General features: G+C 44.7%; 2 protein-coding genes across 6 annotated transcripts; one reads left to right on the top strand and one right to left on the bottom strand.

The window, feature by feature from the left end:
• Positions 1 to 30,495: 30,495 nt before the first annotated feature.
• On the bottom strand, positions 30,496 to 60,204 carry ZSWIM2 (zinc finger SWIM-type containing 2). 5 transcript variants are annotated; one of them, XM_032946271.2, is made up of 10 exons: positions 56,445 to 56,525; positions 52,755 to 52,967; positions 51,676 to 51,752; positions 50,980 to 51,020; positions 50,603 to 50,828; positions 49,541 to 49,798; positions 46,594 to 46,678; positions 43,482 to 43,582; positions 41,336 to 41,507; positions 30,496 to 38,131 (listed from the first exon to the last, which is right to left on the bottom strand). In XM_032946271.2, exons 2-10 carry the CDS (start codon positions 52,902 to 52,904, stop codon positions 37,922 to 37,924), a joined length of 1,320 nt encoding a protein of 439 aa, XP_032802162.2. In that variant the 5' UTR covers positions 52,905 to 52,967; positions 56,445 to 56,525; the 3' UTR covers positions 30,496 to 37,921. The 5 variants fall into 5 exon arrangements, with proteins under 5 accessions (XP_032802162.2, XP_032802163.2, XP_075912338.1 ...); XM_076056223.1 differs by lacking the exons at positions 30,496 to 38,131; positions 56,445 to 56,525 and adding exons at positions 38,965 to 40,438; positions 59,736 to 60,204; XM_032946269.2 differs by lacking the exons at positions 30,496 to 38,131; positions 56,445 to 56,525 and adding exons at positions 38,965 to 40,438; positions 56,288 to 56,438.
• Positions 59,234 to 113,888, top strand: LOC116938731 (cyclin-dependent kinase 6-like). Its single transcript, XM_032946267.2, has 8 exons — positions 59,234 to 59,543; positions 72,413 to 72,677; positions 84,189 to 84,324; positions 89,598 to 89,765; positions 102,854 to 102,963; positions 103,244 to 103,294; positions 106,088 to 106,223; positions 107,244 to 113,888. Exons 2-8 carry the CDS (start codon positions 72,439 to 72,441, stop codon positions 107,403 to 107,405), a joined length of 1,002 nt encoding a protein of 333 aa, XP_032802158.1. The 5' UTR covers positions 59,234 to 59,543; positions 72,413 to 72,438; the 3' UTR covers positions 107,406 to 113,888.
• The last annotated feature ends 207 nt before the right edge of the window (positions 113,889 to 114,095 follow it).

A 114,095-nucleotide genomic window follows, 5' to 3' on the forward strand; every position in this document is an offset into this window, starting at 1 on the left:
CGAGGATGCGTTCCGTTCCTCGGCTGCTCATCATGACAGGTTATTTCATTTTCAAGCAATACCTGAACATCCTTGTTCCAAAGCCAAATTACGCTGTGTCCTGTATGTGCCCGATTTTCTTGTATCCTGTGAATGCAGTGTTCTAGTTTTCACACTATGTACTCTACTTCTTTCCATTATCTGCATGCAGTAATTTCACGAAAAAAAACATTTGTTTAACCTTCATTAAATGTAAGAAATTGGTGACCTCACTTCCAGAATAATAACCCCGGATTGCTGAAGGGTTCACAATATAACGATGCTGTGATTTTTTTTTTAGTTTACCGCATTAGCTCATGCAAATAAACCCTGGGGTGTTCTTTTTGATGGATGACAAATTATGGATTTAAGTAGCCGGTGGCTGCAGCCTCCACTGCTGTGATTTTTACTATCGCATTTATGGTGGATTCGTGTTAGCAGATGGCATTGTCTTCACACTTGGGAGTTTAACAGAAAAAAAACCGATGAAGCGGCTGTTGTCGGTGGCATCAATTTGTTGCATCTGTGGCATTGCAATCGTTGCCTCTGCCTTACCAAAGGGGATTCGTGGCAATGTTAAGACTAACCAACCATACCAATTCGAATGCAAATGCCTGACAGATTTCATGGAAGGATTGCGAATTGCATTTGCAAGCGTACCAGTCCCCAGTAAACTCGGCAGACCGTGCCAAATGTACTTTGGATAAATTAATCTGCAGAGGTGAACGTTTTGATGCCAACGTGTGATTTTTTTTTTGGAGGGACTTTCGTTTGAGATGCGTTTTGTGAAACGCAACATTTTTGTACAGTGCTTACATCGCCACCATAGCCTGGAGTCCCGTGTAGCCACGAAATGGACTTGGCCTCCTGGCTCTGTCATTACAGAGTGGAAAAACTCATGTGGTCCAGCCTTGCCATCCATTACATTTCTGACCAAATACGTGATTGGATCTTCACCCTTAATCCCTCTGCTACGGGGTTTTCCCCCTTCATTCTGCCCCTCACCTCATTTATCCTCATCTATCTTTTACAATTTGTATCCGTATCTGTCGTTTACAATACCTTACCACCTAATTTTCCAGCCAATTGAACTGCTTTACTTTGACGAGTTAATTGTTTTTGTAATGTAAATTATCTACTATCATGGCCGATGATGGCTTTGTCCAATAAACAGTGTCCCCTTTCTTTAGCGTATGACCTTTCATCTTAAAGTATACCAGCATATGCACCATATTGTAAATAAATAAAAAATCATGCAGACACTCTTCGGGTACATGTTAGCGTGTAGAACCACGATCCAAAGTCGAGTGTAAGTGCTGTGATCTCTCGCTTTCCCGGACATCGGTTTGTTTGTACTCCTTCGCCTCGAGTGTGCAGAACCCTGTCCAAGAGGTCCTTTCCAACAATGTTTTTTTTAACGATTGATTAAAAGAGTTCTTAAGTGCCTTTTTATGATGTCTCCATGGGGAAAGTGCACTTTAGACAACGCGTCCCGTGCAGCAGTCGTGGATTTAAGAGGGTGTTTGCTTTTTGTGTTCGTGACAGCCCGGCATCTAAGCCCAACTCCCTCTTCCATCACAGAGAGTTACGGTCCTTTTTTCAATCCACACCTAAGCGCTTTACGCCCGTTGTTATGTCTCTTCCAGCCCACTGGCATTGTAAAGAGATTGTGAAAATCCATGCACGCTGTCTCATGGAATTGACGCTCATTCCCCAGGGCTGATGCAGCTCCCAGCTGCCGGTTGCACTTGAAGCAGCAGAAGCACCAACGGACGCCCACGTGCGATGGAGAGAGTGGTGACAGAGGCTGGAAGCACCTTCTAGCAGCGCCACGCTACTCTCGCCTGCGGCTAAGCCATCCGTGCCGCTCTGGGGCATTGGATGGCTTTCAGTGATGCACTCGTGTTGGCATGCATTTCAAACTGTTGGCTGCTGTCAGACGTCATGTTCCAAGGTGCCCTATAAACAGCATCCTCTAGTTTGCACATAATTTGTGGAAGATGCATATAATGTGGTAAATCGATTCGTGATATTCTGGTAACTTAATCACCACCACCATCATCGTTATCATAATTGTTCATCAGCCATCATTAACCATCATCGATCCTCATTCATGTAATAATTTACATTCCAGTTTACATGCTTCCACGTGTGCCTTTTTGAACAACTATTTTAAAACACAACCGTTATAACTGAGCGTGTTTGCCCCAAGGTTTGATATTTATATAGCCCTTAAAAGAAAGCCATGTGCTCATGTGTTGGATGGAGAGCTTTGTGAGCGCTGGTCACTGGAGATCACATGAAGCAATCTGCGTCAGCACCGAATCCTGAGACCTGTCCCGTGCAGGGTTAAGTCACCCGGTGTGACCCGTCCCGTGGGGCTAAAATACTCACCGAGGCTCCCTGTGGGAGACAAGGCACAGGACAAGCGATGGAACAAACAAGAATGCAGTTGACCAGAAACCACCGTACCAGCAGCAGATATACACAATTCTAAAGCAGAGTTTGTATTTATTTTAAACGGAATATTGCGTAAGACGTTCATACTGGAGCTGTGAGTGGCAATGATGCAACCGACGTTAAGCATAGCGAATGTCAAAAACGACGATTCCATTCCTCATGTCATAATGAGGACTTACTTTAAGCTGGGTATGTTTGTCTGTCTGGGTAGTGACTGAGCCAGAAAATGTTTCCTCGCCCGGCATAACACATTCAGTATAACCTCTCGTCAGTGCTTAATTTCAACCGGCACAGTCCAGAACGTTGTTCTGTGAATTATTGTGCCACGCCACATCCATCTCGCCGCATTTTCGACTCGTGATACAGCGGTCATGTGTGCGGTGGTCTGCTCAGGGTTATCAGATGTCCTTACCTTGTACGCTTACGCTGATAATCCCTACTTGAAGTCAGCCGAACAGCGTTCCAGAAAATAAAGAATGAGAAATTAAGCACTGGCTCTCGCTATGGCAGTAACTACTAGTCACGTGACCAGTCCAGTCTACCAGCGATCTGGAACATTTTCAAATCATGCCCTGTTCACAATAAAACTGGTGTCACGTTCTTGTTAAACGAATACAGTATTTAAGGCAGTGTGACAATTGGATGTTACAACGATAAACGACGCCAAAGTTTATTTCTCGGGAAGGGTACTTTCTTAGAAGCGTTGAATATTAAGAACTTTGTGTGCTGGTTGCGTTGTGCACAAGGATTAATTCGGTGGATTTATATGCAGTGATCAGCTCAGAGGGAGGAATTACAGGAACATCAGTGGTGGTTACGTTAATTTGAGGATGCGCAGGATTACTCGTAGCTCAGACACATTTCTGTCACGTGTAATAAAGGACTGAAGAGCAGTTGAAGAAGGATTTTGTGATTGTACAATGAAACCTCCTTGGCGTGGCATTGAACGTCAATAGTAAAAAGGTAATATCGCTGCTTCACAGTGCAAAAGTGAGTGAGTTTGTCATGAATGTGATATAATGATGAAGTCAGAATTCAGTTTTACGCGTCAGTTTAAAAATGATTCTTTGTGAAGGATTTCTGGGGACAGAGGTACATTTTGTTTGCAGCAGTTTCCACTAAAATATCAAGTTTTCACGACATCCTGCATATTTGGTTGTTATTTTTTTGTACAGAAAGTTGGGAAAAAACTGCTTTTCCAAAGTACATAAATCGGACCCTTGTTGTTGACATGTTGCATTCCAAATCCTGTTTGGAAGAAAACTAAATTTGAGTAACACCTATTGCCTATGGGATACTATAATCATTTCATTCGTGTTTTTTTTCTTTCAACTTGACCAGGGTCGATGAGTTCTCAGGAGAATTGAACAAACATCTGTGGCTTATTCATAATGTTTCACCTCCCTAAAGGGTTCATATTTCCTGACCCTTATGAATGAGGCACATCCACTGGTAATTGTATAATTGAGACATCATTGCCCGGATTATGAAGCAGCAATGCTCTTTGTGAGTCAGCCTTCTGTCCTACGTAAGTGCTCAATTAGGGTTCTCACTGGGCGTATGAAGTTAATTCCATGGCGATAATAACGTCAGCAGCTTCCAGTGCGACATCTGTACACACTGATGTGCATTCGAATATGCAAAGTGTGTAATTATATTCTTTGTGGTGAAATATATTCTACAGTACTTGCCATTCACTACATTACAAAAGCATAATTGCCAACCCTACCTATTCAAGAGGTAGGATCTCAATTTTAAACCCATTGTACTGCGTACTTATCTTCAAAGCTAACTTTAGATAATTTTTTGCTTTGAAAATTAGTTAAATCAATAAGGTTGGATTAAGGTGCTATATACATCTATATAAGATAAGTATGTATGTATTAGGTGTGTAAATACGCTTTGATTAATAGATTTATATGAATTATCAAGGTGTTGCTTAATGTTGGCAGGCTTAAAATCACAAGTGCAAGGTTATTTATTTATTTACTTAATCTAATGGTGCGCTCATGATAAGCTAATGTTATAATTATGCTGGCTAATGAGGAAAACAAAACTGCAAACCACAAAAGGAGATGGATACAAATACGTGCCATATGAGAAGAACCAAATAAGCTAAGCAATACTTCCTAGAAGCTTCGGCAAAACCACAACTCTGTTACTCACTCTTCAAGCGTCAAGCTCCAAGAGACCAGAGCAGCCTCATTTGCAAGCGTGACCCGGGACATCAAAATGACAAAAGCAAAGCAAATAAATCAATAAAAAGTACAGTCATGGAGAAAATATGAATCAAGGTTAACTGTAATGTTTATACTGTCTGTTTTATAGATTTAGTGTTGGATTTCCTGTAACTCATGAACTTAAAATCAAGTATACTTTCTATGTATTCTTGGTCCTTTCGGTGAAGTCCCTTCTACGTGGTGACTTTACCGAAAGAACCAAGAATATGAATCCCTGCAGTCACGAAAGCTTCAAATCAAAACGTTCTATGTAGTTTTACTGTATTGATTGCATTGCCATTTAATTATCATCAGCAGCTATAATCAATCCACTGCTGGATGAAGGCCTCCCCTAGCAGTCACTGTCTCTCACAATCTCGCAATGTAACGATCCTACCGAGCACCTGCAAATATTCCGACTTCATTGCTCCATGGGGCGCCGCAGTGGATAGATGTTAACTCCATCGCCTAAGTTCGATCCCGACCCTGACGCCTGTACATTTAGAGTTTGCATGTCTCTCTCCCTCGTGGTTGTGTGGATATTTCTCCGTGTGCTCCGTTTTTTCCCCTCCACATTTACAAACGCGCGTTTAGAGCATTTGGCTGCTATAAATTTCCACGTGATAAGCCAATTCGTTGAGCTATCATTTGTGGCCAGGTCGCTTCTGAAAGAGCGCTACATAGCTCAGTCAGCCTTACCTGGTAAAATAAAGGATAGTTTAGTGGTATAGTTTATCTCACGGTGTACGCCCTCTCGGACGCATTCCATTCCTTATCTGCTGCTCTGTAGATCCTCTCGATCTCCAGCCATCCTCCCTTCTAGGGATGTCCCCTGCCCAAGTCAAATTACTTTCATTAACAGTCGATATGATGTCACTGAATTGTGAATGCCGTCCTCTTTCCATCTCTCAGTAAAATTCCGGGGTACTGCAATGCATCTCTTCACGCGTCTGTGCATTTCTAAGTTTTTGCTTTCGTTTTATTTGAAAATGTCCACGTTTGTGATCCATCTGTCACAGTAGGGACAGTGCACATTGATTGAAAACGTTCTTAGTTAGGCACATCGCTACGTTGTTTTCCACGATCAACTTTATCTTTTCAAAGAACTCCAGCCAGCGCTCTCTCACCTCTTTATAAATGTGTGTGTTTTTTATTCCAGTCCACTTTCAATAGCTGCCCTAGGTATACATATAATCTACAGTGTGTTCCAGTTATACCCCTCCGGCATATATCTCCAATTATTTATCGAAATTGTTTTTAACGGTTCCAATAACATTTAAAAAATTCGTCCAAAGGCTGAATGTATATCCGCGATGTTGTACATTGCCATGCATTTTACGATAATATATTAGTTCCTATATAATTAAGTTTGTGTTATTACAATATTATTACAATATAAACTAAATTAGGCCAAAATTGGGTAAATTCAAAATCGAACTACTAATACAGTACTTTCAATGTCGCATTTTCAGTTAAGCGAAAAATATGAAAACGAATCTCTGTACGCCGCTCTATGTACCTCTGAAACTCGTCGAAATGTCACTTGACAGTTTTCCAAGTACAGTATTAAACGTAGCTGATTGATACAGGATCCTAAACACATACAAGAGAAACGCTCCAGAAATCTGCATACGTTCGTCTGCAGTGAAAGTCACCAGATGTTCACGCCAGTCGTTTTTGATGAAATGTGATGATTGCTCGTGAAACTCACAAAAAGTCACACTGGCTGTCAGTTGGCGACACTATTCAGTGTTTGCAGGGCTGGTGGGTTTGGTAGAGACTACCACCTGGTGGTGCAAGTTGTGCCATGGGCAATGCTCAGTGGCACCCGTCACTGCTGATAGTTCGTGGCATAAAGTTAAACACGCGTAGTAGCAGGCAATAGCCCGGCCAGCCGAGACACTGGGGGGGGGGGGGGAATTGTGACAGTGGACTTTGACTAGACAGAACGTGGAAGGTGCGTGAGAGTCCGTGGGAGGAACCACGCTCCTGAGTTGCCTGTGGGCGGGGGTTTGCTACCTCTTTGGAAGGGAGCCTAAAAAAATGTGTTGACTTGCGCCACACTGTGAGCCGTCACTAGGTGGGGCTCTTATGCCTTGAGAGGACTCTTAAAGCCGATTGTGTGAAGACTGCAGGCCGTCTTGCAGTAAGTAACCCCTGCTGGAAGTGACTCGTCAGGGCCGATCACGCACCGTGCACTTGACTCTGTTCCCCTGATTCAGGGGCTTCTTTGACCTGAAGAACCCGGCTTACAAAGGCAGAACGTTGCTAGACCGACAGATTACCTTTATAACTCGGGAAGAGCCTATTGAAATGAGAAGCCTATTTTACAAGGCACATCCTCTGAGCCAATAAAGGAAATTGCACCTCCTATTTTGAAGGCCCGTCTCTTCCACAAAGTGTTAGCAATTTTATTGACAGTGGAGGGGCGATGAGCTGAGTTGACCCTCAGCTGGGTCTACGACTTTGATTCGAGCACCGTGCCACAGTGCCACCCAGATTAGTGGTGGTTAGAATACCAGACATTTACAATTCCGATCAGATAACGCATCTTGATGGAAAAATCATGATCACATCACTTTGTCTTCAAGCAGAAGGCGCAGATCATTTAATTTACTTTAAAATTGCTGCGAAAGTATTCCTCGTTTATGGACATTAAAAAAAAAACGAATTTATCATAATTCAAGCATTGTTTAGCCTCCCCAAAAATTATAATATGTCCACCCCGCCACCTGTAGTCACTGGTGCGGAGATGGTGGTTATGGTCAACGATTAATGGAGAAAACATAACTTAATGTTTTGCCCATCAGAGTACAGAACTTCAATTGAGAATTGCTCTGGCTACTACACAGCCATGCCATTCACGTGAGATCACAACTCAATATTTAAAAGTCAAAGCCAAGGGAAAAGAGAATGATGCCATTGTTGAGGGTAAGGTTCTCAAAGAGAGAAATTCATTTATTTAACAGGGTACAGCTGGAGGCTGGCAGGAGCGCAGCTCACATCTTGCTGAAGCAACATTGTTCGGATTTGTCCTGCATCTCCTGAGTAAGAAGTCTGTCCCTGGGTGGAAAAAGTGAGCACTGATGATAACCAAAGTACAGTAGTTAATGAACAATAAACACTCATCTGTCGATTTACAACCTCCTGATGATGGAGGTTATAATCGACTCGGTTGTAATGTTGGATGTTGCTCAGCTCTATACATTTTCAAACGAATATGTTTAATCTTTCAAGGTATAAGCTCAACCCATGCAATATCATTGTCCTGTAACCTTTGAAGATTCATTGTGACTCAAATAGGAATGTTTTTTTCAATATTGACTCATTTCTGTTGAGTTTAAACTTGCACACACAGTTACATTATATATAAATGATGTCAAATTCTGAAAACCTGCGTGTTGAATGCCCTCCTGTGAGGAATTAAGTGATTGCTTGCAAAACGGCTGTGTAAATTAAGTCACACACTGTTGCTCAGACTGAAAACACAGTGAAGTGTCTATGTGACTCTTTTTTTTCCAGAATCAAAATGATGAAACAAATATAGGCTTTACCCTTTCTAGCAAGAATACGGGTGTTAAGAGGTTCAAACGTAAAATAGACAAATATCCAGAGCCGTCCCTAGGGTAGGGCGGTTTAGTTTGAAGGCGTCGAGAGACTCACACGGTGGGATTTGCCCCGGGTCCCGCACCCATATGGACGGCCCTGCACCTATCGCAAGGCATCGAGTTTGTATTTACCACACACGCTTATGGTAAAACATGCCTTGATAACACCGTATATGCGTTGTCCTTTAAACTGATTCGCCTACACCAGAGACTCATTTGTGGCATTGTCTCAGCAGTGTTAGACCGAAGAACGGAAAAAAAGACGAACAACTAAAAAAAAAGTGAATATTAAATAATGCATAACTCGGGACTATCAATTATATCTTTGGGACCCTTTTTTGCAAAATATTAATATGATGAAAAAAGTCCAGCCTTTTTACCATTTCCAGCAATAACATGGGTGTTAAGATGCTTTTTTCATCACAGTGAAGTCATTATAGCTAAAGTGCGTGATTTATAAATAGCGCACGATCCACATGCAAATCAGGGAAAATTATAAGGAATTTGCGAAAGTTTTGCAATGTCCCCGTCTGGAGATTGCCTGGGGTAGGAGCCTCCATGCAGCAGCAGGGCAGTGAAATCCCGAATTGAGCAGTAACTGCGGCACACAGAGCGGCCCCCTTTACTGCTACCCCAGGAACAGCAAAGCACTTTGTGCCGTCCACTGTTCATGTTGCAGCCACATTTCCAGCCGGATTGCATAGTGGCATATATCCAATCTGCAGAACTGCATCATGCTGGTAAAAAGGGTTCTCTTTTGGGAATAAATATATAATTCTGCTAAAAGCATTTTTAAGCATTTGCCATAGGGTGGGCGATGGAACGATGGCCAGAAAGCACGTGCCCCGTTTTGCAAACACATTTCCAATTGATAAATTAAAGATTTCTAAAGGGAGCAACAACGCAACGAGGCCAAAACATCAACAAAATCAACGCGGGCACATTCGGTCGTTAATTTCTCACCATTACACTGTTATGCAAGTACGGTATTCACTGATATATTTTAAACGTATCAGTTAATCTTCCCAACGTTTCCCCTTTGATTGCTTTGTGGAGAAGTTGTCTTCATTCTCCAACACCACTGCGCGGTCTCGGCTCTGCAACACGAGGCAGTGCTGTAGGAACGATGCATGCAGCAAGGCACTCCCAGAACCAGGCCGCCCACTGCAGAGGTAAATTGCTTACACATGCCTCGGTAAGACAGTATTTAATTTGGCTGTGTGCTGTGGAGCCTTGGGGCGTAATTTCATAACTTAATTTAAATGAACCCTAACCTTACCCCGTCGCGTCTGCTGTGCCATGTCTGTTGTGCACGGGGGGATTTTGAAGCCTATTTAATGTCAACGGGCACAGAGGTCAGCATCCTCAGCAAGGACATCTCCGAGAGGCGGCACATCTCTCAACAGCGGCCGATTCAATTTTACTCGGGCTACCAGCATATGGCGATACTATGCTAAATCGCGCGATATACAATCCACAATAAATGTATCATCCATTCTGCTAAATATTGTGCGAGCACGGTTATTGTTGCTCAATAATTGTTTATGAAATGGGTTTTTTTTTTCCTGATGAAACATTTATGAAATCAGAATCAAGCACAATATTTAAAGTTCGAGATAAATACCTGTTACCCATCATATTAGCTCTGTGCAAACTGATTTCTGGCGTAATTGACGGAACAGTGATTTAATGACATCATTTATGGTGTGTTTAATTGCCCAATTGATTCCTGGGTAACTGCCAGCATGAGCGTTATATGCATTATAGATTGTAAACGCTGTAGAGAGGTAGAGATGCATTATCTTCTTTGGTTCTTTCAGTAAAGTCACGTAGAATGAGAATAAAATAATAAATTGATAAAATAAAATAACACAATAATATTCTCACGACGTTTCGGCCACACCACAAGCGGCCTTCATCTTGTGGCCGAAACGTCGTGAGAATATTATTGTGTTATTTTATTTTATCAATTTATTATTTTATTCTCATTCTACGTGACTTTACCGAAAGAACCAAAGAAGATGAATCCTTGCAGTCACGAAAGCTTTAAATCGAAAAGAGATGCATTAATCAAGCTGGTACGTGATGTAAAATTATGGCAGGCGTATGTTGAGTGAACTGCGGTTGAATAACCTTTCGATGATATTTATTTATACTGGAAGTACAGTGAAACACACAAATTTATGGGATACAACTGCTAAATATAATTACAAATGTATGGAAAACTGATATTCTGATTTTCGTAATATCATGGAAATTATTATCCTATCGTGAAAATTTATATGGCGCCAACCCTACACTTTAAATACAATTTTCATCTATATAGCATCGAATTGTCAACGCATCTCAAGACAGTGTACAAACAGCATATGCATATTATTGGTTCTTTCGGTAAAGTCACGTAGAAGGGAAACAATAAAATATTTTTTATTGCTTTATATTTTTATTTATTCTTTTTCTATTTTATTGTTTCCCTTCTACGTGACTTTACCGAAAGAACCAAGAATATGAATCCCTGCAGTCACGAAAGCTTTAAATCAAACAGACTATGCATAGCTCATTGTGTAGAGAGGTGCTCAGTCACAGGGAGAGGAAAAAGGTCTGAAACCAGAACTTAAAGAGGAACCGGTTGCCCCAGCATGACATGCTGTTGACTACCGGTTGCCCCAGCATGACATGCTGTTGACTACCGGTTGCCCCAGCATGACATGCTGTTGACTACCGGTTGCCCCAGCATGACATGCTGTTGACTACCGGTTGCCCCAGCATGACATGCTGGGCCAAGGGAGTTCCAAACTATAACGGCAGGAGAGGACATGGAGCGACCTCTAAAGATCGACTGTTGGCTTTTACGGAAAGTGTTTGTGGCTGGAACAGAGTGCACAGGGGGAAGTAGAGTGATACAAATGGGGAAAGGTAGGCAGGAGACAATAAATGCGACCTTGAACTTGATCTGGGATTAGATTGGGAACCAGTGGAGCGAATGTACTTTTGGGGTGATGTGGTCTCGTTTAAGGATTCCGTTGAGAAGTCTGGCAGCAGCATTTTGGATCATCTGGAGTTTTCAGATGAGGCAATTGGTGAGGCTGTAGAGGACATACAGTAGTTACAGTAGTCAAGTCAGAATGTGATGAAAGCATGGATGACGGTCTCAGCAGCAGCTGTCTTTGGCAGACATCTATCGTGGGAGGCAAGACTTCCATCAGAACAGCTGAAATCATTGTTTTCCTTGCTAAGAACACTGGCGTCTTGGACAGACTACCTTTATAACCGGTTAACAACCCATTCAGACCAAAAGTCTAATTCAAGGGAGAACATGGGAAAATATTTGACAGATGCACCATGATCATTGCTGCAGGTAGAATTTGTTTTAATCTTTTAAAAATGGCTAGCTTGTCCATTATGTCAGGGACTGAAATATTCTGGACGAGAATCCACAACTTGGAGTATTTTTTTTGTGCAGTTGGGGACATATGCTGTGAGGCTTGTTCGTCGGGCACGGGGCCAGCCTTGAGTCCAGGAGCAGCTGCAGTGTCTCACTCTCGGGGCAAACGAGGCCATCGCCTCCAGTGCTGCAGTGGAGCAGCCCGCGTGGTTTGTGTAACCCGAGAACCACTGGGTGGGTGGGGAAGGGGTCCAAACCACCCAGCAACAAGACGAGGCCCCCGAGAGGAGTGCAAGGGATGACATCCGCTCGTGCATTTGCCCCATGTCCTTCACTATGGACAAACACTTGAGAGCTGACCTGGCCGTCATGTTGCCCGCTACAGGGAGCATTGCAATGCACTGGGCCGTGGCATATTTGACGACAGGCCTAGCGCTGCAACAGGCTCAGTGCCAAAACATCCCTACACTCACACGTTCACGTTCTCGTGCTCAGAACCTGAGCAGTGCATTGCCATCGACTGGGACGAGCGGTCAATATGAAACGGTCTAGGTGTGGGAGAACCACTCTTTTCCTAAGCATTGACCATGCTGCAGGATAATAGATACAGGGTAAATGTGCATCACAAGACATGCCTCCAATCAGCCCCATAGCCAAGTCAAAGTGAGTGGGCACTGTGTGCACATAGTGTAGTGGTTAGCACACTGTGCTACAAACCTGGCGACCCGAGTTGGATTCCCACTCATGGCCAACACCAGTGACGATTACCTGTATTGGTCCTGGGTCTCTCCTTGGTCGACTCAGCCTCACATGAGTACCCGGTGTGATGTGTAAACATCGCCACGACAGAGACAAAGGCGGCCTGGTGTGGTGTTGGCTACCCACCCTCTCGTGTGCCGTGCCGGCCTTCATATATGTGCTCACTAACAGCTTATCGGATTCCTTCAGGATAAATAAAGATTATTTTTCTGACTTGCCCCAAAAGTTTATTAAGGCTATAAAGGGGGATATTTGTTTTTGGCATGTTTAACGTCTTCCTTTTAAAGAGTCACGCTACAGGGTTGAGGGCAATTCTTTCAAAAGTTGCAACTTCACTTGACGTACTATGCTATCGTGTGTCTGCCACCTCCTACTCGGCCACAGTCCCTAATAATGTAGAGGGGTACTTTACATACCCTCTTATTCTCTGCATTCACCTTGCGACGTTTATCAATGTCTAATGAGAGAGCGCCATCTATTGGTTGTGAAAGGGTAAATCGGTACAGGCACCATTATGTAACACCATCCAATCCTAAGAGGGAACAGTATCTGGGCCAAAGGTGATGGGCGGAGTCGAGAGAGATGCTTCGGGAACCATCGAGAAGATTCCATGAGAAGGCGTGGCCAGAGGCGGAGCCTAGCTGCGCCCGGCGGAATATAAACAGGGGTGGAGGAGGACTCGTGGTCGGTGTGGGGAGCCTTGGGTTCAACTACGTCGCTGGTCGTCGTCTCCTCTCTTCGCCGCCCGACCACGTGGCGGATCCCCAGCGGAGCTCGCCTCTCCCCTCCGGCACGCCGCCAGCCAGCGGTGAGGCCGAGAGAGCAGGGCGGACTCTGCCAGCAGATCGGAGATACGCGTCTTCTAAGGGCGTTGTCATCCGGGAGAATATTCGGAGGGAGAAGAAGCGGGGGTCTGTGCTGTATTGCATCTTGGAAGGCGTTCATTACATTGGCGTCAGAAGTGGTTCTTCAAACGAAAACATTACAGACGATGTCTAAACATCTCAAGAAGCGGAACCCACCTGTAGCGTCTTCCGACAATGATGCGGGGACCCAGGACCTGCCGACCCCGGGATCCGTGGTTCCGGACGCAACATCTCCGCCCCAGCAGGCCGAAGACGGCTGGATGAGGGTGGAGGAGCAGCTAGAATCAGTGCGGGCGGTGCTCCTTCAGTTGGTTTCGCTTGTCACAATGTCTAGGGTGGCGGAGCATTCACCTGATGCATCGCCAGGAGGTAGCGACCAAGGTTTCAAGGCCGGAGTTGTGGAGGATTCTTCTGCAGCTGCAACGATCGCCATTCCACATGCTGAGGAGGGCACGTGGCTGGACGGCGCCCTTTCAGACGGCGCGGCAAGGGTGCAGTCGGAGCCTGCCATTTTGGATGAGCCGCGTGGTGCGCAAAGTGTGGGGGCCGCCGCCGACATCGGACGAAGCGGAGCCGATCGCACCCGACGACTCCCGCAAGTTAAGGAATTTGTCGCGGCCAGCGGCGTCTGGAGCACCTTCACTTAGAGATTTGAGGCAGCGTTCCATTCTGGACGGAGGATGAGGCGCTGGTCGCTCTGCCGCCTGTTCTTGACGACGACGCTCTGGCTATTTTCAGGTCCATCCCTCCGGAGAAGAAGTCCACGCTGCAGGGTGCGTATGCCGAGATGGCCAAGGTCTACGAACCACCTTCCGACATGCGACAAAAGTTTCTGCAATGTAGGCGAGGGAGTTCCCTGACACCTCTCGCATACCATAGTGCGCTGATGGCTTTGGCTGCGGCCGCTTACCCTGGCGTGAATCCGGAGGCCCTCGACTCGCTTGTCATGGAACGCATGCTGACTTTGGCTAGGGACATGGGGATGGTCTTACCTGCGTGTGGCCACGACATGCAAACATCCTGATGGGCCATCCGATGTCTTCACGCTCACGAAAGCCTGCAGCGATGGTTGCAGATGGCGGTGTGGACGGGAGATTCCAGTCGGGATGGGGACCCGAAGGGATGGTCACCGAGTAAAGTCGTCGTGATTCCGCCTGGTGATGCGTCTTCTGATGGTGATTTTGTCACTGCGGTTCCTCAATGGAATCAAAGACGGGGCGATGCTGCACATCGCCGATGGAATGAGGAACCATGTCAGTTTGAGGACCGGGGGGCACAGAGGCCGCCCTTGGCCTGCTACCATTGTGGCCGACTGGGACATTTCACGAGGGAATGCCGAAGTCGCCCTCCATCTCTAACTTCGTTTGCTGCGCCTGCCTCTCCGATGGCTCAACCACCACCCCCACAGGCGAGTCGGTACACGTCGGACACCCGGCCCATTTCACAACCTCAGACATCTCATGACTCGGGGGCCGTTCGTTCACAGCACGGATCGCATGTTGACACTCTGCGACCGGGTCCGGTTGTGTGGGGATGGCCTAGTTCGATAACACAATGGAAGAAATTGCGCGTCCTGGTGGAAACGGGGGCTTCCGCCACCATTATTTATGATGTTATTTTTCAATTGCTATCGATCCCTGCTACTCAAATTCGTCCATTCAGTGACGCTTGTGTCGCAGCGAATGGGGGTAGCGTGGGCATCATTGGGCAGGTGGATGCCCGCATTGAAATTGGTGAGGTAGTCGTATTGGGACCTGTTCTAATTTCGAAGTCTTTGACTGTACCCTGCTTATTGGGTACTGATTTTCTTAGAAGGATGCCCGCTAAAATCCTGGTGGATCAGGGTTGCCTGGAAATGCCCTCGGGTCGCAAGCTATTCTTTTTGCCGTCACCACTATTGCGTTCGTCAGTGAGCGTTGCGGTACAAGTCCTCGTTGATGTCACAGTCGAGATCCTGCCAGGATCCAAATGCTCGTGCCGTTAGGTTATCGTAGGGGTATTGGAAGTGTCGATTCGACGGCTGGGGTCCTTCTGACCCCGTCGAACACAGCGACCCAGGGTCCGGAGCTCGTCGACACACAGACGATTCTTCCCTCCGAGCAGGCCCCGTTTTTGCAGGTGCTTAATGGGGGTGTGGATGCCGTTGTATTTCCCGCCGGTACAGTGTTGGCTCATGCCACCACCGTGTTTTCGGACCGCGCCGAGGTTGAACATGTTGTGGGGGCATCTCATCCTTGTGATATTGTGGATGACCGGTGGGCCGTCGCTTTGTGCTGGGAGAATTTGTTCTTGTTTTCTGAGCAACGGAACAAATTGCGTTCACTTCTGTGCGAGTTTTCGGATGTCTTCAGTAAGAATTAATTTGATCTTGGTCGTACATTCCTGTTGTCTCACCGTATTGACACGGGTGAGGCCGGCCTATTCGTCAAAACTTGTACCGGTTGAGCCCTGTTGAAAAGGAACGCGTGCAACGGGCGGTCAACGACATGCTGACCGCCAATATTATTTCCCCATCGAATAGCCCTTGGGGAGGACCCATCGTACTTGTCAAAAAGAAAGACGGTGGTCTCAGATTTTGTGTTGACTTCCATAAGTTAAACAAAGTTTCGGTGGCCAACGCATATCCGCTCCCGCGCATAGACGACTCCCTAGATTGAGGGAAAATAGTATTTGATCTCCTGCTGATTTTGTACGTTTGCCCACTGACATAGAAATGATCAGCCTATAATTTTAATGGTAGGTTTATTTGAACAGTGAGAGACAGAATAACAACAACAAAATCCAGAAAAACGCATGTCAAAAATGTATAAATTGATTTGCATTTTAATGAGGGAAATAAGTATTTGACCCCCTCTCAATCAGAAAGATTTCTGGCTCCCAGGTGTCTTTTATACAGGTAACGAGCTGAGATTAAGAGCACACTCTAAAAGGGAGTGCTCCTAATCTCAGCTTGTGACCTGTGTAGTGTTCATAAAGACGAGTAAATTTCTTAGGAGGCACACTCTGTTTATTGTGATTCTTTCCTCATACAATCCTTAACACACACAGAGGAGTATCCGGTCCCCTCACCCGATACCCTAAGGAGGAACAGCCTCCGGACTCAGCGTAACCTACACACAGGTCTCCTTGATACCTAAGGAGGTACAGCCTCCTATCTTGGCGGAACTACACGTCTACCGCTACTCTAGCCTAAGGAGGTACAGCCTCCTAGCTTGGCGGGACCTACACGTATACCGTTATTCTAGAGTCCTCCGGCTGGGACCTAGGGGAGGCTATCTGACCCACCGCTGGCCCGGTGGGTCCTGACCACTGGGTACCCGAGCCTTAGCCCTCAGAAGGGCTGGGAGGCTGGTCCAGGTTTCCTAGCTAGTCTTCAGCCCGGGCTTCGGTCTTCGTGTAGGGAGAGAACTCCCCGAGCTCTGTTGGGTCACCTTTCTTATACTCGTTCATTGCCAGGTAGAACCAATTACACATTCCCACGTGGAACAGTCTGATTGGCTCTTACCAAACCGTGGCTACGATCCACTTCACCTCGTCTGACCACAACCGTTGTACCCAGAGGTAACGCTGCACTGCCCCTTTGATACCTGGTGGTAATGCAGGTTATCGAACAGTGCATAGTTAACACCTCTACACCTGTATAAAAGACACCTGTCCACAGACGCAATCAATCAGATTCCAAACTCTCCACCATGGCCAAGACCAAAGAGCTCTCGAAGGATGTCAGGGACAAAATTGTAGACCTACACAAGGCTGGAATGGGCTACAAGACAATTGCCAAGTAGCTTGGTGAGAAGGTGACAACAGTTGGTGTGATTATTCGCAAATGGAAGAAACACAAAAGAACTGTCAATCTCCCTCGGCCTGGGGCTCCATGCAAGATCTCACCTTGTGGAGTTGCAATGATCATGAGAACGGTGAAGAATCAGCACAGAACTACACGGGAGGATCTTGTCAATGATCTCAAGGCAGCTGGGACCATAATCACCAAGAAAAAATGGTAACACACTACGCCGTGAAGGACTGAAATCCTGCAGCGCCAGCAAGGTCCCCCTGCTCAAGAAAGCACATATATATGCCCGTCTGAAGTTTGCCAATGAACATCTGAATGATTCAGAGGACAACTGGGTGAAAATGTTGTGGTCAGATGAGACCAAAATGGAGCTCTTTGGCATCAACTCAACTCGCCGTGTTTGGAGGAGGAGGAATGCTGCCTATGACCCCAAGAACATCATCCCCACCATCAAACATGGAGGTGGAAACATTATGCTTTGGGGGTGTTTTTCTGCTAAGGGGACAGGACAACTTCACCGCATCAAAGGGACGATGAACGGGGCCATGTACCGTCAAATCTTGGGTGAGAACCTCCTTCCCTCAGCCAGGGCATTAAAAATGGGTCGTGGATGGGTATTCCAGCATGACAATGACCCAAAACACACGGCCAAGGCAACAAAGGAGTGGCTCAAGAAGAAGCACATTAAGGTCCTGGAGTGGCCTAGCCAGTCTCCAGACCTTAATCCCATAGAAAATCTGTGGAGGGAGCTGAAGGTTCGAGTTGCCAAACGTCAGCCTCGAAACCTTAATGACTTGGAGAAGATCTGCAAAGAGGAGTGGGAGAAAATCCCTCCTGAGATGTTTGCAAACCTGGTGGCCAACTACAAGAAACGTCTGACCTCTGTGATTGCCAACAAGGGTTTTTGCCACCAAGTACTAAGTCATATTTTGCAGAGGGGTCAAATACTTATTTCCATCATTAAAATGCAAATCAATTTATAACATTTTTGACATGCGTTTTTCTGGATTTTGTTGTTGTTATTCTGTCTCTCACTGTTCAAATAAACCTACCATTAAAATTATAGACTGCTAATTTCTTTGTCAGTGGGCAAACGTACAAAATCAGCAGGGGATCAAATACTTTTTTCCCTCACTGTAAATGCTTTGTCCGGGGCGCAATATTTTTCCACTCGCGATCTGTCTTCATGGTTTTGGCAACTACCCCTTGACGACTCGTCCAAATCAAAAACCGCGTTCCCTACGCCCCAGGTACTCTTTCAGTTCAATTGCCTTCCGATGGGCTTGAATTTGGCTTCGGCTACCTTTCAGCGTTTGATGGAGCTCGTCTTGACCGGCCTGCAGTGGGACACTTGTCATTGTATTTAGCCGCACTTTTGACGAACATCTCCGGCGTCTGCGTTCCGTCTTCGATAGAATGCGCTCTGCTAATTTGAAGTTTGAACCAGCTAAATGTCACTTACTACAGAATTCGGTACGTTATTTGGGTTCCGTTGTCAGCGCCAAGGGCATCGCCACGAACCCAGAGAAAATGGCCTGTGTTCGCGATTGGCCGACCCCCGCGTGTGTGGGTGATGTGCGCAGTTTCGTCGGATTTGCGTCATATTATCGTAGGTTCGTGCCGCTACGGTCGCTAAACCCTTGCATGCACTGACTGCTACAAACCAGAGATTTAAATGGGGTCCGGAGGAAGAGGCTGCGTTTTTAGCCCTCTGCGAACGGCTGTCTGACGCGCCCATGCTCGAGTATCCCGATTTCTGCCTGCCACTCATCCTTGACACTGACGCTAGTGACAAGGGCATTGGCGCCGTCTTATCTCAGGTCAAAAACGGGGTCGAGTAGGTGGTTGCGTACGGCAGCCATGTCCTTTCTCCTGCGGAATGTCGTTATTGTGTCACCCGGATGGAACTTTTGGCCCTTGTTTGTTTCGTTCGGCAATACAGGCCTTACCTCTGTTCTGCTGCCCGGCGTGTCGACCGGGTTGGAGCAGGACGCCGCTTCTGTCGGCGGTCCGGCGTCACGGACTCGTTCCAAGATGTTACGATTTCATTGAAGTTAACCGTGTTGGTGTTCTTGTTATTTTTCACGTTGTTGGTTTGGTCCCTTTACTCCATGTTCCCTTGTTAGTGGTTGCGCGTTGTCGGATTCTCATTCCTCCTGGAGCTCATTCCTCTGAACGCACACGACGAGTTCTCCCTTGATCGCGTCTCTTATTGTGTACGTGTGTTATCTTTAGCCGGAACGGCTGGTCTTTTTATTACGGGGGTGGGGGGGTGTAATGAGAGAGTGCCATTTATTGGTTGTAAAAGGGTAACTCGATACAGGCACCATTATGTAACACAATCCTAAGAGGGAACAGTATCTGGGCCAAAGGTGATGGGTGGAGTCGGGAGAGATTCTACCGGAACCATCGAGAAGATTCCATGAGAAGGCGTGGCCAGAGGCGGCGCCTAGCTGCGCCCGTCGGAATATAAACAGGGGCGGAGGAGGACTCGTGCTCGGTGTGGGGAGCCTTGGGTCCAAACTACGTCGCTGCTCGTGGTCTCCTCTCTTCGCGCCCGACCACGTGGCGGATCCCCAGCGGAGCTCGCCTCTCCCCTCCGGCACGCCGCCAGCCAGCGGCGAGGCCGAGAAAGCAGGGCGGACTCTGCCAGCGGATCGGAGATACGCGTCTTCTAAGGGCGTTGTCATCCGGGAGAATATTCGGAGAGAGAAGGAGCGGGGTGCTGTACTGCAGTTGGGAAATAAAGAATGAAAGCACCCTCTCCACGAATCGTCTTGGAAGGCATTTATTACAAATGAAACAAAAAAACTGGCACAAGCCGCAGGAGGAATGTTGCTGCTGCGAGTGGGGCGTTGATGGTCGTTGGGCCAGTGCAGCGCAGATTCCACTGAAACAATGCGAACGCTGCGTTGCATCGTTCCCCGTTGTCATCAATGGCAGGCGGCAAGGAAGTTGTATTGTCACGAGGTTTGTGTCCATTTATTCTTGTTTGGTGTAACTCTTGTCTCCAAAAAGCAGAGGCCTGCAGATCCCTGCACAGCGATGGCAGGCAGCCTCCTTTGGCGCCTGCCACTCGTCCAATCCCTGCACAATTTCATGGGGGGATTTGGTACAGCTCACCCAACAGTAGGAACTTTGTGTTTGTACATGCACTTCATTTTGTGGGGTGGGGGGTGGGGTGGGATGTGGGGGTTCCTTCAAATAAAATTCCTGGCGCACGTCCCGGTGAGCTCATGCGATTCCGTGCTGTGAGTCTTGGCGTGGAACGCCGTGTTATTTTTAAAGGCTGCAAAGGCCCCGCTCTGTTGCCGCACGCGTGGGTTTCCCGGACGCAGCCACCCAGGTCCCACATTCATCTCCCGGCGCCGGGGCCCAACCTCACGCCGCCCTCCCCCCCACCCCGCGGCCCGCACGCTCATTAATCAGGCACCAACCACAGGGATACGCTTTGATCTTCCCTCTTTTTTGTGGAGGTTCTTCTTACTCCCTCCCTCCACCAGAGTGACAAAGCCAGCGACCGGAACCACTTGTCTATCAGACCTCCCAGCCTCGTCAACTTTAAAACAATTGCATCACAATCGGCGCACATTATAACAGCACGGCGGTGGTACAATTTCTCACACCGCCGTCGTGCCTCGGTCATCAGTGCCTTCTTGCAGTGCCTGTTCATGGGAAGACACTCCTGACATGAAACGCCTGGTCCACTTGCCACCCATCGTCTCGTTTCCATGTGGAGTCATCTCAGATAAGCTACTATCGCAGCTGGCGATCGTGGCACGGTGCGGCAGTGAAAGTGGTGCGCGAAGCAACGCACGCACGACTGCCCTGGGAGTCCCCGGCTATGGGCGAAAATGTGGTTTTACTTGCAGTGGACTTCTCATGCTGCCCTGCCCTGCGCTATTGTGGATTAAGAGCTCAGCAATCAGCGATATAGTGATCCTTCCACCCATGTTATCACAACCCTGTGGCATTGGCAGCCCATTAGAGGAGGGTGACCTTAACCTTCAGTTTTTGCTTGTTTGTGGAAGACAGTCTGAAGCGAGTCATTGTGGCTGTAAATCATCTTTAAAACTGCCATCGTGATATGTCAGAATTTAAAGATGTATCATCTGCACATTCCGAAATGCAAGAACTTCAAGCAATGGGAGCACCATAACTTTGAAGAGTTTGATATGAAGATCCGTGTGAGCAATCTCTGTTTAGGGACACAAGTCACGCTCAATATAATCTCACTAACAACTCAATAATAATTGTTAATATTATTTTTAAAAGCTAAACGGTTGCGTATAAGTACATGCACTGTATATGCATTTATTTCACGCTCACTTTAACATTTGTAGATATTACCAACGACTAAATTAGGCATAAAATGCAAGCCTGCCGCTGATGATGGCTGCAATAAACATTTTATTATTATAAAATCTGGCAGGGTGACTTAACAGGGTGTTTGACATATAATCGTAAGGTTCTAGCGTTTATATCCTGGTCAGAAGTTGACCAGAAGTTGACTCAACCTATCACCTCTTCAGATGAATAAAATAATTACCACTTTGCAGATAATCAATGATCGTCATCTTTTTGCAGAGACTAGATATGTTCCTGACCAATCACAGCCCTCTGCAGCTGACCCAACTGTGCATGGAACATAGCCAACGCATGACCTGCCCGAGCCTGCAAGGAACACCCCTTGGTATCATAGCAATTCACAATAACGAATCGATAAAATAATTTTCAGATAAACATTGCTGACAAGGTGTGTGTACCGCAAATTATGACAATGACTGGCCTACGCAATGTTTTACAACGTGCATCCACTCGTGCACAGCGACACGGAGAGACACACACACACCGGAATGCATCAAGCTTCAACATGCACTATCAAAAACGACTCCTTCCCACCGTTTCCCTCCCCCCCCCCCCACAAGCCTCCTCCCCACCCGTGTGAAGCATGTGGGCGAGAGTGGCTGTGTGAACCACCAAGTTAGTTTTTCATCATGTGCAAGGGCCAATTTTTCCCCCCTCTGTCTCTCTCCAATCAGACGCGAGCCAATTGAACAATGTTGCGCAACTTGCTCCAATCCCGTGGCGGGAGTCGCGATGATGTGGCTTGTTGCCGGGCAGCAGCCAAAGCGTAGAGTTATCTGGCACAGCGTGGGTAAAAAAAACCCAGAGCGCCGCTGACTGCTGCCACCACTCTGCCACAAGGCTGCCACGTGGACTTCACCACCGCACGCTCACGCGCCGCCTAGAGGTGGCACCTCTGATTCAGTGTCAGGGCTGACTTTGGCAGGTCACACCTCTTCAGTGATAATAGTACACCCCACTGTTAGGATTATTATTGTTTACATAACCGAGTAAATTTAAATCAAAGTATCTTCCTTATTTTCTAATCTGAGAGTATAAGTGGTGGAAGTTCAATATCCCTATGACCAAGAGCAGTCTCTCCATTGGATCACCACTTGTCGACTTTCTGCAATAAAGTGGTATTTGTTGTTTTATCAACATACCCAGGGATGATGTGTTTAAAACCACCTAAAGCTATGATTGCAAACCGAGCACGCTATAGTCGGTGATGACACCGGGTAAGATTTCATTTTCAAAAAACTGCCGTTGAAATAATACTAAATTCCAATGGTCGCAAGGCAGTGTTAGAAATATCTGTAAAAAAAACGCAATACATAATGTCCTCTACTTACGAACACCCGACTTACGAACGCCCGCACTTACGAACCCAGTTTCAATTAAATATATTTTTTGACATCGACTTAAAACGCAAACTCCCACTTGCAAACGGAACTGCGAGATGTAATAAGTCAGCCTCGCGCTGGGAATGAGTGTTTGTGTGTGTGCACACAAACACACGTTGTGTGAAAGTTAGTGTGTACGTGCACGCGTGTGTGTGCGCGTGTGTCCCCGTGGTTTTGTGTGTGGAGCAGTAGTGTAGTTCCATTCCCGCTTATGACCAACACCAGCGATAATTATGTGAACTGGCCCTGGGTCTCCCCTAGGTCGACTCAGCCTCAAATCCATACCTGGTACGGTGTGTAAACATCGTCACTGGGGAGACAAAGGCGGCCGGGCGTGGTGCTGGCCACCCACCCACCTCGTGTGCTGTTAAGTATACACAGGGGATCGATCATTTTCTGTGTGTGCGCGCAATTGTGGTGACTCATTTCGCCCCTTCCGACAAGCAAGCAAGCCAGCATCAGAACTCTATTTAGTATTGTTTAACAGTGTTATACGAACCTTATGGCGGGACCCTGGGGTCCCGTAAGCCCCCGGCTCTCGCATAAACTGCGAACGACACGGCAGTCTATTCCTCTCGGCGAGCTCTACACGACGCGCTAATCAAAGTGTCAACGTTTTGTTTCTTTTCGATTTAAAGCTTTCGTGACTGCAAGGATTCATCTTCTTTGGTTCTTTCGGTAAAGTCACGTAGAATGAGAATAAAATAATAAATTGCTAAAAAATAAAATAACACAATAATATTCTCACGACGTTTCGGCCACAACACAAGCGGCCTTCATCAGGTGAAGGGACGAGACTGTCTGGAGGACAGCGCTGTAGTTTTGTTTCTTCTGCGCATTCATCATCGTCGCTGCGCTTGAGCACGACAACAGAATGATCCGCGTCAGGCGGGTCTCAGCGTTGATGTGCGCGGTGGGGACGGAGTCGCCAAAAAATAAATTCTTCAATTACGATTTTGACTTCCGTTTATTCGGGGGACCCCGGGGTCCCGCCATAAGGTTCATATGCAAATGTACAATCTTTATTCTTTTTTAGGAGTTTAACAATTCTTCCCTTTTTTGTTGAACCGTAACACATTTCATAACACTGACCACATGGGCCATTAAACAACCGTAACATTACTGCGCGTACTCGAATCGTATCCTGTCGTCTGAAAATTACGAAGTATTTGCCCGTGGCGGACCGTCGTTGGTGCCCCCAGCGTCGTCGCTGGCTGCCCGGCTACATCCAGCACGGGTCGGAAGGTGCCCAGCCTACGGGGGGCGAGGGGAGGGGCCGGAGGGTGGGGGGGGGGGGCACCTGGGGGGTGGGGAGATGTCGGGATCTTGTTGATGGGAGGGGGGGCATCGTTAAGCGGTGGGTACTTCGATCTATTGAAGGGGAAGTTCGTGGGTATCGACGATAGGTAACGAGCCACCTTAACTCGTTTCTGCCCTCCCTCGTGCACACCCAGTAAACATGGAACGTTGGGGCAACGTTGGGCCAAATGTTGGTCTAACGGTTCCAACATTGGCCCAACGTTGCATGCCTTACAGGGCAGCTCGCCTTGACTGTGCCTCTATTCGCATTGCTCTCTCTCCCATTCTGTGGCCTCTTAAAATAAAATAGCTGCTTCTTTCCCACGTGCCATACCATCCCAAGTGCCTTACAGTTCCCAGTTACGCCCCTCTCTTATAAATGCTTATATTTATTGACTTTAAAGGGCTATCGTCTCTCATAATATCCTGTACATTGTGGTGCATGTGTACGACATCCTCTTAATATCGGCCTGTTTTCATGCCATACTTAAAGTATGTATTTACTTTGGAATGTAATTTTTTTTACCAGCAACACTAAGTTTTAAACTCACGTTCATGATATCGCACTTGAAAAGTTAGAAGATGGTGCTTCTCAGATCATAACCCTAGCAATGCACTGCACTTGAATCACTACAAGCAACAAACAATTTGTATATGGAAAGACTGGGTCCCACGATATGGATGTGGAATGTCTACACCTGGCTCAGGGCCACCATTAACAAAAGGACAGCGCCAAATTCTAATTTCAGAGTGGACGCTTTCACTGAGAACGTTTCAAATGATGCATTTCACTTTTCCATTAACAGCCAACGGATACAAACACTGTTGTGCATGCACAAAAGTGTACGCACACGTTATGCAGCCTTAATGTAAGCACATGATCATTGGATGGGTGATGTTCTGTATTGTGAACGGAGGACTCCTGCATGCGGAGAGGACATGGGAATAAGTGCCAGGCTATGGCTGAAGCAGTGGCACAGTGGTGGTGGTTCATTAGCAGTGGGATTCGTCAGCAGTGTGCGTGCTGGAGGAATTGCAGGAACCGAGGAGTGGTATATTGCGGGAATCATAACTGCGGTGCGGAGGATGTAAACTAGCAACAAGTGACCTCCTCCGCCACACCTGGCAGTGGAATGTACAAACACAGACATCCAACCCACAACACCAGCAGTCCGGACTGCTGCAGAGGAGTTCGTGGTGGAGGTCTTACAAATATGTAGTCACTAGGGGGCGTGATGTGAGCAAACGCCCACTTGTGAGGAACACGGGGAAAGTATTTTGTGATTTTAAAAAAAAATCTGGATTACGCCAAGAATGCATCCTTGCCCCAGCCTTGTTTTGACGAATCGTCTGGATAATGCAGCTAGCCTCTACATCCTTGGGAATAATGCGAGACCAGTCATTTCAGGAGATCGACTGTGCTGACGACGCAGGACGATCCAGGTGTGCTTCCAACAATTTCAAGATATCGCATGCACTCATGGACTCACCGTATTAATGACAGAATCCAAAGATGCAAAACGTGGCAGTTGCCCCCGGCACCAACACTGCAGACGATGGTCAGCATCGTTGACGGTGGCAAGGGGGCCTTAAATACCTCGGTTGCAAGCAGCCGTCGAGCGGCCGTTCGGCCGCTGCAAGCCTGACATTCTCCACAGGGTCGGCCTAGTTGCATACATTTTGCAATCTCTGCACAACATCGTGCCTCAAGGTCGCCTCAAGGTCGCCTCAGCACATCTATAACAATCCGAATATACGCGACTTTATGTGATGCCAGGCCTACTGTGTGGCAAAAAAAAAGTGAGCTCTCCTGCAGTGACTCTCAAACAGGCCGCCGACCATCCTGCCAAGACGCAGTGACAGCTGCATCAAGGACCGGTCTTCTCGCCATCGATGATATCGTCCGCTCAAGACGCATCCGTCTGTTTGGCCACGTTGCGGGAATGGAGCACGTCACTGGTGCACACCGTGCCCTACTTGTACCCATCCAGGGGAAGAGTGGGCATCGTCCATCTCCATCACGGCACTGTCCAGTCGACGATCCGAGGGACTCGTGGCTCCATCAGATCTCTCGTGACACCCGCCTAACCTCGCAGGAGGCCTCCTTCGACAACGCGGTGAAACGTGGACACTTGTGGTTGGCACAACGAGGGCTTTCGTCGCCTACATGTTTGTGATGATGAGGGTTAAATATGAACATAAATAGGTTGAACTTTCGGAATTCTAGCTCAGAACAAAGGTGGAGAATGAACAGAAAGAAAATTGGATTGGGTGTTATCAGCCATGTAGTCTGACTGCATATTACCTTTCGGCTGTGTGGAATAGATCATATTAGGAGCAGGTCGCCCTGACGAACTTGCTGCTAGGCGTAGGTTGTATGGGTGTGTATGAAGACAGCGTCCTCAAGGAATGGCAAGAGGGTGAAAGTGCTCGCATCTATTATCAAAGCCCGCCGTTCCATTTGTCCGTCAACCAAATTATGAGAGCCTTTCAGAAGGCCTGAATCAAAAAGTTATAGAAGGTGGACCCCCCCCCCGCCCCTCCCCCAGATGTGGGGGTAAAAAGTTCATCCAACAGGTCTACAACAATTGTCGACCCCCCCCCCCCCATTTTTATTTTATTTTGTCGGCACATATGCCTATACACTCTACATACAACAGAATCAGTAGTATCTGCACGTATTTGTGGGGGGGGGGGGGTTCAAGAGGACATCAGTGGGGCGATAGGCGAGGCGCGAAGCCCTCCGCAGGAGTTAGGGAAAGGCGGCCGCAGGCCACCGATATTCTAGCAACTGAAAATGACATGGAAATACGGTGTTGGGTGAGACACCGGTGGGTTAGCCGGGAGCCACGGGGTGAGATAAAGTCCCCGGGGAGAGTTGTACCTGAGCCAATTCCCCCATTCAGCACGCAGCACTGAGCAAACCTCGCTTTAGGAGTGATGGGCTTTCTTCTCGAACGGCAGAGTGAAATGGCATTTGGAATATCGTGGGTGCCTGAAAAAATGTAATTATCTAATTTGCCATGAATAATGTTAGGAAATGCAGCATGAAGTGTAAACCCAATGAGAGTCACTGATAATAAAGCTTGTGCTATGTCGAAGGGCCATTTCCCGAAACGTCCGTTATTTACATTTTTTTCCTTTTAAGGCAGTGTTATTGACAAATGTGGAGTTTTTTGTTTGTTTTAGATATATCACTCATTCTTACAATGCTCATCTGGCCGGCGATGACCACGTGTTTAAATAACTACAGGCACCTGCATCCACAGCGTCTTCATACGCTACCATAGGCAAGCACAGCTGAAGGTAAATTTCGCTGCGATACCGACTGCCACGTCACGGGCGATAGCTGTGGGCAGCGTCTATATGCAATGGGAAACCGTTTCCTTTGTCAGCCTCTGCGCGCTGGATCCCCCAGGCAGTGTCTCTGTGTTATAGGCTTTCCCGGTAACACCTGGTGTACATCCCCAGGCAGAACATTCACAGTTGTTCATGCACACCCGGTAAACTGGTTAGTACGCAATGTTTGACCTCATAACATGGATCTGTCTGTGCAGATGATACGCAGGGGGCTGTGCCACCATCAATGCATCTAAACAATTGAAACCTGACCACTTAAATAAGTGGATTTGTTTACACAGTAATGCTCATGGAGATGGTATACCCTTAGTCAATCTACTGGTCTTATAGTTGCTCAGACGCGATTGGGGTACGCTAGCTGTACGGTCCAGGGATTAAGATATGTGCACCGTAACTCATGTGCAGGTGCAGCAAGTGTCTCCCTCATCAGATAAGCAATGGGCAGAACCACAGCCAGTGGCGACATTACCATGACATAAGCTCGAGTCTTCAGATGAAAACCATTTTTGAATCGCTACAAAAGTGGTACTTATTTTATTGACCCTGTAAGGATGACAGGATGAGTTGGTCACCAACTTGGTTTTGAAATCATCACCTTCTGATTGTGGGCCAACTTCTCTAACCACGGGACCACCCAGGTTATAACATGCCTTCATTGCTCCTCTATATTACCACATGGATGGTGATTACAAAATATATAATTAAGTACATGATGTTGGTTTATAACCTTAAATTGTGTGCTCCACATTCTGTAATAGAACATGAATACAGAGTTGTACAGCATTGTATTAAGTGCATTGGACTGGACTGACAGTTTGATTTTTATCAGTAATTGGTTTGGATGAATTGAATGGCTATGGAGATACTGCCCGTCACAGTTGTGGCTCAAGGAACTTAAATATGGCCAATGTTGTGTTGATCACAACGGAGATGTGTATGCAAGCGGGAGGTGATAAAGTAAAGGTTAAGTCTACAAACCAAACCCCTCCGCATTTTTTACAGGAATTTTTCACTTTCCCAAATTATTTTTAAGCCTGCCAGAAATGCACTCTGCCTGCACCGCAAATTAATGTTGTGATCCCCTTTTTCCCCCTTGAATGTTCAAGGACAGCCACCCAGTTGTATTATTCTGCGACTTTTTGACATTCAGTCCGACTGCATTAAGACCACCACCGCCTTGTGGCTCCGTGGTAGTGAATGGCGAGCAACTGAAAGGTGGCAAGTCAAAATCCTGGTTGGGGAGTTGACTAGACTCATCATTTCCTCCAGGGTCAATAAAATAAGTACTACTTTGTAGGCAAGACAATGGCTCTCTTGTGGACAGACGAATCCCCGTCATAGCAATGTGGAATTTTCACTACTGGCTCAGGACTGTTCGTAGGAAATGAACACTGCAGTTAATCACTCTGACTTTAGACTTTTTGTATTTTTTGTAAGAGTAGAAGCTTTGCAGACACATTTACAAACATGTTTGCATATCTTTAAATATAAATACAGTTCAGCATATATGTATTTTGCAGTTACTTGTTTATACAAAATATTCCTGTAACTTAACTGTACGCATGAAGCAGCATTTTCACAACTTTACAGATAAGTGTACAAATCAATTGTATAGCATCTTGAAGTGCAGCTGCATTTAGATGCTATATAAATCCACATGTTATTGTCATTTGTACTGGAATACATTTACAATTAACCTGGACGAATACAAAAATATATGTTAACAAATACCAAGAAGAAGATAAATACTTTAATTCTTGTTAATTTAATATACTGTATAATATGTACGTGTAGCTTACTATAACCCCATTCATTCATAGACGATTAAATTATTTATTATTATGGCTGTGAATGGAAGATCAGGCTGAATGGAGCCTGTTGCATAGCCCATGTCACCATTAAATCTCCAAACAAGGAGGAGGTGGTGTTGGCATGAAGGAATGTGGTGTGGCTGTACACAAGGCTTGCCCAAACAGAGCACAGGAGCAGGCTGTCAGCAAGTCATGTTGACATTTCATTGTGTTGACAGTTAAGATCTAACAACCCAAAAATGCTGGGCATCCAAGTTGCATCCTAACCCTGCGCCTTGTTTAAGAGCATCTATTTTCACTTACAAACTACTGTCACTACAGCGAACCCATTTTTAACGTTAGATAGACATCTTTAAAATGCTAAATTCCCAACAAAGGTTTCAAAATTCTAAAAAAACTACTTTTTCGAATGGACACACTTTGAAGCAGTGTTGTCCTTTGTTTTAAACCATCGGTTAATTTCAGACTGTTTTCTTAATAAGGCAGGGCTTTGTGGTAGGGCTTGCAAGTGACACGTAAAAACTTGATTAGAAGCTTGATTAAATAATTTTCACGTACAGTTTCATGATAAAACAATCATTGAAAATGTGACAGCGAGCTCTTTCTTGATTCAGAGATCTCAGTTCGACTGTTTTAGCATCACCAAATGTGTTTGGTTGCTGGAAAATGCTCATATGCCCGGAAGAAGATTAATACCAACGAATCCACTGGCACGGGTGAGGGTGATAACTGATTATCATTATTGCTTCCAAAACCCTAGTTATTTAAAAGGGCAGTTAGTGGTCATCTTTGTGTGTCCCTTCACAAAAGAGATCATATCTGCTGGTGTCTGATATTCTGAAAGACAACTTATTCCCATATAATTTGATCTAATAACAGGCCCCAGGTCTCAAGTGGATTCTTGTCTACTTCATGTAAATGGCATAGAACCAACTTTTTGTGGGTCAACGGTTGTGGGAATTGTGCTGGGCTGCAGAATGCCTGCCCAGGCTTGATGGCTCACTAAGATACCACAGGCATCAGTAGGCTCTATCCTATTGCTGCCATTTCCCTGAAGGCATGCTGGGTTAATAACTCAGTATTATTATTATTGCCCATGTGACATCCTACAGAGATAAATACCCGAACATTAAAGGTAACACACTTTTAAAAGACGACTTTGCAAAGTTCTGTTAAGTTAAGTTTATTTGTTAAGCAGTTAGAACTTGAGACCAAGATAGTCTCATTTGTACGCCAATGAAGCAAATAGAAAATCAGTTAAAAGAGAACAGGAGAAGTTGAAAAAGTTGCACAATTATATTAAAGAAAATATATTTCCTGCAATGTAAGTTGTCTTTGACACATTTCTTCTAAACCATTCACAGTTAAATTAAGTGAAAGAAACATTAATCAGATTTATGGTTAATATTGCACTAATATGCAAGTACACAAGGATATATGTTAAATACAACTTTAATTTTACCATCATAACTATTCTGTATTCATATAATTATCAAGAAGCGCAGCATAGCAGTGGTTAACCCTGTAAAAAGATGTTGCTCAACTCGTCTCTGTATCACATGAATGATTGGTTGTAAATCGTTTCAGATTTATATTTTAACACTTTTAATGAAAATCTCATTAAAGCAGTTCCTAATTTCTAAAGTTTTGATAATTTATATATATATTTTAAGACCTCGGTTTGTGAGCTTGGATGGCTGCATCCGTTTTCACTGAATCAAATACCTTTTTATAATCTACGAAAACCAGGCATAATGGTTAAATTTTGACTTAAAACTTTCGTGACTGCAGGAATTCATATTCTATGGTTCTTTCGGTAAAGTCACGTAGATAGAAAAAAAATAATAAAATAATATTTTCATATTTGTATTATTTTATTGTTTCCCTTCTACGTGACTTTACCGAAAGGACCAATAATATGAATCCCTGCAGTCACGAAAGCTTTAAATCAAAATAAAATAATAACAATAAAACAATAAAAAATGAAAATAAAGTGAATAAAAAAAGCCATCACCCCAACCGTGAGGAAGGAGCCATCTGAAGATCCAATAAAAATCATCACCTTACCTTACATACCAGGAATAACCAAAAAGATTTCCAAAATCTTGAACAAACACAAGATCCAGGTCCGATTTAACACAGTGCATAAAATTCGTGACCTGATCCCATCTGTGAAGGACAGGATTCCTGACATGCAATATCCCGGCGTCTACAAACTAAGCTGTACAGTATCTGCGGCAGCAGTTACATTGGGGAAACCAAACAGCATGTCTCTGACTGTGTTCGTGAACATAAGGCAGATCTGAAACACGGCAGGACCAATACTTCTGCCCTGGCTGATCATTATTTTAATGCGGCTAGCTCACATGAAATTGATTTCTCTAAGACGATGTTACTTTGCAATCCGACTGGCTATCAACAAAGATTCATTCACGAAGCCATCCATATAGACACAGACACAATTTCAACCGAGACGACGGTTTTAAACTCAGCAATCATTGAAAAGATGTCATCAACCACTTTGGGTCATGACTTGATTTGTGTTTTCTTGTCCACCACCGTCAGCAGTGTGGGTGTGTGGAGCGAGGTGCAATGCTTTGATTGGTGTAGACCAGGGGTCGGGAACCTTTTTGACTAAGAGAGCCATGAAAGCAAAACATTTGGAAATTTATTTCAGTGAGAGCCATATAATATATTTTAAAAGTGAATTCAACTAAATGTCAGTATAATAAGCCTCTGAATTTATTCTTTTAAATAATGTTGTTATAACACTCACCATTAATGCGACTTCTGGTGCTGCATGGATTTGCTGATGTCTTTGTAGTCGGGTTGGTACTTGGTGAGGTTAAGCTTCATGCAAGCGTTGAGGCTTTCATCCGTTAAACGTGATCGTAGGTTGGACTTGATGTTTTTAAGATGTGAGAATGACTGCTCACATGCATACGTAGATCCAAACATGGTCAATACAGCAATACTCACACGCTGCAGTGTGTGGTATGTGACAGGAAGCGCGTTCCAAGTTTTGAGAATCAGCTGGTCTTCGGGTTGGAGTTTTTTCATTTCTGTCCACATGTGCTTGCTCGCCAACTCCGCTTTCTGTCGTGTGATTCTTTCCAAATCTTCATTCAGTGACTTGAACTTATTCACCCACATGTCTGAGGCCTTCAGGTCAGCCACTTCTGCTTCAAAATCTCTGACGGAGACACCAGGGATGTAATTCAGGTCGGCTGTGTTCAGTGAACACTCGTTTGGATGGGTGATGAACTTAAAAAGACGAGTGTGCTCACGAAATTCTCCAAAGCGTGCTTTGAAGGACTGTAGGAGACTGGATGTGCAGCCAGCTAGCTGGTGGAGATCAAGGTTTTGAATGGGCTCACTTGCTGTGCATGCATCTTTAAATTGGCTCAGTTTTTCAAAATGTAGTAAACGACCTGTTTCAAGATCCGTGATGAAAAGCTCCAGCTTGTTTTCAAAAGCAAATACAGCTTGTTGAAGGGATAACACTGTATTTCCAATGCCTTGCATTTTCACGTTGAGCTGGTTCAGATGTTCAGTCAGATCTACGAGATAGTAAAACTTGAGGAGCCACTCGGTGTCGGCTAGCTCAGGATGCCCGACGCCTTTCATTTCAAGGAAAGTCCGGATTTCGTTCAGGCAAGCCGCAAAACGGCTAAGCACCTTCCCTCTTGACAACCAACGCACATTGCTGTGCAAAAGCAGACCAGGATAGTTATTTACAACTTCATCCAGCAGTGTTTTAAACTGGCGATCATTTAAGGCTCGGGCAACAATAAAGTTGATCACACGAATGACCAGCGACATCACTTCGCCAAACTGCCTGTCACACATCTGAGCACAAAGTGCCTCCTGGTGTATAATGCAATGGAAACTTAGGATGGGTCTATTTTCATGTTCACGGAGAAGCGCCACAAATGCTTTGTTTTTCCCCACCATACACGGAGCACCATCAGTACACACTGAGAGAAGTTTATCCATAGGTAGACTTTTTTCTTGAGCAAACTCCATGAAAGACTTGAATAAATCCTCACCTGTTGTGGACCCTTTTAATGGCAGAACAGCAAGACTTTCTTCGCGCAGTGTGTCACCAACAGCATATCTTGCAATCACGCTGAACTGCGACAAATGGCTCGCGTCTGTTGACTCATCCAAAGCCAGAGAAAAGAACGGCGCTGCATTTATGTCCTTCACTTGCGTTTCCTCCACTTTGTTTGCCATCACGATGGTACGATCATGAACAGTTCTTGCCGACAGAGGCATGTCTTGTATCCGTTTGATTATCTTGTCTTTGTTCGGAAAATCATCAAAAAGTTCATTGGCTACATCCAGCATGAACGTTTTAGCATACTCGCCATCTGTGAATGGTTTTCCGTTCCTCACTATTGCTAAAGAACCAGCAAAGCTAGCCGAATTATAGTCACCTTGCCGGGTCCATACGCGGAGTTGCTGCTGGCTAGCTTGCACCCTGCTCAGAAGCTCTTGGCACGCTTTCTTTCTGCTGTCTCCCGCAGGGTATTTTGATGCAAAGGTAGCGTGGCGCGTGTCGAAGTGCCGCTTTACATTCGACCGTTTCAACGATGTAATTTTGTCATTGCAAATTAGACACACCGCAGAACCCGCTCTCTCCACAAAGGCGAATTCTTCGGTCCATTCGTCCTGAAATGTACGATACTCGTCGTCTTTTTTTCTTTTCGCCATCTTCTTCGTCGAAGGGTTAGCTTTGAGCTAATGACCGAGCAGACGCAGTCTCAGACTGATTCAAAAGGGGGCGTTTACCTGTTTTACCCAGCAACGGCAAACGTAGGCCAGTATCATCCAATTAAAATAATGGACAATTGCTCCTGCAGCCCTGAACAGGACATGCGCAGTGAAAAATCGATGGATGGATTAAAACAAGTGAGAATATTTTGTTTTATCTGCGAGCCATATGCAATCATCAAAAGAGCCACATCTGGCTCGCGAGCCATAGGTTCCCGACCCCTGGTGTAGACCTATTGCCGGTGTCGGAGCCTTCTCCTACATTAACATTAGCTGCCCCGCCCATCTCTAAACCTTGATAAACAGCTCTCTGATTGGTGTAGACCTATTGCCGGTGTCGGAGCCTTCTCCTACATTAACATTAGCTGCCCCGCCCATCTCTAAACCTTTATAAACAGCTTGCCCTCAGAGGCTAACCTCCCTGTTCCTGATGACTGCTTGTGTTGCGATTGAAATGTCGTGATATTTTTTTTATTTTTTATTCACTTTATTTTCATTTTTATTATTTTATTGTTATTATTTTTTTCTATCTACGTGACTTTACTGAAAGAACCATAGAATACAGGCATAATGGTATTTTCCACTTCTTTGCTTCATACAATGTGGCTGACAGTATGTATTTGAATCTTGACTTAAAGTTTTTGTGACTGCAGTCATTCATATTCTTTGGGTCGTTCGTTAAAGTCACGTAGATGGTTCAAAGAAAATAACAAAATACGTGATTTGAAGCTTTCGTGACTGCAGGAATCCACACTTTTTGGTTCTTTCGGTAAAGTCTACGTGACTTTACTGAACGACCCAAAGAATATGAATTTAAAAAAACTGCGACGTTTTGATCACAACACAAGCGATCGTCATCAGGAGGAAAGAGGAGGAAAGCTGCTGAATGGAGACTGTTTTATACGGTGTAGTCCTAGGGTCATTTGTATTTGGTCAAAAAAAGAAATAACTTTCCTAATATCCCTCACCTGGTTCAGCTCTATATTGACCATTATTTGATTCACTGATTTCCGTGCATAATCTATATAGGTGTGACAGGATACATACATTTATGCAGTTCATTTTATCCACTTTGGTCGCAAACGTATGGTCAGATTATGCATTTTAGCAACACTTATGTGGATAAAGTGAAGATAAATATATATTTGCCCTAATGTTGTTGTCATGACGGTGTCAGCAGGGTCAAGGAAGTAAACACTGCCCTGGATAAAATGTGCGTGCGTGCTGGTCTCCCTGCTCCGTGGGCTTGGGAACAGCAATTGGCGCTTTCCCAGGCTGGGCTCTGATCCATGACAAAAGGATTAAGAACCACCACGTTAAAAGGAGGCAAAGTCTCCCGCATTCCTTACATGCCATGTCAGATTGGACGAGAAGGGAGAAAGCACCTTATTGTGTACGGTGGTCTCCAAGGTTGCAATGCTGTTCTGTCAATTGGCACCTATGTGGGTTTGTCTTATGAATACATTTGTGTTGGTGCACCTTTTGCTCTCTTGGTAGAATGGCAAATTGCATTGCTATATTATTTGTTCAGATTGTACTTTTTAATCATGCACACCAATGCAGATAGTGACCATGTTAGGCAACAATAATCACTGTGCTACAGTTGATAACATCTGTGAACCACCAAACTGAGTTCCCACACATGCTTAATGAAGGTAAACCCTCACTTTGATTGAAACATGTAAATTACTGAGTACGTATGTGATCAATGTGAAATTATGATCAGAATTTGACAGTTTTATGTTAAACAAATCTAATGTAAATTATTATCAGTCCACAATTCCTTACTGTAATTATGCATTCTTCAAGGCCGTTGATTGAGGGATCCAGGTTTATACAATGTTGGGTAAAAGTTGCTGAATAAACCCGAGGCGTGCCTCTGACCCAATGCAGGCATGTGGATGGGTGGTCTACGTATGTATGTATGTTGAACTTCTTTCACACCGTACGTAGCCAACCGTGCTAATCGGAGGTGCTATGGTTTACAACTAGCTGAACACGTATGAATCAAAAGCTTAGCTAATCAAAAATGTTTTACAACCAAAGTGCATACATTTGTCTACGTTTAATATATTGTATCATTACACTACCATATATTTAAAGATATTTCTGCATATACAACATGCATATAAGTATGATGTCGGCAAGGTTATTCTGTTGGAACTCAGCTGAATTCTTGTGTTTAAACATCCCCTTGTCATCAGTATAGTTTGGCAATAAAAACAGATGCCATAAAATAACATTTTCTAAACAGATGATTATTCACCAGTAATGAATGGCATTATGTTGTAAATTTAGGCCTGTAGAAATAAAGGGACGACTGTGATTGTCTTTTTTTGCTTCACAAGTAATGTTTAGCTGTATCTCAGCATGATTCCTGCGAGGACCAGAGTCTCAATGAGGTATGGGTGGGCAGGGGAGAACCCTGCCCGGTCTTGCAAGAGGGCTGCAGCTTTCTGGTGCTTCATGTGGCATATCACATTTGGCAGGTCTCTGGAAATAGCTCTTCCCAAGTATGGACCATTAAAGTTTCCATAAACATGGCTCTCAACAGACTCATCACTAAAATCACATTGCATAGCTCTGCCTGTGTCCTCTTTAGTGGGCAAGATACCAAGTTAAGAGTTATTTCCTCTTTTCCCTTTGAAGGTCTTAGACAGCCATTTGGAGTGCCCGTAGGTGGGTGGGGGTTTTGTAGGTTTTTCCAAGAGTGATCTTACTCTCTCCCCCCATCCTTTGGGTGCCAATCCCTGGGCTTCCACCTGCATACCTGTCACCTGCTGCTTGCCATAATTTTCATTCAGTGTCAACTCTTGTGTTCAAAGACCATGTGAAAGGGCTAATTTGATTGAACAAGTTCCGTATCTATGATCAATGTTCCTATGTGCATTGATGCTCACCAAATTATATTTTTTGTTGACTGGTATTTCTGCTATAAGCAGATGTCAATACTGTGTAACGGGGCGACTGGTCTAACACAAACGCACTACCCTCTGCTGTGACACCTGGGCCAGAAGTCCCATGCATATGTAGTGACATCGCGGATGTCACTGTGTGGTGCTGGCCCTAGAGGGGCACGGTGTGCGATGTACTCACATCGTGGACATCACGCATGTAGCGACATTGTGAATGTCACTGAGTAATGCCGGCTCTCGCGAAGCACGGCACGCGATGCATTCTCATTGCGGACACCCCGTAGGTGGGTGTAGTACCAGCCCTAGAGGGGGCTCGGTGAGCACTGGGATAGCGCTTAGTGGCACTACGAGTGGCATGCAGTGCTGACTCCTACAGGAGGGAGTGTGAGAGTGTCAGCCATGGGGTGAGGTTACCCTAGGTCATGGCACTCTGGTTGACCCTGGAAGGCACGTGACTAGTAAGATCTACACAGGGGCCCCAGGTGGGAGCTTGGGGGTGGTCACGTGTCAGGGGGAGATCCTACGGGAAGGGTCGAGAAACGACAAGAGGTTTCTCGAAGGTGGTCGTGGCCAAGGGCGGAGCCAGCCACGATCTGGGAGCATATAAACCGGGTCCCCACAGGGACCGGGGCTCTCGGCGTTGCTGTTATCATTTGAAGATCTACGATATACGTTCTACGTCCAAGAAGAAGTCACCAACAAGTGGACGAGGACCCAAGCCAGGGTCCTGTCCGTTGTAGCTACTCCCAGTAACTAGCGTAGTTAGACTGGTGGTCCACCACCTTAGGTTATCTGGTAAAGGGGCAGTAACCCCTTTGTGTAAATGTGTTGGTGTTAATAAATGTGTTGCCTCCAAGAAGTACGTCTGCAACTTAGTTGAATCCACTACACATATATACATTTCATTGAGATTTGTGTGTTGAAATTAGCATGAGCCCACTGAGAAAGAAGCCTTCAGGTAGGCCTTCTGGCTTTGGGAGTCTCTGCCTCACTCCCAACTTCACCTCTTCCTTGTGTGCACCTCTCAATGCAGGCTGGGTCAAAGGCAGGTCATCCACTGGGCACGTCCCAGACACATTGAGTAGCCAGCGGTCAATGCAGTCCTTGTGAAACTGCAATATAAATAATTAAATATGCCCATATAAAGCTTTTTGTATTGGATTGCAACAAAACTACCATGCATTGTTACAGTTTACATACGACACTTCTAAGAAATAACATCTCTTGTGAAGTAACCAAACAGAAACATCTTTCATGAACAAAGCTGTTTGCTTCTTTTAATAGGTAAGCAACTTACAGTAAGGGAAAACAATATTTGATCCCCTGCTGATTTTGTACGTTTGCCCACTGGCAAATAAATAATCAGTCTATAATTTTAATATTAGGTTTATTTGAACAGTGAGAGACAGAGTAACAACAACAAAAATAAAAAAAACGCATGTCAAAAATGTTATAAATTGATTTGCATTTTATTGAGGGAAATAAGTATTTGACCCCCTCTCAATCAGAAAGATTTCTGGCTCCCAGGTGTCTTTTGTACAGGTAATGAGCTGAGATTAGGAGCACACTCTTAAAGGGAGTCCTCCTAATCTCAGCTTGTTACCTGTATAAAAGACACCTGTCCACAGAAGCAATCAATCAATCAGATTTCAAACTCTCCACCATGGCCAAGACCAAAGAGCTCTCCAAGGATGTCAGGGACAAGATTGTAGACCTACACAAGGCTGGAATAAGACCATTGCCAAGCAGCTTGGTGAGAAGATGACAACAGTTCGTGCGATTATTCGCAAATGGAAGAAACACAAAAGAACTGTCTATCTCCCTCGGCCTGGGGCTCCATGCAAGATCTCACTTCGTGGAGTTGCAATGATCATGAGAACAGTGAGGAATCAGGCCAGAACTACACGGAAGGATCTTGTCAATGATCTCAAGGCAGCTGGGACCATAGTCACCAAGAAAACAATTGCTAACACACTACGCCGTGAAGGACTGTAGCGCCGGCAAGGTCCCCCTGCTCAAGAAAGCACATATACATGCCCGTCTGAAGTTTGCCAATGAACATCTGAATGATTCAGAGGACAACTGGGTGAAAGTGTTGTGGTCAGATGAGACCAAAATGGAGCTCTTTGGCATTAACTCAACTTTCCGTGTTTGGAGGAGGAATGCTGCCTATGACCCCAAGAACACCATCCCCACTGTCAAACATGGAGGTGGAAAAATTATGCTTTGGGGGTGTTTTTCTGCTAAGGGGATAGCACAACTTCATCGCATCAAAACTTCAGACGGGCATGTATATGTGCTTTCTTGAGCAAGGGGACCTTGCCGGCCCTACAGTCCTTCACGGCGTAGTGTGTTACCAATTTTTTTCTTGGTGACTATGGTCCCAGCTGCCTTGAGATCATTGACAAGATCCTTCCGTGTAGTTCTGGCCTGATTCCTCACCGTTCTCATGATCATTGCAACTCCACGAGGTGAGATCTTGCATGGAGCCCCAGGCCGAGGGAGATTGACAGTTCTTTTGTGTTTCTTTCATTTGCGAATAATCGCACCAACCTTCTCACCAAGCTGCTTGGCAATGGTCTTGTAGCCCATTCCAGCCTTGTGTAGGTCTACAATCTTGTCCCTGACATCCTTGGAGAGCTCTTTGGTCTTGGCCATGGTGGAAAGTTTGGAATATGATTGATTGATTGCTTCTGTGAACAGGTGTCTTTTATACAGGTAACAAGCTGAGATTAGGAGCACTCCCTTTAAGAGTGTGCTCCTAATCTCAGCTCGTTACCTGTATAAAAGACACCTGGGAGCCAGAAATCTTTCTAATTGAGAGGGGGTCAAATACTTATTTCCCTCATTAAAATGCAAATCAATTTATAACATTTTTGACATGCGTTTTTCTGGATTTTGTTGTTGTTGTTATTCTGTCTCTCACTGTTCAAATAAACCTACCATTAAAATTATAGACTGATCATTTCTTTGTCAGTGGGCAAACGTACAAAATCAGCAGGGGATCAAATACTTTTTTCCCTCAATGTATAGAACCAGTACCTATATTTAACAAATGTATACACACTTCTCAACTAAATTAACTCTTATGAAAACGAACGAGCATGAATATTTGTATTTTTCAAAGGAGTGAAAAAGTGGGTGATAAGACTTAATGCGACATAAACATGTTTAGGCTATGCTTGTGCGTGCTTCCTTTAAGAGGAGGGACGGCTTGCGTTAGCATCGCCCAAAGTGGTATCTAACTTTGTATCTTGACGGTTGCAGAAACACTCCTGTGCAAGCACTTGCATCCACAGTTCGGTGATGATAAACTTTCCCACACGCGTGGAGAAATACCGTCGAACGAAGGCATTACCAGCGAGATCACATTTTGTGAAGCTAGGGCAAGCTTGGTTCCCACATACTGCACTGTATACCTGGAGGATGGTGTTGAAAAGATAGCCTTAAAGGGATTATTATGGTTTGAATAGCACATACCTGCGCATGAAAAAAGGTTGTGTTTCTAACACATTTTAGGGGGTAGAGTATATCGGGCATTTAATCAATTCCATTGCACAACATAGGCATACCAATAAGTGTCAATCAATAATGTATTGCACAAAAGAGCCAATTTTACATAAAGTACAAAGTGCATTTTTTTCCCCGTATAAGTCACAACAGTGTGTTGTCACTAAGGCCTGGTTACATCAGAGCATGAATGGCCTGCATGTGTGACGTTCTTTATGAAAGTTTCAGCCATGCTACTTTGGCAAACAAATCGCTTATCACCGAAGTGAGCAGGAGTGAAATGTAACGAGATGTGTGTTCAGTCAGATATGCATATCGCAGGAGCGTGTGTACATCAGCAGTTGTTTACGGACAAAACCCTCGCTAAGTCCCATGACACTTTTTTTAAGAGGGTCCTGCTAAGTTTTGCAATAGGGGTGATGATTGTTACACATAATCCAAATTTAGTCATTTGTAGGTCATTTTGCACATTTGACAAATTTGGACCATGGCACCGGAACACGAAGGGCCTGATGTTGCGAATTATGGCATGAGATCTTTAACGTTCACTGTGAAGCAGACGGTGCGTATTATTATGGTTAATACAACTGCAGCATTAATGAGGGTAGCTGCTGGATTTGAACCTTGTTTTTATGTATTTTTTACTTATTTTACACCGTACATAGCCAACCATGCTAATCGGAGGTATGGAGAAAGGACAACAAAATAAACACAAAAAATAACCGTGAAAAACAAGTGGCGAACGTGCTACCACAAGACCATGTCAACCACCCATGAACTACATGATTGAGCATAGAGACTCTTACCATGTGCCGGCAGGGTCGAGGGCGCACGTGCTGTCCCTGCCTGAATGACCTTAGGCACACACGACACTGTCGTCCTGGAGCCATGAGCCGACTCAACGGACCCACCAACAGGATGGGGAGTGAGGCCAGAGCACTCTCCTGCAGTGCTTCACCTGGACAAGAGGCAATTGCACTGCAAAGGAGCACAAGAGAAACAGTGTGAACAACGTCACTTTCATGAACACACCTTTTAAAAATACGTACATGTCTGTAGGTGATAATAATTTAATTTACATGTCTTTGTAAGGCGCCTTGTAACAATACGGTTAAGGAAAGGACAAGAGAAAATGAGTTAAATCAAATAAACGGACTTAAGAAGATGTGTTTTTAGACGATAATTAAAAGTATCCACATTATCGGATAAACTAATTTCCAACTGTAGGGAATTCCACAACCGAGGCGCAGACAGAGCAAAGAGAAGTATAATAAGAATAACCCAGAAAATGATGTGGATTGGACTCATTCTTAGAGGTTCACACTTCATCATTGAAGTTCTGGAAAAATGCTTGCTAAAAGACTAATATGCACAAAAGAATACAATTTTGCTTGATGACTTTAAGACAGAGGTTTGTTACAGTGTAATTGAGAAACTAAATATTGGACATGCTGGAGTTTCAAAGTTTTTGCCATTGGGTAGATAACTAAAGATGGAGAAGTCTGCAGATGGTGCAAGAGTAAAGTAGTAGATGTCAACTGGGGCAACTTCAGTCAAGAGTCATTAAGAGTAAAGTCAAAGTCATTGTTTCCATGCTCAAATGAACATTGAGATTGCATGCATTTTGGTTGGCAGTCACGAATCAGCGGTGAAAATTCCACATTCCCTTGGTGGGGGGCCAGTGTCTCCAATAACGACCTCCTTCATGTGGTACTCAATGTGGAGGAATGATGAGCCGAGGCTTCCAACTCGGATCATAATTTATCCACCAGCATTTTAAATCTTAAACTTTCGATTGTAAATGAAATGCTCTACCAACAGTGGTACTCGATATATACATGTATTAGAATAAGGAAACCCGTCTTTGTTGTTAAGAGTTGGCACTCGAAGAGTGCCCATGTCATATGATACACACAAAGGTGAAAGGTGTTTACACCACGCGACATCCTGGCAATGTTTGCAATAGCAATCACATCCATGTTTTCCTTCCTTGCTCTCGACACCCATATTTGCAAACAAGTGATAATAATAAGGGTGTCTATCATTTAACATTAGCAAACATTCTGGTGGACAAGCTAAACAATGAGCTGCTGCAATTGTACCTGACAGGGTGGTGCAGCATGGCAAAGGGCAGAACAGATAAGCATATTCCGGTTGTGTGCGATATGTGCAATGTCTGCTCAAGCAGAAGTACAACACTGAAACATTTAATTATCACCAATCTTTATGTTGGATATTTGAATGCACCAATAGCAGTGCAGCATTTCTAACCAAGTGAGAGCTCAGTGAGACAAGACTTTTCCAAGGGAGACTATGCTCAAATACAAAGAGAATAACAAGTGCCAGTGTTTAATTTTGTTACATCTTCTACTCTAAGCATTTAAGCACTTTGTGTGGTATTCCCCCGATCTTTACAATATCCTGCGTCCATGGCCAAGATCTAGAGAACCGTTTTGGAAACCCACACACACGATGCGTAACGCGAATTTCAGCATGGAAATTATGTGGATCAACTCGTGGCCTTCAAGCAATGTGCCCAAAAAACATCTACTCAGTGAGCCCACCACCACTACACTGCCCGGCTTTGGTCTTCCAAAGAAACAATGGGTTGTGCTGAACCGGATCCGCAGAAACCATGGAAGACACGGATACCTAATGCACAGGTGGGACTTTCTCCTGTGCGTGACTGTGGCTACAAACTCCAAACCGTGGACTTTATAACTTTGAACTGAGCAAAATATAAATGTGGATGTGAAGGGTGGGTGTGTCTGCAATTCACAAACTCTGAGACAACACAATGCAATGGATAAATCAATTACAACTGAACCTCGAATAATTGCTCTTCATAGGTCAAAGGAGAGAAGAAGTGTTTTCTCCCCATGCCTAACCAGTTAACAAAGTGAAGTGTGTACAGCTTCAGCGCACTGCGTGGGACGCTGTGGTGATACATACTTGGTACAGCCCTGTTCCCTGGCATTCGTCCCCTGGTTCTTCACTGAGGGCAGCAGCTGCCCGGACTCTGTTTGTACTGGACACCAGCTGGAGGATCGTGTCTACAAAACAACAATATGCATATGCATAGTGTACACAACTATTACCACGTTCTACTTGTCTTGATCGTGCTGCGGTGTAATGGTTAGCACTCTGCATCTCTGTCCCCCCCCCGCCCCCCCCCAGAAGTATAAACGGGTACATCACAATTCGTTGATCAGCAGGTCGCAGTATGGAAAAGATAAAAAAATACCTTCTAGAGGGGCTCTTTACAGTGCCTTCTAGTGGGGGCCTTTCCGATATCAGTGGTATGAACAAGAAATTGCAGGGCTGCCCTTTCACTTTCCCTCGCCTTATAAAAAAAACTGACAGTTAGTGAAACAACATTAGGACACAATTGAAAAAGGAGGTAGTGTAATGTCCATCAATCAGTCATGGTGTAACCGTTATGTGCATGAAACGAACACAATGTAATCCATGCATAACAATAACAATTATAAAAATGCATTGACTTAATTTGATTTCCTGCACATTGTGACTTTATTTATAAAGTTAGCACCTTCTCACTTCGGGGTTAGATTGATATACAATGCTCAGGTGTGGTGGAACAAAGACTAGGTTGACACGTCGCCTCGCTGTTTAAACACATTGCACCTCTTGCTGCCGGCTCAGCACCATTAATATTTATAGGGAGTAAACATATGGGTGTGCTGCATTCTTTTCTGGCAGAGATTTATTCCCATTTTCATGGGATTACTCAATATACATATGCACACACATATATATATAAAAAACAGCACATATTAAGAGCAAACAGGGCTACCCAGAAGTTTCTGGAGGCCCGGCGCAGACTGCTATGTGGAGGCCTCGTTGGTGTGAGTCCCAGGGCAAATTATCCCTACCCACCCTTCTGGGCAAGCTGAAAGCAAATTATATATGTATGTTGAACGTTAAATTTCGATTTAAAGCTTTCGTGACTGCAATGATTGTATGTTGAACGTCTTTTGCACCGTATGTAGCCAACCGCACTAATCGAAGGTGTGGGGGAAGGACAACAAACTAAACACAAAAACAGTTATAAAGAAATTAGTTTTTAATTCAGATTTAAAAGTGCATACCTCCAGTGGCTTCCTAATATCAGAATTACGATTAATGTATAATTTTTTAAAAGCTAATACTGAAGGAAGGAAACATAAATCAATTAACTACGTAAAAAAGATTCATGTAGCTATTTTAACATTTACTATACATACTCTAGAATACATATCACACAACAGCCATATTTTACTTTCCCTCATTATGTACTTAAAAGTATAGAATTTCTGTGTCAAAAAAATTGTTTGAAAAATGCATGCACTGGCATGGTTACTAATGCCTGAATGGCAGCACCTGCAAGCCTGGCTGATTACAAAGCACAGTGGGTGGACAACTGGCTTCCTTCCGAGCCTTTAAAGTCTACACCTGCAGCCGTCTCAGTTTCACAGGCAACGTACCTCAATAAATCTGTGAATAAAGAGTGTACAGAATTGCCTACTAGCTCCCCTTCTTACCAATGGTTGGGCAGGAAATGCATACCTAGCCCAAGTTTCAGGGTGCTCGGTACGAGACAAAAAGAAGGGTAAGACTACACCCAGAGAGCTCAGGAAGTCAGTAGCAGGTGGAGCGAAGCGTAAAAGAGTGCAACACAATGCATGTCAACTGTCCTGATGTGCAACTCCGTGAAAAAAAAACTATTAAACATTTTTTTTATTTAACCAGGTAAGGCCCACTGAGTTATATAGCTATTTTTCATAAACTACCTGACCACAAATGATAGCTCAAGAAAGTGGTACATCATGTGGAAATTTATAGCAGCCACATACTCTAAACGCGTGATGCTAAATGTGGAGGGAAAAACCGGAGGACCTGGATAAAAATCCACGCGAACACGGGGAAAACATGCATTCCTTCAAATATGCAGGTGTCAGGGTCGGGATTGAACCCACGACCTCGTGTATACCAGGCGAGAAAGTTAACATCTCGCAACCAATGCATTTTGGAAATTCGTAATTGAGTACATGTATATACTAACCTCGATGCTACAGTAGGTCATTTTTATGTTGTGAAAAGTGCAATACAGTATGTAAATAAAACCTTTACCACTCAAGAGAAATTATCCATTGAAACAAAGTATGTTAATACAATATTCCTACATGTTTGCACTCATCCAAGTGAAAGGATGGCAGCCAGTCGACGTGGGTGTGCACTCATTGTGGCATCCCTGGCACAAAATCCTAAGTGTTATAGAAATCCCTCATAGTCTCCGTCAAGGCAATGCGGCCCCAACACGCCCTGACCACAAAATTTACTCAATCCCGAAATACTTCAGCGGAGCGGCCCAACTGCAAGAGCATGACATGAAGCGTCGGGGCAAGTGGGCATGCAGTTCTGCCACCGGAAGGAACCAACGGTGAAAATCACTGCATATTCTTTATGAGGCAAACTAAGGATTTGTCGTTACTTTGTTCTTGCATTCCAGTTCAACCTAATAGGTTTCAGTCAAAATCACATGAAAAGCAATGCAAACACTGTGCAAGGAAAAGCAAATTCAGCATATAGGCTGTGTCATGCCTTTGTTATTCCCCCTATTGAAAATGGCTTGCATCGTATAATCCACATATCTTGGTGGGAACCTTGCTTTATCGACGCAATGTACATTATCACGTAAAATAACACCTTTGCTGTAATATTACTTCAGATATCTCAAATAGTAACTGAAACCCATTATGCATACATATTTTTGTGCAAAGCTTTATAGTGATTGGTTCATCTATTCTCAAAACTTCGCAAGTGTTTCCTGCATGATAGCATGAATTGCGCATGCATAATAGCAGCGAGCACATGTGCTTCCATATCTGAATGCCGATGGGCACATGTGATACCATGTGGTTATATAATTCTGTACTGCATAGACAGACAGATGAGCAGCTATGTTGAGACTTAAACACACAATCACTTTACCAGTAGTTTGCAAGAGGGATATAAATAATGGGTATGATTGGAGGGGAAAAATTCAATTGAAAAAAAACCTCACTTTTCTAAAGACGAACATGTGATGGAAATGATTGCGAGCCAAGAAGCACTCCCGACAGAGGTGTATGTCCATGCACTCTGCACATCTGTCAGCAGAAAAAAACAATGTGTTTGGTAAGAGCAGTACATCTATGACACTGCAGAATCATTCAAATGAAAAACATTTTCTACTGTATTCACATTTTACCATTTGGTCAATGTATAGCAGCGTCAAACATTAATAGTGTGATTTGATCATTAAAAGACACAGATTTACAATAATTCAAGCTCTTCACATCCATGGATAACATAAATGTACGTAATTGTAAAGCAAAAAAATATACATGTTGCGAATAGTGAAACACCTTCAACATATTGAACGTGAAAGAAGACTATTTCATATTTGTGTTTAGCTGAGAAACTGATGTTTCATTGTCCTTTAATTTAATTAACAAATTTTAACCCTGTTAGTTCAACACTTAGGCTTAACCCTGTTATAACTGCATGTTAGAAAGAGGGCTTGTTGCCATTAAAAATTTAGGACAATTATCCATAAAAACACACCTGCATGTCCATCATATATATTAAACTTGCAAGCCATTGAGTAAAATGCACAATATTATGAAAAACATAGTAATCTTAATGAATAACAATTTGTCTCCTGAATATATGGTTTCACATTGCAAATGTTTTAACTAGCAGGGCACTGTTCTATAAGCCAATCAAAGATAGCACTGTGACCCACCTATTATAGCTCTCATACATCTGGTTATCTGGCAGAACCCGGCAGAGTAGTGCCCTCCTATAAACATGTAAAGGCAGCTGCAACATCAAATGTAGTAGGTTGTTTTGTACACCTTGGCGCTTGCTGACAATGGCAGTATAGTAAATGTAACATGTAGGCTTTCATGACCAATATTGTAGGCTTACAGTGATGACATCATCTTGCTCTATTTAAGACCGGAAGCAGGACGACTTCACCAGTTTCGTCACCTGACGAAACTGGTTAAAATCACCAGAGAAACGTCATACTCAATTGTACATTTTGTGGGTTTACTCACCATCACACCAATGTGCTAATGTAATAACTAATTGGCACGTTTTATTCACGTGACAAACCTTACTAATTGGCTGTCTGGTGGTGGGCTAATGACACATTTATATTTATGCGATCTAACCCAAAAACTTTTATTATTATTCTGACAGTATAGTACAATACTTTTTAATATTATTTTGTAAACTAAGCCTGCAAATGTGACGTCTGCTTGTTCCATCATTGAAACGTGCGACGGTGAAGGCATCGGGAGGCCTTCATCCAGGACTTGATAGGACATGTATAATTATGACGGTACATTACTGTATAACAAAATTTCAGTACATGTGCTTTGAAGCATTCAATGTGGTCGCAATATGTGATATAGTTCAATGCTAGCATGAAAGACGGGTGGCACACTAGACATTTTGTGCATGAAAATTACTGATGTATGACATACTGTAAATATAATTATTAACCATATGGATATAAATGTTGCTGGACAGCTTGAGTTCACATGACAGAAAAAAACTGACGCACGAGTGGAGAAGAATCTGTTAAAAAAAGTTATTGGGGCCCGTTATTAAGTGATGAGTAATGTGTATCAATTAATGGCATTGTGTAGTTTTATCTACTTAATAAAAGGAATAGCTTTAAAAGAGAACAAAGTTTTTGAAGGATTTTTACTGAAAATGTTGGGTTCGTAAAGCCATGTTTTTATATAGTAGCTCAAAGTAGCAATGCAGTTAAAATATAAGGCTCTAGTTAACGCATACTCCAAATGTTATAATTAAAAACTGTACATGATTCATCTATATTACTCAAGACTTCAGGGTCACGTTGTTTTAACCTTTTAAAATAGATTTTCAGAATTTATTTACATAGGTAAATATAAACATAATAACTCAAGACCTAAAACGTTATCTGGAGTTCTCAAATTTTTATATTCTTGGTTCTTTCGGTAAAGTCACGTAGAAGGGAAATAATAAAATAAAAACAAAAAAATCTCACGACGTTTCGATTGCAACACAAGCAATCCTCATCAGGTGTGAAAACCACAGCAAGAACATTTTGAAAAAAGTGGAGTTCTCAAGTTAATCAAATTGTGCATGACACTATCCAGTGCTACAAGATTATAATGTAAAATTAAGTTAAGTCAGCTTCGACTCCCAATGAACAACTGCTGAATGTGGTGTATCGTAATTGGTGAAATTAGTTTTCACTCTAAATTATGTGACAAAACACAGCTCTGCTAAACACAAATTGAAACGTCATTACATTCTATAACTGGACATCTGTGAAAAAGAGCTTTATTACTCGTCGGATTCCTCCAGTATAAATAAAGATTATGGACTTCGGTGTTTAGCCTAACACTAGAGTTGGTGTTGAACTAAACCATTTGAACTACGAAAGTGATCGATCTTGAAACTGCCCTTTGAACAAAAAGGTTTTATTTCACGATAGTGAAGCCATATAAATTTTACTTGTTTCTGGAATTTTAAATATTATCTCACATATTGTCTCAGGGCAAGTCAATACAACCCATTTCATTTGTCAGACAACTATGAACTGGATATGTCCTACACTGAAGCATTCCAATGCAAAGCTAATCCAGTAGCGGTACATCTTAACTTGACAATGCTTATCTTTTTTAAAATTACTGCATGATAGCCTTGATGAAAACACTCATTGCTTTTTCCTGTTTTCACCTCCAATTTGGTAAATCATGCAGCTGAACCAGCAGTTTCGCCAACACATGTAAACAAACCTCAGCTGTAACCTGTAGCAAACTGGATATTTTATTGCTATGATTTCCAAGTTTTTTTTTACCAAACTAGGAAACACATTGTACAAATATAAGGTACCCTAAAGCTGACGCACAACGTGTGCTGCAGGGGAGTGCGATGCAGATGACCACGCTAGGGCCACATCCTACCTGTAGCAGGTTCCTTGGATGGGGCGCATTTGACAGTGGTGGCACGCAATGCCAGAATTAATGTGTAGACGGACCCTCTCGGCAGCTGTGATTAGCTGTTCAGCATTATTTGCCTCCTCCTGCAGCAGGGCATAAGTGCCAAAGCACTCCCGGCACAGTGGACAGCTGAGCGTCATCGAGCCATCATCGCCCTCCCTCGTCTGGTGGTCAGCCCACATCTTCATGCAGCTGATGTGCACGCTGTTGCCGCAGCCATGCCTGGAGCACATGAGCAACATGCCTGCATAGCGTCCTGCATTTTGTATTTGTGTCGGTTTGTGTGGTTACCAGCCACTGTTTTAACTACTACAGTGAGCCTATTAGGTTTCAGAAGTTACATGTTTTTACAGCAATTTCTGCATTGGATCCGAATAAATATTTAGCAGTGCAGTATATTTCCTGTTAAATAAGTATTCATCCCAATGAATAATCAGCACACCATGAACTGCAATGAACGTTGAGAGTTTTATTCATAAATAAAATGCATCCCTCTGTCCCAGTAACCACTTCCTCAAGCAGTTCTCATACAAACTATGGCCTTGGCCATTTACATTCCTAACTGGAAAGCATATCATTTAACAGTACATTCATGACTATTAGAGAGTCTATTTAAAATACTGTTTATTATATGTGGTACTGATGAGGTCCTTTCCAAACAGATACTGTAACTTAATAATGTAGTTAATGGGCACCAATGTAAACAGTGCCCTCTTTTTGGGGCATTATGGGAATATGAATGAAACAGTGGTCTATGTTTATAAGACAAAAGCTGTAAGCCAAACATGGTCTCATAGGGCACCCTTATGCGTAACGCTTTTACAGCATATCAACAAGACGGCCAAAATAAAGGTGCAAACTACCTCATTTTTCTGTCACAGGTGACACCATAAGGGGTAGATCATACACTCAACATGGCCATGAATAGCGGTACATGGCTGTTTCCACGTGTAATTTTACATAGGTCCAGGGCTTGCACATAAATAGTGGCAGCCAAGAGAACAAACACTTGCATGTAATTCTGACCTGCAGTATGTGACAGGCAGCCTCCTTTTAAAAAGCTTCTCCTGACAGATGGGACAGATGTCATTGATGCCGATGTCCTTCTGGGCCATAGAGGCGTGACTGCCAGCATGGGCAACGTTGGAGAGGTGCGTGGGCTGGGTGTTGGCAGGCCGGGCAGCTTGCTTGTGGTGAAATCCACTCAGCAGCTCCACAATCTCCCGTGCAACCAAGCCAACCTGAAAAGCATCTGCACATGCAGCAGCGAGGCAACCAACCATGGATCTGAGTCTATCTGTTGAAAAATGTCTAGAATGTTGTGACTCTTGTACTACATCCTGAAAAGCAATTTTGTTCCAATAAATCTTATGTGTAAAAGAAATACGTAAATGGTTTCTTACACTCATGTTCCCTTGGCAGACGAAACTTCTTCAGGAGAAGCCTTTGACAACAACACACGAGTTTATGCAATGTATACTGTACTGTACAATAAGAACTGTCTTTGTTTTACTAAAGGTGACTACAGTAATCTGATATTAACTCTAAGGTTAAAGGGTAAGACAAATAATGTGCATAATGTAGTGACAAGTGACAACATTCTAAACTCAGCACATGCAAATGAGTAAATAGTATGTGCATATCTGTCGGTGGCAGCCTCACAGCATTACCCAATCTAGCCTCGCTGTGGCGACAGCAATTTTACACATCATAGTTGTTGTAAATCTAGTTTCAAGTTTATTTTGTTGAACCAGGTAAGAAATCAAGAAACCCAGACAGTCTCAATTGCAAGAGTGACTTGGGTAAATAATACCAGAAATAATGAATAGATTTTATAGCGTCCAATACGTAAGCATCTAAAGATGCTGTGAACTCATGTTTAAGATGCAACACAGCATGAAGTGTCATTAGAAGACAAAAGTGATACAATTTTACGTGTTTGAAGGTGTGAGATGTGAGGAAAAATGAACGCTGTACTTGTCAAAATAATCTCCCAAATAAAGTTATTGATGTTACCTTATGCTTTGTCGATTACATCTTGCGTTTAATGCTATGACAATGTGAAACCATTAGTTATAAAGTACAGGAAGCAAACCAACCAGCAAATGTGCTTGCACAAGTCCTTCTCTTTACAAAATGTCTGGCAGCTGCAGTGGTGTGGGTCCCCTAGCAGAACCTAGATATTTAAGGTTAAACAGTTAACAAAGTAAGGATATCACACGTCAAAAAATTCGCATTTTGTACTCCTTAAGAAGTTAAGATTATGATTTCTACCGTTACTTCTAGATATGGAACATTCTTCCTGTAAACGGTGTTAATCAAAAACCTCTGTTTTCATAGTGAATAGGATGTTACGTGTTCGAGCAAATGTGTTTTTAAAACAAATCCAGTAGTAATTTTCTGTAGAAATCTTGGTTTATTTTAATTATGCTACTATAGCTGCTGTTGCTGATGTTATTTATGATTATATTACTGCTAATGTGGTGATGACGAGTCATATTTTATCTCAAACTGCATGAAGAATATATTAGAAATATGAACACTTAAACCAGCATTATTTTGTTATCTGTTTTAAATAGCCAGATAGCACTGTGGCAGAGCACTAATCTCCAAATCCTGGTTTGGAATTGACTCAACCCCTCATCCCTACATGCTCTATAAATAAGTACCACTTTGTAGGAAGTCAACATCATTGTCCTAGAGAGAGACTAGCTTCACCTATGGAAATGTAGAATTTCCATCACTGGCTAAGGAGCGCCAACAGAAATGTGCCACCCTATTGCTCGTTTATGCATGGAGGCTCTTTTACTTGAGTTTGCAACTGCACGAACAATTAAAACAGTGATAATTTAAAATCAACGTCAGGCACTCCATCATAGCGCTATGGTAATGTCCCTGTGTTGACCTAATACACGTTATGGAAAGAACAACACGGTTACATCAGCATAGTCCCGAAATGCTGTGTTGAATCATAACATGATTTTTTTAAAATCATTAACGGAGCTTCAAATTCATGGCAGACAGCCTATAATACATTACACTATCTACAAGGTAAGCACGCAGTTTTTTGGGTGATATCTTCCTTCCATAAATTACTTCTAAGACTAGCGACAGGGAGGGGGGCTAGAGAAAATGAGAAGTGTATTAACGAAGCATAATGACACATGCCACAGTTTACCTTGACAGTGCTACGCTGCCCCTCCTCCTGCAGCATGAAGCCGGTGGGTCCAAACTGGCGCAGGATGTACATGGTGGTGTTCAGGGCCTGGTCTTGGCTCCAACTCACGAGGTCGCTCGCCTCACGTCGCCACCGCACACTGCGAGACATCCCTTCTCCTCACCTTCACTCTGCTTGCAAGCAGCTCAAGGGGCCCAGCATCAGCTGTTATCCCTGAAGTATACAAATACATCGTCGGTATGACTAGAAACATAGCCATGGTCATAAACGAAGAACAAAATCTGAACAGTGTGCAAAAAAGAAGCATGGAGAGAGGCATGCTTGGATTTACACCGAGGGAAGAAAGAGAAATATCAGTTAAATATATATGGTAAAGTAGTTCAAGTGGGCTTGGGCAGGACACGTCGCGAGGAGGGATGATGACCGATGGTCGAGAATAGTGATGGAGTGACAGACAAGGATTGGAATGTGTCCTAGTTGACGTCGATCAAGGATACAGAGTGATGAAATCAGCTCATGTGCAGGTACTTAGATAATTATTACAACTCTTTGCAGCACTGGCGGAGCCAGTGGGGGGTGGGATGGCACGTGCCCCCCCAATGATCCGATCTAAATCCCTAATTTCGATCGGATTATTGGGGTTTATTAGTATTTTGTGACCCCCATTGCCATTGTGTAGCATATTATTATGAGATGATAGGAAAATCGTCTGAGTCGATAATTTGCAATAAGTAACGGCAAAGCAGTTATAAGTGACTCAGAATTGTGCGCAGTTGTGTATACAGTACACAACTTCCCTGTAGGCATTCACCTTCAGCGAGCGCGATGCCGATCACACAACGCGGTTCGAATTCGACCCTCGATCGATGGCTGCGTCATCGCCGCACACGCGTAGAATAAAAAGCAAGGGACAAGTCCTTACTTAATAACAACTCTTTACTTACTAACAACTCCTCTATCATTTTTCATTGCTGGAGGGGTTGCCCCCCCACCTGAAAATTCTGGCTCTGCCATTGCTTTGCAGGATCATAAATAACGGCAGCTTGGGGAAGCCGTCATGCAGCAGTGATGACTGAATTGTATGATGAATATGCAATTTGTACTTAGGCCTCTAACTCGGACGCAAAATGTATGGTAAAGAGTGAAATCCACACCATCAACAGGCAGAACGCCCCTCACAGTGGCTTCTATCTAGAAGTTGTGAAACACTAAATACCCTCTGTTCAATGGGCAGTTACTCCTCCTCTGCTGTGCTTGTAGTCTGGAACTCCCTTCCCCTTGGTCCTCCACACTTCCCCTTTTGAACTCCAGACTCAAGACCTTCCCCTTCACATCGGTCTATAGCTATCTTTCTATGAAGTGTCTCTCCTTTTCGTCTCTGCCCTGTAGCCTCTCCCTTTCTATTAAGTGTATCTCCTTTTTTTATCTGCCCTGTAGCCTCTCCCTTGGCAATGAAAGTAACCTTTTAAAAGCCCTCAGTTTGCTGCACTGCGTTTGGTAGTAATGTCAGTAAATGTATGTTTAATAATGCTCGGGTGTTGGATAGTATGTTGAAGGATTTTTTTTATGGGTGGCACAATACTGTTCCATTTGGCTTGGTCTTCATATTGTACGTGGTTTGGGTTTTGGTCTCTCACTTTATTTAATTGACCGTCCACACTTCCCGTTAAATGGCATTCAACTCTGTCCGTATGAAATACAATTGTCTGTAAAAGCAAACCCCACTGTTCCAAGCTCGTAACGACTGCTCGAAGGAAACACATGTGGAGGTCGTGGAGGTCATGGGGGTCACGTTTACTGAAACTTGAGGAATCCAATGAGATATAAAGCTATTTTTCACAGATGCCCAGTAGGGGCGGGTAAGCATGTTACAATACTAATTATTTGCTTTTAATATAGCGCCCTATACACCGGGCGGTCTCAGCGCACGTCACATCTCATCTCAACACATTTAAATCAGAATATTTATTCATACTGGAGAAATCCGATGAGCTATGAAGCTCTGTTTCACAGATTTAAAGGCCCCCGCCCACCCCCCCCCCCCCCCCCCCATGGCAGCTGTCCCCTGTGCGGCACAATGTGGCTCGACACCTATCCTGCGAACGGGCATTAGTCTCTTTAACACGTAGGCGTGTGTATATCGGATTAATTGTTTATGTGGCAGATGCTATATTGGACAGACGGGACGTAACATCAGGATAAGACTAAAAGAACACCAAATAAATATTAAATTATCTCAAACACAACTGTCGGCAGTGGCAGAACATGCTTGTTAACAAGGACACTTAATTGATTTTGATAACGTTGAAGTGTTGTGTAAAACGAATTATTACTGGCAAAGACTAATTAGAGAATCCATTGAAATTGAGAGAAATAGAAATAACTTTAATCGCTCTGATAGCTGCAGGCTTAGTGCGGCTTGGAAGCGTATTATTAAATAATACATATTACAATTCCTTATAGGGAAATACATACTAATTAACTGATTTCCAACGTAGCATATAATCACAATAACACACATTACAACTAATTACTAATCTACAACTCATTACTAATCATAACCATTGACTGATTACCAATCGATTACATAATTACAATACCCCCCTCCGCCTCAAATCACTGCACCTGAATGAGTTAAATGATGACCCTGCTGCTGCTCTATTTAAGATCGGGAGCAAGTGGAGAGGGATTCACTATTCTGGCAAATTGCCCGATGATGCTGGATGTAATTACCAGCGAAACGTCGTATTCAAACTGTAAATGTTGTGGATTCACTCTTCAACACACCGGTGGGCTAAAGTAGTGAACTATTTGTCTTTTATATTCTTGGTTCTTTCGGTAAAGTCACGTAGAACAGAAACAATAAAATAAAATAATAAAAAATATAAAACAATCAAATTCTCACGACGTTTCGACTGCAACACAAGCAATCATCATCAGGTGTGAAAACCACAGCAAGAACATTTTAATTTCATTGTTTTATATATTTTTTATTGTTTCCCTTCTACGTGACTTTACCGAAAGAACCAAGAATATGAATCCCTGCAGTCACGAAAGCTTTAAATCAAAATTGATTTGTCTTTTGTCAACGTGACACTTTTTTGCTTATTGGCCGTGTCGGGTGGTGGAGGGTTACGACACATTTATAAAAAACGCGATCTACCCCAAAAACCTTTATTATGGGCATTAGTCTGTCAGTAGGGGATGAGTGTGGGGGGGGGGGGGTGATTGCGATGTATAATCCCAATTGAGTAATTTACGTTCGCATTGATATATGCTCCAGGCAGCGCATTTGAACAAAGCGATTGTTTTCCCTCTCTCCAAGTTAAACGGTCCCCGCCGGATAAGGAAGACCACCCACAGACCGAAGCGTCCGGCCAGCCGCGTGTCCACCGAGCTAACGCCGATATCGCGTGTGCGAAACACAAAAATATATACATGTAAAATATCTGACATTTTACAAAAGAGTGCGGTTACGTATGACCAAATGTTAATGCGCTTAAATGTGATAAACGACAGAGAGAGAGATAGACCTTCATATTCTTGGTTCTTTCGGTGAAGTCACGTAGAAGGGAAACAATAAAATAAGAATGATAACATTATTAGTTTTTTTTATTATGACTTTACCGAAAGAACCAAGAATATGAATCTCTGCAGTCACGAAAGCTTTAAATCAAAATCTAGAGAGACCTTCCTTGCTGATCACCACGGCGTCTTCCTGTTTGCTCGTTGCCGTGGCGACACCGGCACCGCCCCCCCGCTAGACCACGCCCCCCACCCAAAGAGGCCACGCTCCCTGCCCCACTAGGCCACGCCCCCCTCCCATGTTGGTGTAAAATAAACTCTCAACACGTCAATAACAACACTCTGTGTGCGTTTGACCTTTAAAAGAGAACAAATATATAATAGGCGACGTTTCGGGCATTTTATCTTCTTCATAGTATGTAAATAGAGAGACCAGAGAGGGATAGAGTTCATGATGGTTTGGAGATTGCACTGAACACCATGGGGCCTGATGAGAATTAAATCATAACATGTTTACTGGAACACTTGCCATTGTGGCAATGCATTCCTGGGCCCCCTGCCAGATAGGTGCCCAAGTGTATGCAACAAAATAAATCAGCAGACAATGATACATTTATTTCAAATATCTGTCCCTCCACGTAAAAATACGACTTTTTACACTGAATGTCAACCACAACGCCTTCTGAAAGTACCGTAATACAATTTCAACAGCAATGGTTCAATACAACCAACTTTGAGCCGGTTTTGACATACAGCGTCTCATTCCCAGTCAAGCCTGCTTTTCAATTAATGCTGGTGAACTGCCAGACGTTTCGGAAAGGGCACCTCTCTCTCAGATATTTGGTTCAAGCAGGCTTGACTTTGCTCATAAAACACTGTTCAATGTTTTTAATCAATGCTGCTGAAATGATGCCCTCCCAGAAAGCCGTGGGGCCGATGGGTTGAGTAAAAAAAATACTTAACATTTTAATGTGGGGAGACGGAAATATGAAGGAGACATATTTGTCTGCTGATTTATTTTGGTAAACAAAAAAGTGGGCTCTTTCCGCGTTCATAAAATGCTAAATTTACTTGTTCGAGGCTGTTCATTCATGAGACTTTGGTGTACATACCCAAACTCGTGGCTTGCCGCATAACTATCCGCACAAGTCGGATTTTGCCCGTAAAAAAACGTGCAAAGTATTGCAACTAATTTAACAGCTGTAATTATATAATGCCTTCCACGTCCAATCAAACTAAAACAAATCAAAGCATACTTTCGAGGTGATGTCAATAAACCGGGAGAAAATACTTTGCTTATCATTAAAAACTTCCAAACGCGTGGCTTCTTGTCCCCATTGAGGCGTCAGGACCGCTGTTCTATGCCAAGTCTAACAGGGTTACCTGGGCTCGTATTTCCTCAACATTGTAAAGGCTAACCTTGATTCAAACATAATTTGGTGTTGTACCAATCGGTCGACAAGTGGCGCTGATGGGTGGATACTAATACAGATCATAATGATTTACAACAAGCCCCTTTGTCAACCTCGCAGCTGAAGGTCTCTGCTCACGCCGTATCAGTCGTGGGGGGTTACTTTGACCATACTTGACCACATGGTTCATTGTGGTCATTGTGGGTTGGTGAAGTGAGGGGGTGGGGGGTGGGTTGAATCGGGAACGATTTCAAATATAACTTGCCGCTGATGATAGCTGTGGCAAATTATAATTAAAATAACAAAACCGCCCGGCCAACTGCCAGCTCAACTGACAACTGTCGTCCTATGCAATGTCAGCAACATTTTATTCGTGATAAATATATGTTGGAATATAGGTCATTGTAGACTTGAAAGTTATTTTAAAGCTTGTCCGGTGCATTAATAGTATTTGAACTATTATACTATTTTACTGGTTAGTGTGCTGTGGTAGGGACTAGCAGAGTACATTTTCGACATCTGTAAAATTTGGAATAACATTTGACCCACAAACACAATCTCCACTTTATTCCCTTTGAGTGATTTACTTTAACATCGTTTGTTTATCCACAAAAGCTTCAACCGGGTTTCAAGACTTCTTCAGGAGGGTCCTGCCAAGTTTTCGCAATGGTGGGAGATGTTACTTTGTGTAAACACAACTCAGTAATTTAAATTGATTTTTTTCAGCATTGGGATGGTTGACCAATAACATTTTGTATGTTAATTAATGTAAACAGTTCTTGGAGACAGAGGGATCCTGGCGCTTGACCTGGAGTAGGTAGGTAAAGTTATTAGGGGTCCCTGGGGCACTAAAGACAACATAGGACAGGGGTAGGGAAAAGGGGGGCACTAGGCCATTAGATTAGGGGGTATATGGTGACTGAGAGGGTGACAGGCTGGTTTGGGGAACTCAGGGGCCCAATAGGAGGGGTTAAACAGGCAGTGTAGTCCCTCTGAATGGGAAAGGCAGAAGAGGGGATAGTAGAGGGGATAAAGGCACGGTATGGAATGTAGGGGGCTAGAAAAGATACGTCCTATAGTTTGGAGACATTACTGTGGATTAGAGGGGTATAGAGTGGGAGGGGGGGTAGAAACTTTAGTGTGGGTATTGAGTAGAGTGGAGGGTTATAGAGTTGCGGGGGGTGGAGGATATAGAGTGGGGAGTAAAGAGGAGGGTGGTATAGAGTAGAGGGGTGTAGAGTAGGGGTAGCATAGAGTGGGTATAGAGTAGGGGGGTATAGAGTGGGGGAATATCGAGTGGGGTTGTAGGGTGTAGGGTATAGAGAGGGGGGTAAAACGTATATGGCGATGAGGGGGGATTGGGTAGAGAAGGGGGTATAGTGGGAATATAAAGTAGAGGCTTAGAGTTGGGGGCGTAGAGTTGGGGGGCTTAGAGTTGGGGGGGCGTAGAGTTGGGGGGGGGTGTATAGAGTGGGGGTATAGAGTGGCGAGTATTGTGTGGGGGGTGTAGATTGGAGGGGGCTGTCTGCAGGCGGGGCCGGCCGAGTGACTCGCGCTTGCTGCGCGCACCCAGGAGGCAGTGCGGCTCGCAGCGCGTGGCCGCGGAGAGCGCGCGAGAGAGAGACACACAGAGAGAGAGAGGAGGCAGCGAGAGAGGGAGGAGCGAGACGAGGTGAGGGAGAGACGAGGTGAGAGGGTCAGAGAGAGGAGAGCGACGAGGGGGGCGGAGGACGGGAGAGGAGCAGGGAGAGCGCCGGAGGAAGGGCACGGGAGAGACCTCGCTGTGGGGGACCCCCCCCCAGACGCCGACCATGCGAGTGCACGTGGCGGTGCGAGCGCGCGCCTAGAGCCGGTGAGTGCGACACGCACCTCCTCATCATCCACCACCTCATCATCCACCACCTCCGAGCACCAGCGTCATCAGCAGCAGCAACACAACCAGCCAACACCAGCAGCGTCACCGTCATATTCCCCAAATAAATCAGCGGCACCAACACATCATCACCCCAGCACCGTCGTCGTCATCATCAGCAGCACAACGCACCAGAACCATCATCACAATGGTCATATTCCCAGTAGGATCGTCACCATCAGCAGCAGCAGTAGTCCATAGTCATCCCGTGTACAGTACTTGCAGCAGTCCACACCGCAGTTATTGATCAGCAGTAAGCGCACCGCGCGACACGAGCTCGCCGCCAGCCGAGTTGTTGGATCAACGTGGGCGAGGTGCAGGGAGAAGCGATCTTACACCGCTGATCCAGCAGCTGTTTCATAAACGGCGGGTTAACGCGTACAAATCGCACAGCGCAAGTGCTGCTGCTGGTGGTGGTGGTATATAGTACGGAGAGAGCACGAGGCAAAAGGCCGACTTCACGTTTGCAGTGGAAACACGCGGTGGGCAGCGTTGGGACCCCCGCGGTGGGCAGCGTTGGGACCCCCGTGGTGGGCAGAGTTGGGACCCCTGCGGTGGGCAGCGTTGGGACCCCGCGGTCGCCAGCGTTGGGACCCCCGTGGTGGGCAGAGTTGGGACCCCTGCGGTGGACATCGTCGGGACCCCCGCGGTGGACATCGTCGGGACCTCCGCGGTGGACATCGTCGGGACCCCCGCGGTGGACATCGTCGGGACCCCCGCGGTGGACATCGTCGGGACCCCCGCGGTGGGCAGAGTTGGGACCCCCGCGGTGGGCAGCGTTGGGACCCCGCGGTCGCCAGCGTTGGGACCCCCGCGGTGGGCAGCGTTGGGACCCCCGTGGTGGCCAGCGTTGGGACCCCCGCGTTGGGCAGCGTTGGGACCCCCGCGGTGGCCAGAGTTGGGACCCCCGCGTTGGGCAGCGTTGGGACCCCCGCGGTGGGCATGGAGCCCACCACGTGCGCCCCACCGTCGGCATTGCGCCGTGCAACACCGCGAGTTCTATCGGGGTTGGTGGGTTGGGTTGGGTGCAAAATCCCGCCACCGTGTTAAACTTAATGCCTGCTTATTTCGTTACGGTCACTTGATTCTGTTACTGTACATGAACATAAACGTGGGTTTGAAATCGTGATATATTTTTTTTTACATTACCGGTATATAAAAAAACGGTTTGTAAAAAAGAAACACGTGGGAAACGGTTACCGGTTTGCCGCACATGTAGACACGTCAAGCGATAAGCCCAAGATGTTTACCTTGTTTTTAAACTGATAAACGAAGGCAGCCTGCCGCAATGGTGGAATGGTTTGCGCGCTTGCCCTTGAAATCCAGACGTGGTTCGCTGATTCAGTTCCATTTCCCGGCGCGGCAGTTGAAGCAATTGAGAAAGTTTCATAAATCAACCTCTGCCCACCACCCCTCCTCCTCCGTCCAGCAGTATAATTTGGTTCAACAATCAGTCAATCAGTAGTTCGTGTGTGGTGGGGTAAAGTCTGTGTACTCCCACCTCTGCCAATACGTCTGGCGTCGGTGTGGAAGAGTAGACCAAAATACCCCCTCTAGTTCACTCCAGTGGAGGCTTTTCCCGCCTGCAGTGGCGTCAATGATTGCACCCGTTACCTGCTCACCGAGATTCGAGGACTAAATTGTACCAACGCAGTGACTTAGGCCGCCCTTAGTGTGCTCGTGCTCGTCAATTGGCGAATTCATGACTGATAACGGTTACCGGTTCCTGACTTTTTGAAACCGGTAACCCATATACTGCAAACTGTTACCGGTTCAGCGGATGTCATTTGACAACCCGAGCTGTGAAAAAAGGAGCTTCATGGCTCATCGGATTGCCCCCAGTATAAATACATATTGTTATTCCGAATTGGTGCACCGTGCGTGCAGTGAACGATATGCAACAGGAGTGTGTGGTGCTTTGCGTCGTGCAGTGTCGCAGTGGTTGTGCGTCGGTATAGTGAGTGTGTAGAGTTGCATTGGTGTGCACTGTGTAGTCTATTATTGCAGTGGTGTGCACTGTGTAGTGTATTAATGCAGTGGTGTGCACTGTGTAGTCTATTATTGCAGTGGTGTGCACTGTGTAGTGTATTAATGCAGTGGTGTGCACTGTGTAGTCTATTATTGCAGTGGTGTGCACTGTGTAGTCTATTGCAGTGGTGTGCACTGTGTAGTCTATTGCAGTGGTGTGCACTGTGTAGTCTATTGCAGTGGTGTGCACTGTCGTGTATTATTGCAGTGGTGTGCACTGTGTAGTCTATTGCAGTGGTGTGCACTGTGTAGTCTATTATTGCAGTGGTGTGCGCTGTGTAGTCTATTATTGCAGTGGTGTGCACTGTGTAGTCTATTATTGCAGTGGTGTGCGCTGTGTAGTCTATTATTGCAGTGGTGTGCACTGTGTAGTCTATTATTGCAGTGGTGTGCGCTGTGTAGTCTATTATTGCAGTGGTGTGCACTGAGTAGTCTATTATTGCAGTGGTGTGCACTGTGTAATCTATTATTGCAGTGGTGTGCGCTGTGTAGTCTATTAATGCAGTGGTGTGCACTGTGTAGTCTATTATTGCAGTGGTGTGCACTGTCTAGTCTATTATTGCAGTGGTGTGCGCTGTGTCGTGTATTAATGCAGTGGTGTGCACTGTGTAGTCTATTATTGCAGTGGTGTGCACTGTCTTGTCTATTATTGCAGTGGTGTGCACTGTGTAGTGTATTATCGCAGTGGTGTGCGCTGTGCCGTGTATTATTGCAGTGGTGTGCGCTGTGTCGTGTATTATTGCAGTGGTGTGCACTGTGTAGTTTATTATTGCAGTGGTGTGCACTGTGTAGTGTATTATTGCAGTGGTGTGCACTGTGTAGTGTATTATTGCAGTGGTGTGCGCTGTGTCGTGTATTATTGCAGTGGTGTGCACTGTGTAATCTATTATTGCAGTGGTGTGCGCTGTGTAGTCTATTAATGCAGTGGTGTGCACTGTGTAGTCTATTATTGCAGTGGTGTGCACTGTCTAGTCTATTATTGCAGTGGTGTGCGCTGTGTAGTCTATTAATGCAGTGGTGTGCACTGTGTAGTCTATTATTGCAGTGGTGTGCACTGTCTTGTCTATTATTGCAGTGGTGTGCACTGTGTAGTTTATTATTGCAGTGGTGTGCACTGTGTAGTGTATTATTGCAGTGGTGTGCACTGTGTAGTGTATTATTGCAGTGGTGTGCGCTGTGTCGTGTATTATTGCAGTGGTGTGCAGTTCATTGCATTGGTTTGCACTGTAGTGTTTTACAGTGGTGTCTATAGTGTAAATTATTATTGTAGCGGTGCGCACTGTGTAGTGTGTTGTAGTGGTGTGCACTGTGTAGTACCTTGCAATGGTGTGCACTATGTAGATTGGTATAGCAGTGGTGTGCACTGTATTGTATGTGCACTATACTTCAATGGAGTGTTCTGTACTGCGGTGGTGTGGTCGATACTTCAGCTGTGTAGTCTATAATGCAGCGGTGTGCTCGCTTTATAGCAGTAGCAGGGGTATGAGACGCGAGGTGGATTTTTGTGAAGATGAAATGGAGTGCAGCAGTGAAGGAAAGCGTGGTGCCTCGATGTTAGAAGTGAGGAGTTTGTGTGTTATCAACCTCTGTGTGATGTATCTATTGGGTGTGTTTTGAGTGTGCTGTGCACTTGCGTTACGAGTGTTTTTCCGGTGGTGAGATGTGTGTTGTGGGTGTGTTTAGAGTTGAAATGTTATGAGCTGGGTGTATTGGTGTGTTTTGAGTTCTGTGAAAGTGTATTGTTAGGTGGTGCCAGTTGGTGTATTCTGTGAGTTTGTGTTGCGAGTTTGTGTGAGTTGGTGTGTACCGTGAGGATCCTGTGTGAGTTGATGTGTTTGTAGAGTTGTGTTTTTTGTTGCCTATTATGTGCCGGGTGTGCGATTTGAAGGGACACCACGATGCTGGGAGTGGCTGGGAGGGGGTGCCGGGTGGGTGGGCGGACCTAGCCTCGTGTGGGGTCTTGAGTTTGAGTTGCTGGATTCTGGGATGTTAATTTGAGGGTCGGGGGGGTGTCTTTTTAAATTGTTGGTGGTTTGAGTTTGCCAGTTCTCAGAGTACTTTCTGTCAATGTGCTCCTTGGGGTCTTAGGGTCACTGTGCCCTTATTGAATATTTGGGTCACGGTGTTTGCTGTGGACTCTTTTGCTGGCGTTGAGGTCTTTGGGGCATTAGGGGTCATTGAGGTGGGTGGGGTCATTGCGGGTCTCTGGGTCAGTCTATGGGGGTCCGCCGGGTCTGGGGCCGGCAGGATTATTGAGGAGCCTTGGGAACGGGTGGGGGAGGTCGTGTGCTCCGGTTTTGTTCACGGGGAATGCGGAAATGTCCGTGATCCGGGGATTGTCGCGAACTTTGTTGGGAGAGGAGAGTTGCTTCCCTGGCGAGGCCCCATGTGCTACTGCTGCTTCCATCTCCCCCCTCTTCCTCATTATTATCGTCCTCCTGTTCCTTCTCTTACCCTCCTGTTCTTCCTTCTTTCTCTGTTACTTATGCCCCCTTCCTCCTGAGCTTTGCTTTTCCCCCATCCTGCTCATGCCCCCCTTGATCACACTCTCATCTTTTTCTCCTACTCCTGTGCTTGTTCCTCCTTCTCATGCACCACCTGCTCCCCTCGCCTATTTCCCTTGCTCATCCTTTCACTCCTGCTGCCCCCCCCCTCTCCTGATCCCCCTTGTTCTCCCCTGCTGCTTCTACTCATCCTCCCAATTATTATTATACTTTCTCCCACTCTTCTTTCTGTTCCTTGTGTGCCTCTTCATTTGTATTTTCCCTGCTGCTGAATGTCTCTTCCTCCTCTTCAGTCCCCTCCCGTCTTCCATCTCCTCCTCCTGTTCCTCCTGTTCCTCCCCCCCCCCTTCCCCAACCACGTCTCCCCACTCGCCCGCATTAATTGCATTAAAGCGTCCCCTTCACGGGCAACTAGTTTTATTGAGTCGCGCAGAGAATAATGACAATGACACACACAGTGACATTCCGCACGACTTGGCAGCCGGATTGCGACTACCTGTGTGGTCCCGGGCATTGCGGCGTCTGTGTGTGCGCGTGTGTCAGTGCCTGTGCATATTTGTTATGTATTTGTGTGTGCGGAGTAGTAGTGTAGTAGGTAGCGCTCTGCGCTACGAACCCCGGCGACACGCGAGTTTGATTCCCGCTCACGGCCAACACCGCTGACGATTGTCTAAACAACGTCATGGGCCTCCCCTAGGTCGACTCAGGTATAATAATAATGGGTGCGTACACCCAGTTGCTTTAAATGAAGTTGCCAAATGTTGGTATGCATGTATGTACAGCATGTGCCGTATCACAATCATTGAAACTTAATTCAGTCTGACCTTGTAGTGAGTAACTTTAATTCAGACGTAAACACGTTTTTTGGTGACTCTTTGTTGGCAGTGCCACGAGCACAATATAACAAAAAACTCGAAACATAATAATTATAATTCAGACCTGTCTGTTTGCAGGTAAAGTTCTCAATATACTGCTTTAGACCATCACTCCCACGTATATCTGCGTATAATAGAGGGTTTTTTTTGGGTTAGATCGTGTAAATGTGTCGTTAAAACCCGCCACCACCCGACACGGCCAACTCGTAAGGGTCGTCACGTAAACAGAACGTGGCCAATTCGTCACGAGTACAGCAACACCGATGTGTTGGAGAGCCAAGCCACAACATTTACAATCTGATGTGTGATGTATATATGTACTGTATACATGTGTTCTGTATACATCACTCAGGCCACCCTTTGTTTAAAGAGCCTTTCAGCCTCAAAGGGGTTATTCTCACCTGGTTGAATAAAGTTCACCACCTGCAGTGATTCATTCCAAACTATTTGCATGTCCACTTAATTGCATTGCACGTACATTCATTTGTATGTGCACTCGTTTGTTATACACATAGAATCGTGTATTTGTGTCTTACGTGTGCGAGCGTTGTGTGCATTACAGAGGGCATACCATTTACAGATTCCCCACTGAAATGAAAGCCAATTAAGTGAGAAGAAACTACATTCTCTGTCACGTCTTCCAGCCATCTGAGTACAGTCCACGCATTGCTACGTCGAGATTTAACCACACACAACGACTTTGTTGCATATACAACGTCTGTCTCACTCAGTCTTATGCGGCTCCAGCAGCTCAAAATAACTTTCCACGTGTTGGCCGAAGTTGTTTCTGTTGGTGATGGGGGGTTTTTCTAGGGCTGAACGATTTGGGTGAAAGATGTAATTGCGATTTTTCTGACTTGAGATTGCGATTTGATTTGCGATCACATTTTTAAAAGTCAAGCTTCAGTGCAATAGTCACTGTGTAATAGATTTTAAAACATGTGATGGAGCGTTGGAGTGTTGCGATCGAAACGTCGTGATTTCATTGATTTTATTTCTACCTACGTGACTTTACCGAAAGAACCAAAGAGTATGTGATGGAGCATTACCACATAATACCATCAAAATATGAACTGCTCTATATATTCTAATGCAAGGATGAGAACTTAAAATATATGAATCGCTTCCAGCATGTATTTATGAAAGTGTTTTAATTTAAATAGAACAATCAAACAGAACAATTGTTAAGTTAAATAAATAGAGTTATAATAAAAATTAAACAATTCCAATAAGAAAGTAATGACTTTTCAAATCGCAAAAAATCGCAGCCTTTGCGATTTGCTAATCGCATTGTTTCGAATTGCGATTTCGATTTGAAATCGATTAATCGTTCAGCCTTAGTTTTCTCACATCTGGCTCGTTACATATTTAACACTGTTCCACCGTGAGATGTGCAAACAAACCCACCTGTTGAGAATAAAAGTACGCCTGGATCGTTAGATATCAGTGGTGTGTGTAAACTAATCACACGATATGAATGCATGTAGAGTACGTGTGTGTATGTGTACTGTATGTGTGTTAAGTTTTAATGATCATTTCTGCCTCCACATCTCCCTGGGTGGACATGCCCACGGGGTGGGGGAGGAGGAGGGCATGCGTGTGCGTGTGTGAATGTGCGTGTGAGAGGCTGCTGTGTTTTTATGAATGAAAGCCTCACTGAGCTTGGTAAGTGAAAGCAATAGCTTCTGTCTGCTATGAGTGTGTGTGCATACATGTGTACGCACGTGTCTTTGTGTACACAGCGCGCGTGTGGGTGGGTGTGTGCGTGCGCTCCCACGTTTGTATGCACGGTATGTGCATACGTGAGTATGTGGTGGTTGGCACGTGTGCACGTTGTATGTATACTGGAGAAGTGAGTGTGCGTGTGCGCTTGTACGTGTGTGTTTGTGTACACGCGGACGTGAGAAAATGCTAAAATACCTTTTCTGCGTGTGTACTTGTATGTGTGTCTGCACCCACGTGCGTTTCGTCTGTGTATGTACGGGCACATGCAATTGTGCACCTGTAAATGTGTGTGTATGTACTTTAATAGGTGCTCGCTAGCAGCACTTGGCTCAACAGTCTGTTAAGGCTATACGGGGGATATGTGTCTTTGCACGTGTATGGGGATGCGGTGGTGTAGCAGTTAGCGCGCTGCGCTACGGACCCGGCCAGCCGAGTTCGATTCCTGCTCATGGCCAACACCAGTGACGATTATCTGAACCGGTCCTAGGCCACCCGTAGGTAGACTCGGCCTCAAATGAGTACCTGGTGTGGTATTTAAACATCACCGCTTGGGGGAGACAAAGGCGGCCGCTTGTGATGTTGGCCACCCACCCCCCTCGTGTGCCGTTCCGACCTTAATAGGTGCTCGCGAACAGCATTTGCTCACACAAGTTTGTTAAGGCTACAAGGCGGGGGGATGTCTTCGTACATGCGTGGTGTACACTTCACGCACATGGCCGAGGGAAGTTAAACGCAGCAGAGATACTCTGGATAATTACGGACCGAGAGATGTGTAAACATTGCTACTGGGGAGACAAAGGCGGCCGGGCGTGGTGGTGTTGGCCACCCACACCCCCTCGTGTGCCGTGCCGGCCTTCATGGGTGCTACTCGCTCACGGCACTTGCCCCAAACAGCCTATTAAAGGCTACGGGGGGAATTTTTGTCTTCGTGTTTCATACAATGTGTACAGTAGTTATTTAGGTTACTGAGGAATGTGACAGGCGTGCAATTTATACTGTTACTATACGGGAAATGCGTGGCCTCAGGCTGCTGCAGTGTGGAAACCGGCAAGTTGTGAGTGCTCGCCTTGTGCTTGTTGAATCGTTGCTGTATTAAAACAAGTTATTTACTATCTTGTGATGGGGTTTTTTTAATCTCGTCATTCACAGAAGTTGATCAGTGCCGTAACGCATAGCGATCAGCTACAAACATGTCCATGAACGTCTGTTAGCTTTTCAAAGTGGGACGATATTAATCATAATATCGTCATCCAAACGAATGGCTCGCGGGCATGGGCAGCCAATTTGAGTTCACCTGAGCGAGCCCGATTTTTGCCCAGGACTCCCAATTGATAGACAACTCAAGTTGGCAAAGAAAAAGTTTAATTCCCATGATTTTACTTGAGTTATCGCTTGAGTTGCGCTCGTGTTTACCATACGTGCATATATCTGCTGTGCCTGAATATTGACGTAGATTTCAGGCCAGCCCTATAAAAGAAATCGTTTAGGAGAATGCAGGCTCCTGCTCCAATTGGCAACTCCAGTTGTGGAAATGGAGTGCCGGTGGGTGGGAGGCATCTGCGTGGTTCATGAACATGTGGGGCATTTGTCAGGAGGGGTCCTGAATTTGTCTGTTTGGCCAATTCCTTAGTGTTTTTTTAGTGATGATGTAACTTCATTAATATGCACATTGAAGGAGGGACAACTGTGTGTCGCAGATCACTTTGGTATATATACACATACGGGTTAACGTAGTGTGCAGTGAAATTTCATCGAAATGTGTTCCCCCTCAATAAATACCAGGCTAATTCATTACCCATGCTTTTTAGTGGAATATAAAGTTTTGTGGGAAAATTCCATGCGTGGCATTTTGCTTATTCTACAAATATGTGCAAATTTATTAGAATTGATGATCTCAGAATGGTATTTTGTGTGGTTAGGTATACTGCATGTGAATGTGGTAAATTCCCAGCCCTATTATACACACGACCCGTGAAAATGTTCATGTTCGTCACTGAATTATTATGAGCTTAAAAAGGTATTCGTCGGGGATGAAGTATAACTTGTGAAAATAAGCATATTGAGTAGTACCTAGAACTTTACATTAAAGTTTTAGTTAGATTAATCTTAGAATCAAATACTACTTAAGGGCTTTCATGGCGTTATGAGTCGTATTTTCTACGTGGCCTTTGCTTTGCAGAATACTGAACATGTAAATATCGATATTCTTGGTTCTTTCGGTAAAGTCACGTAGAAGGAAAATAATAAAATAATCATAAAAATAGAAAAAATGTATTTTTTTATTATATTTTTTGTTTCCCTTCTACATGACTTTACCGAAAGAACCAAGAATATGAATCCCTGCAGTCACGAAAGCTTTAAATCAAAATGTATGTAAATATCGAATTATTTACTTTGCTGTAAACTGGTTTAAGGGAGTGTTGATGCAGGACCACAGTTTATTGTTTCATTGCAATGCCAGTATTTTTAAACCGATGGCTTTGCAAGTTATGATTATTGAACAGGTGGTTTAGATTGCAGGAAATACAGTGAAATAAATATTATTTAAAATGAAAGCACTATTAATACACGGCACGGTTAAATGTGCCATTTAAAGATCAGTTTTGGCCCAAATGTAAATGTCAAATGTACGATTTTTGAGTAGTGTACTGTTAATCTGGACAGCATCTGCCATCGCAACGCAAGTGCAGGCTATGTGGCGAGGTGCATGTGTCTCGTGTTGCTATACACCCTGAACAAACACCTTGCCCCCCCCCCAAGGAGTTTGCTGCAGTGAGTCAGAGCCGGTTCACCAGGGAGTGGACCACAGGGAGGGCGATCTGTAACGTGAGCTATTAGCTCTGGCCACATTTAGCAGAATTCTCTCATTAATTTACGAGATGCTCTTGATTTAATGGCTTGGGAAGGTCCAACAAGCTTGAGTTAGTCTGTGTGTATTTTTCTTACCAAATTTAATGGAGCTGTGGGTGGGTTTTTGCAGAAAAAAAACAGCAGGGAATTGCTGCTTTTTAACAATTAAGGTAAATTATTCTCAGGCTGATAGTTGTGCTGTGCTTGATTGGTACAGCCATAAATGAACACTGCTTATAACCCTGCATCTAAACAGGGTTCATGCCCCACAAATCCTTAATATGAGTATGGTATGATACCGGGCTATTAAAAAGCTATTTTAGTTTTTTTAATCGCCACATCTTGAGCCCAAAATATGGATGTCCTGAAATAACGCCACCACCAACTCCAGGCGGTGTAGTCTCTGTGGCTGTTGTTGGTTTTCTTCTCTGTCCATGCACCGTTCTTTTCGCTCGAGTACCGTTTTTTCCCTCGTGCACACAAGTTCTAGTGGCACAAAAAACGAATTGGAAAACACCCTAATGTGTATTGTTGCCTCTCACATCCTCCTGCAAATGGTAGAAACTATTCAAGGCCAATTTGTCTATTCAAATAAACGAAACCAGAGAAGTGATTGTAAATGGACCATTATTTACCAGCAATGATTTTCCACTTAATCATCACTTCAGCCTCCACGTTAACACGAGCTTTGCATGTTTTCATGAATCCCTCTGACATCACGTGTGAATCATTCTGTAGCGCACGTAAGGTGAATGGAAATTCAGGGTTGCTTGAAAAGTACCCCATAGATTAGTCTTTAAAAATTAGTCGAAGGTGTTTTCCCCTCATTTTTTTAGTAGCACGTGCTTCACCCGTGGCTCTTCGCTACACACGGTGTAAAGTAAATGGCCTCAATGCGAATCGATCAGGCAAGCGGAATGAGGGGTGAGTGGTGGTGGCGACAGTGGTGCCGGTCCAGGTGGTTCCTGCGGTTGGTTTTGGTGGCTGTGGTAGTTGTGGTTTTAGTGGTGGTGGTGGTGGTTGAGGTGGTGGATTGTCACGCGAGTGAGCACTTGGTGCCTGCGGCAGCAGCAGAAAGGCGCAGCCCGAGTCTTGGGCTCGGGGATTTGCTTGGAATCCTGCTTCTCCTCGCCAGCCACGATCACACCTCCCTCGGGGGTGGAGTCTGACCGGTTGCCCTGTGGAGCTGGGAAAATATTTGACATTTTTTGTGTTTCTCTGGTAACACTGGAGGGCTGTGTTGTAAACAAACTTGCCCCCTTTTTGCATCTGAGGCATTTCTGGAGTTGACTAGTGGGATTTACAAAGCACAAGTTGCAACAATAAACCCAAGGAAACTCCCAACATTGATAAGGCCCAACGTTTTTTTTCATTTTAATTACGGAGGAGCAAACTATATTGGGGCTATGACACGAATGTTATATGAACAGCTGGCAGTAGCCATGTGTTCTACCGATGCAGGTACAGCATTATACATGGTCTCACAAAAGGTGAAAATCACATGTAGAATTCTTATTTCCAAAACTGCTTCCATGGATCAGAATTTACTGTGTATGTATTTCCCTTTATTGCCTTGTACAGTACTGGGCTGTAACGTTTGATCTTGTATTTGTTCTCATTGACAACCAATACCCCATACATATTTGGGAAACTAACCCATGTTTAAAAGTGGAGGAAAAGTTAGATCTCCTGTACAATCGCAGCAGCGTTCAAGCCGCTGTCAGATTGATATGTCCACGGGTGCAGTGTGGTGATAAACCACACAGACATAACACGTCATTTTCACGGCAGTGGCAACCATCTGCGCTGACTTCATCACAGTCTCGGCTGCGATCTGACGTATAACAGCGTTCACTCATGCTGAGAACAGCAGGGCACAATCAGATAGTTTCCTCTTCATACCACTGCCTGTCTGGCATACTCTCTCCCTTGCTGACCTCCCAGCTTATAAAGTGAATGTGTATATATGATAACAAACGGGTAAAACTGTAAACTGCTTGCAAGAGTAATAAATCTCAAATAATAAATCAACGGACAGTATAATCTAATCTATTATTTGCCGTGTTGGTTGTTAGAATCGCCCAGATAATTGTTGTGTTATTTAGCATTTGATGTTGTCTGTGATTCGACTGTTCAGGCTGGGGACTGTAACATTCCATTGAAGAATACACTGGGATTATTCAAACCCTGTCCTGCAGTACTTGAAAGTGACAGTGTTCATGTCGGGCAGCAGGCATGCATGGCATCTTGCTGTGGCATGTGCCGCCTTGTTATTTGCTGTGCAGCCGGTGGCTCGGTGAAGATAGTCCAGTGAGTGACATGTTGTTCTTAAGCTTGGGAGCAAAATGAGAGTTGGGAGGCACAACGGTTTTGTTATCAGGATCATGTTGTACCAACCTGATTTGCAGTGAATTCAAATATGTATTGTGTATACAGTGTACATATTTGAGATTTAAATAAATACAAAGAGCCAGAGCTATTGAAACACTTTGAAGTTCAAGCAGTGTTTGAATATTGGCTTTTGTAGGCAGCCTTTCATGTTCTATCCGATGTTGGGGGAACCACGCTTGGATGGATCACAAATTGGTCAACTTTGCAGCGCTGTCAAAACAAGTGTCTCTTGACAGACTGATGGCAGTAAACGCCGTACTCTGTGATCGCTGCTGAAGGTAACCCCCACAGCGGATCGGCATTCCAGCAGAGAGGAGATCCGCCAGCGGATCGGCATTCCAGCAGAAAAGTGATCTGCCAGCGGATCGGCGTTCCAGCAGAGAGGTCATTCGACAGCGGATTGGCGTTCGAGCAGCGGGTTGGCGCTGTCTTTCAGGCAAGCGAGGAGGCACACAGGGCGGCATGGAGCAGTGCGGCGGCGGCGGCGGCGACATCCGGCTGCAGTACGAGCCCATTGCGGAGATCGGCGTGGGGGCTTACGGCACGGTGTACAAGGCGCGCGACCTGCAGAATGAAGGCCGCTTTGTGGCCCTCAAGAAGGTGCGCGTACAGACGGGTGAGGAGGGCATGCCGCTCTCCACCATCCGTGAGGTGGCCCTGCTGCGACAGCTGGAGACCTTCGAGCACCCCAACGTCGTCAGGTTGGTGTTCGCCCCTCGCCCTGGCCGCTGTGCGACACGTGCGGCCCTCCTACTCTCGCTAATGCGGCTGCAGCCTCCACTGTGACCGCATGCGTGGGCAAACTCCGACACCGTTTTATTCTGTCCCGCTGTGTGTATTGTTGTGATCACAAACCTTTTTGTCGCCTGTTTATAAATGCAGTCCGTGGACGTGGCAGTCCTGTGTGTTTTTTCATCCTTTGTCTTTGTTTGTAGTTCGAGTAGAAAATTCCGTATTGCACATGCTGCCACTGTGTTTAGGAAAGCACTCCCAAAGCCAGACATCCCTTTAGTACAGTGGTTTCCTACCTGTGGTCCATCGACCACTGGTGGTCTGCAAGGCTATGAACATTGGTCTGTGGAACGATTGTGTATACAATTTTTTTCACAGTCATCTTTTTTCTGATTGGTGATCCATGAAAATCCTTTGAGGGTTGACCTTGATTCCACGGGTCCAGCAAGATTGAGAACCACTGCTCTAGTAGATCTCACTTGATCACGTGACCTAATATGATCCTTAAGTTTCTTCTTTTCAACAGCCATGCAGGCAGCGTGAGTGCTTCCCTCCTCTATTTTGCTATACAAGAGGGGATAATTATATTTTATTGTTACTCCGCTTATGTTTTAAACATTTCTTTCCTTCACTATGGGGAACAAACTTTGTGACATGCATTCATCTATCCGTCTGCTCCACTCATCAAGCATCTGTGTATTTTGTTTTCTTCTGTAATTTTCCCCATCATTCTGGCTACCTTTAAAATGTATTACCTTGATAATGATTGATGTATCTCTTTGTTGGTGCCGATGTTGTTATCCATCATTATTCTGCAGCAAATGCTGCATGGCGTTTTGAGCAGTGACGGGTGCGGAGAGCACCCGTCACTGCTCAAAAGGATAATGACAAGCTTGCCGACAGGCTTCCTGTGCCATTGTATACAGATGCTCAATTGCTAGTGCTGTTGGGTTGGTTTTGTTTCAGTAACAAATGTCGAAGCTCTCTTTCCTGAGTTGGCAGCATGGCAGTGTCTGCCGATGCTGCCATTTTGGTGTCTTTCCCACACCCCCCCCCCCCCCCAAAAAAAGCCGTTTTCCCTGACACTTGCATCAGGCTCAACATGTATGGCAGCTTCTAGAAAAGAAGTGTTTTTTTTATCTTGTCTGTGAACCACTTGGAGTTCGTGATTTCACTCAGTTATGCTTGTGTCCCGAGTAGACCAAATTGCTTTGACGTGCAGAGCAAGAAAAGGAAGAAAACCCCCCCCCCCCCTCTAATCTACAATGCATGAACTCTTTTTTTCTGTGGTCACCCACCACTGCATTGTCCGCTGGGCCACACAAGAGACTTCACAAGTGCCCTTTCAAGTTTCCCCTTTCTTATTGGTGTAGCATTGCGGGGGTGCGGCTCCACGCGTGCAGTGTTCCCATACACCAGCAGGATCCCCACAACAATGGGAAGTCTGCAGGGCGTGCATTCCTCAGCTAACGATCGCCAGGCTGCTTGTCCCCCACCCGCCCTCTAGACCGCCCGCACGCACGCCGCCTAAACCCTTGCAGGATGTGCGCATCTCACACAGTGCCACCCCTGGCTGTGAACGTTTCGGAATTGTAGCAGGCGTGGTGGCCGTGATGCGCGACATCTATACAGTGCTCTGGAGGTGGGGCTGGTGGATTATGTAGAGTTAGTGATAATAATACGCTATTTACACATGAAAGCCGCACTGTGTTTAAAGGTACTTTTTTTTCGAGGAGTCCTGAATTGAGATGTTTGGTCAATTGCTTTAACGAGCGTTAGGCATGTGGAAGATAACCGGAGTACCCAGAGAATACCAAAGTGGACAAGAGAATAACATGCAAAGCTCCGCACAAAAAATATTTAATCTATTTCTCTGTTTTCATCTCCTGGCCATCTCGTAGCCCAAACCGATAGCACCTATTATTCCCTCCTGAGCAGTCTCACATCCAAGTACAAGCTAGGCTCAACCCTGCATGAGATAATGTACACTTTGGGTGTTGTGGTCTGAGAGCATCTTGTGATGTGACAATCTTTACCTGCTGGCCTGCAAAGTGATCAGTAGATAGCACAGCAAGGATATCGCTGACCTCTCCATACAGATTTGCCCTCCTGTTTCCTCCATAAGTAAATATTTTCAATGTGATTGACTAAAAATGCCAAGCAAAGACCCCTGAAAAACAGTCTTCAGGCTCCAAAAGGCTGTCCTGGGTAAAGGAAACATAACTTTTTTCATTAAATGAATTTAAATAGATAAACAAAATATAAATATTTCCCACATACTTTTTGAGGAAGTTTATACCAAGTTACATTCATTGGGCTGATCATTTCATATTTTACGTCAGGCAATTTTAAAAATAAATAAATATTTCTGTTGCTTCATTAGTGTAATAATTCATATTTGACAGCTATTTGTCAATCCACCGCTGGATAATAGCCTCCCCACACCATGATGGGTTATTTCACCATACTTCACACGAGCCAATGCTGTTTGGTAAAGGGGGAGGATCCAAGACCGATTCAGATATCACCTGCTAAGACCATTCAGATATCACTTGCTACTGATATGAGCAGGGGCTTGCTGTGTGTACACAGCGCAACATGCTAGACACTGCCGCCACCACACTCCCCTTTCACCGTGACTCACCACCCTCTGCCGTTTGCGTAATGCACGACTTTAAATACTTTACCGGCCACACGAGATTATTCTATCATGTAAACCCGCAAAAGCCAGTAGTCTTAATGTAGGGCTTTGTCTTTTCCTGTGGCTGTGGGGGCTTCAGGAACATGCGTAATGCGTAACTCATTGTGGCCACAGTGAACCCTGCCTAGTTGCCTGTCTCCTTTCCGCAGATGCCTCTTCCAGTCACTCCTTGCCATAGTTGCTGTTTAAAACTTGGTGAAAAACATCGACATGTCAGGGTCCAATGTGCAGTTCTCTGACATTGCACCTGCGAGGCACACGGGCTGCCAAATTCATGCCTTCATCTTTACCATGCATTTATGCATTGAAGAGGTTTTCTTAAGTGTGAATTTTTAAGTGGATGACTGAGATTTTGTGGCCATTCGTCATACAAATGTGAGACTGCATTCTGTGTGCTCTGCATTTACCATGCAAACTGTCCCAAAGCACAATTTGAAACGCACATAATACTGACTTATTTGATGTCATCATCAACAACAAATATTATTGTGTAACTGTTTCATTTGTGTCGGAATTGCCCATCAAAACCAATCTACATTAATTATAAATTTGAACAATCAACATAAATTCAGTCGTAATAATTAATGTCAACGTAAGAGAATGTGTGCATGTTGGAAGTATTAATTAATTGTTTGGATGTGAGAAGCACACTCTGGGAATGCTGTGAGCATCATGGCCCATGACAAGCAAGGTTAAAGGTCTATGTCACAAATGTTTTACCAGCACATAGCTCAGCACTGCTACAGTTGGTGGGTTTTACATTGCTTGGCTGACATTTTTGGAATTTTTGTGGCGTGAGACAATTCCTAGCCTAACCCTATTCCTTATGCCAAACGAAGCCTCCAGACACAGCTTGCAGTTTACCATGCGGCTGCTGGGGTTCGGAGAGGAAAGGCTGGCGCATTTCACCGAATATCCCCTTTCATCCATTAACACACAAAGAACGGCACGTCTTTATGTATGTGTGTGCGTGCATATGGGGAGCGGTAGTGTAGTGGATAGTGCGCTGTGTTACGAGCTCCGTGACCAGAATTCCGTTCCCGCTCATGGCCAACACCAGTGACGATTATCTGAACTGGTCCTGGGCCTCCTCTAGTTCTACTCAGCCTCAAATTATTAGCTGGTGTGGTGTGCAAACATCGCCACTAGGGAGACAAAGGAAGCCGGGTTGCGGCCACCCACCATCTCTTGTGCCGTGCTGGTTTTAATAGGTGCTCGCTAACAGCACTCGCCCCAACAGTTTGTTAAAGGCTATGCAGTGGATTTCTGCCTTTGTGTCAGATATACGTATGTTGAGTTGCACTGTGCAGTGGTTCTTATGCATGATTGAACCATTTTGTTCTGCTTGATGTCATAAGGTTAAAGCAGAACATTTTTAAACCTACTTTCTGACCATTAGTGCTGGATTTTATCCCTGCTTATTCTTTTGTGTTGTTTTCTCCAGATCTCCTGACCGTTATATTTGAAGCACATACAGTACAGCAGTGGCAGGGCATGCACGTTTACATCATACGTGAACGGTGCATTTTTGTTGTCTCAGCAAGACTAATTATCCCAATGGATAATCTGATATCGTCAAAGAATGCGTGCATTGTAACGATATTAAACAGGTTTGTTTGACGGTCGGGGTCCTACATAGTCATCTTGTGTAGGTGTAATGTGACAATGTAGCCCACTCACCCTTTATTGTGTTCTCCAAGCAAGGTTGTGGCACATTTGAAGAGTTCAGAAGAGGCTTAGTGAGCTATATTGGCACGTTACACCTGCACAAGGTGACCATTGGTGATGATACTTTTTTAATTTGTGTAAAGTCGATCAGTGATTACTTGAACATTACATGAAGCAACAAAAATATAAATTTCCCAGTCCCCATTGAAAAAGACATGTTTACAACTAGCAAGTGAATGTTTCTACTTGGTAAATATGCAGATAGGACATTTATAACGCTGCTTATTTTAATAAAGCTAAAACTAAACTATTTTTTATTTTACCAGGTAAGGCCCCCTGAGCTACATCGCAATTTTTCAGAAGAGACCTCGCCACAAATGACATCTCAACGAAATTTATAACAGCCAAATACTCTAAACGCATGTTTCTAAATGTGGAGAGAAAAAAACAGAGGACCAGGCGAAAAGTCTACGTGACCACAGGGCAAACATGAAAATTCCAAATATAAAGGCGTCAGAGTCAGGATTGAACCCATGACTTCCTGCATACCAGGTGAGGTAGTTAACATCCCACCACCGTGGCACCCCAAACCTGCTACTTCATGCATTTTAACTAATCTGCATGTTACTAATTACATTTTCATCATTGCGGCACTGGATTGAAACAGTTTTCAAGAGCTACCACCTCAGCTTTTTGGGAAACCAAAATATTTTCACGACCATCAAAAATATCCAGATGTGGCCAGAATGTTTGCCAAGTTGGCAACAGTAGTTGTGGCGTTTCTACATGGAGATGCTGAGTGCAGACATTTGTAATCCCTGTGCGAGTCTTTGCACAACTCGGCCTTGGTCGCTCTTCTTCAAGCCGAGTCACACTTTGTACGACATGCGCACTTTCATTTCACCAAGACTTCCAGGTCGTCGTTCCTCTTCCACCGTGCAACCAAGCCGAGCTGTGCCAGGGCCGTGCTGAGCCAACTCGGGAGGGGCCAAGTTGTTTTTCCACTCCAAAAGCCGGGCTGTGTTGCTGACTTCACACACAACGAACGAGTCGAGACGCATATAGATGGCGCGATGAGGCCGTCTCCTCACGTTGTGCTGACTGATGTTTCACGCAATGAACGTGTCATTAACGTGGCCCTACTTGGTCCCCCCACCCGAAACCAGTTTCAGATGTCGTTAATGGCAATAATCACGATTTTATTGTGGCTCTAGCAATCACTAATTGCTAGTGAAAACCCACCAGTACCGTGAGAGCCCTGCACTGGCTCGGCTTGAATGCACCAGTGGAAAGGGGGATATTTTTTGCTGTGCAATTAGGCTCTGTCCAGAAGAAATGTGCCGAGGTTTGTTTGTTCACAGAACACTGTCTTTTCATGCTGGCAGAAATTGGATTTGTGTTTAGTCAAGTGGCCCTTAAACTTCATGTTGAAATCACATAGGAGTGATATGTCAGATAAACCTGCAGGGATTCTGTTTACCCAATCTTCCACATTATCCCAATCAGTAGCTCCTTATCACCCGCATCCTATTCCTGCATAAATCTCTCTCACCGTCTCTCACCAGCAGTTTCTCCTCCCCATTTTCAATGTGCTCAATATCCTTAGCGGAATATTATTTTCTGTGGAAAGATGTTTCCTGCATCTGAACCAGGACACTCATATTTTTTGAAGTCGATGTTCTCAAAATCGGTTACAAGGGTGGTTTGTTTTTGTGACCGGTCTTTAAGCTGGTATTGAACTCAGGATTAAATGTTCACAATGCTAAGACTGTGACTTTATTTTTCATGGTGCTGGTGGTGAGGCACGAGGCTGTGACTTTTGAGTAATCATCGTCTTTGGCATTAGAACTGCTCATGCGGCTTCCTGTCGGTTTCCCCCCCCCCCCCCCTGAGAAAAAGTTACACATTTTAAAATAGCTCTGAGATAGCGGTGTGTAAAAGAGAACAACGGCATACGATGCCCTGTAATTCTCTCTTTACAAGTTCATCTCCTCCTTGAGCTGTGCGCAAGTGGCATTGTGAGTCCTCTCGTCGTCATTGTCCGCTCGCTCGCTGCGTGGGAAGGCACACTGTGATTAGCGGAGCACGGTGGTGGTGCCACTGCTCCCTTTCTCCCATGGATGTGATGCTCGCAGCAGCATGGGAACCAAGGGGCAAGCTGCTTCTTGCTACTGCTTCTAGCTGCTGCTGCACACTGACACATGCACTGCCACCCTCATAATGTCTCCACGGACATTTGCGTCGCCTCTGCACGGCAACACTTGCCAGGTCTTCTGGGCCTACGGTTCTGCACCACGCAGTACAAATTCCAGTTGGTAATAGAGAAAACGAAGTGAAAACTAAATGTAGTTTTGTTTTGTATCCAGGATGCCTCTTCAGGAACAAAGTGCTTCCCCAGTAGAGATATGTCTATTTGCCTCCATATTTAATCGCATGATAAAACGGCCTTTAATTATACAAGATAAGTTGATCGATTGGTCAGGCTTCAAATTACTGCTGAACTGTAATGGATGTACAGTTCTATAATACTTTTCTAGCATGACTGTTGTCGTATGGAGAGGACTGGTCCTTGCCATGGAAATGCGGAATATACATTACTGGTCGTGGAGAGGATTGACACTTTGGCTTGAGCTTCCAGCCACTGCTTCTGGCGTGGAGTGCTTGACAGCAGCATCAGTAGCACGAGGGTGCATAGTGGCGGCGGCGAGACTGCTGAGCGCCAGTGATAAGCGATTGTTCTCGGGAATGTGTCTGCTCAGGAAGGGGTTTGTGTGCGCCCCGCGTGTGTCATCTGGAGCAATCCAACGAGTGCAGGTTGCAGTGTTTTACATTTGAGGGTTTGCTCACTCGCTCGCTTGTAAGGGGAATTTCTGGCATCGTCAAATATATAGGGCTTATTTTTCTTCCATACACGAGTGCGTTTAGTCAGAAAATGTGAGAACATTGACCAGTGTGTGCAATGCAGTGCTTCCAATACTATAGCTTTGAGGTTTCGAGTAGTGCAGGATTAATAAAGTCTTTGCTACCATTCATTTAAGCCGGTCGATTGTTTTTCCAGGCCGTTTTTTTTTCACGCGTTAGAAAATGTTGAATTTGGTCTTCTTTTCACACCCAGCACTCTGCAGGCTATGGCAGCAGTTAACCCGCTTTGGCCCCTCCTGTGGGGGCCATCCAAGGGGTTGGCGACCGCTGCCTCTGCCAAGCATCTGCCGCTGTCGCTCCGCTCGCTCACTCGCTCGCTCGCCCTCCCGACTGCTCGGCCCTGCCGTGGCCCCTCTCTGGCATAGTCCCTGTGCAGCCCCAGTGAAAGTGCGCACCTCTTTTAAAAGCCTCCCCGTAGCTCACCGCTGCCACCAACACCGCTGAATATGGCCTATTTCCCGTGTGTGCCGACCGACCCCCCCTACCCTGCTTTCTTGGGGCCCCTGTGCCGTCTCCAATGCTCACCATCCCAAGTGGTCCTGTCCGCAAAAGCACCCACCACCTCCCGTTTAATTTGAACTTGCCGTGCATCTCACTGGTTTGTCCCTTCATTCGCTGTGCCTTGTCAGCTGGCTCAAATGTCTGGAGCTTTGTTCGAGCGTGTCTGTTTTTGCGTGCGCCAGTGTGTGTATGCTCCCACACGTATGCATGTGTGCATGTGTCTGGTCATAAGCTCAGCTTTTACCGTCTGATTTCCTGTGTCTGCCACACTGTACCAGCCACGGGACCTCCGCTTTGGTTGCCACATTCCATCTGGCCTCATCTCCTTCTCAATGGTCTTCTACCAAGGGCTGTCACCTGATTGTAGACGTTTACAATTATCGTTGAGCAGAAAGACAAAACATTGTTACATTTGCTCTGCACACTAACCACTTCTATCTACATCAGCAGTCTTCAGTTCCTGCCGGGTTTCCACAAGTCTTAACGCAGGCGACTGTGCACAGGGCGCTGCCAAGTTGATCCCAGCGCCAACTTGTGGCCGTGTTCGGCCACCTGCCCCTTCTTGCTGGATTCCAGCCTCTCCACGTCTTACTGGTCTCACCCCAGAAGCTGCCTTTGTCATCTTTTTTGCCCACTCTAAGCTAAACTAAAACTATTATTATTTTACCAGATGAGGGCCGCTGAGCGATATAGCTCTTTTTTTCAGAAGCGACCTGGCCACAAATGGTAGCCTAATGAAGTGGCTTATTACGTGGAAATTTATAGCAGCCAAAATACTCGTGTGACCTGCACAACTTTTGCCACCGGGCAGGAGGCTGAGCTGTGTGTGGGGCGGCTCCCCGGTCCCTAAGCAGGATGCCGTGTCAACCGCTACCCCCCCACCCCCCAACGCTTCGTACGTGACCCTTTATCCACCTTCAATGACCTCAACAATCCGAGCTGTTAACCTTTGAAGAGACGACCATCTTCCTTCCATCCTGAAATGCCATTCATTCCCCGCGCGTGCTCGGCTCTTCACGGGCGCGTGTCTTTTTGGGTGAACCCTGCCTTCCAGGCAATGACGTTTATCTCATGTTGCTCTCCCTGCCCTCAATTTTTCCATCTTTGACACCATGATTTATTAATTCTACACTGATATTCTAGTTAGATTATTATAATATCGTGGAATGTACCAATGTGTGTATTGTAGCAAAGATACCAATGTTCCTACGTGCATGAGTGACTGCACGATATATATCATTTGCAATGAAGGGATTTCCCCCCAAAAAATTGTGGTTGTTTTAATTTTCCACAAAAAGTACAAGTGTAGGTGTATCTATTTCATCTATACGATAAGAATTGTCTATTACATTATTAAATAAACAATTTTAAATAACATTGATAGGAAACCACACGAGTGCCAGCCATTGACTCATAAATTGAGACTTCAGTATCTATGTTTTGTTGGCACAGTGTAGCACCATTGTATACTGAGACAATACCAAACATGCCTGCTTCAGAGGTTGTATATACAGGGCTAATTTTAGCAACTGAAATGCAAACCCACTGGGGTGACCTCTGAATTGCTTGCAGCCGATGGCTGTTGACCGCGGGTCATCTCTGTTGCTACGTTGCAAATGGTGCAGCACCCTTGCTCCTGGCAAGGGTTCCTAACAGAGGCCCCATAGGAGTCGGTGTGAAGCAGCGACCAGGGGCCAGAGCCTGCTATTGTTTTTGCGGTTGAATGAATGACTAGGGTCTGCCCCCCCCCCTACCTAGAAAAAAAACAAGTGGCATGTGTTTGCTGATATCTCAATCTCTTACATGCGATCTCTGTGGGCGACCACACCAGGCCTGCCAGGAGTAACCAGGCAGATAAAGAGCCCCTTTTGTAGGTGTCTTCTACCTCCTCGAGCCCTACTCCTGGACTCCATGTCCGGGTGGGCTGGAGAGTCAGATCAAAGCAGAGCTGTTGATAATCCATGACCGGCACGCTCAGCTCAGCCTGGTCGCTGGGATGGTGGAGAAATATACAAAAGCCAAGAGTGCATCTGTGTGTGTGCGTCCATGCGAGCAGGTTCTCTCTCCGCAGCGTTTTTGTTGCGCCTCCTCGCAGAGCTTTTTTCCACTGGAAGACCTGCTGTAGTTAGGCCCCGAGCGATGGCTTCCGCCAGCCTGGTAGGATGAGGAGTTAGCAGCGAGCTCTTTTGTGCCTATGTCCATAAACGCTTCACAAATAAATTTTGATTGAAAGCTTTCGTGACTGCAGGGATTCATGTTCTTGGTTCTTTTGGTAAAGTCACTTTGAAGGGGAACAATAAAATAATAAAAATATCAAACAATAAAATTCTCACGACGTTTCGACTGCAACACAAGCAATCATCATCAGGTGTGAAAACCACAGCAAGAACATTTGAAAAATTGGCGGGTTTTTTTTGCTGACGTTAAAAAAACCGCCACTTTTTTCAAATTTTCTTGTTGTGGTTTTCACACCTGATGATGATTGCTTGTGTTGCAGTCGAAATGCCGTGATAATTTTATTTTTTATATTTTTATTATTTTATTGTTTCCCTTCTACGTGACTTTACCGAAAGAACAAAGAATATGCTTCACAAATAGTTGTGCTGTTTAACCCGTACCAGTCGGTGGCTTATGGAGCATTGAATAATCAGTGATTGGACCGGAGACCACTTGAAGGGATCTCAGATGTAGCTCGGTGACATCCGCTTCCGCGGGTCGTTCTTAAACATCAAGGGTTGCACTGCTCTGCGAGAGATTGGAATGGCCTCTTCACCTTTTGAAGTGAAACCGATAGCACAGTCTGGACAAAATTTGAGGGAAATTACACTTAAAAAATAAAATAATTATAGCTTCATTGTAATATGTAGTGGTAGTGAATGTTGGTTAAAATTACACAAAAGGAATGTGCTTGTGGCACATACTGTTTTCAGTGCATCTGTATATATACACAGACATTACTTAATAAGACAATGTCCATTGTTTATCCACAAAAAAACCCTCAATAGGTCTCAAGAAACTTATATATTTATATTTGTCTAAGAAATCTCTACCGAGTCTCACGACTATTTTTAAAACACAGACGGTTTTAAAAACCCACTTACTGTCCTGCCATTTCATAAAACATGCTTCTTCGATAATGTATTTTCATTGCTTTTTGCGCTGTTCGCCTTCCGTGTTCTCTGGTCTAACACTGGTGAGACAAGGCCATAAAGGAGGCCGTCTATAGTCTAGGTCAATCAATTTCAAGGACAATGCATACATTATCATAGCATGTTTCTGTGCATGTTTTACGACACACGTGTGGTTAATTCAGACTTCATGCCTTGCAATGGGTGTCTATTTGATGTTTGAATATCTTAACACCTTTATTATCTACCAGAAAGGGTGAAGCCTATTTTTTCATTATCTTGATACCGGAAAAAAGGGTCCCACAGATAAAATTTCATTATCTGCTGGAGCCGACATATGTTAAAATTAAGTTCTTATTCATCATAGATTTATAGGGTTTTTTTATTACTCACATGGCGCAGTTTTTTTCCTCTTGATTTATGTTGGCTTCATTGCTGTATTTAATTTCATTTGTTATGCTTTTGTCATTTTAGTGACCCAAACGAGACTATCATGGTATCTTGAATGCTCACCCAGTTAAACATACGACTTTTAGCTTGACCTGTGCCCTTGTGTCCAGGCTGTTTGACGTCTGCGCCACGTCCCGCACTGACCGCGAGACGAGGCTCACGCTCGTCTTCGAGCACGTGGACCAGGACCTGTCCACCTACCTGGAGAAGGCGCCCGCGCCCGGCCTCCCCGCCGACAAGATAAAGGTAAAAACCTCCGAGAGCCCGAGCGAGCGATGCCTTGCCTTTTCCTGCGCCTGTGACGGCCAGAAATCCGTGCACACCACAACACTCGGGTTCCCCCTTGACGGTTCGCCATCGCCGATCGCCTGTGGGTAGTTCCCCTTTGCTGCGCATGGCACGCACGCCTCGCTAGAGCTCTGTTACAGTTCTCTGACCATATCTGCTCTCTGATTGGACACTGATGTAGATTCGAGCTTCCTCAGATACAGTAATTGTAGAGTTGCGCATAATTGTAAATGTGTGTTTTTTGAAGCGTGCGTTAAATGTTGAGAGTGAAAATGGGAGTCGTGCCGGTGTGAAATGGCTGTGGCACTTGTTGACTTTTGCAAAAATGCATCATGTTGGCAAAATAAAACTTAAATATAAACGTGATATCATCATCATTGTCACTAAGTAACATATGTTGCTTGAAGGTAATTTAAATATGTAATTTTTATCTGTTCTTAATTTATCCCTTGGTGAAGATGTTCAATAAGGGACTTGATATGAAATTCTGTGAGGTGTTTCAGTGGTAGAGTGAGCAGCCCCCAATCAGAAGTTTACAAGTTCAAATCCTGGTTAAGTGTTGACTCGCTCAGCCCATCATCCCTTCGGGGTCAAGAAAATGATGGAGGTCAACAGTGGTTGTCTTATAAAGAGACTGTCGCACCCATATGACTATAGAATCTCCACAACTGGCTCAGGGCTGTAAGCAAGTGATTAACACTGGCTCAATGATATTTTGAGCAGGAAATCACTTTGACTTTTGATAAGAAAAATGGTGTAAGGTTATGCACTGATTGTCCCACATTTAACACTCTGCAGTGGCTTTGTGTGCTTACTTTAGCAACTGAACATGCTCTTTTTTCATGTACATCTGTTTACGACTCTCCCACCTCCCCCACTGGAATCCATCAGTACAATGGGCCAATGAATTTTATCAGTGGGTGTAAAGTGTGTGTTTATTTTCCTATTTTAACTTTTTTTGGTGTTATCTTGAACGCCATAAAATCACTCCACAGGACAAGCTGTCTATTGTATGTATTTCCTTTCACACCGACTTTGGCCACACATACTTGCAGCGGTGGTACCTGTGTTTGCAGTGGCATTGTTCTGAAAGTATATGGGCCTTGCATGATGGAATTGAGAACAGGTCACAACCTGTTGAGATGCTGCAATTGCATTGGAGTAGAGGTTTAAACCACCGAGGACACTATACCAAGCGGCGTCTCTTGTCAAATTATGTTAAAAGCAATAACGCCCTTCAAACTTTACCAAAGAAAAGAGAGATGTTATTCTACCAATTTGGATGCCTGTTTTAAATATTACATTTCAGTATTAGGGCTGCATCAATAAGAATGTTTACGTCGATTCTTAAGACGCGCATCGCATCATATCTATAACCTTATATATTGCATACAGTGGATTTACATTATCTTTCTAGCCACAAGTGGCCACTGCATGCACCGCGTTATTAAAAATGAGAGTTGAAACAAATCACAACCCAGAGTGATAAAAATGCATTGAATAATTAGGAAGGAAAATTGTTACACCCTCCCTATTGTGAATATAACATGTCCTCCATAAAGAAGCGTGGGCGAAAATCTTCTGTTATCTTACAGTTGATCTGGGATCATGGGTATTATAGAGGGGCTTCTTTGCGAAAATATAAGGTGTCAGTGCACCCTCTTTTGAAGTCGTATTTATGAACGAGAGTACAGTAAAAGAGTCATATTGGGACTGGTGGAAGGGAAACGCGTCTCCTGCTCCCAGGCCCCACACCCCATTTTCCCACTTTCAGGTGTGACAAAACCACTGGTGGTCTTGTGACATAAAAGTTTACAGCTCGCACCTGGCTCACACGCTGCCGATAAGCGGTTTTGTGATGGAGAAGTCGCTCGCTGCAGCCACGTCGCGTCGCTCCTCCTCCCACCAAGCTCTTTCGAAGCTTAGCACCACGTGAATATTCAGGACTCATTAGTTCCCACACTCTTGATAGCAGCAACGAAGGGGGTGTGCGTCTGCCTGCGTTCTCAGTGTCTGCTCAGCTATTGGTCCAGTGTAAAAGTTTTCCTCGGCTGCTGCTCCAGGCTGGTTGAACACGAAGTCCCATATTCGTCACTTTCTATTGACTAGAATTTCAGCGGCCTACGGCCTTATTGAAGCTCCTGCGGAGGGCTTTTCGGCGCTTGGCGCCTTGCCCATCGCCCCCACTGATGTCCTCTTCTCCCCCCCCCCCCCCATGTGTGCAGATACTACTGACTATTTTATGTAGGGTTTGTTGGCATATTTGCCTACTAAATCAATTTATTTTGGTTGAGGAGGGGGGGTGGGGGAGTGGAAATCTATTTTTTTGCGGGGAGGGGGGTGAACTTTTTTTTTTGGGGGGGTGGGGTGTGGTCGTCAACAATTGTTGTAAACCTGTTGAATCAACTTTTTACCCCCTCTTCTGGGGGGGAGGGGGGGCAGTCCACTATCTAAAACTTTTTCATTCAGGCCTTCTGAAATGCTATTATAATTTAGTTGACGGACAAACGGAACGCCGGGCTTTTATAATAGATGTGATGCCCCCTAAGAGTGCGCATCCAAACGTGGGGAGTTTAACTTCAGTGCACCATCGCTGCATTGTTGTACGAGTTGACAGTTGTGTTCTTAAATGGCACGTGCTCATGAATTCGACAATTAATTGGCAGCAAGACTACAATTGAAGTTGGCTTGAGATATAAAATATAGATAGAGGTTGATTACTTATTAATGCATTCAATTGCTTGTGTCGGAGAACCTGCTTTTCTGTTCAGTTGTGGGTTTATTTTTTACAGCCTTTGGAATTGGTATTAAAACTTGTCTTTGTGGTCAATTCCTAAGCTGGACAATTGAATGAACAGCTGTTGGAGCACTCTGTGCTCAATGGACCTGCTGTTGAGCACTCATCTACAAATGCGGTTGCTGGGTCAGGAGGTAACTGTCGGAGGAGGGTGACAGCTGCACAGGACACTGCGTTGCCACCAGCAGAAAAGAGGGCTGCCAAATTGTGGGGGGAGGAGAGAGAGAGAGAGAGATCAAGAAAAAAAAACCCCGCAAATGAATTGTGAGATGGAGGGGAAACAATTGTAGTACGGCAGATGGCCCGGATGCTCTGTCCGTTAAATAAATAATGAACATTTCGGGCCAGCTGTTCATTTGCTGTGGTTTTCTGCCGGAGCGTAGTTTGGTGCTGCCGGTCCCCGTGGCTGTGCGCGCCGCTGCCGCTTCTTGGCATAATTAATAAAATGTGAGCTGACGCGGGCACAAAGCGGCGGCTGTGCGAGGCTGGGCGGCCGGGCCAGAGAGGGCCACGTGGTTGGGGCTGCCGGGCCAGGCCTGCTCTGGCAGCGGAAGCTCCGACGTGGTGGGTCCGCTTTCCTCAGAGCACTAAAATTCTCCCCTCCTCCTTGCTGCTGCCCCATCCGTGGCAGGAGTCTGAACAGCTCCTCCTCCCCCCCCCATCAATTCATGGAGCACAGAGCCATCGCCTCGTGCGACTGCGGTGGGACAGGGATGCTCAGTGGTTACACGAGCCTTTGCATCAAGCGCACCTTAGTTGTTTCGATTGCCTACCTTTAAGCACTTTTGAGAAGCCTTGTGTGCAAAAGGAGTTTCATTGTAGTATTTTGTTGCCTTTATTTAACCTCTTGAGAGCCCATTGATACAATAAATCCCTTTTTCTTCATTCTGGCTGTGTTGGTAGTGAGCCAACTGCTGCTCTAAATATCTCCTTGTAAATGTGCTTTATAACACAGTTTCTGAAGATTCCTAAAAAGTCGGTGGAAATGCCTAGGGCTCAGAGGGCCCAATCGAGGTCTGCTCGCCAATAAAAATACTGCGAGGCCGTTGAATAGAAAGACATGCGGTAATTGTTGTAATTTTGTTCTTCCATCCATCTGATTCACATTAGGCAGGTTTCTCATAAAGGAGGAATGTTGGAGAGATGTGTTCGACCGTGGTTTGTGCGCAGGGCGTGTGGGTGTTGGGGCAGGGGCCCCACAGTTGGGGAGCGCCGGTTCCGCTCACGCCGCCACTATAGGTGACGACGCGAGCATAGCGCAGCCGGCGCCTGGCTTCGGGGGGGCCCAAACCGTTCAACCCGACAGAGTCTCCGAGGCCAGATAGGGGCTCTCTCGTGATAGCGCGGGCAGGCTGGCCTTGCGGCCCGTGTCCCTGCCATGTCCACCTGCTGCTTTACAAATTGAATGTCACGAAATCGAATAAAAGTCCAGTGTTGGATGATCATCCGGTTCGCTTAGCCTGGAGTCGCTCACGTACTTATAGAATAGGTTTTCATTCAGTGATGACCCTTGTATAGTATAGTGCATGAAACCTATCATCCAAGTGATTGTTATACTATGTAATAATAGCGGTAACGGACAGACAGGCACATAGCTAGATATATATTTACTTTATATGAATTTTATTTAATTAGGCAAGGTTATGTTCAAGTACCAGCGCTGCTGTTTTAAGGTGATGTTGCGATTATACTTTACCTGAAACACCTTGCCTCTAGCCTGCTCTGTCGACTCTCTTGAGGCTGAGTTTATGGAACAGGTGAAATCGGTGTCTGTGGTTACTGGCTCAGGCACATCAATCACAAAATCATCATATTTTGTGGCCATGTGCGATGCAGAATTTCTCATAGTCACGTTCCCGTTAGTATTACAATTTTTTTTTAAGATGTGCTTTGTACCACATGTCAGAATTGCCTTAGAAAAGTGCATTCATCACAAAAGCCATGGCAACATTGTTGTTGAAAATAATGTCGGTTTTGTCTAGGAAAGGAGTATAACACAAACCACTCGTGTGGCCCCTTCGGTGCTCACGTATAATCAAGACCACGTTTGGCAGAGAAAGAGCAAATTGTGCGAGGATAACAAAGTAGCGATGCTGCGTTAGCATGTATAACTAAATAAATAACCTCATCACGATAAGGGCGCGCTCTGGTTAAATACGTGATGTTGCGTGAGAATTACTGGAAAGCATTGTCCAATGGGCACGCTACCAGCAGTGATTTCATTACATCTATAAACAGCTGTGCATGTACACTTGAAACGGAAATTCTGTATTTTCCACCATGCATGTGATACACTTAGTGCGGTGCCTTCTGCCTTAAATCTTGGCGCTTCTCCATTTGATACGGGAATGCGTTTAAACTGGTGCTCGTCAACAGCTAACGCCTCCTGTCTCACCGCCATGCCGACGCGTTTTGTTTGCCCTGTGGTGGCCAGGATATGATGCACCAGCTGCTGAGCGGGCTGGACTTCCTGCACACTCACCGCGTGGTGCACCGCGACCTCAAGCCCCAGAACATCCTCGTGACGAGCGACGGGCAGGTCAAGCTCGCCGACTTTGGCCTCGCGCGCATCTACAGCTTCCAGATGGCTCTTACCTCGGTGGTAAGGCAGATGTGTTTGCACGCTCACTCTTTAGATATTGCAATGCTTCAAAGTAAAAGCGTCTCCTAGATAAAATGAACAGTGATGACGGCTCATCTCCATCAGTTGATAGAAAGATGTTTCTGCTACTAGTTTAAAATTTACATTCAAAACAAGATGAATGTAGCTAAAACAATGTTTATTTAAAGATGATGGTTTTAATAGTTGAGGCATCAGTAAAAAGACGATCAAAGGCTAGTTGGCCAAAATATTGAGATCTTTCATCTTGGTGATATTTATAACTTGATGCCGACTGATCACGTTCAGCTTTGTGAGTCCTAAGCAGTGTTATTCCAAATATAGTGCAGCGATTCACACACTGAGCTATAAACCTAGCCACCTGAGTGCTATTTTTGGCCACTGGTAACATCAGTAGTGAGTGTTTACTGAGCACCCCCTATTCACCAACCCGCACTGCCCAACGTATGGTTAATGAACACTCATGACTAATATGGCATAGGGATGACTTAATCCAGCAATCTAACAGTGAACTGACAAAGGGCTGTAATTATATAATTACAGGACATATATAACAGTTGTACAAATGTTTGTCCTGGAGCATCTCTTTTGTTAAGTGCCCTTGTTTACATGATTTTGGTACAGCTGTTGAGATTATGTTAGGGTGATGAACCAAGAAATGGCCCGGAGCCCTTGGCGATGAGTGAATGGAGGCTTATTCACCGCCCGCTGGCACCGCGACACCTACAGATGCAAGTGGAGCTAATGGCCTCGAGCCGGCAAATTGTGCCTTGTTCGGTGACACCATAAAAGCGCCCAGATCGTTTTCTTTTTATGGCAATGCCGCATTATTTTTTGGTCCGTGTGAAAATGTAAATCTTGCCTTTTGCAAACAACACAAATTACTTGAGCTTTGAGTTTTGGGCCCAGACGCTTTCCCCGTCTCCCGTGCCAAGTCTCAAACTGTTTACACAACGCTCGCACAGATGTATCTCCTGTTCATCAGTGCATTTCGGTCTGAGAGTTGCTATAAAATCTCTCTTTGTCCAACTTGCCGTTAAAAATAATCCATCACTTTTCATTTTTAAATGTGAAAGATGCCAACAGGTTTTTTTTCTTCTTTGAAAAGTTACGGCTCATCTCTACTTTTCAAGCTTTACCATTTTAAACCAACTGCTGGCCCCCGGGCGCTGTTCGGGGAGCACAGTGACTTAAACCCTGCAACCCTTCAGGGAAGCCAGTCATCTCGATCCACTGCTCGGTGCCAAAGGTCCCATGATGAGCTCCCCGATAGATTTCTAGCATGGCTGGGCTGCAGAAATTCACATAACTTTGTCATGATCACGAGCAAAGGTGTCATTCCAATGCTGTCGTTCTGAGTGTTTCCTCACCTCAATGTGCAACATTAAATGAAACATGCAGTGACGGCAGAGGGGTTAACTTGGCACTTAAATCAAGACACAAATCAGTGACTTAATAACAATGAGCAACAGGAAGTGGTACAGTAAAGTGGGTTAATGTGCATTACATTCAACAGTAACTCAAAACAGACGGCTCGTTGAGGAAATTTATTTTTATAGCAACTGAAATATAGCATAACGATGGAACATCTACATTTCCAACGCACCGCTCGAGGGCACTTTGCATCTGTGAATGAGCACCAGGCAGAGCGGGATGAAGATGCAGAGCCCTTGTCGAGGCACATGACGGTGCAAAGGGTAGGTGACCGGCCAGTGCTGACAATGCAGCGCTTGTGCACTGCATTACGTGCTTAGCCTTGATTGGTTTCTTTCATATATAGTAAACATTTTTAAACCAAACCTCAATCCACTGCTGGATGAACCTCCCCAGGCTATGTTGGTAATATATATTTTTTACCATGCTTCACCATGCTGGTCATTACGGGTTGTTGGTGAAAAGGGGGTTGAGGAAGGCAGGAGCGGTTCGATTGTTAGTTGCTGCTGATGTTAACTGTGGTGGGGAATTTAACTTAAGTCGTCGGGATCCTAGCGTGGGGCACTTACCACTGCGCCACTGTTTCCCTTTGAATGACAATAATGTCCCTTACTCATTTTCTCAAAAGAGCCTCGCTAAGTCCCAGTACTTATTTTTGGGTGGATTGCCCAGTGCCTTGGATTAAACAACACAAACGTTCAAGCAACTAGAACATGGAAACAAACCAGGAGATAGGCGCTTAGGGAACCTTTACATTGAAACACCACAGACAGTACAAATGCTTGGCTTATTTAAAAAAAAAAAGTCAGTCTGGTAATTATCCTTGAGGGGCATGAAAACTGTTTGGTTTAACCCAGCTGAGACCTAACCTTGCCTGAAGGCTCTTCCTGTGTGTGACGCAGGGAAGGATGGTGCGCACTTGTGTGTGTTTGTGTGCGTAGACCTGTCCCCCCCCCCAGCCTGTTCACTCTGCGCTTCTCGCCTGTCCATCGCCCTTCACTTGCGGCTCATCGCTCACCTGACTCCCTTGAGCTGCCACTCCTCACCTTTGTGTTGCCCTTTATCTTTTGAGTTACTCCTTGCATGTTTGTTGCTGCTTCTCTTCGCCACCCCCTCGCCTCTATCTGCCTGCCGCTCTTCAATTATTATCTGTTGCCTTTTTCCCCCTGCAGCCAATTTTCTGCTGACACTGCGTTGGCAATCAGTTTTCCACCTGCTAAACATTGCGAGAGAATCGCTCTTGTGCTTTGTTGTCATTCGGTTTACAAAGAGGCTGTGAACCTGTTTTGTTCCAATTATGCACTTTTATTATTGGAGAACAGGTGCTAGACGTGGACGGTAAGTGATTAATTTGTCTTGAAGTATCCAGCATGTGCACATCAGCAAGTTTCACAGCCAGCGCAGCACACGCTGGTCCACTGTAGTGAAGATTTGAAGCCCAGGAACTTGTCCAGCCAGACGCTGGTGTGAATTGTATTGTGGCCAAGCTGTGCCGAGGACATCTTCTGTCATCTTGGCTTTCTCAGTTAAACCTGTGTCACGTGCCAGTGTAGAGAGGAGTTGTGTGATCGTGGTGAAGGTGGATGGACTGTAAATGTGTTTGATATTGAGCTGAGTAGGGGATGATCAGCATGAGGGATTAAAGAAAAACAATGTGTTTTCATTTTCAAGTATTCCTGTTGTATGCAGGAAAAATTCAAGCTACTAGGACAATCTGGGCAAGTTCTTATCAACGTAAAACCTAGTAAGGGCGTTATTATTTTTTGCCATTTTGTGGGCCCTGCATTGATGCAATTTTGAAACATCTAAAAAACCCCAAAGTAAAACATCCACCGACTAGTACAGCCAGTGCATGTAGCACAAAGTATCATGTGACTTTGATAGAATTCAACAGAAAAAAATCGGAAAAACCTTCCGGTGTTTGATGTCCTTTTTATCATTTGACATTTATCGTTAAAACTATTTAAATGTTTTCATAAAATAACGTTTCTTAAATGTACGATATCCATTTGGCAAATAATGTAAGAATCAGTCTTGGGCTTCTCCTTCACCAATCCGCACTGAGCAGCAGGTGAAGAACCAGTGTTGACATTAATACAGGGCGATCCATTTATAGATACTCCATTTAAATAATATGGGAAAATGAGACGGTTACAGATAGTGATTGAGGATGGCATCCTGCAAGCATCACATTCTCGGTCATTACGGTTTTTACTCTGTTTTTAGTGTCACGTTTTTAATTGAACTGGTGTCACGGAATTTGTATAGTTTGTATAGTTTTATTTTGCGTTGGTGTATGCGCCACATTTTTTTTCCTGGAATAGGCACAGTGCGTGTGTAGGGTGAGGCACAGATGTATGAATCTCCATCATTGCTACCACCTTCTGTAAGATACGGAGCCATCACATTCGCAATATTGACTCGCTTTTATTCTTGGTTCTTTCGGTAAAGTCACGTAGAAGGGAAACAATAAAATAATAAAAAATATATCTTATCGTTTCCCTTCTATGTGACTTTACCGAAAGAACCAAGAATATGAATCCCTGCAGTCACGAAAGCTTTAAATCAAAATTGACTCACCTGTTAAGGAAAAAGTAAGAAGTTTATTATAAAATGGTAGATTATCTATAAATGGATCACCCTAGGTAAGTGCATCGCTCATAGGTCCCGGTCGCATCCCTCGCCCTAATAGGACGTTCAGGCGGACTGCTTGGCTCCGTTAGGATTGGTGTAGAAACGACTCACGTGGGAGCGTTTTTCGACGAATAATAATGTAAAGCGCCTTCGTATTTACGGGTCGACCAATAGGACGGGACCACGCATTTACGCATTTCGGCGTACAAGTAGTCCCGGATCGCGACGCCAATTCTCATTGTGCGCCGTGAACGGCAACTGCGGCTTAGATCCTCGTGGATACTACCAGAAGCCCGCCGCGGCATGGATGTTACCGCTACCCAGTTACCGTGTGGATGTTACCGCGAGGATGTCACCGCGAGGATGTCACCGCGAAGATGTTACCGTGCACGTCGCTCGTAGGAACGTCGCAGGTGGGCGATGGAGGCTGCGGCAGTCACGTCGAAGATTTTAGCGGAAACTAATGGAAGGTGATCCCCGGAACGGCGCATCCTGAGCAGGAGTTGCGATGGGGCGGAGTGGGGAGCGTTTGCGCGCCGGGCAGCCATGCCGTGCGGTACTCACAGCAATCGCGATCGGTACGTAACCAGTGAGGGGCGGCGGCGGCGGCGGCAATAGTGGCGGAGGCGGTGGCGACAGCAACAGGCGCAGCCAGAGCTCTGCCGTAGCAGACGTTTCAACGTGAAGGCTTCAGTGCGTTGGCGGTGATGGAGGCGGTGGGTGCCGAGTGCGGAGCCTGCCCGGGCATGCTGCCCATGTGAACAGCGCGCAGCTCCTTAGCCGGTGTCGCTGAGCGCCTCTCTGCCCTGTAGAGGGAACCTTCTGTTCTACTGCATCACTACTTGTGCGAACTCACGTTTAAGTATGATCGCTTCTGAATTATGGTTACATTGAGCTGCTGCTCATTCAATTTTGTGGAAAAAGTTTGCATGCTCTTGAAATAGCAAAGCGTAATCATAACAATGAAAATCATCTGAGGTTATTGAAAATGTTTTATTATGGGGGCACAGCCCGCTACGTTTAGCAATGTTGAATGATAATTATGTGCCTGCATGATAATTAAGACGGAACAATTTGTACAAAGAATAAGTTGGAACAGATACATACCCGATTTTAGTGCGCTGAATTTAAGCGAATGTATTGCTTAATCCAACATTTTCTCTTCATTCCCCAGTAATTGGTTATGAGCAAAGCCAACTTTGTCAGCGATAGTGGACAATACGTTGTTAGCATGAACAAAAGGCGAGTATTCGTTGTTGCCAATATCGCTTAGTGACGGCACGCGTGCTGTTCCGCCGAGCGCTGTGCGGTGTGTGCGATGCCGCGGTGCTGCGGGCTGACGATCATGGGTCCCATTCTGGCAGCCGGAGCCGCGTGGTCCTGCCTATGAGTCATGCGCTCGAGAGCCGCTGCTCCGTTTCCGCCCTTTGAGCTGGAGCTCGCGTGGGGCCTCCATCCACGCAGCCAGCTGGTGCACGCCGGATGCGATGGTGTTTGCACAGTAAGTGGGGAGGGTGGGGGAAGGGAACAGGCGGTGATCGCACTCAGCCCCAACCCGGCTCTGCCACCCCGATGCACCACTCATTGCAAAAATACGCTGCGGTTCTCTTGGCTCGGAACTGAATTATATGGAATCGAAAGAAAATACTGAGAAATGAAATGCAGAAACTGTTATTTTGAGCACAGAGGCCATTCGCCTCTCTACTCAAAAGGAGCCTGTGCTTGGTTCCAGCAGTGGTGGCTTGGCAGTGATGGGGGCGTAGTTATGGTTCGTACAAAACCTGTAGTCGTGACTAACCCAGGATAACTGCATCAGGGGGCGGCCACTCGGTGGCATGACACGATAAGCGATGATTCATCGGTCAATATTGCTGGATTGACCGTAGTGGTGATCTTCCTCTTGTGGAGGGAGGCATGTGTGCGCAGGCTATCTGGCAACGCAGAGATGCTCCAGCAGAGACATGAGGCCGATGCTCCAGATCGCACAGGGCTGAGTGGGAATCAGATGATAGAGCTCATACCGATGCGGAGGAAATGCATTGCTGCAGGCAATAGCACGTCGAGGCCTTTATCTGGAAAGCATTAAATATCTACTGAACAATACAAAATGATTACAATAATCATACAGTACAGATTTTGTATGAATCAGAGACTGCTTTTAGTGTTTATTCTGTTCACTGCTGCTTGATTGACATATCTATATTTTAACTTTTAAGGCCGTTTCCTGTGAAGGTTACATGAGGCCAAAGCTGGTGCATGATTGGCTCCTGCGGTATTGTATACAGTGAGGGAAAAAAGTATTTGATCCCCTGCTGATTTTGTACGTTTGCCCACTGACAAAAAATGATCAGTCTATAATTTTAATGGTAGGTTTATTTGAACAGTGAGAGACAGAATAACAACAAAATCCAGAAAAAAGCATGTCAAGAATGTTATAAATTGATTTGCATTTTAATGAGGAAAACGAGTATTTGACCCCTCTGCAAAACATGACTTAGTACTTGGTGGCAAAACCCTTGTTGGCAATCACAGAGGTCAGACGTTTCTTGTAGTTGGCCACCAGGTTTGCACACATCTCAGGAGGGATTTTGTCCCACTCCTCTTTGCAGATCTTCTCCAAGTCATTAAGGTTTCGAGGCTGACGTTTGGCAACTCGAACCTTCAGCTCCCTCCACAGATTTTCTATGGGATTAAGGTCTGGAGACTGGCTAGGCCACTCCAGGACCTTAATGTGCTTCTTCTTGAGCCACACCTTTGTTGCCTTGGCCGTGTGTTGTGGGTCATTGTCATGCTGGAATACCCATCCACAACCCATTTTCAATGCCCTGGCTGAGGGAAGGAGGCTCTCACCCAAGATTTGACGGTACATGGCCCTGTCCATCGTCCCTTTGATGCGGTGAAGTTGTCCTGTCTCCTTAGCAGAAAAAACACCCCCAAAGCATAATGTTTCCACCTCCATGTTTTACGGTGGGGATGGTGTTCTTGGGGTCATAGGCAGCATTCCTCCTCCTCCAAACACGGCGAGTTGAGTTGATGCCAAAGAGCTCAATTTTGGTCTCATCTGACCACAACACTTTCACCCAGTTGTCCTCTGAACCATTCCGATGTTCATTGGCAAACTTCAGACGGGCATGTATATGTGCTTTCTTGTTTTTTTGGTGACTATGGTCCCAGCTGCCTTGAGATCAATGACAAGATCCTCTCGTGTAGTTATGGGCTGATTCCTCACCGTTCTCATGATCATTGCAACTCCACAGGTGAGATCTTGCATGGAGCCCCAGGCCGAGGGAGATTGACAGTTCATTTGTGTTTCTTCCATTTGCGAATAATCGCACCAACTGTTGTCACCTTCTCACCAAGCTGCTTGGCAATGGTCTTGTAGCCCATTCCAGCCTTGTGTAGGTCTACAATCTTGTCCCTGACATCCTTGGAGAGCTCTTTGGTCTTGGCCATGGTGGAGAGTTTGAAATCTGATTGATTGATTGCTTCTGTGAACAGGTACCTTTTATACATGTAACAAGCTGAGATTAGGAGCACTCCCTTTAAGAGTGTGCTCCTAATCTCAGCTCGTTACCTGTATAAAAGACACCTGGGAGCCAGAAATCTTTGTGATTGAGAAGAGGTCAAATACTTATTTCCCTCATTAAAATGCAAATCAATTTATAACATTTTTGACATGCATTTTTCTGGATTTTTTGTTGTTATTCTGTCTCTCACTGTTCAAATAAACCTGATCATTTATTTGTCAGTGGGCAAACGTACAAAATCAGCAGGGGATCAAATACTTTTTTCCCTCACTGTATATGGTCGTGCAAAAAGGTAGCGTTTAGATCCTATGCATTATAACTGCGGTCTCTAGGGAGTCCCGTTTTCTCGTTAAGACCATGCCGGGTGGGAGAGTGCTGGGTCGGCTCGTTGCCACGTTTGTGGGATTTCTGAGAAAGCCTCTTCGCTCGAAGCACTGGTGGCTGCAGAGGAATGGATTGGCTGGGGTTTGCAACGTTGCGGGTTTTGGCGTTGTGATATCGGCGCCACGAGCGACCATACGTGTGAGCGTGCGATGCCGCGCGTGTTGCGACCGATTATTGTCAGGATGTTCCCTGCGAGTGGCGGCCTCGGGCTGCAGCCTCCGCCGCGGTGGACTGTGCCTCGCCCGGCCGGGGGCCACTACCGGTTTTCTTTGAAAGCGAGCGCAGCAGCAGTGACCGCAGTGCAGGCGGCCTTGGGCGCGGAGCGGAAAAGCCTTCAGCATAAAGAGGGCGAATCGTGTAGCCACCGCCAAACGCCCTGCTGTTGAGCAATTTGCTTTATTCACTGCGTTAATTTCAGCAGATACATTTAAACATTCTGGCTTACAACTATGAGCTGCCTCTGTTTCAAAGTGTAAAGGGTCTATAATTCATAATAAAGGTTTTTGGGCTAGATCGCGTTATTTATAAATGTGTCGTAACCCTCCACCACCTGACATGGCCAATCAGCAAAAAAAGTGTCACGTTGACAAAAGACAAATAGTTCACTACTTTAGCCCACCGGTGTGTTGAAGAGTGAATCCACACCATTTACAGTTCGAGTACGACGTTTCGCTGATAATTACATCCAGCTTCATCGGGCAATTTGCCAGAATAGTGAAGCCCTCACTTGCTCCCGGTCTTAAATAGAGCAGCACGGTGACGTCATCATTTAACTCATTCAGGTGCTGCGATTTGAGGCAGGGGGGGGTATTGTAATTATATAATCGATTGGTAATCAATCAATGGTTATGATTAGTAATTAGTTGTAGATTAGTAATTAGTTGTAATGTGGGTTATTGTGATTGTATGCTACGTTAGTAATCCGTTAATTAGTATGTGTTTCCCCTATAAGGAATTGTAATATGTATTATTTAACAATACCCTTCCAAGCCGGACTAAGCCTGTAGCTGTCGGAGCGATTAAAGTTATTTCTATTTCTCTCAATTTCAATGGATTCTCTAATTAGCCTTTGCCAGTAATAATTAGTTTTACACAACACTTCAACTTTATCAAAATCAATTGAGTGTCCTTGTTGACAAGCATGTTCTGCCACTGCCGCCAGTTGTGTTTGAGATAATTTTATATTTCTTTGGTGTTCTTTTAGTCTTATGCTGATGTCACGTCCCGTCTGTCCAATATAGCATCTGCCACATAAACAATGAATCCGATATACACCTTCTGTTGATAATTTAAGTAATTCGTCTTTAGTGCAAGATGCTAGTTTTTGAATTTTGTGTACTGTACCAAATCTTACTGTAATGTTTTGCTTTTGCAAAACACGGACTAATTTATCAGTTACTCCTGAGATATATGGAATTTTAATTGTTTTAACAATCTGACCGCTTTCAGCAGTGTTGCTTTGCGACCGTGATTTTGCATTCAGTGCTCTGTTAATTTGAGTATTATTGTAGCCATTCTGTCGTAGTGCTTCTTTAACGTGTTTGATCTCTCTCACTAGACTTTCACGATCTGACACTGTTTTAGCCCGATGTATGAGCATCTAGATAAGTGAGGATTTCTGAGCTGGATGATGATGCGAATCTGCATTCAGATAGGCATCAGTGTACGTTTGCTTTCTGTAAACGCTGTGTTATTTTATCGTTTAGGCCATGTCCAAGCAAAATATCTAGGAACGGGAGTGTGTTATTCACCTCCATTTCCATGGTGAACTGGATGACCGGGTTTTGTGCATTGAGATGATTTAGAAAATCATTAAGTGTATCTTTACCATGTGGCCAGACAACCAAAGTGTCATCCACAGGTATGTGGTATGTGGATGACACGTGCTCTTATTTCAAAGTTTCCATGTACAGATTTGCTATAGCAGGAGATTGCTGCTCCTTCCTTTTGTTTAAAGAAATCCCCTCTCCATAAGAAGTAAGTGTTATTTAAACAATGGTCAGCAAGTTCTCAGAATATCTTTTGGTAAACCTGTATTCTTTACTAGTGTATCAAGTAATTTAAGCGATTTGTTCACTGGAACCTTAGTGAATAGAGAAATCACATCAAAACTTACCAGAATATCATTAGGAGTAAGTTTAATATTTTTCATCACATTCACAAGATGTTCTGAATTTCTTATGAATGAAGATGTCCTACCGATGTAGGGCTGTATTTGTTTAGTTATATATTTTGCTAATTTATATGTGGCAGAGCCAATTGTACTGACTATGGGTCGTAATGGGATGCCGATTTTATGAATCTTTGGTAGCCCATACAGTCTAGGTGGTTTTGAGGCCCTTGGCTTAATTTGGTATTGCTCATTCTTAGGGATTAATGAATTTGCAATTATTGCAGTAGTCTTACGTTGTAAAGTAATAGTTGGATCTCGTTTAATTTTCATGTAGGTACTTTCCTCTAGTAAATTTAAAATTTTATTATCATAATCGGCTCGTGACATCACTACAGTAGTGTGGCCTTTATCAGCTGCCAGGATTTGGATATATTTATTTACACGAAGCTCTCTTAAGGCTTTTGCTTCGTTAGAGCTAATATTTACGTTTGGAACTTTGCTATTCTCAATTATTTTGGCAACCTCGTGTCTAGTCATCTCTGCCTCATTATGTGGAAGGAGTCTTACTGCTGATTCTACCTCGGCAATTATCTCATCCACTGGAATTGTGCGTGGGGTAATGGCAAAGTTAAGGCCTTGAGAAAGGACAGAGATCATGTCACTGGTTAAAACAGTGTTAGTCAAGTTCATTACGGTTTTGTTTTTAAATTGTTCGTTTTTAGTCGGGATTTGTTTATTATGGAGTCGAGAATATTTATTCATTTGGTTGGTTTTGTTAGATTAAACACATCAGCCGATTGTTGTGTTATGGTATCGATTACATTACAATAATGCATGGATACACCATTGCTTATATCTAAGTGTAACTGCTTTAGCGATTCTGAAATGTAAGATAATTCACTCCTGTTGTGCTGTATTCTCTCTTAATAATAATTCGCTAGCTTTGTGTAGTATTTGGTTTGCTTTAGAAGACTTTATGTGGTGTGTTATTTTAACTGCGTTTGGTATTACCTTTGAATCTCTGCACCTTTTGAGGAACGCCAGGGAAGATATCAATTTCATCCGCTTAATGCGGAGCTTCTCCAACTTTCTGGTTTTAAGATAAGTATCCTCCCCATAATAAAGGTTTTTGGGTTAGATCGTGTTATTTATAAATGTGTCGTAACCCTCCACCACCCGACACGGCCAATCAGCAAAAAGGGTCTAACAACTTAATTTACTTGATAGTGTTCAGATAGTCTTAATGCTTCACAGATGAGTTTTTTTTTTACTTTAGTGTATTGTTGAATTGCACAAATTATCTAAATGGCAGTTTTCAAAAGTCAGTAGAGAAAAAAATCCCCCTGGCAGTGATGAGGCATGACGGTGTGAGTGTCACTGTGCCAGATAATGTCAAGATACTGTCACGGCTGTTGGCTTAATGGTTTTGTGAAACCCAGGATTGCAAATGCGGCTGAGTTGGCCAAGATGCATGTCACTCACACTTCCAACAGGAAGTCCTGTGCGCCGTTTCTGAACATTGCATCCAAAAAACAGATGAATTTCTCCTTTGGTCTGCACAGTTAAATTGGCTGCAGTATATCAGTGAGAGCACGAGGTGTGTGAGCGCATTTGAGCAAACTGTGTCCTTTGTTACTCCGGCAGGAAATTCCCGTCAGCAATTTATTTTACACTGGATTTTGACTCGTGTGTAACTTTCACATTGTGGTTTTCTGTGAGCTGCCATGGGTGTTTTTCTTTTGCTCATTTAACGTTCAGAGAATGTTTATGCGGTAAACTCGTGAACTCTAGTAAAGAGCAACTATTCCAATGTCCATACTCACTTGCACACTTGTGTGAAATGTTCACATCGCATTGAGTGGTGTTAATGTTTACCGTTCAGAAAATTTACAAAGAAAACCGACAAAATCTGTTAGCAGCATCACAGAAGCTCTCCAAGTTGCTTAGCCAAGAGAAGAGCTATGCATCCATCCAGTGGTTCTTTAATTTGTTACACATTAAGTAAAAAATATATTTTGAATGCATTTCTGAATCGTCAAATCAGTCATCGAAGTGCAGAAGTGTGGCAATGGGAATGTGAATGGCAGCGATTGCTGCCTTGGCCCGGCAAGCTTTTCCGATTGAGGTAAATTTTGCCGAGTCAACAGCAAGGCCGGTCTGTGGCTGCCTTGACCACCACACAGTGACACACTTAACCCCTTATCGGCACCAGTGCTAAAGCTGCGTTTCTCGCTGTGACTCACGGGAGGATTTTGCTCAGCAACAGGCCTATTTATACCACGTAGCTTGTGGCCCTCTGCTGACTTGACATACGTACCACAAATCCGAGACTCCTGAGAAACCATTCTGATTGCTTGATTTAGTTTTAAGTCAGGGGGAAGACCTAAGACCCGATGGTGGAATATTGTGAGAACAGATCTTGGAGGTTACGTGTCTACTGTGCAGCAACTGCGGAATCTGACGGAAGGTCGGAAGCGTTTCGGACGCATAGGTGGCATCAACAGTTTTGGCTCTGGTGACGTCTTGATCTTGAATACAACTATAACGATTCACCACGTTTCACTGTGGTGGATGCACCGCACAAGATGGACAAGATAGTGGTGGTGATGGTTGTGACAGCCTGTCCTTCACCCACACCTCCGTTTATCACGGTTGGCTACGTACGATGCGAAAGCAGTTGAAAATACGTGGCTACATGGTAATGGTGATGTTAGTGGTATTGACAATGCAGCATGGCCCCTTTTCATTACCACACCATGTGCCCAGATGTGGCCTCTTCTTTTTGGCTACTGATCGTGACCGTTGGGTGTTTCTAAGGCGTTATACAATGTCTGCAGATGGACGGAGCGGACTGGCGGATGTGGAAAGCGTGGGAGGTGTTTCCCGTCCCGACGGTGGCTGCTGTAATGTCCAAGGACTCTTATAACGGTGGATGCGTATGTGTGTGCGCGTGTTTGCATGTGCGGCATGGGCTGCAGGTGGTAACGCTGTGGTACCGCGCCCCGGAGGTCCTGCTGCAGTCGAGCTACGCCACCACCGTGGACCTGTGGAGCGTTGGCTGCATCTTTGCCGAGATGTTCAGACGCAGGTATCTTTGCCACGGCCACCCACCTCGCCGCACATACCATGAGCACAGGCCCGGTAGGGCTGGTTGTTCATATGGAGGAAGGCCCTGCGCACCACCGATGTTAGCTGCAGCTGGCAGTCAAATTTAGGTTGTTGGGTCCATAGTGCACTAACCACTATGCCACCTCTCCCCATTAAATTATTACTTGAAAAAAGTTCCACTTTTTTAACGGCTTGGACTGCAGCCTGGTTTTTCGGAGCCGAGACACTGTTTATAGTAATTGTCTCATTTTTCTTCGCAGGCCTCTCTTCTGCGGAAGCTCGGATTTTGATCAGCTGACAAAGATTTTCGAGTAAGTATTGTTTCGTAAAAAAAAAAAAACACATTATTTCCACAGAATTTTGTTATTTTTACATTGTTGCCTGGACAATACTTGAAGCAATCAACATCCATATCATTGTTCACAACCGAAGGATTGAGTGCATTCCGCACAACCGAGTCACAGCACAAGCACATGTGATGGCGCCACCGCCACTGCGGCCGTGCATGTGCGGGAGGGAAGGCAGGGATGGGGTGGGGGCCTCGAAAGCGCAGCACTGCGGAGGTGTGGCCTGGGTGGTGGTGGTGGTGGTGGTGGAAAAGTGTCCGTTGCGGGTTAACTACACTTATCTGCGAGCCCTCGTGACTTCCTGCCTTTGCAAGCGTGGAGGGGAGACTCACAGGTTTTGCTCTAGTTTTTAATGTTTCTTTCACCTTGGGCTTCCTCTCTCATGTCAACACGTTGGTACCTGTGTGCATACGCAAGCCTCCGTTCCCCCACGTCAGGCATGAGCAGCTCTCGCATCAAGTTGAGCGTGGTTTGTTCCACTCACGAATGTAGCACTATAAAACTTCAGAAGCATTCACGAGGGAAAAAGCAAATTGCTGGCATCTTATTATATTCCAGCCCTTTTTTCAATCCACCAAAAGATTAAGGCCTCCTCACACCGTGTTGCCCAGGAGGGTTTTTGTTATCATACTTCACCACGCTGGTCAGTGTGGTTTGGTGAAGGGGGTGGGGAAGAGATGCCAGTACCCAGTATCGGTTTTAATATCACTCATAGATTATGTTAGCCTTGGCTAGGAATTGAACTCGGGTTGTGGGGTTCATACCACAGTACACTCACCACTATACCACTGCCCCGCCTGCCATTTTGTTAATCGAAATGTCTTAGGTACAAACTTAGTTTTTAAATATATATCCTGACCAGCTGCTCAAGTAATAATGTAATGTTACGCACGGGATATGTTATGTTCTGTCATGTAAAAATGACGATAATGGAAGTGAGATATACTTTGCGGAGATACACGTGAGTTTAATGTCACTTAACATCATCTGCCTGTGTGTGCATTCAACCAATCAGTTTCTGGATCACTGTTGTGACTTGGGAGTGAACTCCTGCTTCACATTCTTGTTGCCCGATAATTCCCTCTAAACGGGACGCGCCTTCTCGGGAGAGATTAACGGCTCCATTACTGACTTACGGGTGTCCACGTAGTGGAGGTGGAGTCCAGCAGATTGACCTTCATTTCCGCAGCTTCCTCCCGCTTGTGACCTGTGAGCGAGGTGTGCCCCACGAATGGAACCGACCCTGATTGGTCAACGTGTGGAAGCCCATGAACCAATGGCAGAGTTGACCACTTCCCTGCGAGTTCTGGGAAATGCACAGGCGGGGCGAGTGGGGGTATGAGGTTAGAGGTTGTGACCTCTGCTCCTTTCCTGGGTTGTTTAACTGGCCCTTTCCTGCCCCAGCTGATGAGTGCAAAACTGTTGGACAAGCCACTTCCATTATAAACTTAAAATAGAAACCAGGACCTGACTCATGTGGCCTAAACCACCCTGGGGGCATTTGCAGCATCCATTCCATTTGACAAGTAGGATTCGATCGTGACAAGCCCAGTTGCCAGAAATTCTAATGTTTCTGGAATTGTTTTGACAACGGAAGTGCCTTGAGTTTATCGTGTTGGTTTCAACCATGCACTTCACTCACTGCTTCACTTCTCCACACCGGAGCACAGGAAGCAATATGGTGCCTGAGTAGCGCAGGCACCATGCGTGTTCCATTTGAATGCGAATGCATGTATGCAGTCGAGCAGCTCTCCCTAAAAGCGTCAATGCGCATTCATCTTCTTGCAACGTGCATTTTAACTGGAAATGAAACACAACAGCAGAATGTGAATTGTGTTCTGTGCAGCTTGGTAAGGAATTGCAATTCATGAAGGTGAACTGTCGTGTCTTATTTGTGCATAATTTCAAAATACATCGACTGAAGTACAGTATCTGAAACGTAAGCAGGTTAATGAACAGCCAGTAAATGTGGCCACTTTGACACCATCTCAAAGAGGTATCACCGGAATGTAAATGACTACTTTTCCACATCGTGTGCCAGCACCGAGCCAAGTCAATGGAATTTAAAAGGACCCATAGAAGTGGCTTTTAATTGGAAGACAAGCAACGGTCATGGCATTGGCAGACAAGAACAGGACGACGTGCGTGTCCTGTGCTCTTTGAGATGAATCCCCGTCACTCTGTGACAGGATATGTGACATCATACCAATTGTATCTTCCCAGCGAGAGTATGTGGCTCTTCCATACCCATGCTGCATATATACCTCCATTGCCTATTCTCTTCCCTCCCGTACTCTTTCCTAACCCCCTAATTATCCTCTACCATGATCACCCATTCCTCATCCCTTGCACGCCCCTGCCATCGAAATAATTTATTTGTTTTTACCGTTTTTTGTAATTATGTTAAAGTTACTCTATAAATATAAAATAAGCTTAGATGCCCCTTTGTCTCTGACTACTGTTAAAGCGACATAAGAGGCTGGTGCTGCTGATGCACATGCAGACCCTGATGCTAATGCCGATGATGCTGATAGTCACGTTGAAAATTGATGCTGATGATGATGCTTATGGAAAGGCTGTTGCAGGTGGTCATGCTGAAATTTTACGCTTATGCAGATTGTGACACGAATAATTGACGTTGATTATGATTCGAATGATGACGCTGATTGTGATGGTGCTGACGCCGATGCTGATGGCAATGTTGAAAATGTATTCCGACATTAATGCTGCTGCTGCTACCGCTTCCATGGTGTGCAGTCTACTGGGCCTGCCAAACCGGGACGACTGGCCGCAGGACGTGTCGCTGCCGTACACTTCCTTTGCCTACCGCCCCCCACAGGCACTCAAAAACTTTGTGCCAGAGATGGGGCCATTGGGGGAGGAGCTGCTGCTGGTGAGAGGGGGCTTGTTCTACCCCGGCGGTGCAACATATTCCCACTTCCCGTCACAGCGCCAGCACTTCCATTTAGCACATCCAGCACTAAGATAACAACAGTAGAACTAGCGTAATTTTCCGTTTTATTTTATGCCATCTTTCATGATCTGTGCAGTAAACCAGCACCTACGTGTATACACTTCCATGTTCTTGTTGTATTTTTGTACAATGACGGTTTGCTTAGTGTTACCCAGTGTTTCAAGTTTTAAGTTTAATTTCTTAAACCAGGTGAGAGCTTAAGAGACCAAGAGAAGTGTAATATGCGAGAGTCACCTGGTGCACTAGACTCCCACAAATTTGGAGGAAATTATAGAATTTGTAAAATTTGGAGCCTCACACTTGCAAGTCTTCCTGTGCTGGTGGTGCACTTTTAATCCTCGGTGTCTTTGTAGATACTGTACGTGGTTGATCTGTGGTCTCATCCGTAGTTTTTATATGGCTTCATGATGTGCCATTATGAGGACGAAACATGTCCATATCTCCCATATTGTGGAATACCTGAAATACTTCTGAAAGTTGAGTTGGCCCAAAGATTATCAAGCCATACTTGCCAGGAAATAATACATTTTTAAACACTCGTTACTTTCTTTTGTAGCCTTTAGTCATTCAACCCTCCAGAGTTCTGATTAATTGAAACAGGGTCACAATTAAATGAACAATTCTTTGGGCAAATGTTTACCGTCACATTTGTTCCTCGTTTTTTTGGTCTCATTCGGACAGTTTTAATTGTCCCATTAGCCTAAAGCTAACAGCATCTAAATCGCATGTAATTTGGCAATCATTGTAAATAATAAATTCTCACATCAATGATTCCATCCGTGTATGCTAAACGTCAGAATTGTTACATGCCTCCTATTTTTATTTAGCACTCTCACAAACGTTTCACTTGGTATCGCAACACCATCGCTGACTGCAATGACCGCATCTCCTCTATATCTCTCTCTCTCTCTTCCCTTTGTGCGCCATTGCTTCCTGTAGAAATTGCTGACCTTCAACCCGAGCAAGCGCATCTCTGCGTTGAGCGCTCTGCAGCAGCCGTACTTCTCCGATGCAGGCGAGGCCGAGGGCGAGGGCGCGCACCTCCCGGCCCCTCCGCTGCGCTGTGCCGAGCGGCAGGCGGAGAGTGCGCCGCCCTCCTGAACCTCGCAACCCTCCCGACCCCGCGGTAGGGGACGGGGAGTGTGAAGGGTGCGTGCAGGTGAGCAAGTTGGCTGGGGGGGAGGTTTTGGTGCGGGGTGGGGGGAGGGCATGAGCTGCTCGCCTGCCAGCTGCGGTGATCGTGTCATGTGGAGCTGACATTCCGTGCTGGCAGAGGCTGTGGGGACGTGAGCGCTGCTGTTTCAAAGGCAAAACTCAAGAGGAGAAGGACCACCCCTCTGGATGATTCGTCCTCTACAGGGAGCCATCATCACCTTGGCTGGCGAGGACTGTACACGAGCAGCCATGGAAGAGCAGCGACCTCTGCTGGGAGTTTGATGGAAGCGTCGGTGATGGCGATAACTATAATTCGAACGACTTACAGTCACAGTTTGTGCAAATTCAGATCTCGGTGAGATCTCTAACCACAGCGAATGTGTAGCTATGTATTTTTCTAAATATAGCACATTGAACCCACACCTTTTTTTTAGTGATAAAAAAAAATTCCATCAATATAGGGCCAACTTTCAGTGACAAATTGCATTCATTTTTGGGATGACTGCTCACTCTTTTGACAAAGATATAGGCTTAGAGGCTCGCTTTTGGTTCTGAAAGCACAGGCAAAAAGGCGCGGTTGTGTTTAAATTATTACCTTGTATCAAGTAATTTATTTTTACAATTGCGTCGCCTTTAAACCACGAAAGAGGGAGAATTGTGAGAACAAAAAAATATTCCAAATGTGTAAGTCGTTAGGGAGTGGCTGTGTGTGACTGCAGTGTAATTCAACACAGTGTTTCAGACGATGTAATGTATGGAGAAGGTGTTGCGGATGTATCAGCTGTGACTAGCAGGGTTGCCCAGGAGCAACGCAGGCAAATTCCTACACTCTGCCCTGCCACGTGTGCCCTGCTAAGGGCCTGAGCAGAAGTGTCCACTTTTCCCCCTTCTGTGTGTGAGTGTTGCGTGCCAAGGTGGCAGCTGGCAAACTCATCATATTGGGACTTCTCGCAATAATGCACTCCTCTCTTGGAGGCCTCAGCTGCTGCTTTGTGTTTGCTGCATCGTGAAGTGACCGTCCAACCTGGGCATCTGCCTACCTTCAAGGTCAACAGAGATAGTGGTTGGGGGGGTAGGGGGGTGCATCATAGTTTGTTTTTAGTTGGTGGGTTACTCGGCCATTCAAAGCAATGTTACATTCATGAAGAGCAGGTGAGGGGCAAGGCCAATGCATTTTTGATTGGTCTGAAGACGGCATGGTGGACATAGTTTGCATAGTTGACACACGTACCTGGCTATTCATATACATCTGCGTTGAACGCACATAAATAGTTTGACAAAAGTTGACCAGCATAGATCACGTGTGTAAAAATAAGAGTGTTGTTACTTGAATAATATTACGTTGTAGGGTCATAGTGGAATGTGTTTGGGAGGAAGAGAAGGTGATGTTTGTAGGAGTTTTTATAGATTTTCCCATTCAGGATCAATCCAATTGAAGAGCAGGGTTATTTTGCTCGCACTTGCCTGGCAAACGCTTCCCGAATGTCACACACAGGCACATTCATAAAATGTCGCTTTATCAATAAATTACCCCTACAAGCTTTCACTTGCCACGTCAGCTGTCTGTCTGGGAATGAAGCCAACTGTAAAAACTGACTTATTCAGGAGTTGTATTTTTGTATACTGGATAAGTGTTGTTGAGCATTAAGCTAAATTATTTATCATTTTCCTGATTTATTAAACCCACCTTTTTTTTACTTTGTTGTGCCAAAAACTACAATTTCAATCCAAATTTTACTCGTTATTTTGAACATACAAATTTTCCATGTCATCACAGTTGCATTGTAACCGAGTTCACACAATACGATCAATCAATGTTAACTTTAAAAAGAAGCGAGGAGTTTTGAGAGTGGAGGAGCTTGCAGTGTCACTCCTCCACCAGGAGTCGCCGCCAGTCAGGACATCTCAAGCCACTCTGCCACCCGACCCCATCTTGATGTAGTCGGCATAAATTTCACGCTCTCACATGGGTACAGACGTTTATATAATTGACAGACTTTTTACAGTAAATATGCGATTTATATGGCTTGCAATTAGTTTGTTTTATGGATATAAAAGTTCGCACTGAACTGATGTTGTGGTAAAACACTTACTAACCAGCGTGGGTGCGTTTGTTTCCAGAATAGGAGCTTGCATGTGCAGCTTCATCTGTGCTTTGCCTGGGAGTTAATGAATCTTGATTATCAAACCAATTATTCACTGTGAGTTGTGCTTCTATTGCGTGGTTTATCTTGATTCAGCAGGCAATACATTTGCTAAAGTGCCTTGCTAAATTTGTGGAGCATTCGCATCAGCTTATCCAGTGCTGCACTTCCAGCTGATATCAGAGACCTGGGCTAAAGATGTTACGCATTTGTTCTCCCTGAATACCAGCAGACGTGGAGGTGATAGCCTTCTGCGTTATTGCAGTATTGCCTATTATTGAGACTGGGCTGATACTGGTGAGAATGGCAAGACGAAAACAAATTAAAACACGAAATAGGTAGGTGTCTAAATTGCCTTCAATTTACACTTGGTATTACACACTGTTAATCATTACAGAATAGTGACCTGTACCGCATAAAGTGGTTACAATGGTCGTGGCACCACACCATTATACCTTTTGCCCTTTGAGCTAGGTGCCATTTAAATTCCAATTAACATTGATGGTCTCTGCTAAGTCAATTATGCATTAAATGAGGATGTGGGGAGTCCCTCCTCAGGTTCACTTGAAACCTGTGATGTGCATCCAAACACCGTTTCTGTTCGTGGAGTTGTTGCTGCACTGGACCGCTGATTTCTGGACCAGAGTGACTCTCGGAGGGGTTGACTTGATTGTGCGCAAGTCAGAAAACAAGTGCCTGTTGGTCATGGAGCACGGTCACATGAGGCTGTCCATGAAGCTGATCGTAATGTTAATGTGTAGTCTGTTGATCGTAATGTCAATGTGTAATCTGTTGTGCTCTTGGGTACCATGAATATTCGCAGCAGCAGCAGCTGCTTGTGCATTGCATTGTACGTGCACTGCTGTGCTAATGCTCAACTCGAAGAATTCAATCTGACACCTGGTAAGGTTGTCTATCGTGGTATTGTAGAACCTGTACGTTACTATGCAGTTCAGGTTTATCATTGCATGCAAAACTATAGAGGACATTTTGTTAATGTTACCGTTGGTTTTATAACCGATTAATAAGTACATGCGCTGTGTCTATATTACGACCTGCAATTAATGGGATGTTTTTGTGTGCTAACATACTAACTTCCATTCTTGGATCATTGGAAAACCATTTCTAAAACCTGCATGTGCTTTCAGGCAGCTATCTACAACAACAAGATCAGTTTAATTTGCACAATTAAATGTAGTAGTCTGTGTGTACGTTTCAGACTCTGGAATTGTGATGTTATCTTTTTTTTTCGTCCCGGTTCTGCAAAAACCAAATTCCTCAATGTAGACGGTAAAACTAACGGCACAGCGCTCGCAAACGTACCTAAAGGGACCAAAGTAGCTGCTCCAGCCACTGCCGGCTTATTTATTTGATCTAACATGCACATGAACACAGGGAATGCTATTCAAAACCTTATACACTTCAGGGCAGACAGCAAACCAATTCAATACATGGAAAAGCTTATATTAGAGGTGAGGTATTTATTGTGTACATCAAAACATAAAACGTAAAAAAAAATCACTTAACGCTGCTATTGAACTGTCAGGAACAACTTGTGTAAGCTCTAAAGGTGTTGGAGCTCTTGTACAGAATGACACTGCAGTAATTGTAAGCGGATGGTCGGATTCCGTGATAAACGCTGCAGAGGCTCAACCGTAGCAGTCGCTGCTCTACTCACAGAATTGCCGCCTCCATATAGAGGTGAAGGAGGGCCTTGGTGGTTTGGTCTGGGTTTGCTTTTGTGTTTGTGCATACTCTGCTCATTAGATTAAACTTGAGCTGCAGGTTGTTTAAACGTGAGTAAACGCAGTAAATGTACACTGCTCAGCTGTTCGTTAACTATCCCATTGTCTCGGAAGAAGAGTGTACAATCAGGCTGTATGTTTATGCAACTTATGTACAAGCATAGTGTGATATTTTAAAAAATCACCAGCTAACAAGAGTCGCAGGGTGATGCTGGTAATTGCATGTCTTTGACATGTTTGCCTTATGTGTTCACGTTTGCTCCTTCACACGTTGTTTTTTTGTTGTTTCCGACCTGCACCACAGTGGAGACGCATTAGTTTCTGGCCTGTAACCAGGCCTTTGGGATGCAGCATCAACAGCCATACTTGAACCCTTAGAACCAGAGTGGCCTCGTCATGGGACCCGACTCGTATGTTGCCTCACTGCCGCAAAAAGGGTTTAAGATAACGGTCTTAACTGTCATTACCAAAAATCTAAATATTTTTTGTTTAAAAACTTGTGTCATCATCAACATTTTGATGGGAATTGTTATTGCTTGCTCACGTGTGTTTAAAGAAAAACAACAAAACAAGTGCTCATTTTAAAATCATAAATTTGTTGTAACAATGTTGGAGAAGTAGAAATGGTGCCTTTTTGGGGTATTTAAGTGATTTTTTCTCGTGGTAACTGCGTGTCTAAAGAATTTCATAAACCAGAGATCACTGCCTTGTTATTTCTCATGGCCTTCCATTGGAATGCGTGTTTACTCAATGAAGATTGGCTACCAAGCCAAGATCACTGCCGTTCTCGTTGGCATGCAAAGGGCATGCTTTGTGCTTCTTCAAAATAATGTAAATAAGTGACTTCTGCTGAAGAATGATTTGTCTCTGCTGCCAGAGTGGGTGCACAAATGTCTCTACTGCCAATGTTGGTACACAAAATAAGTGCCTAGAAAATAGTATCTTCAAGTCGTTTTGTATTGTTTTGCTTTCAGTCTCATACTCGAAAATGTAAATGTTTCGTTTCTGCATTGCCGCTGTGTGGTGCTAGTTGACCGTTGTAATGCAAAGTAAAAATGGGAAAATCACAGTAATTCTTTGGTGCAATTAATTTACTGTGTTTGGAGTCTTAGTTTAATGATGTTCAGTAAAATATTTTTATACAGTGCTGCCATAGCAAAATGAACATAATACTGGATGTAAACACAGATAGTGTTGGGCATGTAATGCATTTCAAAGTTGTAGCTGCAAACAATAATATTGATATGGAACTCACATTGCTGACATCACTCGTGCTCACTGATGTGTTATTTTAGAATTTGCTCTTGGGAGTAATTTATCACCTGCCAATTGTATTCCGCATTAAAAAGCACGGTTGACATGGGTCATTTTGCGCATATTCGTGTAGGAAAATCGGAAAGCGACGGCCCATGCCTTTTATCCATTACTGCATCTCTTGAGTGCAGTCTTCCAATGCATTAGTGTAGGTTTGCCAGTTGCAACATCTGTGGCAAATAACTAAAAAAATTGGTCAGAAGTGGGAGTGAGGATGGTTTTCGTGTGTCACGTGCCCTTTTGATACTGGACAACTCACTGCCTACGAGGACCGTGTTTAATTACATTTCTAGAGGTCCTCCACCTCGCAGGTATCACGTTTACCATGTCTCCAGTTTAAGGAGATTAAATTGAAACATTGCATATAAGCTCTTTTTGATTAATGGTAAAAATGAATCTGCAGGGGAGTGGAGTTTAAAATAAACTGAATTGTCAGTAATGCTAAAGGATTTCATGGAGAAATAGTGATTTATCAAAATTGTTTTTGCAAATGATAAACACAAGCATCATTAGCAATGTATTATACTCGTACGGTAGTTGCAGTAACTTAAACTCTGTGGAATAGGTCACAGATTCGCTCTGGGAATTGATGTTGGCACAAAGGCCTGAGTGGATCACACATATCGAATGAAAGTTACTTACAATTTCTTTTGTAATGCTGTGCCATACCACGACGTTAAAAACTTCCCAAGAGCTTGTTGCTGCTTGAGTATTTTTATGTTTGATGTGTTGTGTATCATCTGAGAATTGCCAGTGAGACGCAGTAAATCATTTAAAAACCTACGATTCACCTTTAATGACAATTTATTCCTGCAAGATTGTCACAGAGCATTTAATCTGTATTCATGATCTGTTGAAGAAAAATTCACAACGTCGAAAGAAAATATCTCTTTGCATTTAATGTTTTTGCTAAATGTTTGAAACGTTGAGCATGTGGTCTCACACACCTTTTCAGATATCTCCCTGCGTGCGTGCGTGCCCGGGGCATCATTTTCCCTGCTTTCAAATTTGGGCTTTATTGGATGTATTATTTAATGAAGTATACTTTTCGTTGTGTTTTGTCTGCAAAATGCTTCCCATCATTCCACAAAAAGGGCTGGGCTGTGTGGTGCCATCGGCCCACCTCCCACCCCGGCAGTAAGGTGCCGGACTGCACACCTTCTAACACTATGGTCCAATCAAAACACTGTACACCACTTGAATACAATAAAGTTAAACTCTGCATAGCCCGTGCGTCCTGCGTGTTTCATATTATTTTCTGTAAAAGGGTTCAATACATCGGTCGTGCACTATTTTGAAATACAGAACACGAACACCTCTTATCCGTAGTGATGTGGGGACGAATATCGGATGCACTATTATCCATTGTGTAATCCGTAAATTGACTATTTATCTGCGAGGGAAATCATGGATAATTGCAGATAATATGATTA

The sequence above is a fragment of the Petromyzon marinus genome, chromosome 4, assembly GCF_048934315.1.
Source record: "Petromyzon marinus isolate PM22_M1 ecotype Great Lakes invasive population chromosome 4, UKy_Petmar_22M1.pri1.0, whole genome shotgun sequence".
Taxonomy (NCBI): Eukaryota; Metazoa; Chordata; class Hyperoartia; order Petromyzontiformes; family Petromyzontidae; genus Petromyzon; species Petromyzon marinus.

What these genes read in the sequence shown, in the direction of transcription:
- ZSWIM2 (XM_076056223.1), bottom strand. Translation starts at nt 52,904, where the DNA reads ATGTCTCGCAGTGTGCGGTGGCGACGTGAGGCGAGCGACCTCGTGAGT. An exon ending in TCTGCCAAGGGAACATGAGT is followed by an intron (nt 50,829 to 50,979) that starts GTAAGAAACCAT and finishes CTGCATGTGCAG; the next exon opens with ATGCTTTTCAGGTTGGCTTG. An exon ending in AGGGAACAGGGCTGTACCAA is followed by an intron (nt 41,508 to 43,481) that starts GTATGTATCACC and finishes GCTCCTTTGCAG; the next exon opens with TGCAATTGCCTCTTGTCCAG.
- LOC116938731 (XM_032946267.2), top strand. Translation starts at nt 72,439, where the DNA reads ATGGAGCAGTGCGGCGGCGGCGGCGGCGACATCCGGCTGCAGTACGAG. An exon ending in AGATGGCTCTTACCTCGGTG is followed by an intron (nt 89,766 to 102,853) that starts GTAAGGCAGATG and finishes CATGGGCTGCAG; the next exon opens with GTGGTAACGCTGTGGTACCG. An exon ending in CAGCTGACAAAGATTTTCGA is followed by an intron (nt 103,295 to 106,087) that starts GTAAGTATTGTT and finishes CATGGTGTGCAG; the next exon opens with TCTACTGGGCCTGCCAAACC.